Source organism: Carcharhinus amblyrhynchos, chromosome 8 (genome assembly GCF_965287045.1).
Source record: "Carcharhinus amblyrhynchos chromosome 8, sCarAmb.v2.hapA, whole genome shotgun sequence".
Taxonomy (NCBI): domain Eukaryota; kingdom Metazoa; phylum Chordata; class Chondrichthyes; order Carcharhiniformes; family Carcharhinidae; genus Carcharhinus; species Carcharhinus amblyrhynchos.
In genome coordinates, this window is record NC_137331.1 from 29,534,715 (window position 1) to 29,639,057 (window position 104,343).

The 104,343-nt window shown below is 41.7% G+C and overlaps 1 protein-coding gene across 1 annotated transcript; it reads left to right on the plus strand.

The window, feature by feature from the left end:
• The first annotated feature begins 30,139 nt into the window (after nt 1–30,139).
• Nucleotides 30,140–100,150, plus strand: atp6v1c1a (ATPase H+ transporting V1 subunit C1a). The gene is made up of 13 exons (XM_080193829.1): nt 30,140–30,317; nt 42,428–42,595; nt 47,498–47,565; nt 52,162–52,247; nt 70,195–70,289; nt 74,619–74,710; nt 77,580–77,678; nt 79,394–79,462; nt 82,379–82,471; nt 82,552–82,645; nt 91,057–91,154; nt 96,015–96,141; nt 99,475–100,150. Exons 2-13 carry the CDS (start codon nt 42,464–42,466, stop codon nt 99,568–99,570), a joined length of 1,149 nt encoding a protein of 382 aa, XP_080049955.1. The 5' UTR covers nt 30,140–30,317; nt 42,428–42,463; the 3' UTR covers nt 99,571–100,150.
• Nucleotides 100,151–104,343: the final 4,193 nt, after the last annotated feature.

Below are 104,343 nucleotides of genomic sequence, written 5' to 3' on the forward strand. Positions count from 1 at the left end.
TGCACTGGGTTAGAGCACCGGACTTTAAACTCTGGAACTTAATTTTGAATCCAACCTATACTGGTGGGAAGAAAAGCCTTCCTGGCAGCTGTAAGGAATTCACATTCCAGTTCCCAATATTTCAGAAGGTTTAACTTGTAAATTAACAGTATCAGTTGGGAAAGTGAATGAGAAAGGCAAAAGGAATGATGCAGTAGAAAGTGCTTTTTAAAGTTGGAAGGTCCATGGTGGGCTGTAATGAACATCTCATCCATGCTATACTGGACATGGAGGTACTAGATCCAATAAATGATCTGAAAAGTGGACAAAGGATCAAATAAGCTGAGCACTGAGTTTATCAATGAGTACAAAATGTCCCAAAAGTTCATGAATAAACCATGCCTCTCCACAGCACTAAAATCCCTGAATTATAATTTTACTGGAACACAAACCATTAACACCTTGTTTGCTCCAGTTTAGCTATAGCGTGTAAAATGATTACTACATTTTATTTTCAATATAATTTTGACTTTTCCATTACAGCATGTTGCATTTAATGGATGAGTTGTTGAACTTTGGATAATGGTTTGTTTACTGATTTGTCACATTGCCAATAAAAACCAAGTTCTCTCTATCATGCTGACCTTTTGGAATTTTATTTGAGTTATTTTGTTTTATAATTTTATGACTTGTGATGAAACATATTTGTGTGTATTTGTATAGTTAAGGACAATGACTGAAGCTCAATTTCAATGTGCTTTCATTGTCCCAGGTAGCATGTGTGGATCCTAATTTTTTATTATTACACACACAGTGAAAGGATTGTTTCTTGCAAGCTATACAGACAAAGCATACCATTCATAGAAAAGGAAAGAAGAGGGTACAGAATGTTGTGTTACAGCCATAGCTAGGATATAGAGAAAGATCAACTTAATATGAGGTAGGTCCATTCAAAAGTCTGTTGGCAGCAGGGAAGAAGCTGTTCTTGAGTTAGTTTGTACATGACCTCAGGCTTTTGAATCTTTTTCCCAATGGAAGAAGGTGGAAGAGAGAATGCCCAGGGTGTGTGATGTCCTTGATCATGCTGGCTGTTTTTCCGAGGCACCAGGAAGTGGATCCTGTTCCAGAGACTCCGACATACAGATGTCCCAAGCTTCCATTTCATTTACAGCTACTTGTCTTTTATGAAGGTGAGTAGATCTATTAGTTAGTATTAATTACACCCTCTTCTGAAAGTGACTACCTTTTCAAGATGTTATTGCACAGTGCAGTGGTTACAGCGTGACTCAGGCTCTAATACTTGATCATGATAACAAAGACCCACTTCAGATCAGTTACTGTATCATGCTAAATTTAGTTCACAATTAACAGACAATGATGGCGTCTGTACCACAGGTACCAAAACCCTTGGCTGGTCTAAGTTATTAATGGAGGATCCATTACTTTAAAAACAGTGGTTTTAACAGTACAATGGAATGTTTGATATTACACACAAAGGAAATCAGCTGGTTCAGAAAAATGTTGCTTTTAATATTAACATTTCAAAGTCCAATTGCTTTGCAAATTTATTTGCTGGATCTGATTGTGAGGAAAATTGAGGCTTCATCCTACCAGAAGACATGCACATGTGTTTGTAAAATGGTAACATTTCTAAAATATGTACAAACATATTTTATTAAAGATCTGCCCTTACTTTCTATTATCACCTTTTGTCAACTTTTTTTGCTATTGGCATCCACTTTTACAATGAAACTGACTCACCTATTCCAATGTTCTCCTGCAGCCAGGCTCGAATCCCCTCTATAAACTTGAGTATCCTAACTGACACCAAGACCCATTCACCCATCACTCCTGTGTTTACTGTCCGACATTGGCTTTAAATCCAGCAATGCCTCTGTTAAGATTCTCATCCTTGTTTTCAAATCCCTTTACCAGAACCCTGTGGTGACCAAATTTCTGTGTATTTTTATTTGTCTTAAACCCCTTCTTGCTTGCTGCAGTCAGTTGGTTATAATGTGCCTTCAAGTGTTCATATTTATCTTCTCATTTTATTTTCCCTTTCCGTGACAGTTTCTTGCCCTGTCTCAAATTCACTGCTGGGATACAGTTCCTTAAGGGGGTGATCTCTGTCACTCCATCCAAATAGGTAAATGTCCTGTGGAGGTGTGCAGGAAAAGAGCAGGCCATTTGTATATAGGTGATGCATGGAGCTAATATAGTCAGCCAGATCTGACGGCAAACAAGGAAGAACCTATTTTTTCAGTCTGATAAACCAAAGCATGTGTCTCCATTGTTAGATATATTATCACTTTGAGTAAGTGGTACGAAACAGAACTGTGACTTGCAATACCCTCAGGAGAATACAGAGCAAAAGTTTTCTCTCTATGTCCACTTTTATTACAGAAAAGCTGTAGGGCAAAATTTGTCTAGCGTTTGATTTGATTTATTATTGTCACATGTATTAATATACAGTCAAAAGTATTGCTTCTTGCATGCTATTCAGAAAAAGCATACCGTACATAGAGAAGGATGGAGAGGTTTCAGAACGTAGTGTTATAGTCATAGCCAGGACGTAGAGAAAGATCAACTTGCAAATAACTTTCATTTGTACTGACACCAGAATAGAAATACCCTGAAGGCTGAAGTACAGCCTGGAGGGTATCAGGAGGGATAAACTCTGATTACAGCAATGGATATCAGCTCTCTGCTAATTTATAACATTTTATATGTGCTGCAGAACAAAGGTGGCTGGCTGACAGCCACCTTGAGTGAATGCACGCCAGCAAGACAGCTGCCAGTATTACAGAAACACCCATTTTATAAGGAATTAGTCCTTGGAACTTTCACATGAGTTTGTTGAAGAAGTGGAGAGTTTTAATATATTGAGTGGGATTCTCTCAAAAAAATTCTAAGTGCCGAATTTATGTAAAAACTGGAGTAAATCCCACTGTTTTTATCAGTGGGATTTTCAAAACGAATCTTCCACATTCTGTGCATCACAGAATGCCCTAGAGTGAATCTCGTGAAGAATCAGTGGGTGGGGCCCATTCCCATTGGAGTAGCCAGCAGCATAGCACTGAGCAGTTCTCTGTACATGCATCGATCTGTCAGCACCGAGATTGGCGCATACGCAGTAACTCACATTGGCAGCCTCTTGATCACTGGCCAGCTTGTTTGCAGGCCAGCCTCATGACTGTGCATCGCTGGCCTTGCTGACACCCCCACCCCCGATTGCTGGCCTTCTGGATGTGCACAGTAAAAAGTCTGACAACACCAGGTTTTAGTCCAACCGATTTATTTGATAGTAAACTCACAAGCTTTCGAGGGGACTGCCTCTTCGTCAGGTGAATGGAGAGTTCTGGAGAGCAGAACTCTCCATTCACCTGACGAAGAGGCAGTCCCCTCGAAAGCTTGTGAGTTTACTATCAAATAAATCGGTTGGACTAAAACCTGGTGTTTTTCAGACTTTTTACTGTGTTTATCCCAGTCCAACGCCGGCACATCCACATCATGACTTCCGGATGTGTCCAGGCCACCCCTGATCCCCATCCTCACTCCTCTCTCCCTCCAGCCTACCTCAATCCCCCAGCAGCCCCGATCTCCTGATTACCCCCCCCTTACCAATACACCCCCCCAACACCCCCGCCCACCCCCATCCCCCCCAACTCCCCTGTGCAGTCGCAACAGCCCTCCCCGGCAGGCTGACCGCTCCTTTCCCAACCCCCAATGGCCAGTCCTGATTTCTGGCCTCCGTCCCTCTGTCACCAAGCTTGAGTGCAGAGTGGCAGCAGAATCATCATCCCCACTGATCTCCCCCACTGTGGCACTGCCCCCAATAGGCCCTGTCTCCTCCAACTCTGTTCCTTTTGCACTGCCCAATGCCCGGTGGCAAAGCCAAAGTGCCCTCTGGGCATTGGCACTTTGCCTCTTGAGCAGTGCTGGGGGCCAGGCTGGCACTTGCAAGTTGACAATGCCCAGAGGGTATCCCTGACTCTTTGGGGGGCCTCCAAGGCCACCCTTCACTCTAGCAGGGTTGGGGGAAAGGTGGGGGTGGGGGGGAGGCTAGTGGGCCCGGAGACTTCAGTCCTGGGCTTGCAAATGAAATGCAAATTATAATTTGCATAATTTATACATCTCCACACAGATTTCTCAGAGCTGATGGTGCCATAAATCTGGAGGCTGGAAGTGCATGGAGACCATGGCGTTCAGTGGGGAGCCTGCTACACAGCCTCTGCTTGAGTCTCCTGGCCTATTATGCTGTAAAGCAGCGGACTGGGAGAATCACTCCCATGGTGTTACTGCATCACTTGGAACCTGGAGAACTATAGAAACCATAAATAAGGAGGAAAACCAATCAGCCTCTCGTGTTCAGTCCTTTGCTCCCTAATCTCCCAATGGCCTTGCAACTTTCTTTGCCTCAAATATTAATCGGGTTTTCTATTAAAAGCTGTAATGGTTTCTTTTTCAGCCAATCCACATTTTGTGCAGAGAAAATTCCCCGTACCTCTCAAATCATCGTAGTGGTAATTAAAATTAATCATTTATCATTAAGTCTCTTGGCCTTCTCTGCTCCATTGTAGATGGTATCTCAAGCCTGAAAAGGTTCTTTTACTCCAAACAGACTGGTCTTGGATGCCACTGATAACTGTGGGTGTCTCTCTCCTTCAGGTATTCAAATCACAACCCAGAAGTGTTGTGCTGGCACAGCTTCACAAGAGAGAGGGAGAAAGATTCACTGTTTGACCCTGATCAGTGAGCTCACCCTTATGCCACACGAGTTACCCTGGTGTGTGTCTCTCTTTCTTGTACATAGTGAAATACAACTCAGAAGTGCCACTATGGGACAGCTTCAGAGAGAGAGAGAGAGAGAGGAACCACTGTATATTCTTGAACAGTGGACCCCCCACCTTGAGTGAACAGTTTCAAAATGCTTGGACCCTTTACGGTTCTGTACCCCAGAATTATGTTCTGGCTTTTTAGTGACGAACAATGAGAGAGAATGTCTAATCAAAGTTAATTTAAAAATAATTTATTGAAGAATAACTTTAAATCAAACTCAGACAATAAAACACAGACATTACAATACCATGGTCTGGAAATAAACTCTAACAGTACAACGTAAATTCTTAGCATTACATGATTTACCCAAAAAAAAATCCTAGACCCCTCCTCAACCTTTACCTAATTGGGGGATTTCTGAAGGCTGAGAGAATATATTCATGACTCCTCAAATTGTTTTAAAAACAAAAGTCCTTGCTGCTGCTGAGAAAATAATTGATCTGTCTTGTTTGTTGCTGTTTCTTAGTTTTGCTGCTGGATCTTCCTTGTTCCTTCCCCTGCCCATGAAGTAGTTGTCTGGCTGGACACCTGAATTCACAAGACGGAGGGAGAAAGACTCACTGTTTATTCCTGATCAGTGAGCTCACCCTTATGCCACGCGAATTACCCTGGCTGCCACCTATGACCGTGTGCGTCTCTCTTCGGTTGTAGAGTGGTTGGAGAGGGTTGTTTTTCAAACTGGAGGCCTGTGACCAGCAGTGTGCCTCAGGGATCAGTGCTGGCTCCACTGTTATTTGTCATTTATATTAATGGTTTGGATGAGAATATTGGAGGTATAGTTGGTAAATTTGCCTTACTAACTAAAGATTGGTGGCATAGTGAACATTGAAGAACGTTATCTCAGATTACAACAGGATTTTGATCAATTGGGCCAGTAGGCTGATAATGGAAGATGGAGTTTAATTCAGATAAATGCGAGGTGATGCATTTTGGTAGATTGAACAGGGCGGAACTGGTCAGTTAATGGTAGGGTGTTGAGGAGAGTTACAGAACAAAGAAATCTAGAGTTACATGTTTATCGCTCCTTGAAAGTGGAGTCACAGGTAGACAGAGTGGTGAAGAAGGCATTCAGCATGCTTGGTTTCATTGGTCAGAACATTGAATGCAGAAGTTGGGATGTCTTATTGAAGTTGTACAAGACATTGATAAGGCCACACATTGAATACTGTGTATAGTTCTGGTCACCCTTCTATAGAAAGAATATTGTTAAACTAGAAAGAGTGCAGAAAAGATTTACTAGGAAGCTACCACTACTTGATGGTTTGGATTATAAGGAGAGACTGGATAGACTGGGGTTTTTTTCTCTGGAGTGTAGGAGGCTGAGGGGTAATCTTATACAGGTCTATAAAATAATGAGGGGCGCAGGTTGGCTAGATAGTCAATATCTTTTCCCAAAGGTAGGGGAGTATAAAACTAGAGGGCATAGGTTTAAGGTGAAAGATACAAGAGTGTCCATGGGGCAATTTTTTCACACAGAGTGTCTGGAACAAGCTGCCAGAGGTAGTAGAGGTGGGTACAATGTCTTTGAAAAAGCATTTAGATAGTTATATGGATAAGATGGGTATAGAGAGATATGGGCCAAATGAGGGCAATTGGGATTAGCTTAGGGGTTTTTAAAAAAAGGGTGGCATGGACAAGTTGAGCTGAAGGGCCACAAGGGCCAAACCTCTATGACTCTGATAATTCACTGCTTTCTGACTTCACACACCTCTCTTGCACTGTCCTTTTCAGTGAATTGCCTCTGAATTAACTGTTGAAAAATCAACCACCTTTCCTGTTGGCCAGAGTTCGATATTTTTAATATTATATTTAATGTTATATTTTTAATCAAATTGGCTGACTCCTCCATCAGTCAGTTTCAGAGCAATGGGTGCAAAGTGCTTACAGGATGAAACTGATTTGATCAGTTTCAACAAGAAAGAGCCCAAACTGTTTTAGGCAGTATCTGATGTGCTACTAAGTGTCTCAAGGTAGTTTTCTGGAAATACTAAATGTTTTCCCATTAGTAGAAGCATTATTCTACATAGCTGGGTTAAAATTCGTGACCATTTCCATTGTCTCTCCTGTAGTTGGTCAGGGATATTGACACCCCTCTGCATAATCTTGTCAGCTAGTTTTGCCATGACTCATGGCCCCCTTTGTTCACTCCTTGGATGGTCAGATGGTGTTATATATTCCAATGTCTGTTTTGCACCATTTTGCTTGAATGTAACCTTTAAAATAATGCTGTCTTTAAAATGTCCATTTTTCTGTTTGAAATTGGTAATGTTGTATCAGGTTTAATATAGCGTCCGTGTATCCTAAGGAGTTCATCCAAATGATGCATTTGCTACATCTTACACTTCCTCCATATGTAGTTTCCTTTCCCTGCATCATTTTTCATACAGTAAGAAGTCTTACAACACCAGGTTAAAGTCCAACAGGTTTATTTGGAATTGCAAACTTTTGGAGTGTTGCTTCTTCATCAAGTGAAGAAGAGGTGAGTCTAATGCCAGCATCTCCACATCATTTTAGGTAGTCTGTGCAGTACTCTATTTGTGCTTTAATGTCCTTCACAAATCCAAATTTATTCTTTGCATATTAATCTCAATGTTTCCTTTACTAATGTTATTGCTCAGTATCACGGAGGCATATTTTGCATCTCAGAAACAATGCAGACAATATATTAGCAGCTTACTCTGTTTAGAAGGCATTCCAGCCTGAACGTCCCGTGACTTATCCTGCTTGTCTCTCCCCAGGAGATTCTCCAAGATGATAGACAGTGTCAGTTAGCCAAGTCCAAAGAACTTCAGAGCAGGCTGTGTTTTTATTCCAATTCAATCCAATCAAGTCCAATTCAGAATCTCAACAAGTTGAGACATTCCCGATCCAAGCTGACAAGACAGGGCTCTCACCTCCTGTCTTGGGCTTGATCTACATGATCCAAGCTGATTGGAACAGGCATAGCTCCTCCTCCAAGGCTTAATCTCATTTGCATCTTAACCATAAGGCCAAGGTGCCGCTTTTAAAAATTGCTTCAAATGAAGCTAAAATGTAGCCCTAATGACTTCAACAAAGCACAGCATGTCGATAACAGGTATCCCAGCAGCTTGTGGACATGTAAGCATCGTAAATGTGGGATTCTGAACTCATTTTCAAATATGGAGAGAGATTTTTTACATTTCTTCTCCCACTTGGCCTTGGGGTTTTTTATTGGTTCTTTGCCTCTTGCTGGAAATCACATTGTGAACACTGTCTCTCTTCAGTGCCGGTTTTTTTGATTGGAAAGTTTAGATTTTAGGTCATAGCGGTCATAAAATCCCTGCAGTGCAGAAGGAGGCCATTCAGTCCATCAAGTCCATCAGTCCTCACTACAGGAAGGATGTGGAAGCTATTGAGAGGGTGCAGGGGAGATTTACAAGGATGTTGCCTGGATTGGGAGGCATGCCTAATGAAGATAGGTTGAGGGAGCAAGGTCTCTTCTCCCCGGAGAGACGAAGGTTGAGAGGCGACCTGATAGAGGTTTATAAAATGTTGAGAGGAACAGATAGGGTGGATTCTCGGAGGCTATTTCCCAGGGCTGAAATGGTCGCTACGAGAGGACACAGGTTTAAGGTGCTGGGAAGCAAGTACAGAGGAGATGCTCGGGGTAAGTTTTTCACTCAGAGGGTGGTGAGTGAGTGGAATCGGCTGCCGTCGGTAGTGGTAGAGGCAAACTCTCTGGGGTCTTTTAAAAGACTTCTGGATGAGTACATGGGATTTAATGGCATTGGGAGGTACAGATAGTTCTATGGCCTGGTAGGTATGGATATGATCGGCGCAACTTGTGGGCCAAAGGGCCTGTTTGTGCTGTAGTGTTCTATGTTCTATGTTCTAAGTCTGCACAGACCACAATCCCACCCAGGCTCTAGCCCCGTAAACCTACATGCGAACACCCCTGACACTAGGATCAATTTAGCATGGCCAATGCACCCAACCTGCACATCTTTGGACTGTGGGAGGAAACTGGAGAAAATCCATGCAGACATGGGGAGAATGTACAAACTCCACATAGACAGTGACCCAAGGCCGGAATTAAACCCAGGACCCTGGTGATGTGAGGCAGCAGCGCTAACCACTGTGGCCACCCTTAGATTTCCTCCAGTGTATGGTGGTGCTGTCCATTTAGATGCGTCAGCACTGCCAAATATATTTTATTCCATAGGTGATTGTAAAATGAAGGTTGTAACTGCAGAACACCCTGTATCCTGGAAGGTAAAAGGTATCCCATCATGCTGTTTCAAGCTTGATGTACCAGATTGCTGTCAGCTGAGCCTGTTTTTTGCAGGCTCTTTCATATCATCCTGGGCCCAGTCTTCAGAATAACCAGGATATTAAGAAAATTGTTCTCTCAGATGGTCAACAACTATTCATGCATTTTGTACTGAGGACAGTTCTGCTCATGAGGGCCAATGTTCTGTCTGGTCGAAATAAATAAAAGCAAAAGAAAAGATTATTGTGAGGCACCCTCAGGTTTTGAAATGGAAATTTTGAAGTCACACTCTTGAGCTGGAGGCAAAATTAAAGTTGCTTTTAACAGTTTGGAATTATTGTGAAAGCAAGAAAATTTAATGCAAAGGTAAGAGAGTCAGGAAGAAAAGTGCAATTTAGGTTACCTGAGCACTATTTGTTTTGTCTGTATGTTCACTTACTATCTGAAACAAAGCAATTTGCTGGTTTATATCTGGTCTGTCTCAAGTCTTTTTCACTTTTGGAAAGATTTGGGAAATGCATCTGAGGGTGCAGGGAGTTGTGGTGATACACCCTTCATTATACTAAATAGAATGTTATAATAAAATATATTGGGTAGCGCTGGTGCACTCCCAAATGGACAGCATCCCCATACACTGGAGGATATCTAATCCAAGCTTTCCAACAAAAGAAGCTTGCACTAAAGAGAATTTGAGCAGGATTTTAGGGCCTTGCTTGTCCTGAAACAGTAAAATCCCGCCCAAGGCACCGAGAGTAGTGGGTGCCTGGAACTTGCTGCCGGGGAGGTGGCGGAAGCGGATACGGTAGTAATTTTTAAGGACCGTCTTGACAAATGCATGAATAGGGTAGGAATAGAGGGATATGGTCCCCAGAAGGGTAGGGCGTTTTAGTTAAGTCAGGCAGCATAGTCAGTGCAGGCTTGGAGGGCTGAAGGGCCTGCTCCTGTGCTGTAATTTTCTTTGTTCTTTGTTTTAGTTCTTTGAGGTTGACAGACATTTCCATGGTCTGCCTTCACCTGTTCTGACTCCTGTTACGGGCAGAGTGGTAAAACTCCGGGCCATAGTGTTCAAAATGTATTAGTAGGTGTTTGGATTCGAGCTTCAGAAATGTAACACTGATGTCCTCCGACTGAATCTAATGCAATGTCAAGGTGCCACCTAAATAAGATCATTGAGTCAACTGCTACTGTTCAATGCAAATCTGAAGGTGTGGATCTACCTATGTCTCTGGGTACATGGTCATGAGATGGCTCTGAGGCAGCTGGAGCCATGTTGAGAAGGCAGTATTGGCATTATATATCCTTGACCAAGTACTATTTGACTTGTTTACATGAGGGCAGAGGGTGATATAACAAACATTTCAAATCATGAAAGTATGGAACAGGTTAGGTATAAACTAGAGTGACCCATTTTTTTCTAAACTGAATCCAGGTAAGTAGTCAGGATGGAAAATTTCAGTTGTGCAATATAGTGTAGCAAAAGATTTTGACAGCTGAAATTTAACAGCTGCACATATGGGGTGGAATTTTACGACCTCATTGTGCCTATTTTGTGGCAGTAAAATGACATAAAATTAGGCGTGATTGATAAGTGAGAATGGTATCGTTTTCACACCATTCCCATTTTACTGAGAAAAAAGTTCAACGTGATCGGGAGCCCGCCCAAAATGGGCGAAACGTCAATTTGTATTTTTTTGCATTCGTTGCAGTGTCATTAGTGAGCTTCACTCCCAATCATCCCAGCTCACCCGCCTTAACCACCATTCGCTGCAGCCGGATTGGTCAGGAAAACCCCTCATGAATAAGAGTTGCTCTCAGGCGCTTGAGCAGAGAGGGTGAGCGAGGAAGTAAGTCTCTGTTTTCAAACTGCCCCGTGCTGTTTGGAGGGGATTGTGTCGTGTCGGCTTTGTTGTGTTTCGAGCCGGGGGGGGGGCGCTGCGAGCATGTGTGGGGGAGTGGTGAGGGGTTGCTGTTGTTCACGGGGTCCGACTTTGGACTCTCAGCATGGACTTGGTTCAGAGTGCTGACCTCGAGTCTTAGCGCTGACCCTGGGTCCTAGTGCAGGCAGCAGCAAGCATTGTTGCTGGTGGGGGATGGGCTAGAACCTCTCTGAAGTGGCAGTGCTGCAACCTCAGGACTTGTCAAGCAGCACTGTCTGTGGCCACCCTGCATAGATTCTGGATATATGTTTGTGAGTGGCAGGGAGGTGGGGGAGGGAAAGGAAGGGCTGTGTTGTCATTCTGGGAGCTGTGGGTGGGTGTGGGGAATGTGTGTTGCTGGTGGGCTATGGGGGGGTGTGGGTGGGCTCTGTTGCTGGGAGGCTGTGGGGGGGAAAATGGGGAATGTGTGTTGTCGGGGGTTTGTGTGGGGGAAATGGGGAGTGTGTGTTGCTGGGGTGGTGGTGAGCAGACTTCTTTAACCTCTCCATCTATCTCTCCTCTTCCCCAAATTCCCCCTCCCTTCAGATTGACGAGATGGCTTTTGCGATGCAACCCATTGATCTTACTGTTCTTTTGGTTGCTGCTGGAGCTGAGGAGGGGGAGCAGGAGGATGAATTGTGGGCAGGGAAGCCCAGGCCTTACCATTTGCAGGAGGAGAGGGAGACAGCTGCCAGTGGCAGGATGTAGCCTCCATTTGCTTCGAAGCGGAGTGGGGGAGGGGGAAGGAGGGGGGGTGTGGACGGGGGCAGGAGAGGGAACAAGCAGAGACCCTGGCAGTTCTGCACATGCGTGTCGTTCGACCAACTGTCAGACATTGTGTGCTGCCGACTGCTCCAGCTCTGAAAGGAGACAGTGCGACACCTGTGCCATTTGACGCAGGACCTGGTCCCTCAGGGACACCCACTCCCGGTGGCTGTGAAAGTGACAGCCACCTCAAACTATTACGCCACTGGGGTCTTCCAGACTGTCAGTGGAGACATTTGTGGCATTTCTCAACCATCCGTCCACAAGCATGTCAAGGAGGTCATGATTGCCTTTTTACCCTGGGCTGTCCAGTCTATTAAGTTTGACCTGGACCAGGCTCAGCAAGAAGCCCGAGCTGCAGGATTAGCAGCCATTGCAGTGATGCCAAATGTGCAGGAGATCTATAGACTTCACCCATGTTGCCCTCAAGGCCCCGGTGGAGAATCCAGGAAGATTCATCATCAGAAAGGGCTTCCACTCAATAAATGTGCAATTGGTGTATGACCATCAGCTGAACATGGTGCATGTCTGGCAGCGTGTGTAACAGTTTCATATTGAGGAGCTCTGATGTCCCAGAGGTCTTTGAGGTGTAGCCCAGGATGCAGGGACGGGTCTTGAGGTCATGAGGTACATGCTTTGGACTTGGCTGATGACACCTATGCAGAGGCCTGAGACTGATGAGGCCCACGTTGTCACCTGTTCAATAGTGGAGCAGTTCATAGGACTTCTCAAAATGTAGTTCAGATGCTTGAACCACTCTGGCGGGGCGTCCAATATAACCCCCTGATATCATCCTGCATTGTTGTGGTGTGCTGCGCCCTACACAACCTGTTCAAAGACTGAGACCTCAAATCCAGCTCCAAGCTATGACTGTAACACTACACTCTGCACTTTCTTGTTTTCTTCTCTATGAACAGTATGTTTTTTCTGTATAACGCACAAGAAACAATACTTTTCACCATATGTTAATGCATGTGACAATAATAAATCAAGTCAAATCAAATCGAGTATTCATGGGAAAAAGGGTTAGTTATCCAAAAATAAATTGACTGTTTCCAGTAAGTGACCTTGGACAAGATGACATAAATATAGCATTAAAAGTAAGACAGAGAGCACATGGGCATTATTTTACACAAAGCATTGTGCCTGATTTGGTGACTGAAGCAGAGATCTTATGTTAACAATTATTAAGTGGTTGGATAGGTGATTAAAGGAAAGGGAAATAAATGAATGGGGAACAGGTGAGATACAAGCTTTGGGATTTCTGCTTGTATGAGGGTTAAATAGGGACTGGTTGGGTTGAACATTCTTTTTCACTGCTGTAAGTTCGATGTAATTCTTAAATCCTCTGGGGGCTTGAATTACTCTGGGTGGATGATTGACCTGCCTGGGACGGATCTATCGCTTTCCCTGTTGTGTCCCAGATGGAACCTGATCTTGTAGAATATGGATTCAAAGGTTGTAAGAAATATAAAAACAGACTGTAAAGCGTTTCATAGGTACATTACAAGGAGGGAATGCGAAGTTGTACGAATGAAGTAGTGGCATGATGGGAAAATGGTACAAAATAAGGAAAACTGACTCCGCATAACTTAAGACATGAGTAAGACCACAGAAGGTTAAGCTGTGCTGAACCTCTGTAAGACCTGATAAGGCTGACTCCACATGATCTAGAGCTGTATGAGTATAACAAGATAAGGTCAGGGATGAAGGAGTCACCGACCTTCCTCTGTTCTATCAAAGGACAAGATAAAGGTATGACTGATGAGACAAAGAGTTCTAGGAGGTCTGCAGGTTGTACCATGATTTATGACATTGCCTATGACGCTATACAGGTCAAATTCCTCAATAAGCTCTGGTCACACAAACTGATAAAGATTATGTTTAAATGCTGAACTGATTCTTTATGTTAGCGTGGACTTGAGGAAGAATTAGCAAGTCATAACGACGGCTCTCTGAACTCAAGTTTTTGCCAATACTGCATGCAGTGTTTTGTAAATAAAGACAAGTTATTTTGTTGGCACTAACTTTGTTGAGTCTCTCTATCACAGTCAAGAAGCAGGAAAATTTCCACTTCAACAGGAATAGATAAACACAACTAAACGTGGGTTTCTTGGAGTCAGAAACAGGAATTCTACCACCTTACCTGCCACAGAATTGGAGTGGGCGGAGGGTGGACAAAGGAAATGTCCATTGACCTCGGACTGGAATTTCTGGTCTTGCTTGAGCGGTGCCTTAAAATCCAGCCCAGAAACAAAGACATTTTAATGAGGAAAATGGAAATAGCAGAGATGTTAATTTCCTATCTGTCTTCACAGTAGAAGACAAAAAACTCACATTAGAAATTGTGTCTCGTGAGTGTGAGAAACTTGAGCTGAAAGCTGACAAATGCCCTAGACCCAGAATCATAGAATTGTTATGGTGGAGAAGGAGGCTGTTTGGCCCATCATGTCTGTGCATATGCTCCAAAAGAACATCATGACTTAATGCCACTCCTGTGCCTTTTCTCCGTGCCCCTGCATATTGTTTCTATTCAAACAATCATCTAATTCCCTCTTGAATGCCTTGTTGGTCTTCATCCGAGGAATTTAAAAGAGATGGCTACAGAAATAGTGGATGCATTGGTTTTGTACTTCTAGAATTCCTTAGATTCTAAGAATTGTAAGTTGGCAGAGTTAATGCTACTGTTCAAGGAAGGAGGGAATGAGAAAGCCGGGAACTAGAAGCCAGTTAGCCTGACATCAATGTACCGATCATGGAAATTGAACAGACTTGGAACTGATTTCTCTAGAAAAGAGCTGTGCCCTTGTTGAGATTAAGATAAGGCTCACTTCTTGGCCTTTTGGCTAAGGTCGAATGTCAGATCAAGCCCAAGATGTAATGCAATGCCTCATCTTGTCAGCTTGGATCTTGTTTGTCGCTCTCGAGGGGACCTTGAACTGGATTCAATTGGATTTTGAATTTGGTTTTTGGAATAAGCAAGGAATGGATGTGGATTTGCCTGGTCCATTCTGAGCATTGGCAGTGTAACTTTAAGATGGAGTAAAAAAATTCTTTTAAAAAGATAAAGTGTATAATATTATGAAAGAGTTTGAAAGGATAGATGTAAAGAAGATGTTTCCTCTTGTGGGTGAAACCAGAACGAGGAGCCGTAAAAAGAAGATAGTCACAAATATATCCAGTGGAGAATTCGGGAGAAACCTCTTTTACCAGTGAGTAGTTAGACTGTGAAACTCACTACCACAAGGAGATGCAAAGCATAGATGCACTTAGAGGGAATCTGGATGAAACGTATGAGAATGAAATGAGGAAGACAGTATGTTAATGGGGTTAGATAAAAAAGGAAGAGGGTTGGCTGATGTAGATTACAAACAACAGTTTGGACTTCTCTGGCCAAACAGCCAATTTCTATGCTGCAAATTTCCGATTCTATGTGTGTTAAATCATGTGCCTATCTTGCTTAATGTAATGTCCATTTGGAAATGTTGGACCTGTCACTATATATTGGAGCACTGCAAACTATCGGATTTTGCAGATGTCCTTTGCAGTGGTTTTGGAAGAATCAAATTGCATAAAAGCTAAAAGTGTTGTGGCAGGCTTTACTACTATTGGGACAGTGGGAAATATAACTCTAACTGGCAGGATCCCAGAATAGTAATTGGTGCAGGAATAACGCCTTGGGTCCCATTGCAGCCAAATTTGATACCTCCTCATGAACTCATCTTTGTCATCTCAATGATCCAATGTTACAGGAACACCCAAAGCAATTCCCATTCTTGCACTATGCCACAAGCTGAACTGCAACATAAACCAACAATACAGCAGTGAAGTATAATTACTAACAATCCAAACATTCAAAAATGATGCACTACACAGCAACAAGAGTAAAAGGAAAAATACAACCAAATATCAAAGGTCAGTGAAGAGAAAAGCACTGGAGTAAACCTTTGCAGTAGTAACCTAACTTCAAGAATCCAACATTGGTTTACCTGATTAAGCTATGCCAGTATACGTTTAAGGATGGCATGGTGGCACAGTGGTAAGTGCTGCTGCCTCACAGCTATAGGGACCCAGGTTCGATTGCTGGCTTAGGTCACTGTGTAAAATTTGCGCATTTTCCCTGTGTCTACATGTGCTTCCTCTGGGTACTCTGGTTACCTCCCACAGTCCGAAAGACGTGCTGGTTAGGTGCATTGACCGTGCTAAATTCTTCCTCCGTGTACCCGAACAGGCACTGGGATGTGGCAACTAGGGGATTTTCACAGTAACTTCATTGCAGTGTTAATGTAAGCCTACTTGTGACACTGATAAGTAAACTTTAACTTTACTTTAGGTAATGTAAGAACTGGTGAGACTTTGGCAAAAGAATGTGAAATTTGTCATTGGACCTTCTTTGTCTGTGTTGGCCACCCAACTTCTCCATTTACCTTCATGTTTTGGAGCAAAATAAGTAACAACAGCTGTAACATTGGGTCTAGCCATTACTTCCACCACATGCTCTGACTGCACTGCCAGTGGGTGGTGTCACTGCTGCCTTCAAATTCTTTAGCCTGGTTCTGGGAATATTTCTAACATTAGTCCATCATTTTGCACAAAGTAAGCACGTCAAGTTTGCCACATTTATCATCGAATCATAGAATCCCTACTGTGCAAAAGGCGGCCATTCGGCCTATCAAGTCTGCACCAACTCTCTGACAGAGTATCTTACTAAGAAGAAACAGCAAGGCATCTTGAGAAGAATTGTTTGATAGAGCAGACGCAGCACGGATTCGCTAAGGGGAAGTCGTGTCTGACAAATTTATTGGAATTCTATGAGGATGTGACTAGTGCGGTAGACAGAGGGGAACCGGTGGATGTGGTGTTTCTCGATTTTCAGAAGGCATTTGATAAGGTGCCGCACAAAAGGTTGCTTCAGAAGGTTAGGGGGCATGGAGTTGGGGGTAAGGTATTAGCGTGGATGAAGGATTGGTTGTCTAATAGAGGCAGAGAGTTGGTATTAATGGGTGCTATTCTGATTGGTGGTTGGTGACTAGTGGAGTGCCACAGGGATCGGTGCTGGGGCCTCAACTATTTACCATTTATATAGATGATCTGGAGGAGGGGGCTGAGTGTAGGGTGTTGAAATTTGCTGATGACACGAAGATAAATGGAAAAGCAAATTGTGTGGAGGGTGTGGAAAGTCTGCAGAGGGATCTAGGTAGGCTGAGCGAGTGGGCGAGGACCTGGCAGATGGAGTACAATGTTAGCAACTGTGAGGTTATCCACTTTGGCAGGAATAACAGTAGGAGGGATTACTATTTAAAGGGTGAAAAACTGCAGCATGCTAAGGTGCAGAGGGACCTGGGGGTCCTTGTGCATGAGTCGCAAAAACCCAGTCTGCAGGTGCAGCAGGTGATCAAGAAGGCGAATGGGATGCTGGTCTTTATAGCGAGGGGGATAGAATATAAAAGCAGGGAGGTCTTGCTGCAACTGTACAAGGCACTGGTGAGGCCGCAGCTGGAGTACTGTGTGCAGTTTTGGTCACCACACTTGTGCAAGGATACTTTGGCCTTGGAGGGAGTGCAGAGGAGGTTCACTAGGCTGATCCCGGAGATGAGGGTTTTGGACTATGAAGAGAGATTGAATAGACTGGGTCTGTACTCGTTGGAGTTTAGAAGGATGAGGGGGGATCTTATAGAGACTTATAAGATAATGAAGGGGATGGATAGGGTAGAAGTAGAGAGATTCTTCCCGCTCAGAAAGGACAGCAGGACTAGAGGGCACAGCCTCAAGATAAGGGGGTGGGGGGGAGCAGTTTAGAACGGAGTTGAGGAGGAACTTCTTCACTCAAAGGGTGGTGAATCTCTGGAATTCTCTGCCCGTTGAAGTGGTGGAGGCTACCTCGCTAAATATATTTAAGACACTGGTAGATAGGTTTTTGGTAGGCAAGGGAATTAAGGGTTATGGGGAGAAAGCGGGAAAGTGGAACTGATCCACTTCAGATCAGCCATGATCTTATTGAATGGCGGGGCAGGCTCGAAGGGCTAGATGGCCTACTCCTGCTCCTATTTCTTATGTTCTTACCCAGGCTCTATCCCAGCAACCGCACATATTTACCCCACTAATACCCCTAACTTACACGTCTTGGAACACTAAGGGGCAATTTAGCATGGCCAGTCCACCTAACCTGCACATCTTTGGATTGTGGGAGGAAACCAGAGCACTTGGAAGAAACCCACACTGACAGTCCAAAAATGTATGGGTTAGGTGCATTGGCCATACTAAAATTTTCCCCTAGAGTCCCGGGGTGTGTAAGTTAGAGGGATTAGTGGGGTAAATGTATGGGGTTGGGGGATAGGGCCCGGTTGGGATTGTTGTCAGTGTAGATGCAATGGGCCAAATGGTCTCCTGCTGCACTGTAGAAATCTATGATTCTATGACATGATTCCAAGAACGTGCAAACTCCACACTGTCACCCAAGGCCAGGATTGAACTTGGATCCCTGGCATTGTGAGGCAGCAGCATTAACCATTGCCCTTTGCTTCCCTGAGATCATTCATCACAGTGTGACACACCACTGTGCTTTGAATATATAACAGCATTTCCCCCAAACTCTAGGCTTGCAACACATGCCTAACATACATTCAAATTTTTGCATTTCCATTAACTATCTCCAACAGGAAAGATATGAGTTGTCTAGTTTTCAGTTTATTTTAGCTCACATAAGTTAAGACTTTCTTTTGTGGCAGCTGCCATGATCCCTTCATTTTGTGGCAGACTAGCCCACCTCTCACTGCCTCCTCGTTGGCAGGAGGGTAAGAACTGCCCAGCTGCAGCACTCCTCCAGGATCCACTCCAACAGCCAAGATAGGGAGGGCAGCACATGTCAGAAAATTCCTTGCTGGGGAGATTTCTTGTACAGATCATTCTAGAATTGGCATATACTCCAGTTGAATATAGCACATATTCATCACGGTGAATATCGGTAATGGGCTCTCCAAATATGCCACCATCTTTAATATATTTGGAGCACTGGTTGGAATCCTCCCACGGCCCTGCTGGCGGGTTCAATGGCAGGGAGAATTTGGCAGGAGTCCAAGAATCAGTTTTATAATGGCGTGAATTTCCCGCGGGATCTTCCAATGGTGCCGGTGTGAAACGCATTTGCATCTGGCTAATAGATTGGAGATGGAGGTTCAACTGGAATCTTCCACCCACATCCCATTCTCTGTGAAAAAGTTCCAGTCCAGAACACACCTGGAACAGCATGGTCTGGTGCGTAGAAGTTAGAACTCACCTGAATAATGACTGTGACTGTCTCCAGAGTCCAGCAACCCTGAGACATCACAACAATGGGTGAGGGAAGCATCTACAGGTAGATTTTCCAGATTCAGTGTTATCCAGGAGCCCAGCTTCCAGCCTTGGAATGTTCCCAGCAATCCATCTTCTTCCCTCAGCAATGTTGAGCTGTTGTCTATAGCACTTGAGCTGTTGACTATGGCAACCAGATCTGATGGTGGGACTCACGCCATAATGCTTGCCCCAGAATACGGCAATAAACCCTGCATAATTAATGACATCAGCGCTGAAAGATATGACTGAACAACAGAGTTTCAGATATGTTCTCGCTACTGATTGCTTTTGGATGCAAACACAATAACAGTGTGTGAAAGAAAGGACCCATTCTCATCTTACAATGTTGGCAGAGTGCTTCAGTGTTTATTTTGAAAATATAGCTCAGCTAAGTGCAATTGGGTTGGGGATTCATTTTCAACATTTGCTGTGGCACCTGACTGGAAAAGTACTGTCTGAGACCAAGCCAGACCATTCACAATCTTGCCGCCCTTTTTGACCCTGAGTGGAGCTTCCGACTGCACAATCCCTCCAATAACAAGGCTAACTACCACCACCTCCATAATCGGCGCTCATTCTCTGCCCAAACCCTCAGCCATGTCTTTGTCACCTCTGACTTTCATGAGCCCAATCTTCTGAGAACATAGAACACTATAGCACAAACAGGCCCTTCAGCCCACAAGTTGCGCCGATCACATCTATACCTACCAAGCCATAGAAGTATCTGTAACTCCCAATCTGATATACTCATCCAGAAGTCTTTTAAAAGACCCCAGCGAGTTCGCCTCTACCACCACCGACGGCAGCCAATTCCACTCACTCACCACCCTCTGAGTGAAAAACTTACCCCTAACATCTCCTCTGTACTTGCTTCCCAGCGCCTTAAACCTGTGTCCTCTCGTAGCGACCATTTCAGCCCTGGGAAATCGCCTCTGAGAATCCACCCTATCTATTCCTCTCAACATTTTATAAACCTCTATCAGGTTGCCTCTCAACCTTCATCTCTCCAGGGAGAAGAGCCCTAGCTCCCTCAACCTATCTTCATAAGACATGCTTCCCAATCCAGGCAACATCCTTGTAAATGTCCTCTGCACCCTCTCAATAGCTTCCACATCCTTCCTGTAGTGAGGCGACCAGAACTGTGCACAGTACTCCTAGTGGGGTCTGACAAAGGTCTTATAAAGTTGCAGCATTACCTCCCGACTCCTCAACTCGATCCCTCGATTAATGAAGGCTTATTCTTCTTATTGATTTCCACTCTCGTAAACTTCAGCTTATTCCAAACTCTGCTGCCATTCACTCTCTGTCTTATTTTCCCATCATACCTGTGTTCCTTCGCCTACATTGACACCTTGTCCAGCAGCACATCAATATTCAAATTCTTACCCTTCTTTTCTTTGATTGAACATAGTTTTCCTTTCACAAAACCAGTCTGACTCTTCCTGGTTACCTTGTGTTTTCCTAAGTGTCCAGCTATAACCTTTTTCATGATTGATTCTAACTTGGCTTGGCGCTTTAATCTCGTGAGGTGGGGGGGGTAACGGGAGGTGAGGTGACAGTGGTATGGAAAAGTTAGGGTAGAACAGACTTGATGGAGAAGCTGACCTTCACTTGTCCTATCAAGTAGGTTTGTATGTATGTCATAATAGGGGCAGTATATGTGTAAATAGAGGTTATGGAGTTTCTGTTTGGAAGCAGGAAGATTTTTGGCGGAACTTTCAGGAATTGAAATGGGTGAGTTGAGCTGATGATTTACAGAAAGGTTGGACTCACAAGTCCCTTGTAAATTAGAGGTTCAAACCTAGGCCTATATCCATTATGGTAAATTTGTCAAATTTTCAGTTCAGTTTCAACTGGGAATGAGCTAAGGTTGCGAAGGCGGTCACGGACAGTCTTTTTGTTGGAGAGGATGTGTATCGGAAATTCGAGACAGGGTCAAATAGGATGGCAAGGTTTGAATGTTTTAGATTGTACTGAATCTCTCTCAACTTGGATAGAAACCTTTCTTATCTATTGTATTTAGGCTGGCATCATTTAACATATTTTTCAGAAATGGGTCAGGGAAACCGGCCTGTCGTGGGGAAGGTTTTAGAATTGATCATTAAGAAAGTTATAACTGGGCCCTCAGAAAAACTCAAGGAACTGGGAGGAGCCTGAATGGTTTTGTGAAAGAGAAATCACGTTCAACCAATTTATTGGAGGTCTTTATAGGAGTTACATGCTCAATGGATTAAGGGGCACTTGCAGACGTGCTGTATTTGGATTTCCAGAAGACATTTGATAAGGTACCGCATAGATTATTGTGAAAAGTAAAAGCTCATAGTGTAGGGGGTAGCATATTAGCATGGATAGAAGAATGGCTGGCTGGCAGAAAGCAGAGAGTATGCATAAACGTGTCTTTTCCTGATTGGCAGAATGTGTCAAGTGGAGTTCCACAGGGGTCTTGACTTTTCACAGTTTATAACAATGACTTAGATGAGGCACATAGCTAAATGTGCAGGTGACACAAAGATAGGAGAGAAGATATGTTGTGAAGACGTAAGGAGGTTGCAGACAGATCTAGAAAGGTTGAGTGAGTGGGCAGAAATCTGGTAATTGGAGGATAATGTGGGAAAGTGTGAAATTGTTTACTTTGGCAGGAAGAATAAAAAACAGTATTATTTAAAGAGAGATCTAGGTCTTTCTGTGTATGTCTCACAAAAGGTTAGTACACAAGTACAGCAAGAAATTAAGCAGGCTAATGTAACGCTCTTTATTGCGTGAGGAATTGAGGGGGTGCCACAGTGGTTAGCACTGCCACCTCATAGTACCAGGTACCCAGGTTTGATGCCCAGCTTGGGTCGCTGTCTGTGCAGAGCCTGCACATTCTCCCCACGTCTGTGTGGATTTCCTCTGGGTGCTCCGGTTTCCTCCCACACTCTAAAGATGTGCGGGTTAGGTTGATTGGCTATGGTAAATTATCCCTTAGTGTCAGGAAAATTCGTAGGGTAAACATTTGGGGTTATGGGTATAGGGCCTGGGCAGGATTGTTTTTGATGCAGACTTGATGGGCTGAATGGCCTTCTTCTGCATTGTACAGTTTCTATGAAAGTAAGGATATTATGTTTCATTTATACAGACATTGGTGAGACCACATATATGTGCAGTTTTGGTCTCCTTAAGGATGGATGTAAATGCATTGGAAAAAGTTCAGAGGAGATTAACCAGACTAAAACCCGGAATCAATAGGTTGTCTTATGAGGAAATGTTGGGCAGACTGGGCTTGCTTCACTGGAGTTTAGAAGAATACAAGACTGTGAATGTTATTGACAAGTTGTGCATGGAAACAAAATTTCCTCTTGTGGGTGCGTCCAGAACAAGGGGTATTGTTTTAAAATTAGGGGTCATTCTTTTAGGGCTGAGATGAGAAAGCTTTTTTTACTTTCGGAGGCTTGAGCAACTTGAAACTCTCTGCCCCAGAAGGTGGTAGAAATGGATTTGCTGGATATTTTTTAGGTTGTGATCGATAGGTTCTTCTTAGGCAAGGGAATCAAAGGTTATTGGAGCCAACTGAGAATGTAGAATTTGAAACATTGATCAGCTATGATCTTATTGAACAAGCAGTCTTGAGAGGCCGAATGGCCTACTTACACTTCTATTTTATTTATTCATATATTCGTATGAACAAAACATCTCAGGTTGACTCTGTGCTGGGTTATTAATAAAATCCTTTTACTGCTTTCTAGTTATCCTTCTGGCACTTAGATAGAATATGTTTGTTTGCCAATTGTGCAGGTTCAATTCCCATGTTGGCTCAGGTTATTTTTGAAGACCTGCCTTCTCAACCTTGCCCCTCGCCTGAGGTGTGGTGATCCTCAGGTTAAATCACCTCCAGTTAGCTCTTCCCCTGAAAAGGAGAGAGTAGCCTACAGTCTTCTGGGACTGTGGTGACTTACTTTGCGTTATTTGCTTTTACAAAGGTATACATTTTTACCTACACATATTTATTCAGCTAAAATCTCAAGGTCAAAGAACAGGTGAACATTCAGATCCTAAAGAGAAGGTAAACTTAAGACAAATGCATTATTGTCAAGAGAAAGCATGCAGCCAAATAAGATCAGTGGAAATTTCCTCCAAGAATGTTATGGAAATAGGATTAATACCAATATACACTCAGCCCAGTCTTCACACATCAATTATGATTGTGTTGAGTAAATGACAGTTATACTGATGCCTATTACTATTTTTTCCTAACTTGCCCCCCACCTGTGTTGATATCTCTCTAATTTACTCAGGGTCCTTCCTTCATCTGTGTGCCTGGATGGTTGGCGTTGGATGAGTGTTCAACTATAATAATGCATGGTGGCACAGCGCTGCCCCACAGTACCAGGGACCAGGTTCAATTCTGGCCTTGAGTGACTTTCTGTGTGGAGTTTGCACGTTGTCCTTGTGTCTGCATGGGTTTCCTCCCACTGTCCAAAGATGTGCACGTTAGGTGGATTGGCCTTGAAAAATGGCCCCTTAGTACCCTGAGATGTACAGGTTAGTGGGGTAAATGCATGGGGATATGGTGGGGGTCAGCCTGGGAATGATGCCTCTGTCAGTGAGTTGGTACAGATTTGATGAGCAGAATAGCCTCTTTCTGCACTATAAGAGTTCTATGAACCACTAATGGTCCTGTTTTAATTCGATATCTCCCACAGTTCATGCTGGTTAAGTGAATTTGAAGAAACATCTCTAGCACAATCTGAAGTATTCATTCACATTGTACTCTGATGAATGACGTTAGAGTTTGAACAATATGGCAGATGCATTGTATCAATGAGGACGTATGCATATTTTAAAACCAGGGATGTACTGCTTGCACTGTTTAAATAGATTGAAAATATGAAATACAATATTGTGTTAAGACAAACATTTCACAAAAGATATGACAGGAAGTAGAGAGGATATCCGAATATGTTTTTAATATAAATATAGACCATAAATCAGATGTCACTAATAATGTGAAGAAGCTATTCTAACAAGGATTTTAACTAAACCTGCTACTCATGAGACAAAAAGAGAGCATGGATTTTAGTAATTGAACTCACATCCTTAACATATTCAAAATAAAGTTCAATGCTGGAATTAATTTAGTTTCAATTAAATCAGGGCGATACCATCAGCTGTCTATCAAATAAATCAGGCAATGGCTATCTTTAATAAGTAAGAGTTTAACTACCACCTCCTGATATTCAGTCCAAACTTGTGTGGGTTAGGTTGATTGGCCATGCTAAATTGACCCAAGTGTCAGGGGGATTAGCAGGGTAAATGTGCGGGGTTACAGGAATAGGGTCTGGGTGGGATTGTGGTCGGTGCAGAGTCAATGGGCCAAATGGCCTCTTTCTGCACTATAGGGATTCTCTGACACTACCATCATCAAATCCACACCTGGGGTAGCCGTTGATCAAAAGCATAACTGAAACAGCCACATAAATTCTGCGACTACAAGTGCATGCCCACTTGTTATGTACCCTTTCCACCATCTTAAACATTTCAGCTGACCACCACTATCTATCAGGAGAGGTGAGGCCTCCAAGGTGGAGAGAGGGTGTGGAAGTGTGTGGGGGAGGGGTAGTTGCGTCTCACTGGGGAGTGTGCTTAGGGGTGGTTGGGCCTTGGGTGGGTGTGGGGCCTTGGGATGGTGTGAGGTTGGGGTCACAACGCATTGGGAGAAGGAGGCAGGTCAGGTGGGAGTTTGATGCTTGGGTTGAATGGTGGAATTTTGGGGGGTGGTGGGGTTGGTGGAGTTCCTGAGGTGGCCGTTACCACTGAAACATCAGACAGTACAAGACTCACGAAGCCAGTGTCTCATATTAAAGACATTACTTTTACTTAACAGCAGCTGTCAAAGGGTCAGGACAGTTCTGAGATAGAGCAGCTAGACCTCTCCAATGAAATCTGACATGTACAATTCAAAACAGATCAATTATACGTTTTCTTATCAACAGCACCTGCCTTTCATTAGCTTTAAATCAATCATCTTCAATATACATAAATTAATAATAATACCTGTCATATACCTTAGTCAACTACATCTTACCCTCTGGCTTAATGGCATGTTATTAGTCCATAGAATCTGGAAGCTAACTCCTGTCTTGGCTGCCCCAACTTTCCATGTTGCCTAGTAATCTCAGATGCTTGCCCAAAGTTGAAATGAATGTTCCCTTGAGTTCCCCTATCGGTCAATGCCAAACCAGATTAACACATGACTCCATGTCTGGGCATGCATCCATCTTATCTGGACAGTGAATAAACCCTATTTATGAAATATGATTAAGTGTTCTAAATGTTCTCTCCATCTGAAATTTCACTGATAAAATATTCTCAAGGCTTAAACATTTTCTTAGAATATGGCTTTGCCCTAATGCCCTTTACCATAATGCTTTGCAGCTAATTGCCTTTGGCTAAAGTGAACAATGAATCTTTAAAAAAAAACATCAATACATTCAAAATATCAGCATATGCGTTTTAAAATCATAATCGCTTGTTTAAACCTCTTACTGCATCTCACGTGAAGGTAAATTGCTTTCTTGTTAGCTCATAAGCCTATTTTAAAAATCATTTAACTTAATGCTGGTAGTACTGTCACTGCCTTAAGGTCTAATGGTTTGAAAATCTTATTAATCTATTAGGATTCCTGCCTTATAGGGGCGTTTGCATTGCTTTGGGCCTCAAGTCAGGTCCAGTCAGTCCTGGGGTGGGGGTAAGTACCATGCAGGTGGTAGGAATCCAATTGAGGTGGTCAGGATGTGGGGGCGCCACGAGAGCAAGTAGTCAGGATGTGGGCAGAGTCCCCTGAAGGGTCAGGGGTGTGGGGGAAATCCTGTGGGGTTTCAGACTGGCTCTGTACAATAGTTACGCAGAGGTTAGAGGAGGTTTTAATTCTTCCAACTTTTTCTATGTAACTATTGATGTAACCCTGGTGGAGACATCCAAAGTTTGTGATTTAAATCACATTTTCAGATGGTTCCCAATGCAAGGCAATTGCTCAGTTGAAGTTTCCACTTCTGGGCAACTGCTGTGCCAAATCTTACCTGTGAAATTCTGCGAGGGATTCCTCAGCACATCTTTGGGGTAACCCCGAATCTGACATTGGGGAGCATGGAGGTTACGGTCCATAACCTTTCCTTCATTTTCACTGTCAAAGTCCTGGAATTCCTGGTCAAACAGCACTGTGGGAGTGCCGACACCGTGTGGAATGCGGTGTTTGAAGAAGACAGCACACCATCACCTTCTCAAGGGCAACTCGCGATAAGTAGTACTGACTTTGTCAGTGACGTCCACATTGATTGTATGAACTGAAAAACATTGTAAATGCATAACAAATTTTGTACAAAGGTAGCAAACAGACTCCACCTAGTGGCCTTTGTATATGAGTGAAAATGTGGCACCACATTTCATAATATCATTTAAATGTTCCATTTGTAATTTGACAAAGAAATAGTATCCTTATCACGCACTATCCATGGCCTCATCTCTGCCTCATTTGTAGTTACAGTAAGAAGTCTGACAACAGCAGGTATCAGTCCAACAGATTTATTTGATAGTAAACTCACAAGCCTTCGAGGTTCCCCTGACGAAGAGGGGAACCTCAAAAGCTTGTGAGTTTACTATCAAATAAATCAGTTGGACTTAAACCTGGTGTTGTCAGACTTCTTACTGTGTTTACCCCAGTCCAACGCCAGCATCTCTACATCATTTGTAGTTAGAAGAAATATGAGGGCACGAGGTAGCACGGTGATTCACACTGCTGCCTCACAGTGCCAGGGATCAAGGTTCAATTCCTGGCTTGGGTCACTGTCTGTGCACAGTCTGCATGTTCTCCCTGTGTTTGTGTTTCCTGTGTTTGTGTTTCCTCCAGGTGCTGTGGTTTCCTCCTACAGTCCAGAAGAAGTGCTACTTTGGTGCACTGATCATGCTAAATTCTCCCTCAGTGTATCTGAACAGGTGCCGGAGTGTGGCGACAAGGGGATTTTCACAGTAACTTCATTGCAGTGTCAATGTAAGTCTACTTGTGACAATAATAAAATTAACATAAATCAGATGGATATTTGAACTGTCAAATCCTCAGCAGAAATAAATTGGACATTTTTCATTCGTAAAACTCAAACCGACAGAAAAGAACTTAAACTGAAGTAGGCACAAGATAAATTAATGTTTATGGAAAATCCAATTAACTCAAATCCAGCATGGCAACAGAAAACAGGGCTGTGATGCAACTACAAAAAGGACAGTGGTGAATTGGAATAAATAATTCACAAGGCAGTTTATTAATCTTCTGTTCTAATTATTAAATGTTGAGTGATGAAGTAAATCTTAACAAAATCCAAAGAGATAATGAAAATGAACATGGACCTAATTGTGTAAATATTACAGGTGTAGCACGATGGCACAGTGGTTAGCACTACTGCCTCACAACACAGGGACCTGGCTTCAATTCTGGCCTTGGCTGAATGTCTGTGTGGAATCCGCATGTTCTCCCTGTGTCTGCGTGGGTTTCTTCCGGGTGCTCTGGTTTCCTCCCACAGTCCAAAGATCTGAGAAGTATGTTGATTGGCCATGCTAAATTGCCCCTTTAGTGTTAGCGGATTGGAATGGGAAAATTCAGCCCTGGATGTAAATTTGGGACAGCAACTCTAGATATTATTTAATGCTCTCAGACAAAACAGGAAATGTTAGGATTGAATAAATGATCCAGAGTTTATCAGGTCACAGCTGGTGAGCTGCCTTGAAGAAACTGGTTTCAACAGGTAGCTGGCCAACTGACTGACTGAATGTAAGCACAGTAAGAAATCTCACAACACCAGGTTAAAGTTCAACAGGTTTATTTGGTAGCACAAGTTTTTGGAGTCTCACTCCTTCCGAAAGCTTGTGCTGTCGAATAAACCTGTTGGACTTTAACCTGGTGTGAGACTTCTTACTGTGCTTACCCAAATCCAACGCCGACATCTCCACATCATGACTGAACGTAAATCAGGCTTGGCTGTTGAAGTGGACCAGGCTCTTGCTGTGCTTCCAGGGCAGGCAGCCTGGCATCCAACTGTCATCCTGCTTAGCAGTTCAAGTTTGCCTTCTCGTTTTTGTTCATTTTACATTGCAGTGTATAACCGGTAAGACAGAGATGACATAACAGAGCTGAAAGTGCACTGAATAACACATTATCCTTGACATTAAATGTTGCATTATCAGGACAAAAATAATAACCTACAATCGGTAATATATATTGAGAATTAGAATCTTAACTTTTATTTAATAACTTAATACAGATAGAGGGTTCCTGTGAACTGCAATGAACAAATGGCTGCTTTGAAACATCAGATGCTGGTTTAAAATCATTTACAATCCAGTTGTGATACAATAACACTGCAGTTCAAGGGAAGGACTCTCCCCAAAAATCTTCAATTTTCATAATAGTGAGAATAATAAAATGCCAGTCTTTTCAGCATGCTCTGCATCGCAATCTCTCACACTCAGTCAACCTTTTGTAGAGTTGGAAGTTTACAAGCTCCCGGCTTACAAACAAAACTTGAAATGGGAGAATCCGTTAAAGAAAGTCGTGCATTATTGGTCTGAGGAATCGGATGATCTTCTACGGTGCTCCTTAGAGTCAGCAGACTGGTCAATATTTAAAAACTCAGCATCTTAATGAGTACGCCGCTACAGGAACTGATTTTGTTAGTGAATGTGTCCAAGACAGTATGTCAAAAAAGCAAATTTGTACGTTTCCCAACTAGAAAGCATGGATGAACAGGAATATCCACTGCTTGCTCAGGTTTGAGGTGTTCAAGTCAGGCATACCTGACCTCCACAAGAAAGCAAGATATGATCGATGGAGATCCATCAAAGATGCCAAAAGACAATATCGGACCAAGCTAGAGTCCCAGGCTGGCACAAGGACTCCCATTGACAATGGCAAGGTCTGCAAGACATAACAGAATACAAGATGAAGGCATATTAAATCGTCAACATCAATGCACCCCTCTCTAATGAGCAGAACGCATTCTACGCCCGTTTTGAGTAAAAGGTCAGCGAGTGCACACCCTCCAGCCTTGGACGAACCTGTGTCCGCAGTCTGCATTGCAGACGTCAGAGCAGCCCTCTCAAAAGTCAACCCATGAAAAGCGACTGGCTCGGACTGGGTACCCAGACAAGCATTCAGATCCTGCATGGACAGCTGGTGGGGGTATTTGCAGACAACTTCAACCTTTTTTTTACACCAACCTGAAGTCCCTATCTGCTTCAAGAAGATGACCATTATCCCAGCACCAAAGAAAAGCAAGGCAGCGGGCCTTAATGACGATTGTCCTGTGGCTCTGACATCCATCATTATGAAGTGTTTCAAAAGGTTAGTCATGGCCGAATCAATTCTGGCCTCTCAGATTGCCTGGATCCACTACAGTTTGCCTACCGCCGCAACAGGTACATGTCTTCAGACTTCCGTACTTTTTCCTGACAGAAGGTGGAAGAGAGAATGTCCGGGTGTGTGGGGTCCTTGATTGTGCTGAGTGCTTTTCCAAGTCAGTGGGAAGTGTAGACAGAGTCAATGGATGGAAGATTGGTTTGTGTGATGGATTGTGCTACATTTGCCACCCTTTTGTAGATCCTTGCGGTCTTGGGCAGGGCAGAAGCCATACCAAGTTGTAATACAACTGAAAAGAATGCTTTCTATGTTAAACGCTTCCTATTTGGTGAAAGCATTCTCTCTGGTTGTATCCACTGGCCCCTGTCTACACTTCCCACTGCCTCTGCAAAGCAGCCATCATAATTAACGACAGATCCCACACAAGCACCCCACGTCAATACCCAGAATCGCGCATGTGCATGAGATCACGCCGTCATGTCGGGGAAGCTAGGAGTGCGCAGGCACATGGGGCTCCTCTGATTGGCCAATATAAGACTGCGCCAACGCGCAGGGACAGGAGTGCCGGACCGATTCCAGCATTGCGCAGGTGCACAGGGAGGGAACTGCCTGACAGATCCCAGGACTGCGCAGGCGCATAAGGACTCAGCTGACCCAACCGACCTGCGACTGCGCAGGCGCTTGGGGCTCAGCTGACCCACCGAACCCTGGGAGTGCGCAGGCGTGGGGCTACTCAGCTGACTGACGTCCCGGTACTCGGTATCTCGAGCGATGTGAGGAGGAGCGCGGCGGGGAGCGGTTACAGGAGCACTGGCAATTAGCAGCGGGGCAACCCTGTCTCTTCCCTCCCCCCAATCCAGCCCTTCAGTCGGTACGTTCGTGTTGAGTCCCCGGCACCTGGAAGGTGGCGGCCGCCTTGTGTGGTCGGGTTTGGTGGAGGGGGTGGTTGTTGTCGGTTCAATGGGGAAAATGACAGAAGAGTAAGGCCCCGGGCCCCGCTGGATACTGACCCATTCTTCCCCCAGTGAGGAGCCGGCTGGCAACCTGAGATTGTCAGCTTGACTGTCATTGAAACCCTCTCCTTTCCCCCTCCCGAGGAGTTGCGAGCCCAGCTCAGGCTCTCTGTGTGCACACGTTCCCCTTCTTAAATCTTGTGGAGGGTGCGAGATTTGGGGAAGTGTAAGCGCCAGTTGAGCAATCGCTGGGGAAATATTTTAGCTGCTACCGGGGAGCACTGGGTGTTTTCTTAATCCTTGCATCCCGCTTGCTGTATGTTGTTGTGCTTTGGAGAAGCCGCAATGTGCGTGTGCATGTAACACTCCGAGCTTGCAGTGTGGTGGAAGTCCTGCACATTTACTAGGAGCTGTTTGTTATGTGGATTCTGGTGCTTACATGGAATGATTTTTAAGAAGTGCTGCTTCCTTAGAAATTGAGCAAGCGATATACAAAGCCAATCTTACCAGGAGATTAATTTCGATTTAACTTTCATTTTTAAAGTTTTAGTATATTGTTTTGGGACTTATTCTGTACTGTTTGTGTATGTGTGAACGTACTGCTATCTTGTTGTTATTCGTGATGCTTTCTTGGTGCTAAAACTCATAGTGAAATCCTTTCTCATCCACAGTAATAGTGAAATCCTTTTTGCACTTAATGGTGCACAAGGTAGTTCTTCCATCTGTTCCTGTAGCTAATCTTTTCCTGGGACAGGTTGTTCGCCTGTTGCCAGATGCTTACAGCTTGAGGGGTGGCATTCTGTATCAAGCATGGCTGACTGAGTTTTTCCTGTATTTACCATCAGCCATTGAGATGTGTTGGAAGAATTTTGCAGGTTGATACTCAACCTGTTGGCTCTGTTAAGAATGCATCTTCCTTGACCATCAAATCCTGGAGTGGGACTTGAATCCTGAATATCTGGGTCAGAGACAAGCCATTACCCACTCACCACATAACCTGTGAAATCTTTATCTTGGCTCATTCAGAAAACATCTTTTTCTGTTGTTTTCAGTTGGAAGAGAACTTTTGTAAAGCGCTGCTCTGTCCAGCAAGTATGCCACCAAAACAGAGGATGCCAGTAAGGTGAATCAAACTATCACTTGGCATAACTTGGCCCAAAAGTTTAACATTTCTCTATAACTAAGTTATGGAATTTGTTTTCCCCACCTATTTTAGATCCTGACATTGACTTCTTTTGGGATTATTGAAGTATGCAGAAAGGTTGGTGTTAAGATGAGGCAATTATTAGATTCATTCAGATTTGAAATCAAATTCTACATTCATTATTAAAACTGTTTGGATGATCACTGCTGATCAATGTTGTGGTTCTACAATATCCAATACTCCTGTAACTGTCTGTGGCTAAAAGGTATATCCATTTTTTCATTTATATAACAAGTAGTACACCTCTATTCTCCACTGAAGTCAATTATCCCATCCTGTAACAAGCTGCTTTGTTATTGAAATGTCCTAACCATTTTCAGTTTTTTTTAAGAGAGCTTTAAATTGACCTCTATATCGCTGCCCAGGCAGAGAAAATGGACTGACTGCAGAAAGACTAAGATCCTTCATAAGTCCCAGTATCTTGAGTCTGTTCTACTAACTGTTGTTTCCACCCTGGCATCATTCTTGAACCTATGCTATATATTCTTTAATGTCTTTACTTATTATGTCCGCAATTGCATGTTGTTGTTAACTATGGCCATAGCAATGTTATTTTAAATTCTTCATTGTGTCTAATATGTATATCAAAGGAAGAGGATGCTGCTGAATTGATATGAATGAGGAGGTAGTTGTGAAACTGGATGAACTGACATTTGATCAAGAGGGCGTATTGAAAAGGCTGTTTGTGTTTAAAGATGGTTAAAATTTCCAGTATCGTGGATACGAAGAGAAGTAAGGTTGGAAATCGCAGCGGCACTGGCCAAAATCTTCCAACCCTCTTGACGTATAGTGCCAGAAGACTTTGATTTATTATTGTCACATGTATTAGTATACAGTGAAAATTATTGTTTCTTACATGGTATACAGACAAAACACACCATCCGTAGAGAAGGAAATGAGTGCACCATGTTGTTTTACAGTCATAACTAGGGTGTAGAGAAAGATCAACTTAATGCAAGGTGAGCTGTTCTTGAGTCGGTTGGTACTTGACCTCAGACTTTGGTATCCTTTCTCCCTAAGGAAGAAGGTGGAAGAGAGAATGTCTGGGGTGAACATAAGAACATAAGAAATAGGAGCAGGAGTAGGCCAACTAGCCCTTCGAGCCTGCCCCGCCATTCAATAAGATCATGGCTGATCTGTCTTGGCTCAGCTCCACATTCCTGCCCTCTCCCCATAACCCTTAATCCCCTCGCTTATCAAAAACCCATCAACCCGCGTCTTAAAAATATTTAGCGAGGTAGCCTCCACCACTTCAACGGGCAGAGAATTCCAGAGATTCACCACCCTTTGAGTGAAGAAGTTCCTCCTCAACTCCGTTCCAAACCGCCCCCCCTTTATCTTGAGGCTGTGCCCCCTAGTCCTACTGTCCTTTCTGAGCGGGAAGAGTCTCTCCACCTCTATCCTATCCATCCCATTCATCATCTTATACGTCTCAATGAGATCTCCCCTCATTCTTCTAAACTCTAACGAGTACAAGCCTAATTTATTCAGCCTCTCCTCATAGCTCAACCCCCTCAACTCCGGTATCAGCCTAGTAAACCTCCTCTGCACTCCCTCCAAGGCCAAAATATCCTTGCGTAAGTACGGCGCCCAAAACTGCACACAGTACTCCAGCTGCGGCCTCACCAATGCCCTATACAGCCGCAGCAAGACCTCCCTACTTTTATATTCAATCCCCCTCGCAATGAAGGCCAGCATCCCATTTGCCTTCCTGACCACCTGCACCTGCAAGCTGGGTTTTTGCGACTCATTATGCAGGCTGCTTTGCCAAGGCAGTGGGAAGTGTAGAAGTCAGTGGATAGGAGGCTTGTTTGGGTGATTGGGCTACATTCACAACCTTTTGTAGCTTCTTGCCGCCTTGGACAGAGCAGGAGTCGCACCAAGCTGTGATACAACCAGAAAGAATGCTTTCTATGGTGCATCTGTAAAAGCTGGTGAGAATTGTAGCTGATGTGCCAAATTTCCTTAGTCTTCTGAGACAGTAGAGGCATTGGTGGGCTTTCTTAACTATAATGTCAGCATGGGGGACCAGGACAGGTAGTTTCTGATCGGGACACCTAAAAACTTGAAGCTTTTGACCATTTCTACTTTGTTCCCATTGATGTAGGCAGGAGCATGTTCTCCTTTACGATGACAATCTCCTTCATTTTGTTGACATGGAGGGAGAGATTACAAAAATGTTCAAAACGAGATGCAAGGATAAACCCAATAATTCACACTCATCAGTTTATTAGATTAACCTTGATGGGACAGCTTTTAGAAATGATTGTCTCGGGACAAAGTAACAGTCGCTGAGACATTTATGAATTAATTAAGGAAAACTGATTTGTTGAAATCATGTTAAATAAGTGGATTACATTTTTTTGATGAAATTAATGCATTTGATGCATGGACTTCTCAAAGGCAGTTGATAAATGCAGGCCGCAAATTTGCCAACAAAATTGTAGCTCATGGAATAAAAAAAAGGAAACGTGTCAGCATGGATATGAGGTTGGCTGAGTGGCTGCAAACACAACTGGTGAATGGTTGTTTCTCAGATTACAGACAGGTATGGGAAAGGCTCAACAGCGGGATTTTCCAGCACCCTTGATTTTCTTAATCTGTATTAATGTCTCAGACATGAGAACGCGCAGGACATAATTTCAAAGTTTGTGGATAAGACAAAGTTTGGAAGTATTGTGAAATGTGAGGAGGATATGAAGATGTGAGGGACAAGCAAGTTGGTGGAATGTGTGGACAAGTGGCATATGAAATTTACTGCAGACAAATGATAAATTTTAGTAGGGAAAACAAGGACAGGTTATGTAAAGGATACAGTTCTAAAGCTATGCAGGAATACAGGCTTGTGGCTGTACATGTTATTCAATAATTTACCAGCACCCTTGATTTTCTTAATCTGTATTAATGTCTCAGACATGAGAACGCGCTGTACAAATTATTGAATGCGGTGAGACATATTGAGAAAATGGTTAAAGCATTTGTGATCTGAGTTTTAAAAGTGAAAGCATAATTTATAGGAAGTGTTGGTGAACCTTTTATGGAACACTAGTTTGTCCTCAGTTGTCCTAATTGTGTAAATTCTAGGTACCATAGCATGTGAAGACTTTAGAGAATGGCTGCATGGATGAGGAACTTCAGTTCTGTAAATAGATGAGAAAGGCTGGAGTTCTCAGTGGAGAAGATGTGTAGAATGATCAAAGAACAGCACAGCACAGGAAACAGGCCCTTTCGGCCCTCCAAGCCAACACCGCCCATTTTAACACTGAGTGCCTTATTCAAGTCTTTTGCTGATAGTTGACGTTTTTGTCTACCTCTGGTGGAACTCCACAATAAAGGGGGTGCAAATTTAGGGAATTATATGTATGCCAGATTAAGGGAGATCCAATTCAGGGACAATTTATGACACCAATCAGCCTAAAAAGCACATTTTTGGGATGTGGGAGGAAACCGGAGCACCCGGAGAAAACCCACACAAGCACGGGGAGAATGTACAAACTCCCACAGACATTGATCCAAGCTGGAGATCTGACCCGGGTCCTTGTAACTGTACAGTGGACAGTGATAGTCACTGAGCTGATGTGTTGCCTGTCAATTGGTCCAGATTAAGCGTACACTAATGGACGTGAAGCACTAGGCAACTCTCGAAGCAACATCCAAGAGAAACCTTTGCACAACCCACCGCGTGTATGCACCTTGTTGGCCAACAAAGCGGACCGAATCGCCTGTGGATGTAAAAGGAGACATCAATAACATAAATAGACATACAACAGGCTATACAGACAGTAAAGGAAGATCCCCAATAGCTCCAACGTAAGTGACAAGGTGAGCCTGAAAATTTGTTGGACGACTGATAGGAATCTATTAATTCCCAGGAACGTCCTGAGGCTCTTGATTTTCAACTAGAACGTTCTTTTGTATCCCTCCATCTGCTCATGTGACTATCCAGGTAAGTCTTAAACAACCCTAGTGTGTCTGCCTCCACCACCCTACTTGGCAGTGCACTCCAGGCCCCCACCACCCTCTGTTTTTAAAAAAAAAAAGTCCCTCTGACATCTGAGTTATACCTCTCACCTTGAGCTCGATCGTCGCCTCCAACCTGGGAAAAAGCTTCCTGCTGTTCACCCTATGTATACCCTTCATAATCTTATACACCTCTATTAGGTCTCTCCTCATTCTCTGTCTTTCCAGGGAGAACAACCCCAGTTTTCCCAATCTCTCCTCATAGCTAAGACCCTCCATACCAGGCAACATCCTGGCAAACCTTCTCTGCACTCTCTACAAGGCCTCCATGTCCTTCTGGTAGTGTGGCGACCAGAACTGGATGCAGTACTCTAAATGTGGTCTAACCAACGTTCCATACAACTGCAGCATCAGATTCCAGGTGTTATACTCTACCCCTTCCTATAAAGACAAGCATATCATATGCCTTCTTCACTACCTTCTCCACCTGTACTGCCCAGGTGTGTTGAGGTGCACAGTCATGAGGGGACTAGATAGTGTTGTGAGAGAAACAGTCATTGGTGGAATGCTCAAGAACGAAGATGAATGGCAAAATAACTTCTCTTTTCAAGAAATAACCTATAAAAATGCAAAGACGATGGGTTGTAGGCAGAGTTACAACACCTGGAAAACATTGAGATTTACAAGTCAGCAGCTGTGTTTTCTCAACAAGCTTGCTGGTGTAATCCACAGTGGAAATTTTCTGCTTAGTTATCTTCCCCCTCCTGTTCCTGTGGACTTGAAATAAAATCAACATTCAGCTTGGGTGCAGCTTATTAAGGTCAATTTTAGCGGCATTAAAGATGTCTTTGGGCTTATAATAGGATAGACCATGTGTGTACTTGTCAACGTTATTCCTGAACGTAGGCTTGATTGCACAATGGTTCCTGAGGCACTGATCCATGATATAAAAATGCTTCAGTGAATTAATTTGCTCTTTCCAACAAGACTTGATTGAAAAGATTAAGAAACTTATCTGCTGCGGTACCTTAGGATCAAGTTGAATTCAAATTGTGATAAATTTCATCTATCAGTGTGCATTTAGGATGGGAATTAGAAGTTGTGTTTTCTTTTCTAGTTGAGATTTTTAAATTTTGTTTTTGCAAGGAGTTAATTCAAAAGGAACAATTTCAGATTAAGGAGACATGAGTGAAATGTGCGAGTAAGGAGAAGATAAATTTATACACAATTTTAAAGTTAAAGTTTTAAAGTTTATTTTGTTAATCACAAGTAGGCTTACATTAACACTGCAGTGAAGTTACTGTGAAATTGCCCTAGTTGCCACACTCCAGCGCTTGTTTGTGTCAATGCACCTAACTTTTGGACTGTGGGGGGGGGAAAAAACTGGAGCACCCAGAGTAAGCTCTCACAGGCACAGAGAATGTGTGGACTCCACACAGACAGTGACCCAAGCCAGGTACTGTGAGGCAACAGTGCTCACCATTGTTGCTGCCCTTTGTTTGCTTTGCTCACTTCCCCTGTGAGCAAGAGGGGCAGAAGAAACAAAATCAGCACAGGACTTTGGTGAACTGACAATCAGGAAGTTGGATATTTTTAAAGAAGTGAAAATAAGGAGATTGAGAATTTGGTCTTTCTGTAACATGCATGTGATTTGTTAATCCTCATTTGAAGCTGCTTTTGACTGATTTTTCTTTCAAAAGAAAATTTTACTGTGACTCATTCCTGGAATTGTGCATAGAGGTTCTCTATCCAAAATTTATCAACATGTGGAAAAGAAGTGGATATTCTTTTCCTTCAGAAGATAGAGAAGTACATATAATTGCCAAGGACTAATCAGTTGTCATCTCAGGGTGACCTAGTCACAGTTGGAATTATTGTGTAGTTATCATGCTTTCCTTTTACACTCCTATTTTCTATGCAGTCATTTTGAAGGAATTGATTCTCATTACATCATGATTCCAAACATGCTGGCAACAAACGTTATTTTTCTTGTTTGCCATTTAAATCTGGATGGTAATTGTTCAGACAACAGCTGATCCCAGTCTTACCTTTACCCAACAGCAACACGTGTACACTTCATAGCAGATTTGGAAATCTTGGTTGATTCCTCCTTCCCTTGCCTGGACATTAAGGCCACTTTGAAGATTTTCATTGCCAGTCTAATTGATAACAGCTAACTTGCGCTAATTTACAATTGACTCCAAACCTTTTGTCCTGTATTGCTTTTGTTAATGCTGACTTTACAAGCTAAGCCATCTGTGTAGTGCAAGGGTGGTTTAATGAGGGATAAACGTGATCTCTTTGAGGTCGAGTCCATGAATACAAAAAGAGACCACCAAAACCTATGAAAAAATACAGTTACTGCAGTACCATCTTCAGAAATGAAACAGCCTATAACACTTGTACTCCCCTGAGCTGAAAAGCAACCATTGATAATAAATCAGCACCACCAAGTCTGTTCAGGATGATGCATGGGGCCAAATTGCATGCAACATTGGCATCGTTGAGAATACATCAAGATTAAGTAGGAAATAGAGGAAGGCCAAGTTAACATGTTTTTACACTTATTTGATGCAGTTTCCAATTAAATAGTACTCATGCAAGGCAGTGATGAATCCTCAGTTTGAGGCATTAAAGCCTCAGAGGTCTTTCAATTTTCAAGTAATGGGAGTGCAAAGATTAAAAAGGATAGAGTACCCTAAATAAGGCAACACAGGGCAAAGGACAGTACCCAAACAAAGCACAGGAGACCACATCAATGCAATGAAGTGCATGAGTTGCAGAATTTAATGCAGCGAAAGAAGAGTTTTACTGATGAGAGAGGCAAAACTGAACTCCTTTATTCTCTTGCCATTTGCATAATTTTTTGTTTTTAAAAATAGGCTATCTACTTCAAAAATCGTTTTCATCCAATTTTTAAAGTAGCTTGGATCAAATCACAAATTTAGTTTATTCACACATTCTAACTCCACAACTACACATGCACAAACATAAACTCGATCATTGTCACTCTGTCTCCGTGGGGGAATGGGAGATTTACAACTATAACATAACAATATACAACATAACAATAAAAAGAACTGTAGAAATAGATACCAGTTCATGTTTCTAGAGCCTACAAAGTCCAAATCTGGAGGGGCTTCACTGATGGAGGAGTTCCAGTTCGGGCAGGTTCCTAGCTGAAGAAAGTGGTGCAAAATTATTTTAAAGATGACAGTGCCATAGTGAGATGAAGTTGATGTTCAGCGACTTGGTCTGCTAGGCAGGCAATGACCAGTGGCTTACACATTAACAATCTTTGAAGAGGCCCTGGCTTTGTCAGCCTGGAGTCCTGTTTTTTGATGTTTGCAGATTGGAATTAAATCAACAGACCCCCTTGTGAGGCTAGATTTGTAATGTAAACGCAATCTGACAATTTGAAGCTTGGTTAATATAATGTGCCCATTAATGAGTTAATTGCAGCTTAATGAGCAGTTTCTGTGCTCCTGGCCACAATCCATTGTTTGCCTTAGAAGATAGGTGATGTTTAGTGCCTGTGAAGGTATAATGAGTTTCAATGGCTTTTGCTTTGACCAGGTGGGGAGATTTTGTGGATTAAAATGTGTTCTCATAATGAGGTGAGATATTCCATAAGGACAAGGGTGGAACTCTTGTGTCCTTGTAACTGCTGTTGAAAATTTCCAGGAACAATGGTGAATCCAGTGAATTGTGTGACCTGTAACAGCCATGTTTTGATCCAGTGAAGTGCATTTAAAAATGAGCAAATAAAATAGTTTGATTTACACAGTTTATCTTTGGGACATGCCAAGAGCCTGTGAAGCAGCCAGAAGGCTGTAGAATAGAACTTTTTGAAAATGCTGATATTAACTAAACTGCAAGAGTGGGCTGCAGTGCAGAGTGAGCAGATGGCTGTGAATGAAGAGAAGTTATCTGATGTAACCCAAAAGCAATAAAACTTGAAAAAAATGAAACAATGCCACAGGGAAGTGTTTGCATTAAATTGGAATTGAAGGACTTGAAGCGGCAGATTCAGGCAGAGTATGTACCTGATTAACTGACATCTTCAATTAACCAAACTGTTGAAGCTGTGAACAAACTTTGACCTGTCACAAAGACACAAGGAAATTTTGAAAGAGACAAAAGTTTAATTGTAAATCTGAATCATGTGCAGACTCAGTATGTTTCTTGAGAACACAAGAAAGAAGAAAAAATCCTTAATTCCATTGAGGGCAAATTGAAAAGGGATTGGAAGAATTCAACCAGAAGTAGAGTCAAACAAAACAGTAGGCAGAAAATTTATTCAAAGAAATTTCTGCCTTGCAAGACTCTTTGAAGACTCTAAATGTGGTTTTGGAAAAGCATAAAATAAAACAATGCTAAATACTACTTCAGAAAAAGCTGCATTGGAACTTTCATCAGTGATAAAGCAATGCACTGAATCAGTGAGATGGCAAGAGGTGGACAAGAAAATAAACAGTTAAAAGAACAGCTAATTGTCTTTTGAGATCAATTGCAAAAGGAGTAGATAACAGCATGAAGATTGCCTTGAACAGCAGAATGAATGAACACAGTGAACATTTTCTCCTTTTGAAGAAATGGGATAAGCAAATGATAGTCAACCCCAGAAGACCTATAATTGATCAAAAGACATTTGTCACAAAGGAAAGCAAAAAGTGAACCGGATGGAGGTATAGGTACTGGAAACACCAAATATTATGATTTCAATTCCGAGCCAAAGCAATTGAACCCTTCCAAGTGTGACCAGAATGAGACCTGGGAAAATTTAAGTTTCTAGACCATCTTAACTTATGTCAGAGACCTAGGAGCGGGGGAAGCCCTGCAGAAAGTAGCACGTGGAAGATTGTACTGTAAATATGTTGGGAGGTGTAACATAAAGGTGTTTGGCATAACAAGGGTTAATGTGATACTTGAAAACAGTACAATGTAGAGAGACATGACGGGACATTTGTGTAGAGAGTCTGAGAGAAGTTGGCATGAAGATGGCAAGCACAACAGGGCTGTACCATGAAGATGTTTATTTTGTATTAGCAATGAACACTGCTGTACAACCTTACAAGCACTGAATCTCTTATGAGACCAACTGAAACAACCAGGGACTGGTGTGTAGTTTAATGTAGATTATGATACCTGTTGTGACCATCTATCTTCCTCTATAATAATTTTCTTCAAAATGTCCTGCTAAAGTAGAAATATAATTTTGAACAAAAATGGCATTTTGAATGTAAATCACAGGGTCAAATTATGTAATTAAAGTGCAATACACATGTTTAGAAATCATGTCATGTAAAAAGCAGTTCTTTACCTGGATCTTTTGAAGTGGTTTTTTACTCGTTTTCACATTGGTGTAGAAGGGTTTTGTCTTTCAAATTTTGATATCATTTTTACTACAAAAGTATAACATTTGGCATTAGCAGTAAATTTGTAGTTTGTTTGAATGGAACTGTAAAATACTATTCTCAAAACACACATGCACTGATTTTTTTTCAAACTTAGTAAAGTTTTGGGCACAAATGAAAGTCTCAACCTTCACTGTTTATACCTGTCTTCATTTGTACAAACTTCTGTTTCTTCATTGGATCATGGTTCAGCATCATTAAATGGGAAGTTTAATTATATTTATATAAATGACTTCTATAGTTCAAGAGTATTGTTCCATGATAGTTGTTTTGCTAGTTATTGTAGCTGTTGAATAGAATGTTTGTTTGAATCTTCAGATGTTGCAACGGCTCTGCAGCATTCTGATCTTTTGATTAGATCAAATTCAAAGCACTTAGGTTGACATGATCTTGGGCTGACACTTGAATGCACAACTACACAGCCCTTTTTAAAATTAAATTTCAAGCAAACTATTCAATGCAAGGTGCAGTTTGGTGTGGTACTTCAAATATAACAAGTATTTTATACATGAAATTAGATAATACTAAAAGAGATGGGGCCAAACAGAACATTCACAGTTAAAACACTTCAGTACAGCAACTCCTATTCCCTGTGAGCTATTTGCTGGAAGCTGGGGTTTTGAGTAAATTTTGAGGAGAGAGATTTGTAATTCGTAATGGATTGAAAGGTAATGAAGAACGGACAGGAAAGTGGAGTTGAGGCCAAAATGCAATCAGCCACGATTGTGTTGAATGGCAGAGCAGGCTCAAGGGAAGAAATTGCTTGCTTCTGCTCCTAGTTATGTCCTTCTATAGTCCTTGTAAGCAAGCAGTTCTTAAAAACAATGAGGTCCTGAGCCAGATTCTCTTTGGTTTGCAACTTGAGTTATTTAATTGAATAGTTGAGCAAGTGCGGAGTTCTCTTTTGGGTGAAATATTAAACAGCAATACATCGATCCTTTTGTTGTAGCGCTATTCAAAGAAGAGCAATGGGAATTTTTAGTGTAGCGACCAATATTTATCTTCTCCAATATCAGGTTATCTGGTTATTTGTAGGACCTTGCTGTGTGCTGCTGCATTTGTCGATGTTACAAAGGTGGTCATTCATTGGTTGGGAAACCTTTGGAATGTCCAAATGACGAAGAGTCATTCAGACTCTCAATGTTGGTTCTATTCTCTGTCCACTGACGTTGTCTGACCTTCTGAGACTTTCCAGCATTATCTGTTTTTGTTCCAGTTTCCACAATAATTTTCTTCAATATGAAAGTCTTATTTTCTTTTGGGGCCCTTTTAATTTGAGGGGAGTGGGGGTGAGTGTTGATGTTCAATCTTGATTCCTGCAGCTGTGAATAAATCTATACAATGTTGTCCTGGTCTTATGAATTATATTTAACTTTGCACAGATAATCCAAAAAGGCAAAGCCTTGAGATACTATTATATTAACTGGGTTTCATTGTCTTATTTCAGTATATTGGTTTACTTCAAGAGATTTACTTACTGAGGATGACAGAATTTTGGTTAATATCTGCTCCTGGGGAAAAGACATGTCAACAGACATGGGACAAACTAAATGCTACAACCACAAGGAACAATCATCTCTCTACCAATTTCAAGTTTGCAATTCCAGATTTGAAGGTCAGTATGGATGACATAAATGATAAGTGATCTTTGTATTATCAAATGATAATGGCTTCAAATGTCATAAAACTGCAACCTACTCTCTAAACTAAAGCTACATGGCAATGAGCCCAATTATACTCTCCAGCAGCGCCCCCCCCCCCCCAAAAAAAAAATTGTTTACGGTCCATTTGCTCCTTGGAGCATGATTGATGTATTGTTTGGTTTTAATCGACAATTGTTATAAATTCCAGAATTGAAGTTGAGTAATATACAATAATTGTGAAAAGATTAAAAAAAATCCAATTGAGTCGATAATATTTCTGAATGTTCATATTGTTATAAAGGAGATATTTGTTTTGTTATTGTGAACTAGGGTGAATATAAAGACAAATGAGGGAAGCTTCTTCCTCATCAGTTCACGTGCTTAATATTTTGCATGGTTGTCCTCCATTTATTACATTCTTGTCTGCAAAAAGAATGAATGGAAAGACCATGAAGCGTGTTTATTTTATGCACAAGCAATTTTCGAACACTAACTTGAGTACTGATACTGCAGAAGTTTATCATTTTGGTTTCATTTTAACTGCTACAATTTGCGATACTACATTGTCAGCAACTTATGTGGTGTGTTTACATTAAGCTCAAGATGCATCCTGACCAGAGACTTTAGCATCTATAGTTAGATGTGTCCATTCTTTGGCACTGGCATACATGAATGCATATCTGACTCCCTAGATCAGGCTTTTTAAAGTGGTGGCCATGACCCATGGGTGGGTTGCAGCTAGGTGTAAAAAGGCTCAAAGATGGCCAGACGTGGGTGCCAAGAACTGCACTCTACTCCAAAAGATGCCAAACGTCACTGCCTCAATTTTTTTTACTTCATTGAAAATTATGTTTAAGAGCCATACGGGGGATGGATAGAGTGAAACACCTGAGACCATTGGCTGTGAATCTGAATCAGAAGAGTGATATTTTATAGCATCTTCTGGCTGGAGGATCTAACTTCTGTGCATTAAGTTGAATTAAACATCATAAAAGTCTGCAACTATGAGGCATCAGCAATCAGGTCAGCACACCTTGGATGGACACCTGGTGCCAACAGTCTTGTATGTACTTTTGCTGCAAATTCACTTGGAAGCAAGTTTCTTTCACTTGTGAGCTAAACAAGAAGCCTGTGGACGTGGATTGTCTTGTGACGGGAAAGAGACAGCCAGAGACAAATGGGCAGTGTACCTACAAGCCAGGATCTCAACATTGGATTCTGCTGGAGAGAGCTCCTATGGAGAGTTCATGATACGACAGAACAGTGCGACTGTTGGCTCTGTACAGAATGCCAGGACCTCTAGTGAACAGTCTGCAAAGAAGAAACAAATCAGGAACAAAGCCATATAAAGAAGATTTTTTGAGGTATGGGTTTGTTAACTGTGCCAAGATACAAAGTATGTTGTATGTCAGGAAATACTATGAGAATTTAAAACCATCAGAATGGCAAAAACGTCTGAAGACTAAGAACTCTGGGAATTTTTTCAAAGGATGCAGCAAAAACTAAATCATCAACTCAAATTCTTAAAAAAAATTCAACGTTGAACGACAAAGCATAATGAGCTTTTTTACATGCTAGCTTACCGTCTGGTTCGGGAGAGAATGCCCCATACTGTTGCAGAGAGATGAATTCTCCCTCAGCATTAGATATGGCTCGCATGGCTCTAGATGAGGTCAGCTGAAAAATTGGAATCTATCCCATTTAGTGATAAGTGCCTTGCCATGCTACTGATATTGCTGAGAATTTAGAAGTACAGCTTATTTCTTATTTAAAGTCAACATAGGAGTTTCTCAGTACAGCTGAATGTAAGCACAAACATTACAGATTGTACAACCTTGCTGGTTTACATTAAATAGGTTTGGCACAATGAATTTTTTGAGGACATGCTGTGCTTTTTGACATTACCAACAAACACGATTGGTGCACAGATCTTTGAAGCATTGAATATTTAACATTGTTGGAAATTACAGGCTTGACTGGGTTATTTACAGAGGAATCACAAACGATGGAAGTCAGTGTGACTTGGAAACAGTGGAAGTTATAGTAAGGATTAAGGAAGCAGCTGATCCAGACATTGTCTGGATCTTTGCTTCATTCACCAGAAGGCATTGGCATCGAAATGTGTTCCATCCAAAATTGAAACAGTGTTGAAAGGAATTGTGAAAATCGTGAATTCCATTAAATGCAGCCCACTTGGTGCCAAGCTTTCTGAGTCTCTGTTCCGAAATGGAGACTGAGCGCAGTCCATTTGTTCCGCGCACAGATACATTTAGTTGTCAAGGAATTGGATGTTTGGCAGAATTTACAAACTGGGTACTTGTTGAAAAATCGTTCCCTCTGGCTGATTCGTTTGGTGCCGAAAGTTGGATGCTAAGTATGCCTTGTATTGCAGAAGTCTTTTCAATTTTGAGCAAACTGAACCTAAAATTGTAAGGAAAGTATGATTGTTTTTGGCACTGGAAACAAATAGATACTTTCCAAAAGTAATTCAAAGTTTGGCAAGTGTGAGTAAAAAACCAAACTACGACATGTTCCCCACCCTGTTACCAAATATTGAAGAAAGCAGTTAGGGAACTGTCAAAAAACTGACAAACTGCTCAGTTGCATTGGATCACAGGTTTTGTTGCTATGTTCTAGTGGTGAAGTTTCAGGTTCTCCAGAGAAGAGTTTGATAGCTCAGACTTGGTTAACTTTGGCTAACTCTAAATGAGACAGCTGCTGCACCTGACTTGTGATAGCACGTTTAACAACATGCCATGAGTCGATGAGGTTGTCATCACACTGGATTAGTATCTCCCAGAAATATCCAGTGCTGAGTGAAACAAGTATCTTAGTACCTTTCATGATGACCTGCAAGTGTGAAGTGGGATTTTCCATTCTCACAAAGGTGAAGACTGCATAAGGGAGCTGGCTGAACTCTACACCTGATATCCGTGTTGCCCCTCATCCTGTGAACTTGATTTGGAGTGAGATTATGAGGAGCATTAAAGGAAGGTAAACATGACATGGGTCCTGAAGATCAGCCAGTTGATAAAAGTGAGTCCCAGGAAAAAAGTTTGAAAAAACACTGCTGTAGAAAAATTGATATGGAGGAACCTTGGATGTCTTCACTAAACTGTGCTCCAGTCTTTATCTCCAGCGAGCTTGAGGAGCAAGGCACAAAATTGTAACCTCCACTGTACTTTTGACAGTAACTATGGGGCAAAATATGTAGAAATTTTATGAAGTCTTGGGCTGCATTTGGTAACTTGGAGTGGTACTAATTTAGAGACACCTGAGTTGATATTTACAGACTCCAGAGACCTGGACTAGTATGGTGCAATTGTAGGTTTAACTGGACCTTTCTAACAGTTATGAACTTCAAGACTTTCTGCTGATGTATTTTGATATTCCTGCTTGAGCCTTTCTGACAAGGTTATAGGTATAGTAACATCTGGGAATGAAACATGTGAAGTATGTTGAACGAACAAATCTATCTGTCTTACTTGCAAGGATTGGGGATGGTGAAGTACAGATGGAGTATTTGAGGCTGACGTGTCTGAGTGGAGGAATATGAAGCTTGAAGTGACTGTCAAGTGCGATTATCAGGAGGCTGAAATGGGGTGGAGATAACCGGGTGGCCAGGAGCGCAGTGGAGAACAAAAGCAGATGTAATTCCCATTCCTTTGTAGCTTGTCTTGGGTGATTAGAGCTGAAGGTTGTGTTCCAGGTTTTCAAGAAGAAAAATACTATGGAGGCAACCTTTGGCCTTAAAAAGAAGTCTTTTATAGTTTAAACTGATGATGAAAATACATGTGTGACCTGCAGGAGGCAAAAACTCAACAGTTTCAGCATATTGCCAGTCACACAGTTGCCACGTACCATTTGGATTAATAGAGCATAAATGTGCAGGTCGTGTAACTCCATTAGAATTACGGTCGGGTTGCAGAAGTCCTGGACTCATTTGGCCAGTAAGGTGGCCAAAAGAGGATCCAAACTCAACATTCTAAATGCTAAGTAAATAGATTTAATAAAATGCTTCTACTGTGTGGATTTTTGAAGCTGCAGTTGAAAATTTAAGTTGTGGTAAAATGAATTCCCTTAAAGTACTGGTAGTCTACTCATTTTTATTATATTGACTGACTTAAGATGGACATTTAGATCATTGTTTGTTGAGAAGGTGTTGCTTTGTCATTGTAGTGTACTTGACATGATGACTTTGCTCACTTGACCCACTTCTGTGCACCTGCCATTGTTTAAACTGCTCAAAGGAACATTTTAAGCACGTTTGGAAATTAGGAAGGAGTGTTGAGGGAGTAATTGGATGCAATTTGGATGCATTGCGATTAAGTGCAATATTGAAATGCTCCATGCGTAATAGAATACCCCCACTGGTTTGTTTACTTCGAAACCAAGCTTTGAATGGTAATTTCTACAACCTGTATTTTATGTAAAATTGATATGAATAGTTTTTTTTCCTCTACATTTTCTTCCTCCTGATCAGGATGCAGACTGCTCAGTGCAACTTTCTCTGATAGTTTACATTTGAATGTCACAATTAGCAAATGTGCTAGGAATTTCTGATGAGCTGATGAAAGTTCTGAGTGGCTTATTTTATTTCAGTGCTCTGCGTTCCAGATTGTTGCGCAGAAGCCCACATGCGTATCTTAGAGGAAATGTATCATTTCCTTTTTGAGTTGCTTACAATGGTTGGGGTTCTGTCATATATCTAAACTGTTAAATTTTGTGACAGTTGAAGTGTGGGGGAAATATAGGAACTCATTTAAAATCAGGATTATTTCTTGGAAAAGGTCAGTGCTTTCTAGTCTTTCATGGATAAAAATACTTTCATTTATATTCGTATTGCATTTAATATTGGACTTTTTTTCCCTTAGGTTGGGACTTTAGATGTCTTGGTGGGATTATCTGATGAGCTGGCCAAGTTGGACTCGTTTGTGGAGGGGTAAGTTTGTTGAATACCTTCAACAGTTTCTGAAATCAGATTTCTATTTCTGAATCATTCTGTAAAAGGTGAACACAAGAATTAAGTATTGCATGCTATTTGCTTTGGTTTTCTTACACAGTCCAATGTGTGCAGGTTAGGTGAATTGGCCATGCTAAATTCTCCCTCGGTGTACCCAAACAGGCGACTAAAGGATTTTCACAGTAACCATATTGCAGTGTTAATGTAAGCCTGCCTGTGACTAATAAATGAACTTTAAAGGGGTGCTCTAAGGCTATGTTGTAGAGCTATATGACTTTCACAGTACCTGTAACAAATTAGTGCGCTCCCTTTTAAGAATTAGTGCCATTCTGTTGGTTGTATGAGTTAATCTGGTTAGTCAATCTTTAGAAGCATTTAGTTTGCATATGGTTTCTGTAAATTACCTTTAGAAGGATTATCTTCAAATGACCGTTTGGGTTGGAGGCCAAGGAACCGTGCATCGAGTTTGTCGTATCACAGCATAGAACTGTGACACCCCATGAGGGAACTTTTCAATACTCATTTGTCATAGCCAACAAGAGCCAAAATGAGTATGTAAACACCTAATATATTTCTGGCTACTTTGCTATGATAACCGCATTGAGGTTCTTATCCAAAACGATTCCAGATCAACTCAAGGAATTTCCAAGTTTGAAGTTTATTGACTTCGCTTTATGGTTAAACTTGTTGAATTGATTCTGCAACTTTTATTCTAATCTATTAACGCCATAAACTTTTTACTTTCGGGGAATGATTTTTGCCTCATAGTGAAATAAAAAAGCTGTCACTGTAACAAGACCAGAATGGTAATGCTGAAAATGCAAAGCTACTGATCTGCAAATGAAGAGCATAGACTGTTCAGAAACAAAAGTAGGAAAAATTGAAAAATCCTGATCTTAAGATTGACTGTGGTTGTTTCAAATGTGCTAAATATGAAGACAAAGACATAATAGCATGAAATAATAGTATGTGAATGAATTAAAACAAACTAGAAAAAAAAAAGTGATAATTCACAATGATCATGTCAAACCTCAAAGGGAAAAGCTGAGTAAAGTACTTCCAAAGTAGAAGTAAGCATACAGAAGCTGGACTATAAAAGACCTTGATCCATCGAGTTCATCTTCCACAATGCTACTGTAAAATGCAAAATTTGAGTTGTTGACTAACTATGATCAATCTACTGCAGACCAGACACGAGGCAAACAAGCTCTCTGTATTGAAACGTTTTGGATTTTGAGTAATTGGTAGAACTCTCACCTGAGTCAGAGGGTTCAAGTCACATCTCAGACATAAGCGCCAAGGTCAAGGCTGACACTCCAGTGCACTACTGATGGAGTTCTACCTTGTTGGAGGTGCCGTCTTTTGGGTGGAACTTTGAACCAAAGCCCCATGTGCTCCTTTGGGTGGATGTGAAAGATCTTATGGTACTAGATCAAAAATAAAGTAGGGATGTTCGATCAATGTGATGAAAACAGATGATCTGGTCATTGTCACTGCTGCTTGAGGGAGCTTGCTTTGCATGGTTGTCAAATAGGAGGCAGAGAGTCGGGGTCAATGGGTGTTGTTCGGATTGGCGGTTGGTGACTAGTGGAGTGCCCCAGGGGTCGGTGCTGGGGCCTCAGCTATTGACCGTTACATAGATGATCTGGAGGAGGAAACCGAGTGTATGGTGTCGAAATTTGCTGATGACACCAAGATTGGTGGAACAGCAAATTGCGCGGAGGGTGTGGAGAGTCTGCAGAAGGATCTAGATAGGCTGAGCGAATGGGCCAGGAACTGGCAAATGAAATTTAATGTTGGCAAGTGCGAGGTGGTCCACTTTGGTAGGAATAATGGTGCAGAGGGACCTCGGGGTCCTTGTGCATGAGTCGCAAAAACCCAGATGGCAGGTGCAGCAGGTGGTCAGGAAGGCGAATGGGATGCTGGCCTTCATCGCGAGGGGGATTGAATATAAAAGTAGGGAGGTCTTGCTGCGGCTGTATAGGGCATTGGTGAGGCCGCAGCTGGAGTACTGTGTGCAGTTTTGGGCGCCGTACTTACGCAAGGATATTTTGGCCTTGGAGGGAGTGTAGAGGAGGTTTACTTGGCTGATGCCGGAGTTGAGGGGGTTGAGCTATGAGGAGAGGCTGAATAAACTCGGCTTGTACTCGTTGGAGTTTAGAAGAATGAGGGGAGATCTCTGAGATGTATAAGATGATGAATGGGATGGATAGGATAGAGGTGGAGAGACTCTTCCCGCTCAGAAAGGACAGTAGGACTAGGGGGCACAGCCTCAAGATAAAGGGGGGAGTGGTTTAGAACGGAGTTGAGGAGGAACTTCTTCACTCAAAGGGTGGTGAATCTCTGGAATTCTCTGCCCGTTGAAGTGGTGGAGGCTGCCTCGCTAAATATTTTTAAGACGCGGGTTGATGGGTTTTTGATAAGAGAGGGGATTAAGGGTTATGGGGAGAGGGCGGGAATGTGGAACTGAGCCACGACAGATCAGCCATGATCTTATTGAATAGCGGGGCAGGCTCGAAGGGCTAGATGGCCTACTCCTGCTCCTATTTCTTATGTTCTTATGTTTCTTTTGCTGAAACAATGGAAATTGTGGTGATTTGATTATGTTTAATGTTGTGAAATGATAGGCCTGTTTATCTGATAATGCTGCTTTCTGTGAAATGATTTTAGACAAACGTAAGAACATCATTTGGACCAGATATGGAATTTCAGTCGCTTGTGAAATTTGAAATGGCTTGTATTTAGGAGTTTCCACTGGAACTAGTGATCTTGAGTGGTGTATGTAGTGTCCAACCATATTTTGCTGCGCCTTGGCTTTGCTCTTTATCTGATCTAATTTGTAGTTAGTTTGTTGGTGATTTGATTTATTATTGTCACATGTATTAGTGTACAGTGAAAAGTATGATTTCTTGTGTGCTATACAGACAAAGCATACTATTCATAGAGAAGGAAAGGAGAGAGTGCAGTCATAGCCAGGATGTAGAGAAGCATCAACTTAATGCAAGGTGGCTTCATTCCAAAAGTCTGGCAGCAGGGAAGAAGCTATTGTCGAGTCGGTTGGTACATGATCTCAGACTTCTGCATCTTTTTCCCGACCTGAAGATATGGAAGAAAGTATGTCTGGGGTGTGTGGGGTCCTTAATTATGATGGCTGCTTTGTCGAGGCAGCAGGAAGAGTCAACTGATGGGAGACGAATTTGTTACTGAAATGATGATGTAGATTTGGAAAGTTTAATATGTTTGCTGATCAAAGTAGTTCAATGACGCTGCTCTGAAGGAAAATCTAAAGTAAGTTTGTGTATTAACATAAGTGTGAAGCCAAATCTTTAAAGAGAAGCCTGTGGAATCTGATGGCGAGGTGATTTAATTTTTATTCTGTGATTAAAGTACATCAATCACATCTTATCATGATATTCCAACTTTACATGAAGTATATTTTGGCTATTGAAAAAGAGACGTTTCTTTAACTTTAAAATGTGGCAAGTTTAAAGTGTTTTGAATAAATTGGGATGAATGAAAAATCACAATGTAAAATGCTTTTACGGATGAAGATGTTTCTAACTTGAGCTGTATGCTGACCTATGATTAGAATTAATTTGTGTTAAATTTCAGGCATTCTCAAATTGTTTTGTGTAATTGTGTTGAGCTTAAATCCTTTTTGTGTACGTGTCAGCTTGCCATTTTGAAAACTTGGTTTGTGTGCTGTCCTTTGATCTTAGCTTGAGACTTAAACCCACTCAAGCTGATTAAATTGCATTCCCTCATGCTGTGACTGGACAATTTCAGTCTACAGTGCAAAAAAGTGCATTTAATTTCACAGTACCTGTCGCAAATCTGCAAACCGTGTATTTTTTTCCCTTTTGTGTGGGTGACATTAGCAAGGCCACGTTTCTGCCTGTTGGGAAACATGGTAAGTCTTACTATCGAATAGTTAGTCCAATTGTCAAACTGATTTTCTAAGCCAATTGAGAGGGCGTGAAGAGCCAATTATGTTGTGTAGACTAGAATCTCAAATGGGTTAGACGATTTGTCTCTAAAGACAATGAACTGGTTATTTTGCAAATAGGTGGCACAATGGTTAGCACTGCTGCCTCACAGTGCCAGGGATCCAGGTTCGATTCCTGGCTTTGTCGCTGTCCGTGTGGAGTTTGTACGTTCTCCCCGTGGGTTTCCTCTGGGTGCGCTGGTTTCCTCTCTGTTTAAAGGTATGCGACTTAGATGGATTGATCATGCTAAATTGCCCCTTAGAGTTAGTGGGACTAGCTAGGGTAAATGCAAGGGGTGATGGGCTGTGTGGGATTGTGGTTGGTGCAGACTCGATGGGCCAAATGGCCCCCTTCTGCACTGTAGGATTCCATGATCCAAAAGCTTTCAGAAAACCAAAATTAAATTTTAAAAATGATTAGGTTTATTGATTTCAATTTTGGTAACATTTGTACACAGCCTTTTGGTTGCTTGTTTAGTATGCTAACATTATTGTTCCTAAAATAGAATGATATTTGGTGCACTGGGAAAATGCTGTATTTTGCCCTGTTTAGGTGTAATGGTTAAATATGCAACTTTTTTATTTTTCAGTGTTGTGAAGAAGGTGGCCCAGTACATGGCTGATGTATTGGAAGACAGCAGGGACAAAGTGCAAGAGAATCTTTTAGCCAGTGGAGGTAAATGGGAAACTCACTGAATTTTATCTGGTTATTGTATTTGGTAATTGTAGTGCTCTGTGTCAGTCATGGGAGCTGAATTCTGTTCTGTGCTTCGTGCATGAATGAATGTTCTATCTGTAACTGAGACTGATAAGTCAGTTGTCTTGCCAATGTGGTGGAATTATTTGATCAATGCTCCAGTGTAAGTTTCAGAAAATTCAAAAAACCTAGAACAAAAAATACTAATTTTAGCTGTATACGGGCAACAACCTGCATATGTAGCCTAAAGTAGTCATTAACAGCTTGGAGTAGATCATATCAACAAGATCAGGTAATGCTATTAATTGGCAACATAAGTAGACTATTCAACTCTTCTCTGCAATTGAGATCAACTCAATGAATTTTAGCTTCATCTATCTGTCTTGGCCCTACATTCCTTAATATTCTTGCCTTATTAGTTCAAACCTGAAACCAATAGATTTTTATTGATTTTTGAGCTATCATCTACTGCTTTGAGATAGCGTTTCACGCTTTTATCATTCTTTGAATGAAATGTTTCCTAACTTTCATAATAATTTATTAATTTCGCAATTGGAGTACTGTGTGCAGTTTTGGTCCCCGTATTTGCAAAAGGATATATTGGCCTTGGAGGGAGAACAACCCAGCACGGGAAACAGGCCCTTCGGCCCAACGAGCCCGCGCCGCCGCATCGCCCTACACCTATTCTACCCTGCATGTCTACGAATGGGACCCTACTCAGTCAGATTCAGGGAAGAAATAGTGTCAATTTGGTGGAAACCGATTAGCCTAAGAGCACATCTTTGGGGTGTGGGAGGAAACCGGAGCGCCCAGAGGAAACCCACGCAACCACAGGGAGAATGCGCAAACTCCCACAGACACAGGCCCAAATCCATGTATCTGCACAGCTAGCAGTGCTAGTCACTGAGCTGTTGTGGAGCCCGTCTATCGGTCCAGGATCAAGCACACACACCGACATGAAGTACTAGGCCACTCCTGGACTTCCAAGAGCAGCCCACGCACGACCCGCCGTGTGCATGCCCCTCGCTTGACACGAGGTGGACCTCCACCTGTGGAATAAAGACAAAAAATATTAATCATACAGCCTGCCCTTCCGGTGTCTCCCGAGGTTTAACCCTATTTAATAGCCCCTACCATATCCCTCCATTCTCGTTTCACTCATGTGCCTATCTAACTGCATCTTAAACGAGTCCAACATTCCTGCCTCCACCACCCTACTCGGTAGCGCATTCCAGACCCCCACAACTCTCTGCGTAAAGAACCTTCCTCTTACCTCCAAATTATACCTCCCCCCCCCCTCACCCTTAAGTGATGACCTCTCGTGTTCGTACCCAGTCTAGGGAGCAGTCTCTCACTATTAACTCTATCTATTCCCTTCAGTATCTTATATACCTCTATCATGTCCCCTCTCAATCTCCGTCTTTCCAAGGAGAATAGCCCCAGTCTCTTCAATCTCTCCTCGTAACCCAGTCCCCCCATACCAGGCAACATCCTGGTAAACCTCCTCTGCACCCTTTCCAGAGACTCCACGTCCTTCCGGTAATAAGGTGACCAGAACTGGACGCAGTACTCCAAATGCGGTCTAACCAACGTTCTGTATAACTGAAGCATTAGACGGCAGCTTTTATACTCTAAGCCCCTTCCTATAAAGGCTAACATCCCATAAGCCTTCCTAACAACGTTCTCCACTTGTGACGCAACCTTCATGGATTTGTGAACCTGCACTCCCAGGTCCCTCTGTACGTCTATACTCCTAATCGGCCTACCTTTTATCACATAGCTCCTCTCTGCATTATTCCTTCCAAAATGCATCACCTCGCATTTGTCAGGATTAAATGCCATCTGCCACCTATCTGCCCACTGCACCAACCTATCTATATCCTGTTGTATCACCTGACAATCCAGTTCCGTACCTGCCAACCCTGCCATCTTGGTGTCATCAGCAAACTTGCTGATCACACCACCTACGCCCTCTTCTAAGTCATTTATGTAGACTACAAAGAGGAGAGGTCCCAGTACCGAGCCCTGCGGCACACCACTGGTCACTGACCTCCAGCCCGACAAGGTACCCTCCACAACTACCCTCTGTCTCCTATTTCCCAACCAGTTCTCAATCCACCTAGCTACCTGGCCTCGTATCCCATGCGCCTTAACCTTTTCTACCAGCCTACCGTGAGGGACTTTGTCAAACGCCTTACTGAAATCCATATAGATGACATCAACGGCTCTCCCATCGTCAACCGTTTTTGTCGCCTCCTCAAAGAATTCCACCAGATTCGTAAGGCAAGACCTCCCTCTAACAAAGCCATGTTGCGTATCCCTAATCAGATCGCAACGCTCCAAATGCTCATACATCCTACCCTTAAGTATTTTTTCCATTAACTTCCCTACCACCGACGTCAAACTCACCGGCCTATAATTCCCAGGGTTATCCCTACTACCTTTTTTGAACAACGGGACCACATTTGCTACCCTCCAGTCTTCTGGGACCTCACCTGTGTCCAAAGAAGAGACAAAGATTTGCGCCAGAGGCCCAGCAATTTCATCTTTCGCCTCCCTAAGCAGCCTGGGATAAATACCATCAGGCCTCGGAGCTTTATCCGTCCTTACGCTACCTAAAAGCCCTAGCACTTCCTCTCTCGTAATAACTATATCCTGCAACTGAACCTCCGCTCCCTCCAAGAGACCGCACGATTCCAAACCCCTCTCCTTCGTGAATACCGACGCAAAGTATTCATTCAGGAGCTCCCCCATTCCCTCTGACTCAATACACAACTCTCCACTCTTGTCCCTAAGAGGACCAATTTTCCCTCTAACTACTCTCTTGCCTCTAATATAGGAATAAAATGCCTTAGGATTATCCTTAATCCTACCAGCCAAAGCCATCTCATGCCCTCTCTTCGCCCTTCTAATTCCCCTTTTTAGCTCCCTCCTACTCTCTCTATATTCCTCCAGCGCACACTCCGTACCCATTTGTTTTGACCTAACATACGCCTCCCTCCTCTTCCTGACCAAGTCTTCAATATCCCCCGTAATCCACGGCTCTCTAATCCTACCTTTCCCATCCTTTCGCTTAACCGGAACAAACCTCCCCTGCAACCATTTCATTTTGTCCCTAAAAGCCTCCCACTTGCCAACCGTGGACTTGCCAGCTAACAGTCCCTCCCAGTCAGTTTGCTGCAGCTCCCTCCTAATCCTGCCATAGCTCGCCTTTCCGCAGTTCAGCACACTCCCGCTTGGACGGCACTCGTCCCTTTCCATTTTTATCCTAAAGCAGACGGACTTGTGGTCACTGTTCGCCACATGTTCGCCTACCTCTACCTCACCCACCTGCCCTGGCTCGTTTCCCAACACTAAATCCAGTATAGCCCCTCCCCTAGTCGGGCAAGTTACATACTGTTCTAGCGACCCTTCCATAACACATTTCACAAACTCCTCTCCCTCCGTACCCCCAGCTCTAGGCCCCCTCCAATTCACTCCAGGAAAATTAAAATCACCCACTACAACCACTCTATTCTTCCTGCACCTGTCCAAAATGCCCCTGCAAATTCCCTCCTCCACTGACTTTGGGCTGTTGGGTGGCCTATAGTACACCCTTAGCAGTGTGATCCCTCCCTTTTTTATTCCTCAACTCCACCCACAGCGACTCAATCCCTATCTCTTCCATATCGCCCTCCCTCTGCACTACTGTGATGTTTTCCTTGACTAACAGTGCCACCCCTCCACCTCTCTTCAACCCTCCTCTGTCACACCTAAAACACCTGTACCCAGGAACATTCAGCTGCCAGTCCTGCCCTTCCCGTAACCACGTCTCCGTTACAGCCACCACATCCAACTGCCTCACAAACATCAAGGCCCTAAGCTCATCCGTTTTCCCTGCCACACTCCTAGCATTGAAACAGACACAGTTCAACCCACAAGTGTCCCTCGGAACCACCTTCTCCCTTATAATTTTCCTTTCACCCGTCTCTCTCCCAGCCACCTCCCCACCCCCCCTCCCTATTAGTTTAAATCATTCCTGAACACCCCAGCTAACCTCCCTGCTAAGACACTAGTCCCCCTCCCGTTCAAATCCTCCCCACCCCTCCTGTACAATTGCCTTTCTCTCCTAAACACCTCCCAGTGATCCACATAAGTAAACCCCTCTACCCTACACCAGTCCCTCAACCATGCATTCAACTGCATGATCTCGTCATTCTTAGCCCTGCTCGTACTGGGCAGCAACCCAGACAGTGCCACCCTAGAGGTCCTGCTCTTTAGTTTGGCCCCCAACTCCCTAAATTGCCTACGGACCTCTCCCCTACTCCTCCTTCCTATATCCCCCTCCCCTACGTGTACTATGACCTCTGCCTGGGTCCCCTCCCCTTTCAAAATTCCCTCTACCCTTTCCATTATATCCTTTACCCCTGCTCCAGGGAGGCAGACCACCATCCTGGAGTCGCGCCCTTGCCCACAGAACCTCCTATCAATCCCTCGGACCCTCCCATCCCCTACCACTATCCACCAGGGGAGTACAGAGAAGGTTCACCAGGCTGATACCGGAAATGAGGGGGATTAGGCTATGAAGAAAGATTGAATAGACTGGGTCTGTACTCGTTAGAGTTTGGAAAGCCAAGGGGGGATCTTTATAGTGACATCTAAGATAATGAAGGGGCTAGATAGGGTAGAGGTAGAGAGATCCTTCCCTCTTAGAAAGGATAGCAGAACTAGAAGGCACAGCCTCAAAATAAGGTGGGGGGGGGGGAGAGCGGTTTAGAATGGAGTTGAGAAGGAACTTCTTCACTCAAAGGGTGGTGAATCTCTGGAATTCTCTGCCCACTGAAGTGGTGGAGGCTACCTCGCTGAATATATTTAAGTCACGGGTAGATCGATTTCTGATAGACAGGAGAATTAAGGGTTATGGGGGGGAAGTGGAACTGATCCACTTCAGATCAGCCATGATCTTATTGAATGGCGGAGCGGGCTCAAAGGGCTACATGGCCTACCCCTGCTCCTATTTCTTATGTTCTTGTAAGTGGCCTAACTCTACCCTTTTTAATTGGTTTGAAAAGCCTCAATAAAATCATGTCTTAACTCTTCAGGGATACAAACCTTAATTATGTAATCACTGCTCATAATTGAATTTTTGGAGCTCAGCTAATACTCTGATGAATCTCTTGTCCCCCCTCCTAGAGTTAATATATACTTTTGTGTGCAGTACCAAGATTTGCCTTGAATTCCATGAACTTTACCTTTAGGTAACCCTCTTACTTGGAACTATATTGAATGCCTTCTGCATCAATAGACAGCTGTGTCTCTTTACTCAGACAAAAAATTCAATTAGATTTGTTAGATGTGACGTACCTCTGTTGGCAATCTCCAACCAACTCAATTTGTCTTAAGTATTCAGTCTATCTATCCTTAGTAACAGATTCTGATAATTTCCCAGCAACAAATTATAAACTATTGTAACTTATTTCCTGATTTTTTTAAGCACCTTTTGAATGTAAAGATGTAGTACCTGAATCAAGGTAGATATGAGACAAGAGAAGTAAGCAGGAAACGGTGACATACGATAGATGTCAGATTGATAATAGAAGTGAGAACTGGACTAGTAAGAGAAAGTTTAGAGGGGGAGCGAAAAAGAAAATAAGAGAAGCAAAGAGAGTATGAGAAGAATCTTGGCAGCTAACATAAAAGGAATCCAAAAGTCTTGTGTAGGATAAAAATAGTAAAACGTTCATAAGAGGAGGGGGCAACTTTGGATCAAAACATGGATCTATCTGTGGAGGCAGAGGTACTAAATTAATACTCTACATATATCTTTACTAAAGAAGAAATTGTTGCTAAAATCAGTGAAAGAGGAGGTATTAGGTTAGCTTTACTTAAAAATTGATAAACCTCCAGGGCTAGATGGGATGCATCAGGGATGACAGAGGTTTAGGTAGAAATTGTGGAGGCATTGGCAATAATTTTCTAGTCCTTCAAATATAGTGGGTAGTGCCAAAGGATTTCAAAAAAGTGTCTGGGATAAATCTAACCACTATAGAGTGGTCAATTTAACTTTGTCTCGGAAAGCTTTTCTGCCACTAATCTTGGACAAAATTAATCTGATCCCAAAGGAAACCCAAGTAAACACAAATACATCAACTCTGTTTAGACAAACACACCATTAGCTAAAGTGAGTTACTATACCTGCATTCGCATCATGGATTTTTCTAGACAAATTGGTACTTTGTAAAATAGAGCTGTATTTTTAACATACCCCTTAAAAGAAACATTATGTAAATACATTAAGGCACAGTATCATCACACTTGACAAGTGCACTTTAATTGAGGAAAACCAACATAGATTTATTTATGCAAATTATTTTGCACTTGATCAAGCTTTTTGATTAGATAACAAGCATTTATGAGGACGAGAGTTGGCGCATTGGATTTACAAAAGATTTTCAAAAAAGTGCCACATAAATCAGCTTGCCACCAAAGTTGAAGCCCATGGCATAAAAAGGATACAGGATACAAAGTTTGAGTGATGGGAGAGCAGTAGTGAATGGTTGTTTTTGGACTGAAGGAAGGTATGCAATGCTGTTTTCCATGGATTGATGGTCACACAAAACTTGGAAGTATTGTGAACAGTGAGAAGGATGGTGCCAGATTTCAAGAGACAGTCTGATGGATTGGGAAGGCATGTGGCAGATGTAATATAAAGTGCAGAAGTACATGAGACAATCTTCTTAGAAGAATAAGGAGAAGTAATACAAAAGTACAGCAACAACGTGTATTGTATTATATAATAGCTTAAATGTAGTAAAGCATCCCAAGGTGTTTCACAAACATCACAAAACAGCACGTGACACCTAGGGAGGCGTTAGGGTGACATTAGACTACATATTAATAGTTTGGTTGAAGAGTTAAGCTTTAATGAGAGTCTTAAAGAAAGCAAGATGGAGAACTGTAGCAAGGATATTTCAGAACTTGAGCCGAGGTAACCAAAATCACGATCACTGATGGTGGAGTAATTAAGATTGGATTTGCATGAAAGGCAGGAATCGGAGGAGTGTGATTACCTTGGAAGGTTGTGGGACTCAAGATTAGAGATATGGAGGGGCAAGGCCACGGGATTTGAAAACCATGTTTAGCATTTTAAAATCAGCATTTGCGATGGGCAAACAGGACCTGGTGTGAGTTAAGATACAGGCAGAATGCAATATTGCCCCTTTGCATCCTTTTTTTAAAGGAATCTCGTTCTCCTCTTCTATTTTTTGTCTATCCATTATTGCAAAACTTTGTTCATCTTTATTTTGTTTCTTTTGTATTAGTTGCAGCTTTTACCATTTTTTTTGTCTCTTGATATTCTTTGCACCTCTACCAGCCCCCGACTGTTTACACTTTCATGTGTTTTTCTTGGAATTTTTATTATCTTGCGCTCTGTTTGTTAATCATTGTTTCATTTATAACTAGAACTCTTGACACCTTACAAGCATATACTCTTTCTACATTAATTAAAATCTTTTTTTCATATTCACCTAATACAATTGTTGCAAGTATGGATGGTGAATGGCAGTTGATCCTTCAGTTCAAAGAATTAATTTCCCTGAAACTCAAACACGACTAACAGGAAAAATTCCTTTTCATGCTGATACCGCAACTTTACAGTTTGTCCAGAAAGTTGATGTCCTGCTTTGGATTTGAAGCTTGTGGTTCAGAGTTCCAGGCAATTATTTGCTCTTACTGCAGAATGAATTGGGAAATGGCTGCAATTTTAAATCTAAAATGATTAACATATAGTGCCACTTGTAGAACAGATTTCTTTTTTATAAAGAGACCAAATTTATCCATTCCAGTTACACTGATTTTTCTGAACGTTTTCATCTATAAAATTCCTGACGCTTAAACTTGATGACTAGATAATGTAATTCTGGTGTTCACTTTGATTTTAGAGGATTATAATCCAAATTGTTGGAATCTGATCTACAATTTTTTGGTGTCATTCTGTCCTTGATCCATTTAATTCCACGTTGTTGATAAATATTTAACTTTTAATGTTTGTTTCAAAGCTGAAGCCTTTATGTAGACAAACCTGTTTCATTATTCATTGCCTGCTTTTTTTGTTTGACTTTCATGGTTGTAATAACCTATGTTGCTAACTTACTGCCCTTGTTGGAGGAAAACGTGCAACAGGTGTGTTTACTTTTGGTCAGGAATTTTCCTGGATGTGCTGCAGTTCCACTGTTTTACACGTCAGGGATCTGTTTCTAGGCACACTAAACTCAACTCTCATAGATAAGAACAACACTTTATTTAGTTACAGATATTACCCCCCACATTCAAGCAAGTTGGAATGCTGGGTTGATAGAATTATTATGCTCATCTGAGAATTTGACTCGGTTTAAAGCTAAGTTTGAATATTTTGACATGTCCCGTTTGTTTGACAATTGTCAGTGAAAGTCCAGAGACCAGATTTCAGACTTGCTACCATCATTTTTTTTTCAAAATTACAATTGCTGAATCAGTGCTTGCTTAACTCTGATCTGTCTCCAGAATTGGCCTTAACAATGTCAATAGACTTGTGCATACGTAGTCTGTAGTTCCTGTAGGGGAAAGAAAGCCTTTAATTGTGTTGGTGAGTGCACATTGTGTATGATCATATGAAGAGTCAACCGTGTAAGTGGGGGTCAGCCTGACCTCAGTGATTTAAAGGCTCCCTGGATAATGACATTGGGTCTCGCCCTAAGACCTTAAGATGGTTATGTAACAAAGCTTCTGTAATCTTGAGTTTACTTGTGTTATAAAATAATTAATGTGAAATATTCTATTGTGTGGAAGTAATGTTGAAATGTACCTACAAAGTTAACCAGTGCCACAAATTAAACTGGCTGCATGGCATAAATTATCCCATTTTCAGTTACTTCCACTGCCTCCTATTGGATTTACTGTGGAAAGTTTGTCATTGATAGCAGATCATTTTATGGTGAAGTAGTACTTTGCTTTTCTTGCTGCCAATCTGAATTAAACAATCTTAACACCTCCACTGTCTTTGGCCCCATATCAATCTACTTGCACTGATTCCATCACCTTCACAGTCCATAATCTCAGACTGAACCAGATTTTTGCATTGCCACATTCTGTTTAACCACGAGTTGAGCTTCCAATCACATCAAAAGGATTGTCTACTTCTGTCCTAGTAAAATTGTCCACTTTCACCTCTCATCTGCTGCTGGAAACCTACTTATCTACTATTCTAATTGTCACTGACTTGCCATTCTCTCAATTTCAGTTCCGTAAACTGCTGCTCCACTCCTATCTTGTACCATATCCTCTCTCACCTATTCCCCTGAATTTTCTAACTTCTTGATGCATCCACTTAAAAATTAAGTTATCGTGTTTGAATCCCATCATGGGCTCGACCATCCTTATTTCTATCACCTTGTACAGACCTTTCCCTCAAAATCTTCAGACTCCAGCACTGTGTGTACTTCCCACACCCTTTGCCCAGCTTTGGTGTCTGCGTGTTTCAGCCCTTTAGGCCTGACACACACTTCTCGCATGAGCCTTGCGTCTTATTTGACTCCAAAATGAGCTTCAAGCTACATACACTCGCCCTCATTCAAATCACTTGTTTCGACCAATAACATTGCCTGCCTCAGCGCATCTGATACAACCTCTATCCTACTGTTGCAACCTCCAGATGTGACTGTTCTAATGCACTCCTGGCTAGCCTCCCACATTCTACCCATTGTGTAATTTATTATTCTTTATACCTCAAAGATCAAAGAACAGTACAGGAACAGCCCCTTTGACCAAGCTTGTGCTGGTGTATGATGCCATTCCAAACTAAACTAATTTGTGTATCCTTTGCATTTTTCTTGCTGATTTTTGTCTGTTAAGATATTGACATCATATGACACAGTTCCATGGGTTCCCTAAATAATGTGGACCTATCATCTGTACAGTGTTCTGTTGCAAGGAGGTCATAGTTGTATCTATTCACATCTTTGCTCAGTGTCCTGGTGTGGGTATGGAGTATAATGATGCTGGACAGCAATCAGACATAGGAATCCTCATTTATTTTCCTTTTCATAACCTGAGACACCAAAGCCAGTGTGGCAACCCTGACCAGCTGAGATCAAATAACTCAGTCAAGACTGGGAATTGAATTTAGGCCCCCACAGTCCCACCTTCTTGTTACTTTAAATAGCTCATGTAATGTGAAACAATTGTAGGTTAGATAGACTTCAGTTCTCTCTCTCTTTGGGAACAGCTATCTGTTCAGAGTGGGGATCAAGCATGCAACTTTGACATTTTTAGCACCAGTCTCTAATCATCTGAGCTAACCATTTAAATTCTATTAGTGGACTTCAGTTCTGTTTGTTTTCAAACAATTGATCGATTTATGTTGCCATTCTTATGTTTAGAGCTTATTGTAAATTTTTTCATGCTGAATTTCTAAATGCTGATGTTGAATGATGTATAGCAATGACATGGTTACCTACCTTTGATCTTTCTGTATGAAAGTAAGTACATTTTTCACACAGCTGAGTTCTTGTGATATGACTTGTCAACTTTTCACTTGAAATACTTACTTATCTGTGCTCCTATTTTAATTTTACAACTTACTGAAATATAAAGTTTGGTTTCCAAGGTCAACTCCAAGATTCTAGCTAAAGACTGCTTGACTTTATTCCTATACGCTGTTTTATTTTATAGTTGAACAAAGTCTTCATGACTGTTGGTCAAGCTTTTATACAAGTTAGATGGAAAAGGAAAACCATTTTGTCCATCCTAACTCTTCCACTTCTAGACAAACTGCAGTTTGTTCAGTTCTTAAATGATTCCAGAGTTCTTGCTGTCACTTCTTTATCCTGAAATCTATTTCACCTCTTGATCGTCTTCTGTGGGAAAACTTGCTGACATCAGTTCTAAATTGCACTTTTATTTCGCTGATATTGTGCTCTGAGTACTGCTATATTTTAATTTGGAACAGTCATAGAGAAACAGTAGATCGGATTTACTTGTAGTCTGTCTAGATTGACCTCAATAAATTTTACTGTCCTGGTTACATTATTCAAAATTATATTTGCTCTGTTGATTGTTACTTCAACATCTAATTCCCTGTTTCAGTTTCTCACTTATGATCTGGCAGGTGGTAATTGCTGTGCTAACCAAATCCCAAAGGGAAGCTTAGCAAGCTATCACAATAAATTTCAATTTCTATTTTACTAGAAGAAACTACATGTGCTGAAGTCATAAGTCTCAAGTTCCATTAACAAATTTGAAGATTTTAAATAAATTAAAACACTGACTCTCCGAACACACATTATATTTACACAGTTAATATTAGTCTTGCAGAACACTGCCCCAAAAGATTCTTAATTGGTTTGTTGCAATTCGGGTCAGAAACGCAAATATTTTATGAAGCCCGCCTGGATAATAATTTTTGCACTTTGAATTTGGCTAAGACAAGCATGATGTGTTTCACTTCAGGTAGGATTCAAATGACCCACTAAGGAGCTTTACTTAAAGTTTATTTAAGAATGTAGTTTACATGTATAGTAAGAAAATTAGCAATAATGTTTATCAATTACAGCCAAAAACAAAACAATGATAATAACCCTTAACAAATATATTGTAAGATGTTCTAATCAAATAAAAACTTGAATAGACAAAAAACCCTTTCCACAAGTTTAACACAGCAAAGACTAACGCTCAGGCAATACTGGAACTGAGTCCTTTGGTTGGAGAATTGAAAATCCTGATTTCTCAGCCTTTTAACTTCTAGCAATCCCCTGGGCACACTCAGAACAGCTTCTCAGAACATCAGGAAAACACTAACATCAACCAAGCCACTAACAGCAGATTCTACTCCCAAGAAGGCAAGGAACCTTGATTTCAGCATAATTTCCAAAAGCAAGGAGAGATAGAAACACTTTTCAGCTTGATGTCTCTTCTAAAATTAAAAACTGCAGCCAGCCAAAATAGAAAATGAAACGTTAAATTCATGAGGACGAAAGAAACTGACCAAAACACGTGACCTTCTTCCTAACAATGCAGGGTTATAATATATCCCAGAGGAAAAAATAAACACATTTAAACTACTGAAGGAGAAATAAAAGGACTTCTAGTAGATGGCCTGGCAACAATGAAACCAAAACCACTTGTAGCTGGAGAGAACATGATTTTAAAAAAAAATTCTTAATTTACACTAACATCACAAGTTATACTCAAATAAACACCCTTTTAGGCAACAGCGCTTACAGGTATACTATATAAAACAAATTCCAGCTACATTACCACAAGCACACCTCAGTGTTGATCTAGGAATGTGTAATGGAGCTCCTCTCTTACCTCTATTGCTCAATCAGCTGATGAAATCCAAGGCTTTAAACAAAGCCCTTCTGGAACAAACTGGCACTTCTCTGGGGTAGCTGAAGATTGCTCCTTTCACTTCCTCAGTTCTGTCTCAGCGCAATGCATTCTTAATGACCTCACTTGGCCACACCCTATTATATAGCTCCCAACCTTTCCTTAATTTTTTTCTTTTCCGTTAAACCATTGTTTGCAATATCTCTCCAATTTGACTTTAAAAATTATAAAAATCCTCCATGTTCCCTGTTGCTCCATCCTTTGGCCATTAAGACTTGATCTTTCTCAAGTTTACTTATGACCTCTCTTTAAATTCTAAATTCTTTCTTTCTTCCCTTTGAAATTCAACAGCTTAAAACCAATCTCACTTATCTCCTGATGCAAATTTCTACTCATTGTTTTCACTTGTAGAATATTAATTTGGTTCATTTTAATTTAAATGCTTTCTTTTCATGCCTGAGTCCTTTGGCCTCAATAATTAGTCATGCACACAGCATTTTCACGAACCAAAGCAATAGCCTGAAAAGTATTAAAATATTTTCATCACACTTGTTTTAACCCCATAGCAGAGGTAAACTTCTGATACCCATGTTTCTTTCTTCCCTTGTGTAATACTTCTACATTTTTAAGACACCTTAATGGGTTAGATTTTGTATCAGAGGCAAAAGACAGCATTCATTGCTAACCTCAAGCTCCTCAAAAACACTTAATGATCTCTGTGCATTTTCCTGTTTACTGATGGCAAGTCAAATCTGCTGTCAAGTTGGATGATCTCTTGGCATGTAGCGATAGTCACTTCGGCAACCAGATAGCAGCCAATCACTTTTAGGTTTTCAGACATTGCAGACCTGGAAATTCAAATCACTTTGTATCCTTTGAGTTTTCAGTTAGCAAAATAAATAATTGGATTAAGATGAATGCTGAAATAAAGTTAATTAAAAGAATTAAAACTGGAATTTTTTATGTGGAGAAATTTTGAAATTAAACAATACAGAGGATGTTTAACAATAATTGTGAAATTCGTAATCGGTTTGGAAACCCCATTACACTTTCATAAAAGTGTTACTTTGTCATGATTTCTTTATTAGTTGAACGGTGTAAGAACGGGACTATTTGTCACTTCATAGATTTCCTATTGATTACAGAAACATAGCAAATAGGAGCAGGAGCATGCCATTTGACCCCTTGAGCCTGCTCTGCCATTCGTTCTGATCATAGCTGATCATCCAACCTGCTTTCCCTCCATAATGTTTGATCCCCTTTGCCCCAAGAGCTATATCTAAATGTTTCTTGTAAACAGTGTTTTGGCCTCAACTACTTTCTGTGGTAGCAGATTCCGCAGGCTGACCATTCTTTGGATGAAGAAATTTCTCCTCATCTGTCCTAAATGGTCTACTCTGCCTCCTCATATTGTGATCTTTGGTTCTGGACACCCCCACCATCGGGAACATTGTCCTTGCATTTATCCTGTCTAGTCCTGTTAGAATTAATTTATTTCTATTGGACCCCCCCCTCGTTCATCTGAACTCCAAATACAACCCTAAGCGACTCAATCTCTCCTCATACATTAGTCCCTCTACCCAGCAATCAGTCTGGTAAACATTCTCTGCCCTCCCTCTATAGCAAGAACACCCTTCCTCTAATAAGGAGACCAAAACTGCATACAATATTCCAGGTGCAATCTCTGGGACCCTGTATAAAGGCAGCAAGGCATCCCTGCTTCTGCACTCAAATCCTCTTGCTATGAAGACCAACGTGCCATTTGCCTTTTTGCTGTGCCTGCTGCACCTGCAGGCTTACCTTCAGTGACTAGTGTATGAGGGCATCTAGGTCTTGTTGCACATTCCCCTCCTAATTTATGGCCATTCAGCTAATAACGTCTTCCCATTTTTGCTACAAAGTGAATAACCTCTCACTTATCCAAATGTTACTGCATCTGTCAATCATTTGCCCACTCGGTCAACTTGTCCAAATCACACTCAAGCATTTTTGCATCTTCCTCATAGCTCACCTGTCCGTCCAGCTTTTGTCATCTGCAAATTTGCAGATATTACATTGAGTTCCCTCATGTAAATCATTAAAATATATCGTGACTTTATGCCTTTTAGGATCTATGTTGTTTGTACCAGTGTGTTGAACAACCACTTGCTATTTGCCCTCCCTCTTCAGAATGTTCTCTAGTTACTCTGAGACATCCTTGACCCCAACATCAGGGAGGCAACATACCATCCTGATGGCCACAAATATCTGTCTATTCCTCTTGCAATTGAATTCCCTATAATATTGTATTCCCACAATTTTTACTCCTCCCCTGTGCAGTAGAGCAAACTGGTGCAATTAATTTGGTTATTGCTGCTTTCCCCTGAGAGACCATAGTCAGACATAGAACAGTACAGCACAGTATAGGCCCTTCGGCCCTCGAGGTTGTGCCAAGCTATGTCCAAACCCAGGATCAAGCTATCCCACTCCCTGTCATTCTGGTGTGCTCTATATGCCTATCCAATAACCACTTGAAAGTTCCTAAAGTAAAGCATCCTGGTAAATCTGCACTCTCTCCAATGCTTCTGCATCCTTCTCAGAACTGAACACAATATTCCAAATGTGGTCTCACTCATGTCCAGTATAGTTGCAGTATAACTCCATGGCTCTTAAACTCCAACCCCTCTGTTAATAAACGGTAACACACTAAAAGTCGCCTTCACGGCTCTATCCACTTGAATGGCAACCTTCAGAGATCTGTGGATAAGAACCCCAAGATCTCTCTGCTCCACATTCTTCAGAACTCTGCCGTTGACCCTGTAATCCGCATTCAAGTTTGTCCTGCCAAAATGAATCACCTCGCACTTATCAGGGTTAAATTCCATCTGCCACTTTTCAGCCCAGCTCTGCATCCTATGAATGTCTCTTTGCCATTCCCCTAAAAAAAAATTATCCAGAGTGATATACCTGTTTTGTCAGAGGAATGGCCTTAGGAAATTCCTACATCGCCTGCATAGCCCCCTTGCTCTGCATGGTGGTCCTGCCTGTGGAGTCTTAGTCTGTGGTGTGACTACCTTTCTATACCTGCTACCCACGATACTCTATGCCTCGCGGATGCTCCACAATGTCCTAAAGCCATTAATTGACCAGGTGTTGCATCAAAGAGCTGTAGCAAACTGGAGTCAAAGATGATCAGGGAAAACTCTCCACTGTTTGGAGTTGTACTTAGCACAACAGAAGATGACCTCCTCTGATAGGAGGTCAGTTCCTCAGTTCAAGGACATCACTGCAGGAGTTCCTCAAGGTAGTGTCTGAGGCCCAACCATCCTCAGCTTCTTCATCAAGGACTTTCCTTCCATCATGAGGTCAGAAGTGGGATTATTTTTGCTTCTGAAGCAATTGGGATGGGCAATAATGCTGGCCTAACCAGCAACATCCACAACTTATGAACAAATTAAGTACAAAGATATAACTCATCAATTTACTTTGTACTGACATGTTTGTGCAATCCATTTTGGCACATTTTCTGAAAATTGGCACCATATTGGCTTATGTTTGCTGTAGTGGGAATCCGCCTAGTAGTCGACTGTCATTGTGATAGTTAACCAAATACATGGTGGCATAGTGGTTAGCACTGCTGCCTCACAGCACCAGGCACCCAGGTTCAATTTCTGGCTTGGGTGACTGTGTGGAGTTTGTATGTTCTCCCTATGTCTGCATGGGTTTCCTCTGGGTGCTCAAGTTTCCTCCCACAGTCCAAAAATGTGTGTGTTCAGTTTATTGGACATGCTAAATTACCCCTTAGTATCAGGGGGATTATTAGGGTAAGTACGTGGGGTTGTGAAGAGAGGGCCTGGGTGGGATTGTTGTTGGTGCAGGTGTGATGGGCTGAATGGCTTCCTTCTGCACTGTGGGTACTCTATGATCATCCCATGTCAACTTCAGTATTGACAAATACCATCAATTTTAAGAATGCACTTCTATATTATTAACTCTGTTAGCTTGCAATAGGATCTTACATCACACTTATGTGGAAGTCATTAATTCTAGTTGATCTTGGATTACATTTTAATCTCATTTCAGTCATGGTTGAGTGAGTAATCTGAGTCAGAAGTCTGTAGATTCAGACCCCACTCTTGGACATGAGCATAAACAAGGCTGACACTTTTAATGCAGCACCGAGGAATGGCTGTGCTAATGAAGGTGCCATCTTTTGGGCAAGACTTCTCATCCAACTGAGACACAGTCAGGCCTTAATTTAAAAGATGCCATGGCACTATTTCAAAGAAGAGCAGGTGAGTTATCTGCAGTATCCTGGCCAATACTTAACCCCCACTTAACATGACAAAAACAAATAATCTGGTCATTGTCACATTGATGTTTGTGGGAGCTTGCTGCGTTTAAATTGGGTGTCAGATTTTTTTGTAATACTACAGCGATTGCACATTTGAAGTAGTTCATGGCTGTAAATTGCTTTGAGATGTCCAGTAGTTGTGAGAGACGTTACATAAATGTAAGCCTTTTTGAATGTGTTATACTGAGCTTGCTTAGCCAGTTGTGATTCAGCGGTAACATTCTAGCCTCTGAATCTGGAGGTTGCAGATTCTACTTCCATTCCAGGCATTGAGCATGTAATCTAGACTGACAATCTGAGGCAGGACTGAGGAAATGCTCAGCTGCCAGACCCACAGCCCAGATGAGAGCTTTGAAGCCTTGTCTGTCATTTCAATCAAAAACAGACTTGCATTCATATAGCACCATACAAAACATCCCAAATGTTTTCCAGTATTTCAATACTTTTGAAGTTTGGTTACTGTTATATAGTAGTAAAGTTGGGTATGAAAGATCTTTATAGCAGTGTTTTGAAGAACAAAGGAGTTCTTTAGTCCTAGCTAAGCTTCGACTCTTAATCCACATCTGTAAAGAAACAGGTCACCAGGTTGTTTGTGGAATCTCATGTCAATTGGCTGCCATATTTCATTCATGAAAAGTACTTAATTGGTGGTAAAGCACTTTGGGATGTCTTGTGTGGTGCAGGCTGGTTCAATTGAGGCATTCAAGAGGGCGTTAGGTGACTGTTTGAATAGAGACAGTGTACAAGGGTATGGGGAAAGGGTGGGGGAATGGTATTAATCACAATGCTCATTCAGAGATGTGAAGGGCCGCATGTTGTCCTCCTGTGGTGTAACAATTCTGATTCTGTGCCTTATGAAGTTAAAATTTGTGAAACCACTAGGTGGGAAAGAATTCACGTCCAACCACCAGGAATTCTTTTCTCTATATGATGTTTTTGATTTAAATAATCTTTATTTGAAAAATAAAACAATACGTTTTTAAGAAAAACTGGAGTCTTGATTGCTTCGTATGTATTAACACATGTGATGTGTGCGCACAAAATATTTCAGCTGTGGATAGAAATTGAATTATTTTTGTTCACTGTTCGTTTTTGACTCTCCTGAATTATCAAGTGGGAATTGCACAAGTTAGATTACTTACCAGTGTTAAACTTGGTCCATTTATTTGTTTTCATTAACCATTGCTTTTTTGAAACAAAAATGGAAAATCTTTAAAAATGTTAATAAACAAAGTTCTGTTTTTTTAGTTGACTTGGTCACCTATATCACAAGGTTTCAGTGGGACATGGCAAAATATCCAATCAAACAGTCTCTGAAAAACATTTCTGAAATCATTACAAAGGTTGGTGTTGTTTAAATTCATTTTTTGGAACGTAATTATGTGGCTTTAGAACCAATTCTGTACTCAGCCCAAATTCCTAGCCATTTTGTGTAATAAAATTTTTTCAGGCCAGATGAAGATCATTTTTTAAAAAATTTTGTAATTATTAAAATCACTTGGAAAACTTGTGGGCAGAGTATAACAGTGATGTTTTAGATTTTTACATTCTACATTGTTTAGTTGTGGAGGGAATATTCTTCGGTAGTATGATTAAGGAACATGTGTAACTATAATGCCCATATTTGAGATGTGGGGATACTTTGGTAACACATCACTTTGACTTTAAATGCAGAGTAGCAGTGACACGAAGGGAAAGAATAATTGCCAACACATGTTGCTGTTTTATGTACTGTTACCTTGTTGATACCTTTACATTTTTAATGATTTTAAAATGGTGCGTAGCTAACAGCTGTTTAAGGCTTGCCAGTTTTTAGCATGCCCACACTCCCCAACTGCAGTAGAATTAAAGTTTAGTTTGGTATGAATCTTTTATTCTGCAAGTCTTTCAAAGAGTCATTGCTTGCAGTGGCTGATGTTGATGCAGGTGAGATGTTCTTGAAAGCACTGAATGGGTTGCATGTCAATGGTGAAACCGGTGGTCCTAAAACTAGGGTCAGTGGACCCCTGTCTGGGAGACTTTACAAGGGGGAGCTTGGAATAATATGGAAGTGCTCACTGAGCTCATTGTGTAAGACAGTGAATGAGTACAGTGTGAGCAGAGTCTGTTTGCCATGTGTGCAGTGCAGAATGGACTGACCATTTCAGCTAGGAAGGGGATGTTGAGTGCAGCATGAAGATCACCAGTTAGTCCTGCAGTTACCAAGTTGATGATCGTTGCCAGATGAGTTCACCCTTTTCAGGAGAGAGGGAGTTTTTGAAAAGATAGTTTCAACTATGTTCTTAACACAAAGACAAGTTTGCCCAGGTTCTCCCACCCTGCCCCAGAGCGTTTTTATATTTAAGGGTAAGAGAACCATTAATTGTGACAATTGGGCATGATGCAGTTCTGTAATGTAAAATTCAGTATCAACTGTCTATGACCTTTCCCAGCAGTAGTGTCAGCATTGTACTTACTTTCTTCAGTTAATCTGTTTTGCTAAGTGATCGAGTTGAAGGCGATTTATATCATTCCTGACTTTGTCAGCTAATGGATTCCGCCTGATCATCACAAGGAGACTTTTCAAATTTTTTTTCAAAAACCTCTTGTGATTGCACATGACTGAATAGATACCACTGCATGCACCCTGATTGGTTCTAAACTTTAGTCTCGGATTCTCTTCCGTATGTTTAGGATGGATTGAAATATAAAGCTCTAGAACAGTATTGAAAGAATTATGCAATTTATTTTCTCCCACAAGACAAGACTTCAAAATCAAATTTTTTTATTGTGTTTTGCTTTGTCGGATTTTATTGCTCAACAGTTATGCAATATTCAACATAACTGACCACTTCTGCAAAGCACTTTGCGAATCTCATGTTTTGCACTTGCAGCTATGTTCATTGTGGAAAGGGTGTGTCTAAACTCTTGAATTATTAATCCATTGTATGTACTAAAAAAATGTTCCTTCATTTTGATCCTGCTGTGTTCCTATTTGAATTTTATTCAAGTTAAGTTGTCAGGTTAAAGGCATTAATACAATTTTGCAACTCTTTATTTGTCAGATGTTTTGACTAAGTTCTGTAATGGTTTTGTATTCATCAATTTGGTCTCGTTCATTTAGATTGCATCCAAATTTTTGTAATTATGGTATTTTAAATCAATTGCTAAGTTTTTTTCCTTCCATCCCAGCGGAACTATTTTTAATTGGAATTTAATATGTCATCACATGTTCAGAGACTTTTTATTCATTGACAGGATGTGGATGTTGCTGGCTAAGCCATGTTAAGGACGTGGCTGACAGTAAATGCTGAATTGTTCCAAATCACAGGGAAACTTGAAATTACTGTATGCAACTGTAGTTTTGCAATTTGTTATAATGTGAGGAAAGGTTTGAAATCCAGAAAATCATGTCCCAGATGTCTTGTGATGACAAAATAAATGTTAATTAGGGGAAAGAAAACAATGAAATAAACTAGAACACTTAATGATGATGTCTGTACACACTATCACTAATTTTAAACCGTTTTCAGCATGCTTATTTCCTTTGGAGGGAACTTGCCCCAAATCATTCCATGACATATTTCAAAATCTGTAAGAATCCAGTGACACTTACCAAATCAGGCATTTACATCTCTTTGGGGTTGCTTCTGAGGTGAAATAAAGAGCTTGCTTTTCAAGACTGGCTTTCTTCACAGGTGTTGCTAGCTGGGAGTTAAATAGCTATTCCCACTGTTAGCTGAGGTATAATCTGTCTGTGGAGTTTGTACATACTCCCCTGTCTCTACTTGAGTTTCCTCAGTTTGCTCTGGTTTCCTACTGGAGTCCACAGATGTGCGGGTTAGGGTGATTGTTCAATTGCTCCTTAGTGTCAGGGAAATTAGCAAGGTAAATATGAGGTTACGGGGAGTAGGGCCTGGGTGCGATTGTTGTCAGTGCAGGTTTGATAGCCCTAATGGCCTCTTCTCCACTGTAGGGATTTTATGATTCTATGATGATGAAAAACATCCCTTGTATAGATTTAATCATCTCCTTAAATACAGTTCTCCCTTTTGATCTTCCCTTATCTGACCTGACTTACGTTAGAACCCGGACTTAAAAGCTCAAATCAAGAAATGAGGGTTAAAGTACAACAGCACTTTATGAACTTTCCCGCAACTTGTAAGTCTTCCTTTTGAACTTTTAACATCTTATTCAAACCCATTTCATGTTCTGTTTTCCCCCATCTTAGGTAAACATCTGTTTGCAGTGCTGCTGAATCATTAACATGTCAAAGGCGCTAGTTCCATCAATGCAGCCATGCTGTCTCTGCCTTAATTAACTTGCATTTTCCCACAGTTTTTGAAGTATAATTATCAGAACGTATACCAATTTTTCAGATTTCCCTGGTGTCTTCACATTGTCAATATTTTCTTGACAGCTGGCATTTATTGCCCATCCCTAATTGCCATTGAACTGAGTGATTTAAAAGCTGGACAGTTAGTGTTCCATGCAACGCCTCTACCAATCTGAGTTCACTAGCCAACCAATTGGCACTCTTAACAGTATAAATTGTTGTTCCAGTATTAAAATCGTAAACTATTTGAGCTATTCTGAAAGTGCAAGATGAAAAACTTTGATAGATATCTTTACCCCCAACAATATTTCAAAATTCAGTTTGACTTTTGCAGGTGTTTCTATTTTTTTTAAAAACTTGCTTTTTTCTTAGCAATAGGCGATCCCTGGGAAAACCTCGCTTTTTGGTGGAATCTTCAATTTATCTCTCAAATCTTTGTTCTTCTCCACAAAGTCTAGAATATACTTTAAGGGGAAATCATACATATAAAATATACATTGTTCTGATAGCTTGTACTCTTAGTTAAAAGTCATATATTCAATATTTTTTCAGTGTACATCTGAGAGTGAGGATACATATTATTAATAGTTCCCTTCTCACTCTACACTCAGCCGTAGAAACACAACAGATTAATATCAAATGTAATAGACAGCTGATGAGATGATATTCAATGAGGTGTTCAAAGGAGGGTGGTAGTAAGCCAGAGGAGTTTAGGGCTAAGATGACTTGAGACTCTGGTTGAAGACAGGGAGGGGGTTGTGGATTGCAAATGACGTGAGAGTTAGAATGGAGAGGAGTGTCAAGTCAGAATGGAAAGAAGCTGAAATCGAGTGTGGAGATGACACCGCCCTGAGTGGTGGTGGTGGTGCGGAGGGGGCTCAGAACAGATTCTGAAATGACATTGGGAACTGAAAGTTGGTGAATGAGGTATATTGAAAGTAAGATGGGATACATGAAGCAAATGTGAGCGCATGGCAAAACAGAAATACAAATATGCTCATTAAACCATTGGATGTTAATATGCAGGCTGGCATTAAAGGAATATGTGCTGCTGGGTTAAATTCTCATCCCTTTTAAGTATACTAAAACCATAATTGTTGCCAATTTAGAATTTAATTCTTGAGCTACTTTTCTGTGTAGGCTTGAGTTTGAGAGTTTTGGAGAGAAGTTTAAATAAATAGTAGACTAATGGAATCCTGGTTGTTTGTGAAAAGGGGCAAGCTTCAGTTTGTACATTGAATCTTAGCATAATTGATTTCTAGATGCTGCAGAAGATTTTCACTTTAACTTATGCACTGTACTGGGGTAACTTGAACAGAAAGATCCATTAACTTGTCATATGTTTGCAAATTTACAGCAAGTATCACAGATTGATAATGATCTAAAAGCAAGAGCATCAGCATACAACAATCTGAAAGGAAACTTACAGAATTTAGAAAGGAAGAATGTGTAAGTTACGTTTTCATGTGTATATTGTAATTAAGTTGAATTGTCTTGCATTTATTTTTCATTTGCTATGAAGTTGTAATTGTAAATATTATTCCTCATGCTCTTTTTTTTGTCTTTTCCCCCCCCCCCCCCTCTCTCCTCTTCCCCCCCCCCCTCTCTCTCCTCTTCCCCCCCCCCCCTCTCTCTCTCCTCTTCCCCCCCCCTCTCTCTCTCCTCTTTCCCCCCCCCCCTCTCTCTCTCCTCTTCCCCCCCCCTCTCTCTCTCCTCTTTCCCCCCCCCCCTCTCTCTCCTCTTCCCCCCCCCCCTCTCTCTCTCCTCTTCCCCCCCCTCTCTCTCTCCTCTTCCCCCCCCCCCTCTCTCCTCTTCCCCCCCCCTCTCTCTCTCCTCTTCCCCCCCCCTCTCTCTCTCCTCTTCCCCCCCCCTCTCTCTCTCCTCTTCCCCCCCCCTCTCTCTCCTCTTCCCCCCCCCCCCCTCTCTCTCTCCTCTTCCCCCCCCCCCTCTCTCTCTCCTCTTCCCCCCCCCTCTCTCTCTCCTCTTCCCCCCCTCTCTCTCTCCTCTTCCCCCCCTCTCTCTCTCCTCTTCCCCCCCTCTCTCTCTCCTCTTCCCCCCCTCTCTCTCTCCTCTTCCCCCCCTCTCTCTCTCCTCTTCCCCCCCTCTCTCTCTCCTCTTCCCCCCCTCTCTCTCTCCTCTTCCCCCCCTCTCTCTCTCCTCTTCCCCCCCTCTCTCTCTCCTCTTCCCCCCCTCTCTCTCTCCTCTTCCCCCCCTCTCTCTCTCCTCTTCCCCCCCTCTCTCTCTCCTCTTCCCCCCCTCTCTCTCTCCTCTTCCCCCCCTCTCTCTCTCCTCTTCCCCCCCCTCTCTCTCTCCTCTTCCCCCCCTCTCTCTCTCTCTCCTCTTCCCCCCCTCTCTCTCTCTCTCCTCTTCCCCCCCTCTCTCTCTCTCCTCTTCCCCCCCCTCTCTCTCTCCTCTTCCCCCCCCCTCTCTCTCTCCTCTTCCCCCCCCCTCTCTCTCCTCTTCCCCCCCTCTCTCTCTCCTCTTCCCCCCCTCTCTCTCTCCTCTTCCCCCCCTCTCTCTCTCCTCTTCCCCCCCCCCTCTCTCTCCTCTTCCCCCCCCCTCTCTCTCTCCTCTTCCCCCCCCCTCTCTCTCTCCTCTTCCCCCCCCCCCTCTCTCTCTCCTCTTCCCCCCCCTCTCTCTCTCCTCTTCCCCCCCTCTCTCTCTCCTCTTCCCCCCCTCTCTCTCTCCTCTTCCCCCCTCTCTCTCTCTCCTCTTCCCCCCCCTCTCTCCTCTTCCCCCCCCTCTCTCTCTCCTCTTCCCCCCCCCCCCTCTCTCCTCTTCCCCCCCCCTCTCTCTCTCCTCTTCCCCCCTCTCTCTCTCCTCTTCCCCCCTCTCTCTCTCCTCTTCCCCCCCCCCTCTCTCTCCTCTTCCCCCCCCCCCTCTCTCCTCTTCCCCCCCCCCCCCCTCTCTCCTCTTCCCCCCCCCCTCTCTCTCTCCTCTTCCCCCCCCCCCCTCTCTCTCCTCTTCCCCCCCCCTCTCTCTCTCCTCTTCCCCCCCCCCCCTCTCTCTCCTCTTCCCCCCCCCCCTCTCTCTCCTCTTCTCCTCCCCCCCTCTCTCTCTCCTCTCCCCCATTGAGTTGATTTGGCGAAAGGACTATTGAACCTCTTTGGGCATAAGATAATCCACCATCAGCACTTAGCTTGTCTCTTTAATATAATGCAATGTCCCAAAGCACTTGAGCATTATACAATGAAGTACAACACTGAATCACGTAAGGAGGTATTAGATAAGATGATCAAATACCCAGCCACAGCGGTAGTTGTTAAGAAGTGTCTTAAAGGAGGAAAGAAAGTAGAGAAGTGGAGGCTATTTCAAAGCTACAGGGCTTTGGCAAATAAAGGTACGTTCTCCAATTAAATTTAAGGTTACTGAAGAGAACAGAATTAGATGAGTGTTGTTATCTTGGAAGGATTCTCAGGATGGAGAAGGTTAGAGAAAGAGATGGGCAAGGCCATGGAAGGATTTGAAAATGAGAATTTTAAAATCAATTTTTTACTTGACCAGGAGCTGATTTAAGTCAGTAAACTTTGTCACAGACTCTGAACATATTACTTTGTTGATAGGTATGCCAAAGTAAGAATATTTCAAAATGTTATTTCATGAAAGTGAGAGAATTTTAATGTGTTGGTTCAATGCGGCTGGTAAATATGGGAGTTGTGGCGGGGGTGCTGCGGGAGGACGCATTTTGATAATAGCTGAAAATTGAGAAAAATCAAATGACATTTGAAATGATGCGTTTTGCAAGGAAGTATGAGAAAGTAAACGGGACTTGGTGTGAATTAAGATACGGGCAGTAGTTTTTTTTATTGCCTCAGGTTTACAGAGGGCAGACTGTGGGAGGTTGCCTTGGTGTGTATTGGAACAGTTGAATCTGCAGATTATACAGGCGTGAATGAGAGTTTCAACAGCAAAGGAACCGAGGGGCAGGAGCAAAGTCTGGAAAAGTTGAGGTAGAAATGGGCGACCTTAGCAATGGCACAAATATGAGATCAGAAACTCTTTGCTAGATTAAATGTGACATCAAGATTGCGATTAGATTGACTTAATCTGATGGCTGCCAGGTAGAAGAATTGAGTCAGTAGCTAAGGAACAGAGTTTGGAATGGGGACAGAAAACAATGGCTTCAATCTTCCAATATTTAATTAGAGTTTACGCTTGTTTATTGTTTTTTTTTGATGTAATTTAATCTTTGACATTCTGAGAAATTCTTCATTCTTTTGTCTCAAACATTGTTTTGTCCTTTTTACAAGTATTAATCTATTATCTTCCCCAGGAGAACTGTCTTGTGCTGATGATTAATCTGTGTGGCTATTTGTAGGGGAAGTTTGATGACGCGAAGTCTGGCTGATATTGTGAAGAAGGAGGACTTCGTTATGGACTCTGAATATCTTACTACTTTGTTGGTAGTTGTGCCGAAGTAAGAATTTTTAAAAAATTTTGTTTCAAAATAGTGAGAGAATTTTAACTTGGGTGCTGGTTCAGTGAGGTTGATTTAATATGGTGAGAGGACAGCATTTTGATAGCTGAAAGCTCTTTACCAAATGAAATTTGGGGTGATACATTTTGCAAGGAAACATGAGAAACTAAGTGGTGATATTTTCAGAGGCGTTACGAGAACGGGGGCTAAGGCCCACATGCTACCACCTTTAAGGATCATGAATAAGTCAAAAAGGCTGCTAGTAATAAATTTATTTTTGCGCTCTTAGCATAAAGTTCTTGGAGTGGGTACAGAGCAGATTTATTGGTACCAAGATGAGGGAGTTTGTTATGTAAAGAAATCTGAGGTGACGCCATTGTTCTTCGTGGAGCAAAGAGAATTAAGGGAATTTTTATTAGAGGTGCTTGAAATTTAGGGATTTTGGCAGGGCAGAGGGGAAAATGCTTTTCCATTGGTAGACGAATTGGTCATCCAAGGGAGAATTGGCAAAAAAAACCAAGTGGAAATGATGGATAAATTGTATCTGAAATGTGTTTCCTGAAAGGGTGGTGGCAGTAGTTTCAAATGTTAAAAATTTGCTTGCAGCTGATTGCACCAACCCTATGTTTTTTTTTTGTTGTTTACTGGGTGAGTAATGGAAAAGTACAACAATTTCATACCCAAACTTGGATTTTAGTGCCAAGGCTTGTCAGTAAGGTGCTGTTACAGTGTCGCCTGCAGGGTAACCTGGACAGCATCTTCTGAATTTGTGTTTAACTTGCATATGTGCTGTCTTCTGCACACCATCCGCAATAATAGTGAGCACTACTTGGGATAAAAAAATCTGGGTTAATTTGCTGTTTCAAGTACAATGCAATAAAACTGCATTGGATAGCTTTATTTTATTCTTTCATGAATAATGTGGATACTGCCCATTTCTAATTGATTTTGAACTGAGTGACGTTGGGTGTTGGCTGTGCCTGGAGTCATATGTAGGTTAGATGTGCTAAGATTTCTTTCCCTAAAGGACATTAATGAACAGATGGGTTTTTAGCAGAGATCAGCTTTTAATTTCAGCTTTATTCATTGAATTTAAAATTCCACCAGATGCTGTGGTGGGATTTGAACCCATGTCTCCCAGCACATGGGCTTCTACTAGTGCAGTGACATTGCCACCATCCCATGGGTGCAAGCTTTCATGATATCTAGAACACGGTGCTTAGTCAGAAAAGTGTTTCCTCACTGGTTCTTGAATGCATCAACAGAAGAGTGGAGACTTGTGCTTTATTCGTATAGTTGTTTTTGATGTTTTTCTCCTCACTTAGGCCATCTTGTCTTGGTGTCCAACAGTTTTGAATTGGGTACAGGATGGTCTGATGTGTAAGATGCTTTTGTATTTTAGTGTAATTTAGAAAATAGAGGCAGCCATTTGATTACAAGTTGAAGTAGTTGTGAAGAGGAGTTGATTTTATTTTTCTATGAATTGAGTACTTTAAAATATCTCAATTAGCAAGTTGTCTCAGCAAGTAGTAATTGATTGAGCTGTAAAGGCGTAGATTGCTGAGGACTTCTCAGAATTCACAATGAGTAACTTGGTAACATGTATAACTATACTTAACTAAAACGGAATCCAATTAAATGACCAATTGAACCTGACAACATCATCCTGGTTCCCTAACCATTGTATAATTATTCACCACTGTTTCCTTCCTCAGAACTAATTATCTTGAATGGGAAAAGACTTATGAAACATTGGCAGAGATGGTGGTTCCTCGGTCAAGCAAGTAAGGGAAATTTTTAATGTATTTCTGTGATCTTTCTATCCAGTATAAGTAATGCCATTCTAACCTCTGGTTTTGGTGTCGAGCAACTTGGACAATTTGGAAGCAATGCAATTTTTGGGTCTAAACCTTAATTTAAATATGAACTTGCTTGTATCATTTTTGGTTTAGGACAATAGAGATTCTTGGTATATTTGTATTTAGCAGCTGAATAGTGTGCTATTTTAATAGATAGGCATGATATTCCACGGCAGGTCACTGCATTAACTATCTTAGTGCTATATACTATTCGGGTCAGTGTTTACTAATTGGACTGGACTCCATTCAGTGTTGCCTCTTTGAGACTCCTGTTAAGGGAAGGGATCCTAGCCAGTACATACTGTAGGCTGGAGTTCTCATCCACGGCATGCACAAGGTGGAATCATTTCAATTAGCAACAGCACTCCTTCAAGTGGTCCTGAAGTGGGAGAAGGGAAGGAACAGATGTTAGTCCAGGGGAGAGGAACTGAAAGGTAGAGAGGGGAAGAATCTTGGAGCAGTTCTTTAGCTAAGATGGGAGAACCGCAGAACAGTGTTTTGGGGAGGAGAAGATTGCCAGCTTGACCTAAGGTGAGAGAAAGCATGCCAGCTTCAGTGGGAGAAAAAGTGAACTACTATGGGCTAGAAGGATTGGAGGAGGAGAAATACCCCTTTGGAAAGGGCTGCTTTTTGTGACATCAGATTTTTTTGGTCATCTTTTGCAAATTGTCTACGTTGGTTTATATACTTACAATTCCTCAGAGTGAGATTTGAAACTTGGCTTGTCTATTCAATTTGGCAGAAACTTGTAGGGTGGGAGTGTTGGATGGCGTATAGTATCTTGGTGAATTGGGGCAGGAGTTAGCTGTGTCATCCTTGCTTTGCTTTCCACTTTTTAAAAATGAGGTACCCTGTTCACCTGTGATGTATATTTTGAGGTGATGCATTTAGTGGGAAAAATGAGGAGAGGCAATAATAAATTAAACAGTACAGTGTAAAAGGGAGTTCAGGATCAGAGAGGAGGTGGTTTATGTACACACGAAGATGGCAGGTTAACAAAACAATTAATAAAGTATATGGGATCCTTGGCTTTCTGAATAGAGTAAGAAGTCTCAATACCAGGTTAAAGTCCAATAGGTTTATTTGACAGCACCAGCTGTTGTAGCATCTATATGGTTTCCCCAGTGTACCATGCCTTGGGACATCCTTTCCTGCAGCGTATCAATGGCTGAATGAACACCGCTCGACAATCACCAGGCAGGAGTGTTCCCTTCCATTGGGGAATGCTTTGGCAGTCACGGGCGCTCGGTCTCTGATCTTCGGCTAAGCATTCTCCAAGGTGGCCTTCACAACACATGACAACGCAGAGTTGCTGAACAGAGACTGATAGGTTCCGCACACATGAGGGCGGCTTCAACCGGGATCTTGGGTTCATGTCACACTATTTGTAACCCCCACGACTTGCCTGGGCTTGCAAAATCTCATTAAATGTCCTGGCTGGAGACAATGCACACATTTTTAACCTGTGCTTAACCCTGTCTCCACTCATATTGTCTGTACCTTTTAAGACTTGATTATCTGTAAAGATTTGCATTCCAACCATTATCTTGTAAATTGAGTTTGTGTCTATAGATGCCCTATTTGTGAACACAAATCCCCACTCACCTGATGAAGGAGCCTGAAATTCCAAAAGCTAGTGCTGCCAAATAAACCTGTAGGACTTTAACCTGGTGTTGTGAGACTTCTTACTGTGCTTACCCGAGTCCGACGCTGGCATCTCACATCATTTCTAAATAGGAACATAGAGTACAAAAGACAGTGAGTTATGCTAAACCCATTATGAATACTCATTTAGCCCCAGCTGGAATTTTGTGCCCAATTCTGGGCATCATATGTTCTGAAGGAGAGGATGCAGAAAAGAACTACAATGTTTGAGAGATGAGGAACCATGGTTACTTGATTTAGACTGGAGAAGCCAGGTCTGCTGCTGTTGGAGTAGGGTCAGTCAAGAGGCAATCTGATAGAGCTTCAGATCATAAAGGGTTTAGATAGAATGAATAAGAAATTGTTTTCAATGGCTGGAGTGTTGCTAACTTCAAATTTGGACACTCTGGTTATCAGCTGAAGAGCTGGAGGTAATACAAAGAAAATTGATTTTTAAGCAGTGAGTAGTTAGGATTTTCAGTATACTATGTTAGGGTAGTAGAAACAGATTCTATGTTAACTTTCCAAGGGAATTGGAGAAATACTTGAAGGAGAAAAAAAATTGCTGGGATACAGGGAAAGAGCGGATGAGTGGGACAAACTGGATTTCTTTTCGGAAGAGCTGGCACAAATCTGATGGTTCCTTCTGTGCTGTAATAGTTTATGATTCAATCTTAGCAAAATGAAAAGATTTTGGCAACTTTTATAGCAATGAGTCATTCCCAGCTATAACATTTGCAAGTGATCAAGAGGCAGCATGTGGCACAGTGGCTGGGACTGCTGCCTCACATCGCCCTGGACCTGGGTTCAATTCCCGGCTTGGGTCACTGACCGTAGAGTTGCACGTTCTCCCTGTGTCTGTGTGGGCTTCCTCTCACTCTCCAAAGATGTGCGAATTAGGCTGATGGCCATGCTAAATTGCCCCTAAGTTTCAGGGGATTAGTAGAGTAAATAAATAGGGTTATGGGATAGGGCCTGGGTGAGATTGAGTCTGCACCTACCACAATCTGGACGGCCTCCTGCATTGTAGGGATTCTATAAGGTACTGTACCTCCAAACAGAGCCAGAGTGGGTTCAGTTGAGAACAGGATAACAATTTCCTTGTACTTTTAATTGCCATAGGAATCTAAGCATGATGTAGCATTTTTAGGTATAAACCATTTTTAAAAAGGAACTTTTTCCTCCCTCTCCTAAAAGGTTGATATGTGACGACATGGATAGTGGCTTGTACACTGTAACGTTGTTCAGGAAGGCAGTCGACGATTTCCGACTAAAGGCCAGAGAGAACAAGTAAGAACTTATTTTGTGATTTCTGTGAGAGCTCTGCATTTCAGAAATGGATGCACTCAGTTTTCCTCCCTTTACTTCAGGTTTATTGTTCGGGATTTTCAGTATAACGAGGAAGAGCTGAAAGCAGATAAAGAAGAGATGACTCGACTTTCAACAGACAAGAAGAAACAGTTTGTACGTATTCAGATCAAAACTGCAATGCAGGCCTTGGCCTTCGCAGCTTTAAAAATCATGTTCTTGTGAACCACGTACGTATTGCTATCACTCAGTACATGGCGATTCAACCCAATCCAGCATCCTCGACAAACACAGGCTCTTGGCATCACCTGAGACTGAAGACAGCAGCCTGTGATTGTGGTTCCCACTATTGTTTTGAGCATTGTTAATTTTAATGCACAGTCAGAGCTGTAGGTTGACCTGCAAACTTCCCCCAAAATTATGGCATAACAATTTTACTTGTGCCGGGTGAAGAAATTTGAAGATCAATCTGTCTTAATTAAAATTGCTGACACATTGCTAATAAACATTTATAATAGAATCGTGCCTGAGAACCATATAATGGTGAAATCACAGATGGAAGTCTTTCAGCCAGTTGTGTCCGTGTTGGTCCTCTGTAAGAGCAACTCTGTTAATCCCATTCTCCTGACGTTTCCTCTTAGTCATACAATTTTTTTTCTGTTTGGGCACTTATCCAATTTCTTTTGAAAGCCAAGGTTGAATCTGCCTCCACCACACTCTCTTCCTGTAGTCTAGTAAGAAGTCTGTCAACACCATTTTAAAGTCCAACAGGTTTATTTGGTATCACGGGCTTTCAGAGCACTGCTGCTTCATCAAGTGAGTCTATTCAGAGCAGTGCTCCGAAAGTTTGTGATACCAGCTAAACCTGTTGAACTTTAATCTGGTGTTGTGATAGTCCTTACTGTGCCCACCTCAGTCCAATGCTGACATTTCCACTTTGTGCAGTCTAGATCTTAACCATTTACTTTATGAAAAAGGATTTCCTTGTGTCACAATAGGCAAAAGGACCATTCACCTTAAATTTATTGTCCTTGGGTTATTGACCCTTCTACCTATTTGAACAATTTCTCCCCATCTACTTTGGCGAGATCCCTCATGGTATTGAACACTTTTGGCAAAGCTCTCAATCTGCGCTTCACTAAGGAATGCAATTTCAACTCTCCAATTTGTCTATGTAACTGAAGTGCCTCACCCTCAGAACCATTCTCATAAATCTTTCCTGTGCCCTCACTGAAGCCTTACATCCTTTGAGTTGGACATTCTCTTTGGGGCGGAGCTAGTAGTTTAGAAAGTTCGTCATAAGTTCATTCCTGTTCATGTTCTATGCCTTTGCTTATACAGCCCAGGATCCCATAAACCTTTTGAACTATTTTTTCAACCCTGCTCAACCACTGGCAATGATATGTACTTTTTTCTCCCCTGGTGTCTCATTTCTAGTACTCTTTAAAATTGAATTGAGTTGTTTATGGAACAGCTGGCGCTTATTCAGCCCATTGTACCCTTTATTTTTATATTGCTTTTCCTCATTCTTCCTACCAAAAATGTATCACTTCACAGTTCCCTGCTGTGAATGTTGAATGGTTATCTTTAGATTTACATAGTGGTTTTTGCTTTTTCTACCTTTTTCTGTTGGGAATTTTGTTTTTAATGCGCGTTTAGTCGGTAGGATATTTGAGAAAAGTAATGTAGATAACTGGCCAAATATTAGTGATGAGGGACATTCACATTTAGACCTGTTGCCATGTGGTCAACGGCTTGTACCATTTAAATATATAAATGGATGAAGAAAGTAAGCTTTCAAAAGCTATAAAACTTAATTTCACATTATTTCTGTGAGGTCATACTTTCCAGAAAATAGCTGTTTGAGTCCACCGCTTGTAGTCTTTTGCTCTTTCTACTTAAAGATGTTCTCATCTGCAATCTGCTGCTCATCGCCAGGTTCTTGTTGTCCCATTATCTATTGACATTCCTCATTGTTAGCATAACAGCTCTGCATTTTGAAAGAAACAGGTTGAGTGATTAACGTTTCTGTTCAACATAATTCTAAGCAAATATCTATTAAGATTTAATTTGATGTACTGGAGGGAAACAAACCTCTGTTGGCATTGTGCTATCTCCATGTGCATACAAAACCTGCTGCCTGGTTTGCTATGAAGGCACATTGCCTCCTAAGCTTACTGTGCTGTCATGTCCTAGTTACTCTCCTATCGCCCTTCGTTCTGTCTGAGGCCACCTTGTTCCCTTGACCTCATTCTCATTAAACCACTGATCACTTAACTTCTCTCTTGTTTTTGATGCTAGCTGGCACCAAAAGTGAATTCCCTCTCCTTGGAGGTTCCCAATCTGTTCAAAATTACCTTTGTCATCTCTTCCAGTTTTTTTAAAAAAATCACCCTTTCCCCTATTATCAGCCTTGCTTTCCAAAGTCATAGAATTCCTCCAGTTCAGAAGGAGGCCATTCGACCCATTTTGAGCCTGCACTGACGACAATCTCACCCAGGCCTTATCCTCGTAAACCCACGTATTTATCCTGCTAATTACCCTGACACTAAGGGGCAACTTACCATGGCCAGTCCACCTAACCTGCACATCTTTGGACTTTGGGACGAACTGGAGCACCTGGAGGAAACCCACACAGACACGAGGAGAACGTACAAACTCCACACAGACAGTGACCCAAGGCCAGAATCGAACCCGGGTTCCTGGTTCTGAGAGGCAGCAGTGCCAACTACTTTGCCATGCTGCTCATGTTCTTAAGCATTGCTGTCCAAACCGCCGCCCCCCGCCCTGCGCAATGTCCACCTCAGTGAAATGGCCCTCACCAGGTTCCTCCTCTATTACTGCTGGGAAGGACACGAGCAGCAAGATTATTGGATCACTATCATGTTTTCTTAATTTGAATGCATATCACCATTCCTTCATCTGTGATGGATTTCTGAAATTCTGATCAAAGACCACGTACCTGAAATATTAATTGTTTCTCCCCAGAATTTGCCAGGCCTATCGAGTACTTTTGGTATGTTATGTTTTATCATATTGCCAACATTCACAGTATTTTACTTAGGTATTGTAGGTGGCTGGTTGATGAAAAGGTGTACTTGGGTTAATTGGATGTTTACTTAAAGCGTCTGTCATAATAGTTTGCCACCTAGTGGAGTACAGGCACTGTGCTGTGTAGAGTTGTCTATTCTGTGGTTTGATGAAATGGGTTCATTGATAGATTTGTACATTTTAAAAGGTTTTGAGTGAAATTTAACACTTTTTTGATGTAGCTCACATTTCACAAAACATTCCACTCATCAACCATGGGCCATTTGACCCATAATTTCCCCATGTTTTGCTTGATTTAGGTTCAGCTTGCCACTTGGCTGCACCTGCATGGTTTTTGTTACGGCTGTTTAGTATGTCACAAGTGAAATGTTATCCCTGTATGTGCAGAAATGACAATTAGCACATTATGGATTTAGTGCATTGAATTCCACTTGTATTTCCACACTTCATCCTGATTTTCTCCTTTTTCTACCTGAGGAATATTAAAAATTGCCAGAAGTTTTTAAAAAAGCAAATCAGGAACCAAAGAAATCATATATATTGTCCTGATTGTATTTCCCACAATATTATCAGGAAAAGAACTCATCTTTCGGCTGTAAGTGCAGTCTATTCGACGTTTAGTTTTTACTAAACAGTTAAACTTTCCCCACGTGGTTCCATGACTGCAATAATTTAAATGTTAAAGGTAAGCTAATCAGGACAAATGGTTTGAACGCTTATCCACAAATCCTTGAAAGTAGTTCAGTTAATAATTAACTGCATTTGTGAGCATCAAATACTGTCGTAGCAAAGGGGGGGAAAAAAGTCCCTTTTGACAAAGCCCTGTTGGAGATCAATTAAAAGTAGCGGCAGCATCCAATTACTTCCTCTTTCAAGAATCTAGGAACGTTTTTAAACCAGTACAAAGGAAGCTACGTACGATTAGAAATGGACCAGACAGAACTGAACACTAATCAGATGATGCTTTTTATTTTGCCAATAACTGGCTTGGTTGTAATTGTGCTGAAACTGTCAGGGTTTGCTGCCATTACTGTATAAAAGTGACAATAGCCACACATGCGTGGTTAAACCTGGAAAATTAGACACTGCTGTGACACCCTGTTCCTCTATAACGTGTGCTGTCCCAGTTTTCACCGATGCAATCTACTAATGACCATGAAACCGTTGTTGATTGTTGGGGGGAAAAAGACCCATCTGGTTTGCTAATGTCCTTTTGGGAAGGAAATCTCTTGTCTTTACCTCGTCTGGCCTACATGTGACTCGAGCCACAGCAATGTGCTTGACTCTCAACTGCCCTTGGGCAACTAGGGATGGGCAATAAATGCTGGCCATTTAGCAAATCCCCTGTCCCACAAATGAATAACAAAGCCCTGCACACTCTAATAAAAATAATTATTTTTGAAAAAGTATTTTTTTTTAGCTTCTCCTAATCTCACCTGCATTCCCAATCATTATTTCCTCCTCTCTAGAATGATTGCAAAATTAATGATGACTAGATCTATTTACTTTCTGGTTTGAAAGCTCTTAAACCTGATTGTCCACAGATGTGCAGGTTAGGTCAATTGACCATGCTAAAATTGCCCTTAGTGTCCTGTGATGTGTAGGTTAGAGGAATTAATGGGTAAGTGTATAGGGGTAGGGCCTGAATTGTGGTTAGGACAGACTCAATGGGCTGAATGGCCTCGTTTTCTGTACTGTAGGGATTCTATGATTGGCTTCTTAGCTTGCTTGATGACTTCACTGTTTTGGATGCGAGCAGTGATGCTGGAATGTAGTCGGTGAAATTGACTCTGCAGAACTCACTAAATCTTTGTGGAGGGCATTCTGCATTGTCAGCGGCCATTACAGAATCTGGGCCTGAAGGTTTTTACAAATGTTACTTTCCCTTGATTTGAATTCTCATTATGCAATGAACCTTGAGAAGATTATTGAAATAACGGTGACGCAAAACTTGAAGCGATGAAGTAATTACTATTGCAGCTTTGTTTATCATGAAGACCAGCTGATTTTCTGTTAAGTTCAGAGGAAGTGTAATATTCAGGTTGGGTGTGATTAGATGAGAGGAAGAGAAGTGGACCTGGTCAGGGGATTTACTGCAGATTGGGAGAGATGTAATGCAATGGCAAAGTGGACTTGGGGGGAGGGGGGGGAAGAAAGAAAAGAAAAAGCATGGTTGTAAAGGAGGGAAAAGGTAGAAATGGTTGATACTGCAGTGTTTGTACCCTTGAGGCAATTGCCATAAGTACATTTGGGGAGGATGGAACATATAAGCGACTGGATTGAAATTCAATCTTTTCTGACCATACTAACACCCCTGGAGGGAACAGTCTCTCTGCCCTCCAATTATTTTTCTTATGTTTATGGGATGTGGACAATGCTGACATTGATCATCCCTAACTGTCCTTGAACTGAACATTTCAGAGGGCAGTTAGGAATCAATCACATTGCTGCGGGTCTGGAGTCACATGTAGGCTGGACCAGGTAAGGATGATGGATTTTCCTCACTAAAGAACGCAAGTGAACCAAATCACTTTTTCTACAACAATCAACGATAGTTTTTATCACCATTGCTGAGATTGGCTTTATATTCTAGATCTGTTAATTGAGTTCAAATTAGAACCTGTGTTGCCCAAGCCTGCATCTCCGTGGTACTAGTTAAGTGACATCACTGTTACCATTTCCCCCTAATGTTATTTCCTGTGATTCCCTTGAGCGCTGCTTGTTGCCATCTGGATATAATCTGGGCGAGGTACCAGAAGATTGGAGAGTAGCTCACATTGTTCCTCTATTTAAGAAAGGCATAATGGACCGTCTGGGATATTACAGGCCTGTAAGCCCCCCACCAGTGGTGGGGAAATTATTGGACAAGATTCTTAGGCACAGAATGTACTCGCATCTGGAAGTAAATAGGCATAGTATCAATATGCAGTATGGTTTCGTGAAACAGTAGTGATGTCTCTCAAACTTGATTGAGTTCTTTGAGGAAATGACAAAAAAAGTTGACCAGGGCAGTGGAGTGGATGTTGTACACATGGACTTTACTAAAGCTTTCAATAAGGTTTCTTATGGCAGGCTGATGCAGAAGGTGAAATCATATGGGATCTGAGGTGAGCTGGTAAGATGGATACAAAACTAGCTTGGACATAGTGGGCAGAGGATAGCAGTGGAAGGGTACTTTTCTAACTGGAGGTCTGTGACAAGCAGTGTTCCACAAGGGTCAATGCTGGGGCCTCTTTGTAATATATATAAATGATCTGGAGGAAAATGTAGGTGGTCTGATTAGTAAATTTGCAAATGATACAAAAATTGGGGAATAAAGGATAGTGAGGATTGTTAGAGGATACAACAAGATATATCAATTGGCTGGAGGCCTAGGTCGAAAGATGGCAGACGGAATTTAACCCAGACAAACGTGAAGTGATGCAATTTGGAAGGTCTACTGCAGAAGGAAAGTATAGAGTAAATGGTAGAGCCCTTAAAAATATTAGCATAGAGAGGGATCTAGGCATGCAGATCCCCAGTTCCCTGAAGGTGGCAACTCTGGTCAAGAAGACATATGGCATGCTGGCCTTCATTGGGACGTTGAATATTGGAATTGGAAAATCATGTGGCAGCTGTAAAAGACTTTGGTTAGGCCACATTTGGCGTATTGTGTACAATTACTACCAGAAGAATGTTGATGAATTAGAAAGGGTGCACAGAAGATTTAATAGGGTATTGCCTGGTTTGAAGGATATGGATTATGAAGAAAGGTTGAACAGACTTGGATTGTTTTCAATGGAGTGTTGGAGGATGAGGGAGGACCTGATGGAGGATTACAAGATTATGACAGGCTTGGATAGCATGGATCGTTAGCCTGTTTTTCCCAGGATTAAAGAGTTAATTACTCGGGGGCATAGGTTGAAAATAAGAGGGGGAAAGTTTAAAAGAGATGTAAGGGGTAGATTTTTCTTTCAGGTGGTGAATGCTTGGAATGCACTGTTGGAAGAGGTGTGGAAGCAGATTTTATAAAAATATTCAAGAAACACCTAGATAGATAGATAAATAGGCAGTGAATAGAGGGATATGGACCATGTAGAGGCAAGAAAATATTACATTAGAGACGCTGTCGGCACAGATTTGGTGGGCTGAAGGGCCTGTTCCTGTGCTGTGCTGTTGTTTGTAATTAATTGTAAAGAGTGTAGTGGAGCCAAACAGCTTTTGAAGAGTTTAGATGCAAGTTGGAGTGAGTACGTGCAAATAGTCTCTGGGTAGCAAGGATTAACAAATGATGGCAGGCTGCAATGAGGCAAATGTGAAATCAGTCAAGCAGGTCTACTCGAGCATTTCCCTTGCATTTCTGAGCAAAAAAAAAGTCAGTATGGAAGTAACTTGTGAAGAATGTGAGTAACTGGCAGACCAACATTGGAAGCCAGGAGAGATGGACAATGATAGATTCCAACAGAATGAAACCCATGTGGGGAACTTTGCTGGCAAATTATACTTTGAGGGCTAGGCAATACCTACATTTAGAGTGAATATAAATTTCTAGAACTGTATTGATATAAACATATAAAACACGTACAAAGAATAACCTAGAGAGACAAGCTACAGGTGAGGAAGCCAATGGAAGCAGGATTCCAAGTAAATTTATATTTAATGGGAAGGCGGGAGGATGAAATGCGACAAGATCTAAAAAAGAAAATATTACTTTTAAATTTTAAGTTTTTTGAGCTACTGTGTAGACGTCTAATTCATAGGTGAATGATGTGTGCAGTGCTTGTACAGAATTTAATACAAATAGGAGAACTTATTTTTTGGATGAGGCAAGCTGATTTAGAAGGAACAAACCTGACCATCATTAGCACCATACATCTTTATACCTCTGTGCTGTTTGCAGTCCCTGTCTTTGATTTTTTTTCAAATATTGATACGGCAGGTGCTGTTGCGGATGATCTTTGACAGAAAAGTTGCAAGTATTGATCAGGTATTGGAGCATCTGCAGAGGAACAAACAGAACCAATCCATTACCCCAATTCACCTTTCATGAAAGGTCACCGACCAGAAATAATAATTCTGTTGCTGTCTTTTCAGATGCTGCCAAACCTGCTCAGTATTTCCAGCATTTTCTGTTTTTATTTCTAATTTTAGGCACACCTGTTATTTTGCTTCTGACAGAAAAATGTTTGCTTGTAACGAGCACTTGGTTCTCAAAAGCTATAAAGCGTTCAATTAATTTGTATAAGTGAAAGCAAGTGATCCAATTTGGTTTGTAAATCCATTAATGCAGCACTGAAGTAAGCGTTAAAACAAGTATTCTTCTTTTGCAATCCTTTTATAAAAAGAACAGTAAGTACAGATGAACAAGTGCTCCGATTTTATTTCATACATGCAATTTGGAAAATAAATACCTGGGTAGTTTTGTAAATGATAACATTGAGGCTGAACAATGATATTGTGGGGAAAAATGCAGAAACTGCAGCAGTGTTGCAATCGATTACTCTTAGTTTGAAGTTGTGAAATGTTTTGTTTTACAGGGTCCCTTGGTACGATGGTTGAAAGTTAACTTCAGCGAAGCTTTCATTGCATGGATTCATGTGAAAGCATTGCGGGTTTTTGTAGAGTCTGTTCTAAGGTATGGCATATTTGTAAATGCACTAATTTGAAATTTCAGTGTAATTGCGAATGTAGTTGCACACATTGATTTATAATGTTTTTTTTCAGTTTCAATTCTCAACTTTTAATCACTATAAATTAGTGCATAAGGTTTGAGTTATTTTGTTATTGATCAGAAGCTTCTTCACTGATACTTGCCATCTCACTCGAGTTAAATCACCTCTTCAGCCAGAAATTCAACATTGAAGATGAAATTCTAATTTTCCACCTTTTTCATTTATTATTACTCCTGGGAGATGATCAACTTCTGTTTTTCTATTTCATCTGTTTCAAATTGGGAGTCAGATTATTTTTGCTGTATTATATCTGAAAATATGTACTCTGATTTTTCAAGTTTGAATGATGCTGTTATAAAACATGGGGTTTACTTTAGGATAAGGAGAGGTTGTATCTTTTCTGAATGCTGCTGCAAACTGATAATTGAGTTACGAATAATGACCAACTTCAGCCATAAATTATTCTTAATGCAGTATGGTGGGGGGTGCTGGGTAGCTCTTTCGGAGAGTTGATGGGCCTCCTTCTGTGCTGTAGGGATAGTATGTAACAAAAATAGACAAATTCAGCAGGTAACAGGGAAGCGGTGGGCAAGAAATGAAAAGAAAGGTAAAATTGAAATAAAATAATATGGAAATTAAAAACCAATACACACCAGCACTGAAACATTGAAGTGCTTCGAGAATCTGAACCATGTAAGGAGTGGGGCTACATTGGGAACTTTTCATCCTAAAATCTACTCGGTTCTGAAGAAGAGCTCAAACCTGAAATATCTGATGACTCATGTTTCTGACTAATACTGCTTGACCTGCTGAATATGTCCCGCATTGTTTTACCCAACATTTTATTTTTCTTTGTTCGATGGTGTAGTTCTACTCGCATCTAATTTTTGAGGATTTTCACAATCATGGATTGCATGAAATGTTTAACTAAAATGTAAATTCTAAGATTTTCCAATAACTTTGTTTAAAATAATTTTTTCAATGAAGGAAATATGACTATTTGTTGTAATCCTTGTCCAGTCATGTCTAATTCGTGGCACAGTGGTTAGCACTGTTGCCTCACAGCACCAGGGATCCAGGTTCAATTCCGGCCTTGGGCCATTGTATGGAGTTGGCACATTGTCCGTGTGCCTAAATGGATTTCCCCCCCACACTCCAAAGATGGTTAGGTTGATTGGCCATGCTAAATTGCTCCTTAGTGTCAGGGGATTAGCAGGGTGACTATGCGGATTAGGCCTGGGTGGGATTGTGGTCAGTGCAGGTTTGATGGGCCAAAAGGCCTCCTGCATTATAGGGATTCTATAAGATAGTCATTTATCTTTTTTTTTGAACATATTTAAAATTGTTCATAATAGAGTTTAAATCCTGTAATGAGTGGCAAGTTTTATCTCCACTATTAGTCAAGGAAATTCTCCATGTTCATAGCCCAGAAGTATTTTTCCCTGCCTTTGTCAATTCAGTTTTGCTCCAGGGTATTGTAGCTGCAGTACTTTTCATAACTATTGATGTTTCTTGCTTTGGTAGTCTGCACATCTGTGTTGTTGAAGCCTCAGTGGACCAATCTATTCAGATATTTGAATATGGTGCCCAGTTACAAGAATGAACATTTCTATACATTGTGCATTCACTAACTTTCCTGAGCGATAAAGTTCAACCAAGTTAAATCACTCAGACAACATACTTGAATGTGCTCTGTATCAGCTAAACATCCTGAACTTTTGGTCACCTTGCTGAACTTTGGTCATTAAAGCGATGGAGCTATGTGGGTCATGATGCAAAGTTGGCAGAAATTTACCTTATCTGGGTCAAAATATAAGACAGCCGTAACAAATAACTGGCTGAATGAATCATAGGATCCCTACGGTGCAGAAGGAGGACATTCGGCCCATTGAGTCTATACCGACAACAATCCCACCCAGCCCTTATCCTAATAACCCCACATATTTACCCTGCTAACCCCACTAAACCACATGTCTTGGGATACTAGGGGGAATTTAGCATGGCCAATCAACCTAACCCGCACATCTTTGGACTGTGGGAAGAAACTGGAGCACCTGGAGGTAACCCATGCAGACACAGGAAGAATGTGCAGACTCCACACACTGTCACTCGAGGCTGGAATTGAACCCAGGTCCCTGGTGCAATGAGGCAGCAGTGCTATCCACTGTGCCACCATGCCGTCCATAATAACTTCAGGTTTAAAAAAAAAAATTGCATGCCTGGTCCCTGGCCTTTGTTCTTTTTGTACTGATTTTTTATACTTTTTTAGGTTGATTAGATAGTCAAATGTAATGGTTAAAATGAGCACCCATTTAAAATTCATTAGGTGTAGAACACTGCAAAGGACAGAGGATAGAATGAATGTTGCTCCTTTTATCTTGGTGGATGATGGATCCTGCTACCAAAAGGGATGTGAATACAGTAACTGAATAAATATCTATTTTAATTACTGTGTAATATTATTTGCTGTGTCCTGCAAACAGCCAGCTGCAGTGGCAATTGCTGGTTTATTGATGGTGTGGAAAATGTAAGGAAATGCCAGGAGTGCAAACAGGATTTGATTTGTTTTGATTTATTATTGTCATGTATTAACTTAGTGAAAAGTATTGTTCCTTGCATGCTATACAGACAAAGCATACTGTTCATAGAGAAGGAAATGAGTGTGTGCAGAATATAGAGTTACAGTCATAGCTAGGGTGTAGAGAAAGTTCAACTTAATGCAAAGTAAATCCATTCAAAAGTCTGACAGCAGCAGGGGAGAAGCTGTTCTTGAGTAGGTTGGGACGTGACCTCAGATTTTTGTATCTTCTTCCAAAGGAAGAAAGTGGAAGAGAGAATGCCCGGGGCATGTGGGGTCCTTAATTATGCTGGCTGCTTTGTTAAGGTAGCAGAAAGTGTAGACAGAGTCAGTGGATGGGAGGCTAGTTTGTGTGATGGATTGGGCTACATTCACAATCTTTTGTCGTTGTTTGCGGCCTTGGGCAGAACAGGAGCCATACCAAGCTGTGATACAACCAGAAAGAATGCTTTTTATGGTGCATTTGTAAAAGCTGGTGAGAGTTGTAGCTGACATGCCAGATTTCCTTAGTTTTCTGAGAAAGTAGAGGCATTGGTGGGCTTTCTTAACTGTACTGTTGGCATAGGGGGGACCAGGACAGGTGGTTGATCTGGACACCTAAAAACTTGAAGCTTTCGACCCTTTCTACTTCGTTCCCCGTTGATGTAGATGGAGGCATGATCTCCTTTTATGTCCTTTACAACAGGTCAACATCTCTTTCTGATCTGATGCTCAAAAGTCCTTCCTTACAGATTTTTACATAGCCATTACAGTTGATAGGCCGTCATTTATTTAGTTTAAGATAACAAACTCGTATAAAAGAGATTAGTCTGTTGCTGAGCAACCAGGAGCCACTTTAAGCTAAAAATAATTTAGAAAATCTAGAAGCTGGACTGAAGACATTTGAAACTTGGTAGTTGGAAAGGATACATCTCTCTCAGAAAATTGCCAAAGGCAGAGAAGCAGAACAGTGGATTAATGGGAAGAAATCAATCCCCAGAAATTAAAGAACAGGTAGTTCTGAAAACCAGGGAGTGAAAGGACAGTCGTAGGAAGACTGAAGCCAAAGGAATGGAAATTCAATAAAGTACTGATCCCCGAAGTTAAAGGGGCAGTGAAAGCCTCACAATTAAAGGCAGCTGAAAGGTGCAGATGTGGTGAAATTGGCTAGCAAGAAACCCGACATTTAAGTAACACGAAGGTTGGTGACATCTTGGTGTGAAGCAGTGGTGTTCTGTTGGCTGGACACCTGGGAGTGTGTGTGGAAGTTTTTGACAATTCACATCAGAGAAATACTGAAAAGTGATTGAAATCCTGGAAGTGGGTTCGTGCTGAAGTATCTGAGAGAGAGCCCACTGGGAGAAGATTCTCAGATGTGGAGTTGGGAAACAGAGTTCCTGTGAGGCCACTTGGTTCAGTGTATAATCATCTGGGGAATTTGATGAGAAATCCACAGACCTTTTATTGGGTGGTGTCTGACACTGGTTTCAGAGTGGGGTGTGGCTGACCACAGTTGGTCTGTTGGCTTTTAGAGACTGCATACTTACTGGCAACCATACAATATAAGATAGATTCTGTGGTTTGTGTTATCCTTGAATCTGTGTATGTTTGTGAAGATATAGGTGGGGTGAAGGAGTATTTTATTGTAATCCATCTTATCATGTAAATGGTTTTTATTATTTTGAGAGAAGTTAATTGACAGTCATGTGACATTGTTTTGGAAACCTGGATGAACAAAGTAAAGGTATGGTCTGCTGAGCCAAGGTTCCATTCTGGGATTTTCCTGTCCAGGAGTAACATCAAGAATAGAAACAAAACGAGTTTGAATCTTCAAATAAAGTTTAATTTAATACGCAAGTTATAAAGCATCTCCATGTGCATATGTGGCACAGTGCTTTACTCATGAAATGAGCAGGAAACACTCCTAGGTGGCACAGTGGTTAGCACTGCTGCGTCACAACCTAGAGACCCAGGTTCAATTCCCAGTTTGACTCAGTCTGTGTGGAGTCTGCATGTTCTCCCTGTGTCTGTGTGGGTTTCCTTTGCGAACTCTGGTTTCCTTCCGCAGTCTGAAAAGCTGGTGCATTGACCAAGTTTAAATTCTCCCTCAGTTTACCTGAACAGGCACAGTAGTGTAGTGACTAGGGGATTTTCACAGTATTGGCATTGCAGTGTTCAAAGTAAGCATACTTGTGACACTAATAAATAAAAAATGGTACAGTTTTTTTTAGTTTTTTGTAATTTTTGTCTTGCCTCTTGCATCCAGGTATGGTTTGCCAGTGAACTTCCAAGCTATGCTTTTACAACCCAATAAAAAGATGATGAAGAAGCTTCGGGAAGTACTTAATGATCTATATAAACACTTGGACAGCAGCGCAGCTGCCATCATTGATGTGGGTATCTGTATGGCACCATTTTCTGTCCTCCTTGATTGATTAGTCTTTAGCTTTTCTAATTGCTGACCTGGTTAAAGTGACTAGCAGAGCTGTACAGACTGGGGAATTCTCTGATTTGCTCTTTGGGCTGTGCTAACTTAACTGACATTCTCCAGAGCATCAGCTGGATATAACTTTACTCAGGACTTGAGTTGTCCAGGTTGCAGCTCCTAACTGGTACTCAAGAGTAGATGTGTATAGATGTCAATGTTATCAAGATTAGGCCTTACCAATAGTACTGTGAACTTGATAACATTTTAAAGGACTGAGCAGAACAAGGTTGATGCGGGAAGGGTTAGATGAAGAAATATTCAGAACGTCACATCTGTCTACTATGCTTTTTGGAATAAAAAGATCTGTTTCTAAGGTTGTTGTGTATTTAGGGGTTTTAAACTATGATTCAATTTAGTGTTCCTTTTTGAACCTTTGGAAGGATCTGTATTTCACCCACCATGAGAAGATATCAAAATTGGTCACTATATTCTAAATAAGCCTTATAAAAGGTTTATACAATGGTAATATGAGAGAGTGACCAAGAGCTCCCAGCAATGACCTTTAGGAAGATTCTATAATCCCATGCTTGCATCTCCTATCTGCTGGAAGGTGAAGATTGCACCTGCAAGACCAAGCCACTCAAAAATATTTGACTGGTGAGAATAGTTTTGCAGCTTGTAACATCAGGCAGACAATAATGGGCCCAGCCTTCACAGGTCAGCCAGTACTTGCTGAATTGGCTGGCTTAATTTATCAACAGCTTAATCTTCCTCTGTCAAAGGATTTCTTTGAGTCAACAATTTTCCTATTGTGCTTCACCCTTCCCTCTGTGGGGATCATGGCAACACATTGACCAGCTCACGATTCTTGCTGAACTTAGTAAATGAAAGTTATTCTTACCATACACCCAGTCCCCCTCTGAAATTTTCTAACCAATCTCATTGTCTAAAACTGTTATGAGAAACATTTCAGTTAAATATTGTTTGGTCCAGACATGAGATGAGACCTCCATACTAATTAGATTAATTTTAGCCCACGGGAGGTGAACAACATCACAATATAAATTGATCTTAAAACTCACCCTGTACCAAATAGGTAAAAATCTCAATTTGACATTGATTCCTTCTTTCCCACACCCTCCACACCACCATCGCCAACCCATTTTTGAAGTTTAAACCTCTGTAAACAGTACTAAAAATAGCATACCAACAGCAGAGGCAGTTGTGACTGTAATTTTAGAAATTTCTTTGAAAATTCTCTTCAGTGATGCAAATGTGTTCCCTTTAATCTCTTTCCCTCTTCTTTGCCCTACACACACCACTGTCCTTCAGGAGAGAACGATGATGTAGGTTGACTATTTCTTCATCTTTACTGATATAATTTGGGCATAGAATAAAGATTTGTTGTTTCTTTATCTCACCTCCCCATAAGTGGTATGTTTGATGAGTATAAGGTGATTCTTAAACTGCTGGAGCTAGTTGAGCTTTATTTAAGCGTCAACAGTTTTTGTTAATCTATTAGTTGCTGGAAGATCAATAGGTCCTTTGCAAGGAGTTTGCTTGTGGCATTACTCGAATGTTTAGCTTGTAGCAGCTAGGTAAGGAATGAACTGGCTCCCTTTATTCAACCTCCTTTGGTCAAAGCTAAGGTTTTTAAATTTCTTTTCCATGTGGTCGCTTTTTCTGAATCCAATTATCTTTTTACTATGTATGTAACAAGAAATAAAGAGCCAATCAAACATGATTTTCTTGAATTAAAAGAGCAACAAGATAGCTTAATGTCATGTATCAGAAATAAGGAAAGTTTGGAGTCCAATAAGAAAAAAGTAAGCATATATGATTGTGTCCTCTGGTCGTCTTTGAGGCTTAGATTGTTAAACATTGTGGCTGATTTCGGTTAGCTGGTATTGTCAGTCAGATGTGGAAGCTGTTGCAAATGTGTATGCGATCTCTTTGTAGGTTTCTAGTAGCATTGACATCTGTACTGGTAAATTTTCTTGCTCTAAAATAGAGAGGGGAGCCCTTTAGCCTATTTCTTTACTGAAGTCTTTTTCAAAAATATCACTGCTCTGATGACCTCTTTGGATCCGGTTTCCTCCCACACCCCAAAGATGTGCTCTTGGGCTGATTGGTGTAACACATTGTCCCTAAATTATTCTCCCCTTTAATCTGGTTTCCAATGGGGGTACCATAAGCATAGACATAGGTCAAGGGTGGAGGAGGAAAAACACATTAAGATGGTGGCGCGGGCTCGTTGGGCCGAAGGGCCTGTTTCCCATGCTGTGTTGTGTTGTTCTTTGAAAGTGTTGCTTGACAAACCAGTTCTCAAAGTCCTGCTGGCTGTATGTTCCAGAAGAATTTGATTACTATGGCTGCTATAATCATTGTTATGGAACAGGCAATTACATTTTTGATCTTTCATCCCAAACTTGGGACAAATCTCAATATAGTGTGAAAGCCAACAGGAGATGGGGGTCTTTCACTCCTCATGGGGTGGGAGGGGAGGTGTGTTGGTGGTTTATGGCTGTTCCCACTTGGTTGGAGTGTCATAGAGATATACAGCACAGAAAAAGGCCCCTTGGCTCAACCCTTTCATACCAATCATGTTTCCTGAATTGAACTGATCCCATTTGCCTGAGTTTGGCCCATATCCCTCTAAACCTTTCCCCATCCATATCTGTTCAAATGTCTTTTTAATGTTGTAATTGTACCTGCCTCTACTACCACCTCTGGCAGCACATTCCATGTACGCACTATCCTCTGTGTGGAAAAAGTTGACTCTCAGGTCCTTTTTAAATGTTTCCCTTCTCACCTTAAACTTACGTCCTCCAGTTTTGGACTCCCTAACTTGGGGAAAGGATCTTGGCTATTCATGTTATATATGCCCCTCATGATTTCATAAACCTCTATAAACTTAAGGTCATCCCTCATCCTCCTTTGCTCCAGGGGAAAAAAGTCCCAGCCTATCTAGCTCCTTTCTGGTAATTCAGTACTAGTTGTATTCCGGCTGGCAAACAGTCCCCCAATGTCTTAAGATTAAAATTTATTAAAATCCAATACTTTGCCTTTTAATATCTTCTCCTTAGACATTTACATAGTATGTGTAAATTGTTGGAAACGCTCCTGAAAATACAGTGATGTCCTAAAATTGTTTTGTACAAATCCTGTAAACTCTCAGATCTATGTATTTTGTAGCTATGGCATTATCTGAAATTGAGCAGAGATTTTTCAGTTTTAAAAATGGTGACAGTTTGCTGGAATAATATAATTACTAATGTGTTTTCACCTCCTCCTACAGGCAGCCATGGACATTCCAGGTCTAAGTCTAAGCCAGCAAGAATACTACCCATATGTGTATTACAAGATTGACTGCAACTTGCTTGAATTCAAATAGATGCTAACGCAGTTTTCTCCAGCCACCTTGGCTTTTAGGTATGGGTTACAGTAGTATTGGACAGGTGCCTGCTCATCCCTTTATTTCCTTTAAGTCTGGGTTAACTGGTGTTTGCTTACTCAGTCTTGCAATTAGGTACAGTCCTGTGATCTGTCTGCTGCTGTTTCCTTTGAAAACGTGTTGACGTACTTTTTTTAACCAATCAGGTATTGAATTATGTGCTGCAATAATTTGGATCTATATTTATGGACAAATTCATTATTTAAAAACAAAAAAAGTCATTTGTGAAGTGGTGTGGTAAACTGCATTGGTTATTAATATTCTTGAAAGACCTTGTTTACAACTGTATATTAATAGTGCAAAAGAGTTTGTATCATTTCACCCATTTACCTGTGTTTGATACATAGAATTTTAAATAGTCACTGGTCGTAACCAATCGTGTTTATTGAAAAGTGTGTGTGATGTACAGGGTCTGTACTGATGTTTTAAACATGACTCCAATGTGCAAAAAGTTGTATACATTCATGATTCATCACGCTGACAAAAAGATGGAATAAATGTAAAAGCCATGGGAACCAAATCTGTCTTGGTGTTGAACCTTTGTCAGATGTAATCCAGTAATTGTCTAAATTGAAGCAAATATTAAAGCTGCAGAAATGTTTTTAATGTTAAGTATTTAGCATTTCACGTTATTGACTAATTTCTGATCACTGATTTAACTGGCAGGACTCCAGTGTTCAGCACTATTTGCAATATCTCAGATACTGAAGCAGTCCATGTTCAAATGCAACAAGGTCTAGACAATATCCAGGCTTGGGCTGATAAGTGGCAAGTAACATTTAGCACCAGGCAATGACCATCACCAATAAATGACACTGCCTCATGACATTCAATGATGTAATCATCACTGAATCCCCTACTGTCAATATGCTTGGGGTTACCGGTGACAGAAACTCCAGACTTGCCACATAAACATAGTGACTACAAGAACCAATCAGAGGCTAGGAATACTGCGTGAGTAACTTGCCTTCTTGTCATCAAATTTGCAGTGGGGGAACATGTGGCGAAAAGTGACCACAATTCCATAAGTGACCACATATGGTTCTTTCCTTTACCCAGGTAGAGCTCCAATTGTTCAGCAGCAACACATTTTTAAAATAATAAAGCAGTAACATTCAACTCCTGATTGCACTCAGGTTTTCTATTCCTTCGTGGGACATGGGCATAGCTGGCAGACCAGCGTTCATTGCCCATCCCTAGTTGCCTTTGTGAACGTGATGGTGAGCTGCCTTCTTGAATTGCTGCAGTCCACATGCCATGGGTTGACCCACAATGCCGTTAGGGAGGAAATACCAGGATTTTGACCCAGCAACTGCGAAGGAACGGCAATGGATTTCCAAGTCAGGGTGTTGAGTGGCTTCAAGGGGAACTTGAAGTGGTGTTCTCACCTATCTGCTGCCCTCGTCCTTCCAGATGGAATTGGTTGTAGGTTTGGAAGGTGCTGCCTAAGAATCTTATAAGCTTCTATCAGGTCACCCCTCAGCCTCTTTCCAGGGGGAACAGTCCCAGTTTATTCAATCTCTCTTCATAGCTAATACCCTCCAAACCTTTTCTGTGCTCTCGCCAAAGCTCCATGTCCTTCTGATAGCGTGCGACAGTATTCCAAATGTGGCCTAACCAATGTTTTATACAAACATAATTTTGACAACTTTTATGCTTAATGCCCTGTTTGATGAAGGCCAGCATGCCATATGCTTTCTTCACCCACCTTTTTCACCTGTGCTGCTACTTTTAAGGACCTATGGACCTGTACTTCCAGATCTGTCTGTGCTCCTGGTGGTTCTGCCATTTATTTTATAGCTCCCACTTGAATTGGATCTATGAAAATGCGTTATCTCGTGTTTGTCAGGATTAAATTCCATCTGCCATTTCTCTGCCCAATTTTCCAGCCTCTATGTCCTGTTGTATTCTCTGAAAATCTTCTTCACCATCCTCAACTCTGCCAATCTTAGTATCATCTGCAAACTTGCTAATCAGACCAACTGCGTTTTTCCAAGTCATATTTTATAAGCAACAGTGGTCCCAGCACTGATCCCTGCGGAACACCACTAGTTACAGGTCTCCATTCAGAAAAACACCCTTCCACAGCTATCCTCTGTCTAAGGCTAAGCCAGTTCTGAATACATCTAACTCATTCACCCCTGATCCCGTGAGCTTTAACTTTTGCAATGACCTGAGGGATCTTGTCAAATGCTTTACTAAAGTCCACGTCGACAAAATCCCTAGCCCTTCCCTTGTCAATGATTTTTATCACCTCAAAAGACTCAGACACAGCCTCTCTCAGAAAACCATATTGTCTGTTACTAACAAGACTACTTAGTTCCAAATGTGTATAGATCCTATTCCTAAGAGTCTTCAACAATTTCACTATCACTGACGTTAGGCTCACTGGCCTATAATTATCCAGATTATCCTTGTTACCCTTCTTAAATAATGATACAACACTGGCTATACTGGTCCTCTGGTACCTCACCAGTGACCAACAAAGAAACAAAGATTCCTGTTAGAGACCCAGCAATTTCATCTCTTGTCTCCCTCAGTAATCTGGGATAGGTGCCATCTGGTTCCAGGGATTTGGCTACCTTAATGCTTGTTAATTCACCTAATACTTGCTCACGCGTAATGGCTTGTTCTAAAGGGTTTACACACCCCTCAGACACCATCAGTGGACATGTCTCCCCTCTTTGTGAACACTGATGCAAAGTATTCACCCACTCCTTGTTCTACATGTAAATTCCCTCCTTTGTCTTTAAGTGGACCAACTCTTTTTGCAGCTACCCTCTTGTTCCTAATATATGTATAAAACGCCTTGGGATTCTCCTTAATCATATCTGCCAAGGACATTGTGATTTTTTTTTGCCCTCCTAACACCCTGTTTGAGCTCTTTTGTACTTGCCCTGTATTCTTCAAATGCTTCATCTATTTTTAGTTGCCTAAACGCATGCATCATTTTTCTTTTTGACCAAACTCAACTTCCCTGATCACAGTTCCTGAATCCTGCCTTTCCAGTTCTTCCTTTTCATGGACACATGCCTGTCCTGCACTTCGAGAAAAACTCCCAAATGCCAAATGTGGATTTACCCTCAAACAGCAGTTTCCAAATCCTGCCCAACCTGATTGTAGTTAGCTTTCCCCCAATTTAGCACATTAACCCTTGGACAACACTTGTCCTTTTCATGAGTTCTGAAAGCTTACGGAATTGTGGTCACTTTTCGCCACATGTTCCCCCACTGCAAATTTGATGACCTGGCTGGGCTCCTTCCTTAATACTGGGTCCAATGTAGCCCCCTCTCTAGTCAGACTATACATATATTGTTCCAAAAAGCCTTCGTGGCCACTTAATAAATTCCTGACCATCTGAAACCTTAGCTCAAAGGGATTTCCGGTCAATGAGGAAAATTCAAGTCTCCCACCACAACAACCCTATTATTCCTACATCTGTCCAGAATCTGCTTACATATCCGTTCCTCAACTTTTCATGGGCTGTAGTACACCCCCGTTGTGACTGCCTCCTTCCTTTTCTGAGTTCTACCTACTGTCTCATTTACATGATTCTTCCAAGATATCTTCTCTTTATACAGCTGTAATATGTTCCCTAACCAGCATCGCAATTTCCCCACCTCCTTTTTACCTTCCCCTCTGTCTTGCCTGAAATATTTGTATCCTTGAATATTTAGTTGCCAGTCATGTCCCTCTTTTAGCTATGTCTTCGTTATTGCAACCACATTCAAGTTGCGCACAAGAATCAAGGCTCTAAATTTATCTACCTTACCTGTTATGCTCCATGTTGAAGCAGATACAGTCAGGACATCTGGGCCCACTGAGTTTGACCTCTCCCAGTCTGTTCTTCCTTTTAGCTAGCCTGCCATTGGTTCCATGTTCATCCCCAGTCTCTATGCTTACTGACCTATTGTTCTGGCCTCCCACTCCCACTCCCACTCCCACTCCCACTCCCACTCCCACTCCCACTCCCACTCCCACTCCCACTCCCACTCCCACTCCCACTCCCACTCCCACTCCCACTCCCACTCCCACTCCCACTCCCACTCCCACTCCCACTCATTAAATCCACCTGAACTTTGCTAGCAAATCTCCCAGCCAGGATATTGGTGCCTTTCCAGTTCAGGTGTAACCTGTCCTCCTTGTATAGACCCCACGTTCCCTGGAAGGCATTCTTATAACCCACAAATCTGACACCCTCCCTCCTGCACCAGTTCTTTATCCACGTGCTCCTCACTAGGACGTGGCATAGGGAGTAATCCTGAGATTACTACCCTTGTTGTTCTGCTTTTCAATCTTCTGCCTAACTCCCTAAATTGCCATTGCAGGACCTCACTACTCTTTCTACCTATGTCATTCATGCCAATGTGGACAGTGACATCTGTCTGATTTCCCTCCTGTTTTAGGATGCTTTGCACCAGCTCAGAGACATCCAGGACCCTGACACCAGGGAGGCAAACTACCATTCTGGAGTCCCTTTAGCAGCCACAGAACTACCTACCTGTGTCGCTAACTATTGAATCCCCTACCACTATTGTTTTGCTATGTTCTATACCCTTGTCTGTGCAGCAGAGCTAGCCATTGTGCCTTCGCTCTGGCCACTGCTGTTGCTATCCCCCGATGGAACTTCCCCCTCATCAGCATCCAAAACAGGATACTTGTTAGATAGGGAGACAGCCATATGGGACCCCTGCACTGACCGTCTACCCTGTC

Bases quoted from the DNA above. Each gene is read 5' to 3' on its own strand.
- atp6v1c1a (XM_080193829.1), top strand. From the start codon at position 42,464: ATGACAGAATTTTGGTTAATATCTGCTCCTGGGGAAAAGACATGTCAA. The intron at 82,646-91,056 runs GTACGTATTCAG...TTTGTTTTACAG, and splicing joins CAGACAAGAAGAAACAGTTT to GGTCCCTTGGTACGATGGTT. The intron at 96,142-99,474 runs GTGGGTATCTGT...CTCCTCCTACAG, and splicing joins GCGCAGCTGCCATCATTGAT to GCAGCCATGGACATTCCAGG.